Here is a 144,179-nt window from a genome sequence, read left to right as displayed (position 1 = left end):
AGAGCATGAGGCAACCTATGAAAAACTGAAGAAAGATATCCTTGGAGATGCTTGTTCAGATGAAGCAAAAGGGGAGAATGATTCAAGTGATGATTTAGATGATGATGATGATGATGATGATGATGAAGAAGGTGAGGAAGCACTGAGAATACAGGATGAGACAAAGACAAACTTGGTCAATTTAAGACATACAATTTATTTGACAATCATGTCAAGTGTTGATTTTGAGGAAGCTGGTCATAAGCTACTAAAGATCAAGCTTGAACCTAGTCAAGAGATGGAATTATTCATCATGTTGTTAGAATGTTGCAGTCGAGAGAGAACATACCTACGTTATTATGGTCTTCTTGGGCAAAGATTATATATGATCAGTAAAATTTATCAGGAATTTTTTTATAAGTGTTTTGTACAATAGTATTCTATGATACATAGACTGGAAACAAATAAACTATGTAATGTTGCAAAGTTTTTTGCCCACTTACTTGGCACAAATGCTCTTCCATGGCATTGTCTTGCTTATATACGTTTGACAAAGGAAGATACTACTTCCTCTTCCTGTATTTTTATAAAGATTCTCTTCCAGGAGCTGGTAGAGCAGCTTGGTATATTGTTGCTTAATGAAAGGTTGAACGATCCAACAATGCAGAGATCTTTTGATTCAATTTTTCCAAAGGACAATCCCAAAAGTTCATGGTTTTCTATCATTTTCTTTACTTCTATTGGTCTTGGTGGTATCATTGAGATTTTACGTGAGTATTCGAAGAATATGCCAAGGCTTATAATGCAGTAGCAAAAGTCTATTCTTGAGTTAGATGGATCTACCTCTAATGAAGATTCTTCTAGTCCATCAGGTTCGTTAGATTCTGATACATCAGACTTAGATTTTGAGAGTGAAACTGATAGTGAGAGCAGTAAGGAGTCACCAAGAAAGAAAAATAATTCAAAGCATGACAATGAGTATGAAAAAACAAGAATAAAGAAAAGGGCGAGGGCATCTGACTCGGAGGATGAAAGTGACAGTAAAAAAATCAGAAGGAAAAAGAAAAGGAATTAAAAATCTTTCTAGTCAGTTATTCAAGGCTCCAGTAGACACTGTTTTCCTGGACTGTGACAAAAAAAAGAATCACTCTCAAGTGCTTTGGTTTTATAACAGATGATTATAAGATGCTACAATGTTGTCTAATGTATTTTAATAGCCACGGGTTTTAGAGTTTTTGTACTTGACAAGTAATGGATAAATAGTGTTAGAAGGAGAAAATATTGAAGGCCAAGTGAAGATTGTGATAATACTAGGTCAATGAATCCTGTTATTTATTGAGTATTTCTTGTTTTCCATGTTGTGTGATGTACCATAAGAAAACTAGAAATCTAAATTCAATAAGATGCTTTGTGCTTAGATATTACTTCAAAAATGTCTTTTGTATCTCCCCATGGATTTGGGTATATGCTACTGCCTGGGTTTTGTCTCTTTACTATCTCCTTGATGTCAAATGCTATCCATGAGCATACATATGACGTACCCAATGTATGAAGACCTTGAGTAATCAGACAAAACTTATATTTCTCATCAATCAAACTATAATGCCTATTCCTTCTATAGATGGTTAGGTTTGCATTGAGACCAGTATAATCAGTACCATTTCAGCATTGACATTGTACCTAGTATTGATTTGATACCCGTGTTGTGAATGAGTAAAGAAAACAATTGATCCCTGACAAAAATTCCTTAAAACTGATAGCTTTATTACCTTTCCAGTTACAATTGTTGAAAGCTAGATATACTCACTTCTGGATTATGATAAATAGCAAAATTTTAATATTAATCTTGTAATGATATAAAATATTCTAGGATATAATCTTCTATTTACAAGAAAGATACTACACCTACCTCCGTACAAAAGAAACAATCAGACATAAACCCATCAGGAAGCATGAGTTTTTGCATATAAGCTCACCCAAATATTTTACAATTATTTTTCATCAAGATTCCCTTAGGAGCTGGTAGATCCTCCTTCCATACTTTAATTCTATTTTCTCAAAGGACAATCCTAAAAATTCATGCATTGCAAACAACTTTTTACACCTTTGTTGGTTGTGGTGGCGTCACAGAGAGTTTACATCAATAAATGAAGAACATGCCAATTCTTTTAATGCAACAGTATAAGTCTATCTCTTATTCAATATCTCTAGTGAAACCCCCATGATCTTTTGTTGGACTAGAATTTATTATATTCTAGAAAGGGTCTTGTCCTTTGTAGATGGGATATTCATCTAGCTCAAGAAATAACTGTTCTTTTCTCCAACAAGAAATGGAACTAAATGAAGATCTTGCACCATGAAATGAATCCTCAAAAGGATTACTATAGTTAGTTTTGGTAGATAATGATCTGGGTAAAATACTAATGTAGCTTTAGGAAACATTATGTATTAGCTTATCATACTCTAACAACTTTGGTGCGACATGCTACATCCAATTAAGTCTCCATCGGTATCTCTATTGTGTTTATGATCTCTAGATTTATGATCTCTATAATATAACTGTTCATGGTGAAAATGGATACAATAATAACAATATTGAAAGGCTAAATGAATCCAACCACTAAACCCTAGCCTAACAATCAACAAAGATCCACCATAACATATGAAGATTACCTAAGACAATGCAAATCACATGAAATCACAAAGATTATACCATCACATGCCCAATAGGGTTTGGATCTCCATTCTTCCTATCTCCATTGATCTTGCTTGATATATATTTGCTCTCAGATTTTTATATGCACAAGAGCTCAACAAAGAACGGAATGTGGTTGCAAGTAGGATCGTAGTGTAGTCGAGTCCTCCAAATTGTCGATTAGGCTGAGTGATTAGGAATGAATGATTAGGGTTTGATAATGAAGAAGGCATCTTCTTAAATAGAAAACACAATATGAAATGGAGGGTTAAGATTGAGAGGTGTAAAAAGAGAGGTCGGCTAGGATTAGAGGGTAGGTAAAGGAAATAATAAAATAATGAAAGGGGTAGGTAGTGTATGAGACAATGTGGCTTGTCGCATTGTTTCAAAGAAGATAAGATGCACTGATACAGAGTTGCCCCAGAATGGGAATGATATGCCCCCTCGAGAGATTGGATGAAAATGTCTGAAAAGATTGCAGACAATCTCTCGATAAGAAAGAAAGGCTAGAATTTACTGACCGAATAAAGTGACAAAGTCATAGGATGAAGAATACTGACTCGGGAAATGAAGGCAAGGGCTAGGGTAGGCTATAAGATAGACCACAGGCAAAATACATCCTCATTGTCATCTACACCCTCACAAGATCACAGTGCAGAGCGAAAAAAGAGCAGCAGCAGTCAGCAGCGATGGCTTTCGTACACAGATTCGATCGCGTTTGCCAATTTCAGAGGCCAGCAGAGGCAGGAGAGCCGGTAAGTACCATCAAACCTCCTCGTACTTTGACGCATTCAATTTTGTCATTAATGCATGGTAGTTTAGCAATAAATGCACTTAGGAATAGGGCACAAAAAAGTGCAAAAACGTGCAACCGCGTCTGTGTCGGTGCCAGGCGCGTCTGTGTCCGCTAGGCGCGTCTGTGTCAGTTACAGGCGCGTTTACGTCAGGAACCGCGTTTGTGCTTGATGCGGGCGCGTTTATGTCCTGTAGGGGCGTTTATGTTCCAAAGTCGCGTCTGTGAGTAATTTAGGCACGTTTATGTCAAACAGGCGCGTCTGCATTGTGTAAGCGTGCTTGTGCAGTCAAGAGGCGCGTTTGTGAGTTTAAAGCGCGTTTATGTCAGAAAATGCAAGTTTTTAGTCTTCTAGGTCAAATCGACAGTTCTGTGATGAACATACGCTGTCGATTGGATAAGCTGCTGAGAGGATACACTCAAGCAGGTCCTCTAGGAAGACTAGGATAGATCAAGGCACTTTGTGATGAATAGGGAGCACCAAGATAGAGTACTTTGTGATGAACAGGGAGTACCCAAAGGATGAGCAGCACTTTGTGATGAACAGGGAGTGCTAAATGTGAGTAACACTTTGTGATGAACAGGGAATGTCACACACGTAGTACTTTGTGATGAACAGGGAGCACTACTAGGATAGATAGCAACACTTTGTGATGAACAGTGAGTGTCACTAGGATAGATAACCATATGCATTTAGATAGCGAGTAGCATTTTGTGATGAACAGTGAATGCCACCCTAACTGACATGATTGATTTGCTTGACTGTAGGAGTATTTGCCTATGTTGGAGTCACGGGAGAGATTCCCGTCCACACAAAGATTGCGACCAAAGTTGTCGTTTGAGGACAAAGCTGCTATTAAGGAGATGGGCCTCAGACATGTGCTATATGTGCCTGAGTTTCAGACAAACATGGGTTTTCTGACTACGCTGGCGGAGAGATGGCACTCCGAGACTTGCACTTTCCACTTGCCGATGGGGGAGATGACAGTGACCCTCGAGGATGTATACAGAATTTTGCACATACCGATCGATGGAGAGTTGATTCCGTATGATCGAGACAGAGACAGGGAGGCCCTGAGATGAGTGTTCTAGGATTCAAGACTGGAGATGAGGGTGGGACACGTGGCATGGGGTACCATGACATGGATAGGATTAGCACTACCAATAGTGTTGGTAGGAGTGATCAATGAGTTCCTCTGTATCAGTTTTGTACCATTTTATATAATGATGTAGACACCTGCGGGTGATTGTAGCCATATGATTTTGACATCATTGTATCATGACACTTTATATATATATGAGATGATTCATCTTTGCGGAAGCTATATGCATGTGTACCGATGTGATGAGATTTTTCATGATGTATGTTTTATGTGATGCTTATGATATGGATGCAAATATGTATATGATGCAATGCAATATTTTTTTTTTTTTCGTTCGTTTATGTTTTATATGTGTATGCATGATGCAAATGTGAATGTATGTAATGCAGATGAATATGATAATGCAGATGTAAATTGTGCTAACAGGTGTTGTGTGCAGGATGTGATGCAGTTGTGATATCTATATGTATGTATGAGATGCTTATATGTGGTAATGTAGGTGCAGCTACATGAAATGCAAATGTTTTTGGTGTGTCATTATACTCAGTCATGTGATAGCAGGCTACGCGGACTCGAGAAGGATGATGGAAGTCAATCAAGAAAGGGGGATGAAAGACAGAAGATATGAAAGTGAAAGAGCTTCTTGTGCGTTATCATCATTGAGCTTTATTATGGCAAGTAGGTTATGACAATCGAGGCATATGTTCGACCCAGAAAGTCATTGTACCTGTTTGCATGGAGATAAGACAGTCACAAACAAGGAATGCCCCAGTTCATACTAGACTCACAGTGTCCTCATATCCTTGGACAAGCCATAGCATTACTAAAAGACAATCCACAAACAACAAACAAAATAGGTGACGATACCCCATCCTCGCCTTTCTAGTCAAAGACATCCTGGAGATAGAATCTCTAGTCAGAGACATCCTAGAAAAGCTAAAAGACATGTCACCAAAAGATAAAATCAAAAGAAAACCAAGACTCGACACCAACATCCACTGTAGTCCTCAAGTTTAGTGTCTCTTGTCACTTGTATAAGTCTTATTCGATTGTGGTCACAATGTTTACTTTCACAGAAAGGATAGATAGCACTGAACCATAATGTTGTCTGAGTCTGTTGAAAGATTTGATTTGTTGAAGCCCATTGTTGCTACTATGTCTCATCTGAAACTGACTGAATCCATGAAACTAATACTTTATTGCAGAGAAGATGAAACTTTATTGCTGATTTGTGATGCAAATGTTGCTTTATTGTGGATTGTGTGCGGACAGACTGAAGGAAGCTGGAAGAAATTGTACTCCTTGAAACATGTGATGTTCTCATTTCCACACCCATCACTAGACGTAGGATTTGCCTTAGCCATAGATAGGATCTGATTTATTATGGATGGAAAGGGATGTGAAAAGGGAGGTTTATTATGAATGGCTAACCAATCTTGGGTAGATCAATAACAAGCCATGATGGGACTGGGTAAGTTTATTATGAATGAATAGGATGTGAGTGTGTGCAAAGTGAAAGGATGAAAGTGAATCCTGAAGGAGGGAGGAGCAATGTCTCTACGCATGGTGCTGGTGACCCAGTTTTCACCATGGTACTTGCCCAGGGCGCCACCGAAGTGGTTTTCACCGTTGGACGAAATTATTTCTCTTTACTTTTTTTTGATTTTTCAATGTTTTTTGTGTCACAAGGCGCCTGTTTGCCAGGTTTTCACCAAGTAATGATTTTTTTTTTTTTTTTTATAAATTTTTTTGTGTTTTCGAATTAGGATACTCTGAAGAGCTATGTGTAAAACCTGCGAAGGTGCATGCTGTTGATAGGATCCTCCAAAGGTTCACCTTCTGTAGTTGAGAGCTGATATGCCCTAGAGCCATATACTGCTGTAATAATGTAAGGACCAAGCCAGTTTGGTTCAAACTTGCCCTTCTTCTCTCTGTCTTGCTGATTCTTGGGGTTTTCTCGGAGAACCAAGTCACCTACCTCAAATGTGCAAGGCTTGACTTTGTGATTGTAGTTGCATTGTTTCTTGACTGAATGATGTGTAGCTTGAGTGTCTGTCTTCCTTGATAAAGGAACTGAGATAGGATTACTAGTGTGTGGACTACACAGGCCCGTATGCGTGTCACCTGAAGAAGTTTGGGCATCCCTGATAACAAAGTCCTTCGAGGAAGCTCCATTAAAGGTCCATGATGTATCGCTAGAAGGGGATGGATGTGTGGAACAAGTGGAAGAGTTATGAAGGCTTATGATTGTGAAAAGAAGTGAAAGTAGGATAGCATGATGGAGACTTAGGATCAACAAGTATGCTTTTTGACTTAAAATTGTAGAACTTTTGCCCCCAGTTATTTTGGTGTTAGGGGAGATCAACTCTTGCTCTTTTTGCTTCATATGAGTTTTATCCTTGACTTTGATTTTTGTAGAGTCCAATAGCTTTTGATTTTGATTTGGATTGAAGCACTTTTCTTTATTTTTGACTTTTAAATTTTTCTTTTCAAAGCTTGATTTTTGATCCCTAATGAGTAAGGGCTTTTGTGATTCTTGTTGATCCAAGTCTGGGAGTGGAGTGGAAATGGAATGAGTGGATGAAATGGTAAAGCTATGTGAGTTCTCAAGAGGGCTAGCGATACGCTCATTAGATTCTTCACTGAAACCACTCTTAGGACTATTGATATCAAGAGATGCTTGCACCACTAGAGGAGATTTGCATTCAAACTTAGTAGCCAGAACACTAGGTGGTTCACACCCAATTCCTTGCAAATTGTTTATAGATTGTTCCTGTAGGCTGAATACCTTAGGAGATAGTGGGAGTTGGTCAACATGAAATATATACTCACCACATCCCAGGTCTTTAATCTTGAACTTTTCTTTTAGCTCTGCTTGTTTGGATGTAGAAGCTTTTAAGGATTCAGGATCCACATATGCCGATGAAGGAACAGCTTCGCGATTGAGTGGGATTGTTATTTCTGATTGAGGTTGCAGATTGTTGCAATATATGAATGGATTTGGATCCGCTTTGATGGTCACTTCAACTCCATTATGTGGAAACTTGATACATCGATGATATGTAGATGGGACTGCCCTCATTTCATGAATCCAAGGACGTCCTAGCAATATGTTGTATGTGAGATCTAGATCAAGGACCTGAAAAACCACATCCTTTATAACTGGCCCAACTCTGAGAGGTAGGGTGACTGTACCCTTGGATGAACACTCTTCATCATCATATGCCTTAATGGTGATTTGATTTGTAGAATTCACAGCTTTATCAGAATATCCCAATTGTTTAATAGTGCTCAATGTACAAATGTTTAGACCAGCTCCTCCATCTATCAGGACTCATTTGATTCTATGTTTGTGTATGAAGGCTTCAATGTGTAATGGTGCATTATGTGGCTGACTTATGGAGGCATCATCGGCTTCTGTGAATGTAAGGGAGTGTGGAATGGAAAGGTATCCCACCATGGCTTGAAATTGGTCCATGTTTAGATCAGTAGGAACAACAGTATCTCTCAAGATTTTATCAAGAATGGCTTTATGTGCGGGAGATATGCGTAATAGTTCAAGGATTGAAATGAGCGCGGGTGTCTTCCCTAACTGTTCTACAAGGTCATACTCAGGTTTGGTTGATGAAGAGGCGGTGTTTTTAGCTGGAGCACCTTGCAAAGTAATTTTACCTCAACGGGTTGTAACGTGACATTCAGAGGTAGGTTCGGAAGAAGATCCAACACCTTTTAGGACAATCCTGGGTCTCTGAGTAGAATTCTCAGATGCTTTGTCCTTGATGATAATAGTAGAGACGTAATTGTCCATCGAGATATTATTGATAGTTGAATCATAGTTGTAAGGTGCTCTAGTATAGTTGGCTTGGTCATCTGTGGCTTTAGCTTTTCCCTTGTCATGTTTTGGGAATGGTTCCTTAAACATCTCATGTTCTTGATTAGACGAATGTCCCTCAATCTCAATGTCACCTCTATCAATGAGATCCTGTATGATGTTCTTCAGTCGATGACAATTTCCTGTCTTATGACCCTTGCTCTTATGAAATTCACAATACTCATCATCATTCCACCAATTCGGCTTAACCTTTGGTTCATATGGAGGAAAATCTGGAACTGTGATTACCTTGTTTGCCACAAGCTTCTTGAAAACTGACTCAAGTGGTTCTCCCAATGGAGTGTACTTCCTTCGTGATCTGGAAGTTGTTTGAGTATTCACTTGATTGTTTGTAGAACTTGATCCCGAAAAGATGAATTTGGGTCGCACTGTGTTGGCATCAACAACACCATCATTGACTGTGTTTTTGTTTTTATTCCAAAATCTTGGCTTGTCTTTTCCTTTAAAGTCATCTTTGTTTTCCTTAAATATCTTAATGACTCCTTGTTCAATTAGGACCTTTTCTGTTGCTAAGCCTTTTTCGATAACGTCCATGAAGGTAGACAAACAAGCTTTCCTTAAGTCATAACCAATCTCTTTGTTAACATTTTGGGTGAACATCTCTACCATTTGTTTTTGTGGAATCTCACAAGAGCATCTGCTAGCTAGATTTCTCCATCTTTGTAAAAATGATGCAAAAGATTCTCCCTCTTTTTGCTTGGTGTTGCACAAAGTAGTGACTGATATGTCTGTCTCTATATTGTAGGAGAAATGCTGAATGAATGCCTCTGCTAAGTTGCCCCATGACTTAATACCGGGAGGTAATTGAGAAAACCATTCCATAGCTTGATCTCCTAAGCTCTGCGGGAACAACCTCATCAAATATGTTTCTTCTGCCGCTACCTCAATGCAAGCTGTGAAAAATTGTCTTATGTGTGCCTTGGGGTCTCCTTTTCCTTTATACTTGTCAAATTTTGGTGTCACAAAGTGTGCAGGAAATGGAGGCATTGGGATGCTCTTATCGAATGGATAAGGACATATATCTCTCATAGTGTATGTTGGTTTTGGTGCACTCATGTCCTCCATTTTCTTTTGTAAATCTCTGATTTGTTGCTCCAAATTACTCTTGGGAGGAGATCTATTTCTTGTAACATACCCCATGTTTGAAACACCTATTTGAGGAGGAGCTTGTTGCATGTATGGATGATACTGATCGTAGACATGTCCATATGGAGGTCTATATTGATGCGGCATATATGGAGCGCTTGGTATAGCTTCATGTTGAGGAACCCCATATCTATTTTGTGCATGTATACCATATTCTATAGGCATGTCATGTTCTATTGTGTTGCCCCCAAATTTGACATGAGGTTTCCTTGTGTCCAAATTTTGAGTATGCCTTTGAATGTCCACTTGTTTTGATTGATCCATAGCTTGAGCATGTGATTGAGCATATCTATCTGCATAAGACTTCCATAATGGTCTTCGAAGGTAAGTATCATATGTTTGAGCATGTGTATGTGGGACTTCTGGTTTTTGAAGCAAAGCTGATGGTGATTCAGGTACCATATGTGGTCCTCTATTTCCTCCACTATTAGGTCTCCTTTGATCCATATTGGAGTGAGGTTGTTGCAAAGGTCTATGTTCCATTATTTGAGACATGTCAAAATCATGAGGTATTTTAGCTCCACTTTGTGCCATCATGTGTAAGAAGTATTGTCTATCCCTCTTCATTATCTCTTCAACCAATCTATTGAAATGAGGATTCATTATGGATTCTTCTATATCTGCTGATTGTATTGAAAAGTTGTCCACATTGTCATTGTGTGTAGCATTGTTGTTTGTAGTGTCTGTGTTTTCCACATTTGGAATGTTTCTATAAACATCCATGTCAGGCAATGTAGTGTGCTCAGGATTGAAAAATAAATCATTGTCATACTCATAAGAACTCATGTTTGCGGATTCTTGAGCTTCTTTAGCTTTTCTCCTAGATTTTTGAAGGCGGGTTTCAACCATGAACTAGGTGTTTGACCAAAATGTGAGAGACTAGATGAAAAATGAAAAGAGTATGGAAGACCAAGAGTTGTATGGAATGTAAATGAATCTTGAGGTGTACTTGCAATGTCCAAAGTGTAAGACCAAGTATGTATGTAGTAGAGTAGGTGTGACTTCCAAAGAGAGGATAGTTTCTCTTGATGAGGTAAGCTGACCTTGACTCTAAGTAAGACCAAATGAGACCCAAAGGTAAGAAACCTTGATGAGGGACCACTTAGCAAAGTGTTGTTGTATGTAGTGTGTTGACAAAGTATGATGAGGACAAGCAAGTGACCTTTTGACTCAAGTTTAGACAAGTATGAATATAAAATAAGATGTGAAGCAATGATGGACTATATGAGACCCAAGGACAGGTTGAATGCTAGATGAAACCTGAAGAAACAACCTAGTAAGCTCAAGTATTCCGAAACTGATTTCTTTTGTTTGCTGGACTGTGAAATTTTCAATCCTGGACACAGACGCTTCTGTATACTTCACAGACGCGATTCCCAGACACAGATGTGTCTCTGTTTGACACAGACACTGTTACAGACACAGACGCTATTCTGCCCTTCACAGACGCGATTTCCAGACACAGACGTGTCTCTGTTTGACACAGACGCTACACAGACGCTATTCTGCCCTTCACAAACGTGCTTAGATGACTCAGACGCAGTTAGAACAGACACAGACGCGTTTCTGTAAATTTCATGCAATTTTTCCAATCTGTGAAGTTGTTGTTGCTGTGACTGAATCCGTTTGTTTGACTGTTTTTCATGACAAGAGGACACAATGTTGATGAGGACTCAATGTTTGCAAGTGTTTAGACTCCAAAATGACTCCAAGAAAAGTGTGTTGTTTGATGTAAAATGTTTTGCATACACTTGAAAACACAAAAGACACAATGTTTTTTTGTTTGGTCTTGAATGTTTTGAATGTTTAAAATAAGTCAAGCACAATTCTTATGGCTGGCCAAGACAATAGTTGTTGATCCCACATAGGGTTTTACCCCCGAGGCTACGCTATTCAGAGCGGATACTTAGATGCTTGACCTCACTGGCTCCACCCTCAGCACTCACTTCTCAGGTCAGCCAAGCATCAGTCCCCATGAAAACTCCCCATGGCAAACTTTGTATCTCTACTAAGAACCGTATGTGTGTGGGCCGCTACCAGAGGTCCGACCTCCTGCCCCAACAACTAGAAGGATTTGGGCCTCTAAAACAAAATGGTGCTAGTAAGGGCATCCGCTCGTGTGGCCATACATGCGGCACTTTCAGCTCTGTAAATACAGAAGGCTCCCAGCCGGTAGGGGTTACGCCCTACAAATGATCAAATAAATTTGATCAAACGGGTTTATGGGGAGACATAGTGTCGGTATGAACTAATCAGCACACGTTATTCATAGTTTTCACCATGAATACATTTGATTATAGTGGCTTGGAAGAAGATGGCTTTTCTTTTGCTACCACTTGGGTTGTTCTCTTCTCACTAGTAGTCCTAATGACCACACGGGAAGACAGGCCCTCTAAAGATTGAACAAAAAGAGCCTATTGCTCAAGACACAAAAGACAATGATTCAATTTTAGTGCACCAATTGAAGTGTTTGCTATTCTATGAAAATAAGGTACACAATAAAAATCCAAAAACCCTTGCCAAGGACCTGCAACAAAGATTTATTAGTAGTTTGGATTGTTTGAAATAATCACCCCTTCCTGGAAGCATACAAGTTAGGTAAATTTTAGATCCAAAAGACTTTGTCAAATAGGGGCCTTCAACAATGCGTTTTGTTGACCAATTGAAAGATCTGATTCATCATAAAAAAAGGCCACCTATAAAATTTCAAGAGATTTCTAGAAATGTAAGAAAATCCAAAAAATTTGCTAATTTGCTCCAAAAATTAATTTTTTATGAAAAATCATAAAAAATTCATATAAAATGCAAAATCGATCCAAAAAATTTGAAATTTTTACTGGAGAGTCCCTATGGTCTTCCAAACTTGCACAAAAAATTTTCTACAACAAATCCAAGCAGTTTGTGAGATATGAGTAAAATAATGCAAAACCCTAATTTTCAAAGATCTGATTTTTGAGGAATTATTTTGATCAAATTTAAAATAAAAAATAATATATCCTGTGTATAATTCTGAAAGATTTCCAAAAATGTAAGAAAATCCGAAAAATTCGCTAATTTTCTCTCAAAATTAGTTTTTTATGAAACATCATAAAAAATTCATAAAAAATAAAAAATAGATCCAAAAAATCTGAAATTTTTACTAAGTCTTTCTAATATGTTTCCTGACTTGCATACAAAATTTTATATCAAAATTCAAAACGGTTTGTGAGATCTAATCAAAATAAGGAAAAACCCTAATTTTTAAAGATCCGATTTTTACGGAAATATTTTGCATCAAAATTAAAATCACAAAGAACAGATCCTATGTATAATTATGAGAGATTTCCAAAAATATAAGAAAATCTAAAAAATTCTCTCATTTGCTCTCAAAATTAATTTTTTTATGAAAAATCATAAAACATTCATAGAAAATGAAAATGTGCTCCAAAAATTCTTACTTTTGGCTTGAGAGCTCCTGATACTTTCTTCAACCTGCAAAAAAAATTTGGTTTAAAATTTCCTAGCCGTTTGTGAGATATGATCGAATCTCTCCAAGATCTTGATTTTGTGTCCAAAACCCTAGCTGCACAAGGTTATTCTCCAAATTGTTTTACAAAATAGCAATATAGGGTTAGAAAAATCTGCAAAAAAAACATAGATCTAAGAAGAATCCATGTCCCACGGGGCGTGCCAAAATGTATATGGTGAAAATGGATAACAATAATAACAATATTGAAAGGCTAAATGAATTCAACCACAAAACCCTAGCCTAACAATCAACAAAGATCCACCATAACATATGAAGATTACCTAAGACAATGCAAATCAAATGAAATCACAAAGATTATACCATCACATGTCCAATAGGTTTTTGATCTCCATTCTTCCTATCTCCATTGATCTTGCTTGATATATTTTTGCTCTCAGATTTTTATATGCACAAGAGCTCAACAAAGAACGGAATGTGGTTGCAAGTAGGATCGTAGTGTAGTCGAGTCCTCCAAATTGTCGATTAGGCTGAGTGATTAGGAATGAATGATTAGGGTTTGATAATGAAGAAGGCATCTTCTTAAATAGAAGACACAATATGAAATGGAGGGTTAAGATTGAGAGGTGTAAAAAGAGAGGTCGGCTAGGATTAGAGGGTAGGTAAAGGAAATAATAAAATAATGAAAGGGGTAGGTAGTGTATGAATTAAGAGATGAATGACATGTGTCATAGGTAGAAAAAGCTAATGAATTAATTAAATAAATAAAGATTTATTTAATTAATAGAAGAAGTAGGATAATTAAATAAATAAAATATTTATTTAATTTAGGAAAAGAATAATTTAAATAAATAAATGTATTTATTTAAATGAGAAATAAGGCTAGAAGAGGATAAATGAATTAATTAAATAAATAAAGATTTATTTAATTAATAGAAGAATTAGGCTTAGATAATTAAATAAATAAAATATTTATTTAATTAGACTGGACAATTTTAGGTGTCTACAATAACTAATATGAGATATCTAGATTTATGATCTCTATAATATAACAATCCCATAATTATGTTTCCACACATCTATACCACAACACAAACATCATGCTAGTGTTCAGCCATAACAATTGATATCGTAATTATAGAATGTGAAATATGCACATAACTATGAATAAAGATTAAGTAAAACAAAGAAAGATGCTTATTGCAAACACAAATGAGTAATGGACAAGAATTGAATTCATTGTAGATAGTTTTGATTTTTGAATATCAAATTCACTTATTTGTGTGCATTTAGTAACTCATGTACTTGTGGCCAACCATTTATCTCTTTCATAAATTAAACATTTATTAATAACATTAAATGGCTGAGTAATTATGTTTTAGTTGAAATTTAAAATAAAATATTTTATTTTAGGATACCTCACACTATTCCCTATCATATTTTAGACTCTCGGTTTTGTTAGTAGTGGTTTGATGTCTTTGGAGCTGATCATTGCATTTCTTTAGTTACTTTTGCCAGTGTACTCCTGGCCTGTGCCAAAATGGGAGATTTGGAATAGGGTATGGACATCCATCAAAGCATAAAAGATAGAGGAATTTTGTCAGATGTAGTAGCAACTGTTGTGTTAGACATGTATGCAAAATGTGGAAGCATAGATAAGGCACAGGAACTATTTGATGGATTGCCTCAAAGAAACATGGTTTCCTGGACTACAATGATTGTCGGATATGCACAAAATGGATTTGTTGAGAAGGCTTTACAAACTTTCAAGAAAATGCAATCGACAGGTGTAAAGCCAAATTCCATGACCATTGCTACTATCCTCTCTGCCTGTGCCAAAATGGGAGATTTGGAATAGGGTATGGACATTCATCAAAGCATAAAGGATAGAGGAATTTTGTCAGATGTTGTAGTTGCAACTGCCCTGGTAGACATGTATGTAAAATGTGGAAGCATAGACAAGGCACGTGAACTATTTGATAGAATGCCTGAAAGAAATGTTGTCTCATGGACTGCAATGATTACTGGATATGCACAAAATGGATTTGTCAAAAAGGCTTTAGACACTTTCAAGCAAATGAAATTGGCAAGCATAAAGCCAAATTCCACAACCTTTGCCAGCATCCTCCCTGCCTGTGCAAAAATGGGAGCTTTGGAACATGGTATGGACATCCATCAAAGCATAACAGATAGAGGAATTTTGTTAGGTGTTGTACTTGCAAATACCCTACTTGACATGTATGCAAAATGTAGAAACATGGACAAGGCTCATGAATTGTTTGATACGATACCGCAAAGAGATGTGATCTCATGTGAACAATCAACATGCACATATATGGGAGGAAGGGATTGTTGTGACAAAATTGAACGCTCACTCCTCAATTATAGTTCTATGGTTTTATGAGGAGTGGACTCCTATAGGGTATTATGCATTCAGGGAACCACACCTTTGACTAGAAGCCATCTGGCCTAAGATTGGATAATCAATATGAATACAAGATTGCCTAATTTGTATTAAAAACTAGGGTAATTTGCATAAAAAAGGAATCTCTTGAATGGTATATTTTTTGCAACATGAAATTAAGGTGAAGAATCTACCTCATGCACAGGATTGCAAGCAATGCCATAAATGCCTTCGATGCGGGTTTGATGTTGTTAGGGGTTGAAGTCACCATGGACGCCTACGCAGGATTGCAATGCACAAATGAATTGCCCTCTTCTTTTTTTTAAAGTAATGGTCGTTGTCATTAGAATTACGAAAACTCGAGCACTTTTTTGAAAAAAGAAAATTTTCATTGCTAATGCCTTCTTCGTCGAAACCAAATGGCAAATTTTCGTCAGAATTACGATGAATTCGGGCATTTTTTTCAAAAAAAAATCAAATTTGGCCACAATATACCTTCTTCGTTGGAAACCTCAGTCAAAAATCTAGTCCAAATGTATTAGTTCCTGTACCACGCTCTAACTTGGTGATGTATAATAAAATATAATTTTGATACAATTATAGCATCTAGTTGCAAATGAGTTATGCAACACTTGATCAATAGATTTTTGCCAGTTAACAACCTTCTCTTCTTCACTAGATCTCACATTGCTAGTTATGAGATTACTCTCTCTGATTCTTGACCTCTGTTCTTTCTCTCTCATCCTTGCAACACATTATGTCATACTCGGATGCCTTCTTGATCAATAACACCTCGCTAGTTAGCTTAACTATTAGACTGGCAATAATTTACCAGTACTCTATCTCTGCTGGTTAGACCCTCTCACCTATTTGCATGCTAACTCACTCTACAACTTTCTTAGAATAAATTCTAAGGAAGATGATCTTTTTATTTTCTCAAGCTCTCTTCACTCTCCTTCTTCACATCAAGCATCAATGATTTCTTTTTTGAGCTCACATATTTATCATCTAAGGTTCCTGCCAAAAACCACATTCAAACAATGTCATGTTAGGTTTTGTCTTCATCAATTCCATCCATATTCAATTTGATTAGATCTTGTTTTCTAGAGATATTCTCTTCATGACATCGATCAACACCACCAATGCCTCGCATTCCAATGTGCATTTTCTAAATCTGGAGGTCTGCACCATGCTTATCTGCTTTTCTTTATCATATGCCATTAATGACTTGGCTGTTTCCTTTAGCAAACGGGTATGAAGATCAAATCTTCTTGCAGGTTAAGTTCAATCACTTGCCAGCTTTTCTTTCTCAAGCCGCAATACTCTGGCATCCTCCACGACTTGTGGGTTCTTCATAAAAGTCGACCTAATTGCTGACTTGTTACATCGATGCATACTTCATCGACTTATGCAATATCACCACTTGGCTTCCAGCTATCATCTTTCTTGACATCCACCTTTGCTTGGTTTTCTATGTCGGTTTGACATTCTTCATTGACCAAGATTGACTACCGATTCAATTCACCTTACTAGTATAACCAAGAAACTGAACAATCACTCTTACTGACAACACATCCTCCTGACAATTCATCTTGCCTTCTGGTATGTCTTCATGCCACTATTTCCATTATGCTCATCAGGTGTTTTTGTGATTCAAATAATATTATGCCTCTTCATCACAAACAAACAACCAACCTTCATTCCGGTATATTCTTTACCGGTAAGCCTATCTTATCGACAAATGACATAATCTATGTGTACCAGTAACCTTCCTTCTTTCTTCTTGCTCACACATGGATTGACATCATATGTCTTACTTGTCTTATACCAGTCACCACTTTTCTTATACACCAGTTACCTTGCCAAACTAGTTGACATCAATGACAACTTAATGTCAATAATGCCAACAGTCTCCCCCTTTGGCATTGATGTCAACTTACTACAAGACTTCATACCGGTAGATTTCTCCCCCTTTGACACAATGACAAAGGGTAATATATACTCCCCCTTTGATTCATACCTATCTCCCCCTAAGGTTGATACCAGTGATTATAGCCTGTACTAAGACATACAGCCTTGAACTTTCCCTATGACCAGCATGTGGTTCAAGAGTTATAGACACTGCTATGAACTCCCCCTAAACAATATAATTCCTTACTAACTTAAGTGCATAAGGTAGGTGACACAACTCCCAATTTGTGTCTTAAGTACTCAGAAGTACTTACCGATAATGGTTCGGTGAAAATGCTTGCCACTTGTTCTCTTGTAGGGACATAGTCCATTTTTATTTCTTGTCCTTCAACCTTCTCTCTAAGGAAATGATACTTGATGGCTATATGATTTATCCTAGAATGCATCACCAGATTCATTGATATGTTGATGGAACTTGAATTATCACACCGGATGAGAATAGGATTAGTGATGTCCACCTATATGTCCTTGAGGGTTTGCTTCATCCAAAGTACCTTGGAGAAGCATGTAGCAACAACAATTTATTCAGCTTCAGCAGTTGATAGGGAGACTGAATCATACTTCTTGCTATGCCATGAGACCAACCGGTCACCTAAGAAGAATGCACCACCACTTGTTCTCTTTTGGTCATCAATGCAACCTACCTAGTCAGCATCAGTGTATGCTTCCAAGATGAATTCCCCTTGTTTAGGGTACCACAAACCATAACTGATTGTTCCTGGCAAATACCTAAAACATTCTGCTCAGGACATTCATATATGACTACTTAGGTGCAACTTTAAATCTAGCCACCATGCACACTACCTGCACTATATCTGGTTTAGAAGCAGTAAGATACAATAGGCTACCTATCATGGATCTATACAATGTCTGATCCACCACCGATGATTCATCATTCTTGCTTAATTTTCTTCCAATCACTATGGGGGTACTTATTGGTTTGCAGTCTTCCATTTGAAATTTCTTCAACATATCCTTTGCATACTTGGTTTGTGAGATAAAGATTCCCTTATCTTGCTGTGATATCTGCAAACCAAGGAAGTATGTCAATTCTCCAAGCATTAACATCTCAAATTCCAACTGCATCTGATTAGCAAGTTATTTGCAAAGGATGTCCTTATTGCCTCCAAAAATAATGTCATCACATACACAACCATAATGATCATGTGGTTTCCATCTTAATTTATGTATAAATTGTTGTCAATACTCCCCTTTTTGAATCCTTTCTCCTTCAGGTACTGATCCATGCTCTAGGAACTTGCTTTAAACCATACAGGGCTTTTTTCAACTGACACACAAAGGTTTCATCATCATGTAGCAGAAACCCTTCCAGTTTCTCCATGTACACTTCTTCCAAATTTCTATTTAGGAAGGCATATTTTACATCCATTTGATATAATTTATAACCCTTGTAGGTAGAAAAGGCTAGAAACATTCTAATTGCTTCTAATCTAGCTATTGGTGCAAATGTTTCTTCAAAATCAATGCCCTCTACTTGAGAGCAGCCTTTGCACACAAGTCTAGCTTTATGCCTAACAATTTTATCTTCTTCATTCATCTTATTCTGATAGACCCATTTAGTGCAATTGATGTTCTTGTCTTTCGGTCTAGGGACTAATTCCCAAGTCCTATTCTTCTCAATCTGTTGTACTTCTTCTTCCATGGCATCCATGCATTCGTATCTTTTTCTGGCCTCATTGAATGTTTTAGGTTATAATACAGTCACGAGGCATAAGTTGACTTGTTCATCATTTCAGGAAAGTTTTCTCCTAGTTTTCACACCATCAATCTTATTACCTAGAATATTCTCTTCTGGGTGGTTCATCTGCACATACTGGTTAGGATCGTTTTTGGATGCTTCTTCTGGTTCATTGTCTGATTGAGCTTCCTGATAACTCAATGATGAATGAATAGTACCAAACTGGTACTGAGAGGGGGGTGAATCAGTACAGACAAAAACACAATATTAAACTGGTTTGCCAGCAGACACTATGCTTTGGCAGACAAATAGTAACATCAGTCTTAAATGGAGTACAATCGACAAAACCTAGAGTAATTGAGACAAGCATAAACTGGTTGACAATTATCTTCTCATACAATCTAATGCTTCATTTCCATTTCACCCTAGTGCATGAATAGGTAATCTATTATCAAAAGATATATAACTAGCTAGATCAACATGATTTATCTTCAGACACAAATTACTCAAAACATCACAAGAATATCACCACACATGACACATAGATTTTTCACGTGGAAACCCAACTGGGAAAAACCATGGTAGGAATGAATACCCACAAGCTATTTTTGGACTCTTTAGAAGTCTGCTCTATTAGGAGCCTTGTCCGGTTAAAGACTGATACAATAGGTTTTGTTAAGAACCGATCCTGTTAGGGATCACTTGGTTAAGGGATGGCTAGAATACCCGGTTAAGGGTTAAACCCTATTAGAGGCTACCTTGTTAGAGGATTTCAAGAACTCAATGGTTTTGAGTCACCCTGTTAAAGGATTTAGAGTAAGCCGGTTAAAGGTACCCTATTAAGGGATTTTCCAATTGTTGAAGTGGTTAGAGATCAATAGGTATTACAATGATCTGGTAACAGCACTCAATGCCAATGTAGATCCACTTTAGCTCCTCTTCACCTTCTGCACTTACACTCTGCAGGTATCACTTCTCTCTTCTGGTATGGCAAGAATCACATATCTCTTCTCTTGGATACTCACACACAACTTTTTCCAATAACGTCAGTAAGGGACACAACATCGACCTTATAGGAAATAGGCAGATCGGTAGCATAAACCCTAAACCCTAAACCTGTTAGGTTAAGCAATTCAAATGGTTCAATCCTGGTTGTTGAGTACATTGCATTAAATGCAACAGTCTTGAACCAATCTCAAGACATTCTGCATCGTTCATTTTCCACCGATTTCATGGTGGCTGATAACGCACCATGCGTTATCACAGTTTATAGACTCCACACATTCCTGAGGTATATAGGAACAATCTCCTTCATAGAAGATCCTTCACGTGCACAAGGGTGATGTGGCAACACGATCTTTTTTGCATTACAATGCTAACTCATCACACAAAGTCACCGATTGAGTCACACAAGCTTGAGGCAGATCAACTGGAAACCTTGAAGTTGAGACTACCAACCAGTAGTCATACAAAGCTTCCATATGCTAGTTCACATAACCACATGTCAGTTCACCTTAAACAAACACACTGCTTTACATTGGCACAAATGTCGGTTCACAGTGTTACCAATTCTCACATATACCGATTCACTCCTCTTCAGCATATTGACATCAATGACAACATACAATGTCATTATGTCCTCATACCGGTTCATATAATGTCAACAATCTCCCCCTTTGGCATTGATGGAAATATACAAAATATATCTCTCTGCTTCACATCTTCTCCCCCAATTTCTGTAGATATCTTCTCCGCTTCTTTGCTTCTCCCCCTTTGACAACAATGCCAAAGTGGAGGCACAAGCTTCCCTATTCCATTATGCTGCTCCCCCTGAGGAGTAGCATCCTTCACCATATCAATCCTGAAGAAAAATTTGACTATGCAATACTTGACTGATGTGGAGCATATACCTTTAGTTTACCTCCCGAAGGGGCAGCACCCCTAATTCACCTCTTAAGTACATAAATGTAGCCTTTGGAAGAGGCTTGGTGAATATGTCTGCTAACTGTTCCTTACTAGAAACATGTTCTAGTGCAATCTCTTTGTTCTAAACCTTTTCCCTCAAGAAATGATATTTAAGCTCAAAGTGCTTGGTTCTAGAATGTAAAACCGGATTCTTGGAGATGTTAATTGCACTATTATTGTCACAAAATATACTTACCAGTTCAGATGTAGGAACTTTGAAGCCATTCAATACATGCTTCATCCAAATTTTCTGAGTGTAGTTCATGAAGACTGCAACATACTCTACTTCTGTTGTAGACTAAGAGATACAACTCTGCTTCTTACTCATCCATGAGACCATTCTACCATCGAGAAAGAATGCACCACCAGTTGTGCTCTTCTGATCATCCACATTACCTATCCAATCAGCATCTGGGAATACTTTCAAGTTGAAATCCTTGATGTATGGATACCACAATCCATAATCAATTGTTCCCTTCAGATACCTAAGAATCTGATTGACTACAACCAAGTGAGATTCTCTTGGGCTTTTCTGGAACCTTGTAGTAATGCCAACTACATGTGCAATATCTGGTCTCCTATGCACTACATAATGCAACTTACTAATCATTGATCGGTATTCCTTCTCATCAACCAATGCTGAGTCATCCTCTTTGGATAGTTTACAACCAGTCACCATCAGTGTACCAACCGATTTTCTATCTTCCATGCCAAAAGTCTTCAACACCTCTTTGACATACTTGGACTGAGTGATAAAGATTCCATCTTTCATCTGCTGAATCTACAGTCCAATGAAGAACTTAATCTCCCCTATGAGTGACATCTCAAACTCTTTCTTCATCTCATCTGCAAACTCATGACTCATCTTGTCATCTCCACCAAAGATAATGTCATCAACAAATACCTCACAGATCAGGATCTGATCTCCTTCAGACTTCAAGTAGATATTGCTATCTTCGCTTGTTCTCTCAAATCCAATCTTCACAAGATGGGAGTGCAAGAATTCATACCATGCTCTAGCTATCTACTTTAGACCATATAAGGCTTTATGTAGCCTACATACCATGTCACTATCTTCAGATAAGGAAAACCCATCGGGTTGCTCTATATACACCTCCTCTTCAAGTACACCATTTAGGAATGTAGATTTTACATCCATTTGATATACTTTGAATCCTTTAAAAGCTGCATATGCAAGAAGCATACGAACTCCTTCCAATCTGGCTCCAGGAGCAAAGGTTTCTCCATAGTCTTCTCCTTCTTCTTGGGCATATCCTTTGCACACCAGTCTGGCTTTGTTTCTAATCACTATGCCATCCTCATTTAGCTTATTTCTAAAAACCCATTTGGTACCAATCACATTTTTATGCTCCAGTCTAGGTACCAAAGACCATGTACCATTTCTCTCTATCTAGTCAAGTTCCTCTTCCATTGCCTTGAACCAGTCTTCATCTTTATGTGCCTCTTTGAAACATTTAGGCTCAAATTCAGAGATCATACATGAGTTTTCTCTTACCTTTCTTCTTGTAAGGATTCTTGTATCCTTATCTCCTATGATCTACTTAGGATCATGATTCAACTTGACATACTGAGGAATGGTCTTGATAGATTCCTCTTGCTTTTCTTCTTCATCCTCATCTCCATCAGTATCAACATCTACATCTACCAATGTAGGAACACTATTACTGGTACCTAGTTGACCGACAACCAGTTCCTAGAAGGTTACAACTAGTTCATTTACCACTTGCTCACTACTGGTTACCTCAGTTTTCTCAGAGGTTTCATCAACTCTTACATTGATGCTTTCCATAATTCTCTGAGTCCTATTATTGAAACACTTGAGAGCTTTTCTCTTGGTGGAATACCCTAGGAATATTCCCTCCTCATATTTCACATCAAATTTGCTCTGGTGTTTGCTCCTCTTGATGTAACATTTTCTACCAAACACTCTAAAGTAGCTAACCACAGGTGTCTTACCAGTCCAATACTCATAAGGAGTTTTATCCTTACCTTTCTTAATGAGTACCCGGTTCATTGTGTAGACTGCAGTACTCACCGCTTCTCTCCAAAAGGTATGAGCTACCTTTCCTTGAATCAACATAGCTCTAGCTACTTCAACCACAGTCCGGTTATTCCTCTTTGCTAGGCCATTCTGTTGTGGAGTCCAAGGGGTAGACAGTTTCCTCTTGATGTCATGTTCTCCACAGTACTTGTTGAATTCACCGAAAGTGAATTCCCCTCCTTGATCAGTTCTCAGGCACTTGATCCTTTTACCACTTTCCTTCTCTACTAATGCTCTAAAAGATTTGAACTTTACAAAGGCTTCAAACTTATCTTTCAAGAATGTGACCCACATCATTCTTGAGTAGTCATCAATGAGAATCATGAAGTACCTCTCACCCTGCACACTCCTAGTTTTCATAGGACCACACAAATCAGTATGCATAAGATCAAGTAAATTGTCAGCAGTGAAAGGTTTACCTTTAAAGGTTGAGGAAGACATTTTCCCTAGTTGACACTCTCTGCACAAGGTATTTTCCAGTTTTCTCAGCACTGGCAACCCTCTAACTGCCTTGATCAAACTGGCCTTCACAATGTTATCAAAGTTTACATGGAAGAGTCTACTATGCCATATCTAGCTATCATCAAATTTAGCCATAAGACATGTACTTATATTTGAATTCAGCTGAAATAGGTTACCTTTGGTATGCATGCTGGTGGCCATGAATTCACCATTCTTTCCTTTGATTCTGCACAATCCATTCTTGAATTCCAGAGTGAGACCACTATCATTCAGCTAGGCAACACTCAGAAGGTTGTGTCTTAGACCATCAACCCAATACACATTGTCAACACTACTCTTTCCATTTAGAGAGATGGATCCTCTGCCTTTGACCATACATGGTGCATCATTACCAAAGTGAACCACACCACCATCATACTCTTCCAAGGATAGAAGCTTGCTTCGGTCACCAGTCATATGGTGAGAACTACCGCTGTTGATAATCCACTCATTGGAATTATCAAAGCAAGAGACAAGAGCCTTCTTGTTTGACACATCTTCCTTGATAGCAAAAAACACAATATCTTCATTTTCTTCATCTTCTGACTCCTCATCTATGACACCTTCATCAACTGCCACAAAATAGTTTCTCCGGTTTCCTCCTTTGAATTTCTTGAACCTTTCTGGTTTGTCCTTGTTGTCACCATTAGGATAGTTTACAGCAATATGTCCTATCCAGTTACAAGAAAATCATTTCAAAGGGAGCTTACCACTATATTTGCCAGTTCCTTTAGGAAGTTTCTTGGCAAGAAGAGCTTCAAATGCCATCAGAATCTCCTCATCATCCATTTCTCTACTCTGTCTTGGTTCACCACTAGTGCTAGCTTCTTTTCCTTTTCTAGATGGTACAACAGAAGCTTTAAAAGTTGATTCAGTCTTTTGAACACTGCCATCAAAACTATTTAGCTCATAGGCTATCAACTTTGCAATGATGGAGTCTAGGGATACCTTAGTCTTGTCTATATATCTCAACTCTTGAATAGCAGCAACCCTTATTGCATAGACTGGTAATAAGGATCTCAGGACTTTGCTTACCACAGTAGAATCTTCCATTTTACCACTTGCACTCTTGATATCTCCAACAACACTTTTGATTCTTATTCCATACTGTTGAATGGTCTCACCTTCAACCATCCGCATGTCTTCAAACTTCCCTCTAAGGCTTTCTTCCTTAGCTTGTTTAACATGCTCATCACTGCCATAGATATTTTCAAGAGTATCTCATACCTCTTTGGGATTTACCTTATCTTAGACATCAATAAACTCAATGTCAGATAAACTGCTAATTATGGCTTCCATGACTTGCCCATTCTCCTACATCTCTCTCTTTTCGTCATCGGTGAAAGTACTGGTACGGGCAAAATAGGCATTCTCAATGTAGCTCCAATGTTGAGCACCCATGCTTCTGATGTATATCTTCATTCTGTCTTTCCATATACTAAAATTTTCTCTCTTAAACTTTGGACCTTCCCTCTTAATCATTAGACTGGGATCTTTACCTCAAGCGGTTAAGCTTATAACATAGAGGACCTAGAGGATGCTCTGATACCAATTGATAACTCAATGATGAACATATAGTACCAAACCAGTACTGAGAGGGGGGGTGAATCAATATAGACAAAAACACAATATTAAACCAGTTTTCCAGTAGACATTATGCTTTGGCAGACAAATAGTAACATCGGTCTTAAATAGAGTACAACCGGCAAAACCTAGAGTAACTAAGACAAGCATAAACCGGTTGACACTTATCTTCTCATACAATCTAATGCTTCATTTCCATTTCACCCTAGTGCATGGACATGTAATCTATTATCAAGAGATATATAACTAGCTAGATCAACATGATTTACCTTCAGACACAAATTACTCAAACCATCACAAGAATATCACCACACATGACACAAAGATTTTACATGTGGAAACCCAACTAGGAAAAACCATGATGGGGATGAATACCCACAAGCTATTTTTGAACTCTTTAGAAGTCCGCTTTGTTAGGAGCCTTGCCCGGTTAAAGACTGATACAATAGGTTCTATTAGGAACCGATCCTGCTAGGGATCACCTAGTTAAGGGATGGCTAGAATACCCGGTTAAGTGTTAAACCCTTTTAGAGGTTACCTTGTTAGAGGATTTCAAGAACTCAATGGTTTTGAGTCACCCTATTAAAGGATTTATAGTAAGCTGGTAAAAGCTACCCTGTCAAGGGATTTTCCAACTATTGAAGTGGTTAGAGATCAACAGGTATTACAATGATCTGGTAACAACACTCAATGCCAATGCAGATCCATTTTAGCTCCTCTTCACCTTCTACACTTACACTCTACAGGTATCACTTCTCTCTTTTGGTCTAGTAAGAATCATGTATCTCTTCTCTTGGATACTCACACACAGCTTTTTCCAACAACCTCAGTAAGAGACACAACATCGACCTTATAGGAAATAGACAGATCGGTAGCATAAACCCTAAACCCTAAACCTATTAGGTTAAGCAATTCAAATGGTTCAATCCTGACCATTAAGCACATTGCATTAAATGCAACAGTCTTGAACCAATCTCAAGACATTCTCCATCATTCATTTTCCACCAATTTCATGGCGGTTGATAACCCATCATGTGTTATCACCATTTATAGACTCCGCACATTCCCAAGGTAGATAGGAACAATCTCCTTCATGCAAGATCCTTCACACGCACAAGGCTGACATGGCAATATGATCTATTATGCATTATAATTCTAACTCATCACACAAAGTCACTGATTGAGTCACACAGGCTTGAGGCACATCAACTAGAAACCCTGAAGTTGAGACTACAATCCGGTAGTCATACAAAGCTTCCATATGTCGGTTCCCATAACCACATGCCAGTTCACCTTAAACAAACACACCGCTTCATGTTGGCACAAATGTCAATTCATAGTATTATACTGGTTCTCACATATACCAGTTCACTCCTCTTCATCATATTGACATCATTGACAACATACAATGTCATTATGTCCTCATACTAGTTCACATAATGCCAACACTTCCTCACCTTCATCACCAGAATCATCATACCGGTTTACCTGTGATCAACTTCCTTTGTGCATATCCTCATCAACTCTTACATGCACACTCTCAATGAATCTTCTTAGTCTTTTGTTGTAGCATTTATAGGCCTTAATGTTAGATGAGTAGCCAAGGAAGATTCCTTCATTCCTCCTAGAATCAAAACTAGCTAGACCATCCATATCTCTCTTGATAAAATATTTGCTTCCAAATACCTTGAAGTATTTGACTGATGGTTTCTGGTCATGCCACAACTCATAAGGTGTCATTTTGTTTTTTGTTCTTAGTTGAACCTAGTTCAAGGTATATGCATCAGTATGAACCACTTCCTTCCAATATATGTCTGGCAGACTGGCCTCATTTAATATGGTTTTAGCCATCTCCTTGACTGTGTTGTTCTTCCTTTCTACCACAACATTTTTTTGTGGTGTCCTAGGGGCTAAGTATTGTCTTCTAATTCCATGTCTTTCATAGTAATCTTCAGACTCATTTGATGTGAACTCTCCACCCTGGTCTGATCTTAGAAATTTTAGCTTGCACCCACTTTCCTCCTCCACCATCCTCCTAAAGATCTTGAATCTGTCAAATGCTTGTGATTTATCTTGCAAGAAAGTGACCCATGTCATTCTTGAATAGTCATCAATGAAAAGCAGAAAATATCTTTCACTAGCAAGAGCTCTTGTCCTAGTTGGACCACATAGATCTATATGTACAATTTCAAGTGGTCTTGAGGTGTTGTGTTATTTTGTTCTAAAGCTCACCTTAGTCTGATTCCCTTTCACACATTCATCACAAAATGTGCTTACTGGTTTGATGATGGGTGGAATATTTCTTACACACCCTTTTTTGCTTACTGCAACTAAGTTATCAAAGTTTATGTGGCCTAATCTTCTATGCCACAACTTGCTTTCATCCACTTGTCCCAACACACATTGGGATTGAAAACATTCTTAAGCTACAGTTTGACCGATACTCTCTTTCTTTATCTGGCAGCCAGTAGAATCAATGGTGAATTTGTAACCTTTGTCACACATCTGACTCACATTGAGTAGGTTGTGCTTTAGGCCTTCCACATAATACACATCATGTGCCTTCAGTTTTCCATCAATATTTAAAGTACCTTTTCCCTTTATTTTGATGGATGAGTTGTCTTTGAATATTACTGGACCACCATTCGAATCTTCAAGCTTGATAAATTTCTTTTTATCACTAGTCATGTGGTTGGAACAACCATTGTCTACAACCTAGATTTTTTCTTTTAGCATGTAAGCTAGTATGCACTATCAAACTTGATTCTTCCTTGTCCTTTTCTTTCTCAACCCATACCGGTTTGGTTTCCTTCTTCTTGTCAATTGTTATTTTGTACTCCTATTTAACTACCGGTTCTTGATCAGGATCTATCCTCTTATACTTGATTTTCTTGTTTTTACAAAAAATTTCTATATGTCCAAACTCTTCATAGTTATAGCATTTCATATTTTCATTTAAAGATGAATCTTTGAAACTATTGTGGGACACGGGTTTATTATTCCTACATTCAAAGCTCCTATGACCAAATCCATTACACTGATAGCATACAACATTCATATCGCAAAGTGTATTAAATGGATTTCTACTTTCATAACACATAGTGTGCTTATTGGTTAATCTACAATCAGCTATTCTATGTCCAAATTAGTTACATCAGTAGCAATAACCATGAAAGTTTGGAAAATACTGGTTAGGTTGCCTTGGTCCTACAAATGACTGCCTCATGAGGGGTCTTCCTTTCATACTGTTGACTTTGGTGAATCCTTCATGATCAACTCTTGTATTTCTCTTTGGATCTGCATGTCAGTATATTGAGTGTGACCTCTTGCTCATTGATTGTGTATACCAGTTTGTGTGGTAGTTTCTAACAACATCTGCATATGTCTTCTTACTGGTATCCTTGCTTACCATGAATGTCTTCTTCTCTTCACCTTCATTTAAAGAAGTGAACTGTATCTCCTTGTTAGATGTGTCTTTTCTATTTGAACTTTAACCTTCTTCAAATCCTAAGCCACTGATATCTTTAGATGGCTTCTGTTTTCTCAACATCTTGTCTAAGGCTTTGGTGTTGCCTTCATATTTTCTTCTCACTTTCATTTCTTCCTTACACTTTTCAAGCTCCTTTCTAAGCTTCACTATTTTTTCTTCCAGATCTTGATTATTCTTTTCCTTCTTCATCAGATCATAGGATGTGACTTCACATATCCTTTTGGCTTCTTCTAGCTAGAGATTCAAGTCAGATATAACTTGATTGGACTCATCAAGGGATTGCTTCAAGAAATCTTGTTCATCTACTATAGAAAGCTTGACCTTCTTGATTTCTCTTCTTGTTTTACTCAGCTCCTCAAGAGAACTTACGAGCTCACCTTCTAGATCCACTTCAGCCTCAATGTCTTCTTCTTCCTTATCTTCACCAACTAGTTCATCAAGTGCCATAAAGATATTAACTTCTCTATCATTCTCATGGTAGTCATCTTCTGATGCCCTTTCTTCATCTATGGCATCATCCTCAATAGTGTATAGGTTGTTCTGCTTCCAGTAGCCTCTTCTTCCTTGCCGGTAGACATTTCTTTCTTTGTCTTTACTAGTAGATATGCTAAATCTTCTTGACTCATCTCCATCGGTTTTATTATAAGGAAATTTTGCAGCAAAGTGTCCAATTCTACCATAGTTGAAACATTTGAGTGGTAACATTCCTTTATACTTGTTGGATCCTCTTTTGAGCTTTCTGAAAAAGTTTGCTACCTCTGCATCTGAGTCTTCATTGGATCCTTTATGAGCAACCTCTTCTTTGCCCTTCTTGGTGGAGTTGAACATTGCCTCTTTCCTTGAGGAGGCATCATCGGTTGTTCTCATTTCATATGCTATTAGTGAGACAAATAGCTCATCCATTATGAATATCTTCAGATCCTTGTCTTCTATGGTAGAAACCTTAGTGTAACTAGGAAAATGGAATGCATCAAAGCAATAAATATTAGCTAACCACAAAGCTAAATTGCAATGAAATAAAATCCTATTACAATCAATAGAAGAATTGAAAATAAGACATTCAAAATAAATGAAAAATCATCACCAATGTCTCTTTCAATTGACCTCCATTGTCCCTCTTTCTCCTTCAAATTATATTGTTTGTGGATCTCACCTACAAGTGCAAGACCAAAGTATGAAAGCAAGTTGTTGAGAGATGAAATTGCAGCATAAGGATACTAGAAGCGTGGTTGATTGATTGAAAATGTGATTGATTCTAAAAATGTGATTCAGTCCCCCTTTCATTGAAGAAAATCATCCAATTTATAGACAAATTGGAGAGAGGACAAGATTAGCATGAAGAGATTTGAAAGGAAATTCAAATAAAAAATGGCAACATTATGACAAATGTGTAACACTTTCTATGCAAGGTGTATGACAAATTATGACAAATTATGACAAGTTGCTATGCAAAATGCATGACAAATTATGACAAGATTGAAATAGAAATAGAAATTAGAAATTAGGAGAAATTAGCAAATTAGAAAATTGAGGAAAAAGATGAAATAGAAACTAGGTGAATTAATTAATAGGTTTTCATCCATTAATTAATTCATGAAAGAGACCTAGGACTAAATAAATAGATTTATTTAACCCACAAAGAAGAAGAAAAAGGATTAAATGAACAAATCATAAAACCCTAGAAATAAGAGGACAAGGAATTAGGTCAAGACAACAAGAAATTAATGTAGGTTCGATCATGATTCTGATTGGCAAAGGACCAATGTTGATAAATGATTGAGATTGGTTGACAAAAATCAATGACAAATTGACCAAGATTGACAAGGAGATCAAATTGATAGGCGACAATTGATGAGGAACAATGACTAATCGATCCAAATTGACATGATTGAAAAGGACAAGGATTGATGACGAATTGATCGCAAAATGACAAGATTGACAAGTTGATAATCGCAAATGATTACTAACAAGCTAAAGATGATTGAAAGATTGATAAGAGGACAAAACCCTAATTCTATCATCGATTAGGATTGACGATGTCCAAAATGATTATAAATGAGCACGCACCATGATGCGACAAGATAAGATCGACCAAAATCAAGACTAAAGATTGCTATCGACAAGACCTAATTCGAAAGCGATAAAAATGAGGAATGCAGAAGGACTTGATGCTCGCAAATGATAAATACCAAGTGCGCTACATAGAAGAAATGTTAATACATCTCAAGAACCCTAAAATAAGGCAATGCACAAATGTTAAAGTATGACTCCACAAGCGTTGACCATTTTTAGATGTCTACATTTTGCCCCTCTTTGAGACAATGCAACTCTAAGCATTGTTTGAAAGAATAATAATGAAAATGCCCTAGACAATAACAATGACATATGCATGCCCCCTCGAGGAATTGGTTGGAAAAATCCAGAAAAGAGGCCAAGTGATCGATAAGAATGACAGAAGATGATAGGTTCGAACGGATCAAATGGACTACCAAGACTAATGGAAGAAATGTTAGTAAGAAGAAATTAGACAGAGGACAGTTAGAGATGAAGGAAAACTTGCTTTCACAAATGCACACAAGTAGGTGAGAACCTTTATTTATTGTAGCAAAGCGGATGCAGAGCATCATGGCATTGAAGGCCAGAGCTGGAATGCAACCCCTTTTGCAAAAGACAGACACATCGCACACAAGGAATGAGTGAAGCATCCTAGGGTGCATAAATCAAGGGTCAAGGTATGTGCGGCGTTCACAAAGCGAATGTACTTATCATAGACACCCAATGATATAGTTGCCCCAGTTTGTGACAAACATTCCACAAATAGCAAACACAACAAAAATAGGAAAGGGACCATGAACCATCCCGATCACTCTAAATCACTCGGTGACATCATCAAGCAACATAGGAACATGATCGAAGCCAAAGATAAATTAGTAAAAAGATAAGACGCACAAATTCAACCATGTCAAACAAACAGTCTGATCATCATTGTCAAAAGTGGAAAACAAGAATGATCATGTTGTCTGGTTTCAGGGAATGTGGTACCCCGTCCAAGATAGGACACAGTCTGGTTTCGAGTATACCACACCTTGTATAAGACCCATGATAATGTTGACAAGGACCAATGGTAACATTGATACTATTTGGATTGATGTGACAACTGTGATCAGGTTGAATGCTTGCTTGGTCAAATAGTTCATCTGTTAATGCATGATTTCATTAAAGCACAATGTTTGATAGATTGTCATTGGATGCATGCTCAGTGATCTATCTATGCACAAAGGGGACCATTTATTGACAAAATGCAAAATGCCAAAGAAATTGTTTTTGGATTTTGATGTTTTTCACTTTGTAGGAATTTTGAGTCTTTGTTAATTTTTTTGTTCATTTTTCAAGACTTTATTTGACATTTTAGGGATTTTTTCAGGACATTATATGATTTTTAGGGATTTTTTCAGGACATTATATGATTTTTAGGGATTTTTTCAGGATATTATTTGATTTTTAGGGATTTTTCAGGACATTATATGATTTTTAGGGATTTTTTTCAGGACATTATATGATTTTTTTGGATTTTGACATTTTAGCTGAAAATGAACACATGATTTTTTTTATGTTTTTGAATGTTTTCAGGATTTTTTTCAATTTTTTTTATTATTTTAGGACATTTTTCAAATTTTATGATTTTTGCCCCCAGTGTCTAGCAAGGCAAGGAATATGACAGGTGAATAAATAGGCTTTCTGAAATGATGGTGGATAGAGGGAATACAAAGGCCTTTTATTATGGAGACAATACAGATGCAATTTTCAAGGGCTATTGTGTGATGGGACAAGAGACTGGATATGACAATGTAAAGCAGTGAAATGGCATGAGGGACATGTCAAGAGGGTTTTGAAACTATGTTTAAATTTTGCGTCCTTATGTCAGATCAAGATCAAGGAATGAAAAAGAGTGTATGGATAGTGATAAGATATGGATAGGATAAGCAAGACCAAGAATGGATAAGGGACATGGACTGAATGTCGAGATTGGCTAAGGGATAGTGGCAGAAAGTTGCAATAAGACAGGGAATATGGATGAAAGGTTGTAATAATCAAATGGATAAATACCAAAAGCTATGATGGACTAAAAGCTACAACCAAGATGCATGATGCTCATGACGATCCTCGACCTTGTCAAGATCAAAGGTGGAAAGGGAAATTGGACATGAGGGACAATAGGATAATGGAGGAGTATGACATGGGTTCGATAGGATAATGGAACAATGAAGGACAAAAGGATATGATAGGAAAACTTGCCCCCAAGTATGGTATGCAAGAAGTTCATAGATTACACATGACTCCTGTTTGCCAGGTTTTCATCACGGTACTTGCCCAAGGCACCTGTTTGCCAGGTTTTCACCAGTGAACAAATTATTTTTGCTTTACTTTTTTTCTTTTCACTTTTTGTTTTTTTGGATTTTGACTTTTTCAATAGAAGATGGACACATGATAGGGGATGGAAGAAGGACTCAATCATCTCTTTGTTTGGATAGTAGCCTTGAAAAAAATGGACCATGACCTTTAAAAGTATGCTCAAAGACGTTGGTAGGATAAGGACATGGAAAAAGAGATGAAATTAAGGCAAGGATTTATGCAAAAGATTGGATCAAAGGGATCGAAGGATGGAAAATATGCATTGGATAATAGATAGGGTATTGGAAGAATTAGGCTTCAATGGATGGAAATGAATGCAAGATCAACATTGGCACACACCTTGAGGGGTGATGGACTGATGGAGGAAGAGTGGGTTTTTGATATGGAGATTTGGATGGAGGAATAGCTTGGGATTTGTGGACATAAGGACCCAAAATGGAAGAAGGAGGTGATGGAGGAACAAATTTAAGAGGGTTGGATGGAGGAATAGCAACTTTGGATGCCAAGTTGGATGTTTCTTTAAGCTTTTGTTCTTCAAGGAGCCACTTAGGGATCCACATGGTTTTTGTTTTTTCATGCTTTTGTGGTTCCTTGGAGTGCATTGCTTGCACAAGGGATTTAGGAACCCATATATATTTTAACTTTTGTTTTTGAGCAATGGGCCTTTGTGACCTTTTGGATTTTTCCTTTGCTTTATAGATCAAATTTTTCTTTGTTTTGACATATCAATTATATTGGACATGTTGATCCTTGAATACATGTGGATTTCTAGACTTATGACTTTTATACTTGGCATCCAAATTGCTTGGAGGGGGAAAGGAATGCACGGATGGATATGAATGAAATGGGCTTCTTTTGGATTGATGAAATTTAATCAAGGATGTGTGCTTTTGCTAACCTTGCATAGAGGACGAAGGGATATAAGGACCTAAGATGGATGGAAAGTATGATGGGGAAGGTGTATGTTTTGATTTTGATGGAGGTATACCAACGCCTTGAGAGTGAGTTGTGTAGACATGAACCTTAAGATCTTCTTTCTCATAAAGGTCTACTCCTTTGCCTTTATGAATATCTTGACTTGTAGGATACTCTTTTCTTTTAGAAGAAGACATGAGTCCATTATGAGGTGGATATGATATGAGAGAAATAATGAGATCTTGAAGTGGATCAGATTCCACCAAAGTGGAAGAACCGATTATGCATGTCGAGGATTCATGAACATCTTGCACTGACATGTTATAATCATGAGAGGGATTAGGACCATGAGGGGGACTAGGATTGTGAGGGAGACTAGGATTATGAGGGGGACTAGGATTGTGTAGTCAACATAGTTCAATGATAGGCTCTTCAAGAGATGGAATGGGAGAAATAATGGGATCATCAAAAGAAAAGTGATCTTGGAGTGTATATGGAGCATTAAGACAAGGAGATGGAGGAACAAAAGGATCTTGTGGAGGATTTAAAGGAATAATTTGATCTTGACAAGGAGGAAGATCATTGGAATCCTCTTTAAAGGTTCTTTTCTCTTGACTTTTAATGGGATCATCGGAAAGGATGGAAGGGATATCTTGATCTTTCTTAGGAAGTGGAATGACAATGGGATTTGAAAGGACATTGTGTTCTTGGATAGAATTGACAGGAATAAGTGAATCATTGAGAGTGTCTGGGGAAATGGGATCTTGGTCAACAATTGGATGGGATGATAAGGTTTCAAGATCTTGATCTTCATCTATTTCAAGACATGTTTCTTCATGCTCTAAATTATCCTCTTGACATGGGGTTGGACTTTGGATATGCATGGGGGATTTTGGCAAGGGATTAATTCTTTGGCACGAAGGGGATGGAATTTGAATGGGACTCTCTAAAAGAGAAGCATTTGATGGCATTAAATCTTGCATTTCCAAATAGTACAAGGGATTTGTATAAATGAATTGATTAGCATATATTTCTGTAGCAAACAATCCTTGGGAGGATGCATTATTTGATGCATCATTTGGAGGTGATGGTGTAAATTGATCTTATGAAACTTCAAAATATGATGGAATGGGAGGGGAAGTGGAGGCAAATTGAGGGTCAAATTATTGATGGATGGATGAGCCATCGCTAGACATTGGTGTATGATTTTGATCATCCTCAAGAAAATCACTTAGGACTCTCTTTAAGATTTGTCTAATAAGGCCACCTTTCTTTTGAGGTTTTGACATAGTTGTATCTGGAATTTAAACTTGTTTGGAAATGAGTTGATTCTGGTCTGATGTCATGTTTTGATTTCGAACTAGATGTTGATCAAATTGGTTTGACATGTTCAAAATTTGGTTTGGTGCATGTTGCAAGTTTTGTTTGTGAATTTGTGATTGTAGTTGTTGACATTGATATGTTGATTGAACTTGTTGATATTCCACCATTGGTTGAACTATTTGTGGACATTGTATAGTTGGTTGGACATATTGTTGAAATTGAACCATTGGTTGTGTTGGTTGTATATGTTGTTGATTTGAGATTTGATTGAATGAAATTTGACCAAATGAATTTTAATTTGGGACTTGATTGAAATTTGTGCTTGTTTTTTGAAATTGTTTCATCATCTCTATTTGAGAGATGAGAGTTGGTATGTCTTATCGTTCGATAAGAGATTTTACATCAATTGGCTCAAATTTTGGGTTTGGACCTTGAAGATTTTTAAATGTTTTGGACATTTGGGATTTAATCTTCTCACTATTTTTCACTTTTTATTCCAAGATCTCTTTTTCTCTAAGTAGTTTTTCCTCTAGTTTTTGTATTTGGAGCCCTGTTTCATCATAAAAAGTCTGACTGATATTGCCTTGTTGTTGGGTTGGATATAATTGTGATTTCCTTGGATTAAAATTCGATTGCATTTTCGATTGATATGTCAAACTTTGTTGCATCATTGGTGCTTGGAACCTTGTTTCAATAGACATGTCACTATGCAATGTTTTTGGGATTTTTGATTTTAAAAGGATGATGTATGATATGCAACTAAATGCAACCTAAATAAATCAAAATGCAACCTATGTTTTTGTTGTTTTTCAAGATTTGGACAAACTTTTTGGAATGCAAACCTAAAGACTCAAGCTTGGGAAGTTGAAATGAAGCCAAGACCTTAAAGGACAAAGGACCAAATGACAATAGGAAAAATTGACAATGTCTCACCTATATTCTTGGATACTAAGCTAGGTTTGACAAAAATGATATTAATGAAAGGACAAATTTTAGACAAGGTCAAGACTCCCTAACAACAACTTAGGGTATCATCCAAAGTTTTGATTTTTTAAGTTTGACAAACCAAATTTTTGAGACTAAATGCAAGAAGGCAATTATTATGACAATGACTTAGGATATGACATGAAAATGATCTAAGGATATGATATGACAAGATGAAGCCAAGACAAGATCACAATACAATGATAAGGATATGCGAAGACCAATGACTTGGAATATGCAAAATGCAGCCTAGGCAAGACCTAATTTTAGCATGACAAGGATAATGCATGAATGTCACCTAAATGGAAATCTAGCTTGAATATGACAATGAAATGCAAACTTAGGGAAATAATTTTGAACCTAAGTGCAAAATGAGGATGCTTGCAATGAAAAGGATTAAAATGAAGGGAGATGACAATATGTCCTAGGACCTAAGTTAGACTATGCAAAACCTAGCCTAAAGTGACATGAATTTTGAAACAAAGATATTCAATGTTTTTGAAAGCCATGTTTTGAAAATGTTTTGAACTTTGTTGGATGAATGTTCTCTTTTTAAAACCTTGTTTGCACAATGTTTGGACCTATTTGACAAATGATGTTTTGAATTGAAGGTTGTTGATTTTGAAAACCCAAGTTGATTATGAGCACTTTTGAAAGTTTGTTTTTTATTTAACTTTTGACAATCATGGAAGACAAAATGTTTGTTTGACTTTGACTCAAGACAATCAAGCACATTCACAACAAATCCTATGACTGGCAAGGGCAATATCTATTGAATCCTCTAACCATAAAATACAACACTCAGCCGGATAGCTAGACGTTTGGTAGCACTGGCTCCCCCTTACAGTACACTCACTTCTCGGGCATACTAGGCTTCGAGTTCAAGGAGCATCACTTCCCAAGAACTTTCTATCTCTAACTGAGGAGTACATGAGAAGTGTCTTCAGCATGCGTGTATCACAATGCCTGAGCCAACAGATAGAAGGATTTTGGCATCTAAAAACAAGAGATTCTAGTAAGGGCATCCGTTCAGGTGGGTATTCATCCGGCGAATAAATTGTCGCAATACCATTCCAGCACCTGTTGTCTACAACTTTCATTGCATCCATAATTATTTAGAGTGGTTCGAAAGAGCTTGGCTTTAGCCCATCACCACTTTGGGTCGTTCCCTCTCACCAATGCCTATGCGAAGTGCCAGGCAAATCGGGAGGCAGGCCCAGTATCTAAAGGCTAAAAACACACAAACAAAATTTAAAAAAAACATGATAAGCATTGATTTTTTTGACCTTTAGAAAATCAAATGAGTTTATTGACTCATTTGCATACTAATTAAGACTAGATGAGATTAATTCCACATTAATTTGAAAAAGATTCGATCAATTTAAGCCATGATTAAATGCAATTTGTTGTTTATTTTAAACCCTTTGCATGCATGAAATATGGAATTTGTTGTTGTTCTTTGATCCAAATCTTAATTAAAACTATGTGAGAATTGTAGGATTCATTCAAACCTTGTAATTAGGCTATGTGAAGATTTGTTGTTCATTAAATCCCTCTAACTAAACCATGTGAAGATTTGTTGTTCATTGCATGTTAAGAAATCCTACATAAATCATTGTTTAGACTTCATAAAACCCACATGCAATAATAGATCCTGTCATAAAACCTACATGCAACAACATATTAGTGCAAAAAACCTACATGCAACAATGGATTAGTCCAAAAAATACACATGGAACAAAAAATTAGTTTTAAAAACCTACATGCAACAATTTATTAGGACAAGAAACCTACATGCAACAATGGATTAGTCCAAAAAGCCTTCATGCAACAATGGATTAACACCAAAAACCTGCATGCAAAAACAAATCCACACATAAAACCTGCATGCAAATAGCAAATAATTCACGTCGGGTTCGCCAAAAAAATGTAACTAGGAAAATGGAATGCATCAAAGCAATAAATATTAGCTAACCACAAAGCTAAATTGCAATGAAATAAAATCCTATTACAATCAATAGAATAATTGAAAATAAGACATTCAAAATAAATGAAAAATCATCACCAATGTCTCTTTCAATTGACCTCCATTGTCCTTCTTTCTCCTTCAAATTATCTTGCTTGTGGATCTCACCTACAAGTGCAAGAGCAAAGTATGAAAGCAAGTTGTTGAGAGATGAAATTGCAGCATAAGGATACTAGAAGTGTGGTTGATTGATTGAAAATGTGATTGATTCTGAAAATGTGATTCATTCCCCCTTTCATTGAAGAAAATCATCCAATTTATAGACAAATTGGAGAGAGGACAAGATTAGCATGAAGAGATTTGAAAGGAAATTCAAATAAAAAATGGCAACATTATGACAAATGTATAACACTTTCTATGCAAGGTGTATGACAAATTATGACAAGATTGAAATAGAAATAGAAATTAGAAATTAGGAAAAATTAGAAAATTAGAAAATTGAGGAAAAAGATGAAATAGAAATTAGGTGAATTAATTAATAGGTTTTCATCCATTAATTAATTCATGAAAGAGACCTAGGACTAAATAAATAGATTTATTTAACCCACAAAGAAGAAGAAAAAGGATTAAATGAACAAATCATAAAACCCTAGAAATAAGAGGACAAGGAATTAGGTCAAGACAACAAGAAATTAATGTAGGTTCGATCATGATTCTGATTGGCAAAGGACCAATGTTGATAAATGATTGAGATTGGTTGACAAAAATCAATGACAAATTGACCAAGATTGACAAGGAGATCAAATTGATAGATGCCAATTGACGAGGAACAATGACTAATCGATCCAAATTGACATGATTGAAAAGGACAATGATTGATGACGAATCGATCGCAAAATGACAAGATTGACAAGTTGATAATCGCAAATGATTACTAACAAGCTAAAGATGATTGAAAGATTGATAAGAGGACAAAACCTTAATTCTATCATCGATTAGGATTGACGATGTCCAAAATGATGATAAATGAGCATGCACCGTGATGCGACAGGATAAGATCGACCAAAATCATGACTGAAGATTGCTATCGACAAGACCTAATTCGAAAGCGATAAAAATGAGGAATGCAGAAGAAGGACTCGATGCTCGCAAATGATAAAGACCAAGTGTGCAACATAGAAGAAATGTTAATGCAATGCAAGAACCCTAAAATAAGGCAATGCGCAAATGTTAAAGTATGACTCCACAAGTGTTGACCATTTTTAGATGTCTACACTTAGTATCATACTTAGGTGTTAGATATCTAAGTACCTTTTTGACAAGAATCTCATCTGCAATTTCTTCTCCAAGTGCTTTGATGGTGTTCACAGTTTCATCAAATCTATGAAGGTGGTCTACAATCTTTTCTTCATCCTTCATCTTAATGCCTTCAAGTTGACCCCTTAATGCTTGCAGCTTGGCCTCTTTGACTTTTGCATCTCCTTCAAATAACCTCTACATTTTATCCCAAGTCTCCTTGGCTGATGCACAGTGCATGACCTTGACAAACTCATTATCAGATAGCCCGCTTAAGATAGCATGTTTAGCCTTTGCATTATTCTCATACTCCTTGGCATCCGTATCAATGATAGGAGCACTAGGGACAATATACCCATTCTTGACAGACATCCACACATCAAAACCAAGGGAGGAAATATAGGTCTCCATTCTTCTGCTCTAGAAGGCATAGTTAGATCCATCAAATATGGGGGCTTTTGAGGAGGCAGACTCATTTCTTGCCATTGTGTTCTAAGACCATAATGTACCCAAGCTATAATCAACCGGGAACCTAGGCTATGATACCAATTGTTGAACACGATGTACCATTGAGAGGGGGGTGAATCAGTGGTTCCTAAATTCTTTACCTTTCTACAACAACCTTAGAATGTTGGTTATTATCCTAAGAACTAAACAAACAAACTGGTAAGACAAATATGGATATCAAAAGAGAAAAACACACAAATGAAACCCAAAACACCAGATGTACAAGAAAAACCCAATATGGGAAAAAAATCGGTGAGGAATGCTACTAGAGTCTACTGCTCCAATCCGGCCTCACAAGTGAAACAATGAATTACAAAGATTTAGGGAACCAACCCAAGGAGCACCAACCCCTGCACCAAGTTCCACCTTGGTGATATATAATGAAATAATTTTGATACAGTTATAGCATCTAGTTGCAAATGAGTTCTGCAACACTTGATTAATATATTTCTATCGGTTAACAACCTTCTCTTCTTCACTAGATCTCACACTACCGATTATCAGATTATTCTCTCTGATTCTTAGCATCTCTTCTTTCTCTCTCAGCCTCACAACACACTATATCACACTCGAATGCCTTCTTGATCAATAACACCTCACCAGTTAGCTTAATTGTTAGATCGGCAATAGTTTACCAGTGTAGACGTATAAAAATGACCATATTCCTAAATGAATATTTTATGTTCATTTCTCTATTTAATTAAATCCAATTTAATTAAATTACCCACATTCCTCTATTTAATTAAGTAAATTACTCAATTTATTTAAATTAAATTCACTATACCATTTAATGAATAAATCATTTTATTCAATTAAATCCCCCCTATCCACTTTTAATTAAATTCAAATTTAATTAAATAGTTATCCTAAATTGAATAAATCTAATTTATGTAATTTCCCCAAATTGCAACCAAATTGAATAAATCATTTAATTCAATTAAATCCTATTATCCCTCCATCCACTTGCAAAATCCCAAACCCCTTTCTAATCCCTTCTAGAATCTTCTAATCGCTTCTAATTAACCTAACCCCTCCTCTAAACTTTGTCACATCCCTAAGCAAAGGGAAGTCACTTCTCAAACCCTCAAAGTCTTTGATAACCATTAAAGGCTTTCAACCTTCAACCACTAAATGGCTCAAAGTCTTTGATAACCATTGAAGGCTTCCAACTTTCAACCACTTAATCCCCAAAGTCTCCAATAACCATTAATGGTTAACTCAAACCCTCCTACATGGTTAAAACATTTGTTTTGACTCAACCTTCATCCAACCCAAGGGTCTCATCAGGCCATTAATGCTTTGACCATGATTATCTCTTAATCATTTGCACAAAGGTTTATCCTTGGATTAACTCTTAATCCAGTGGGTAATCTTAATTTAGACTTGACCCTTAGCCTCTAGATAACCATGAGGTCTTCTCAGGCATTCAATGTCTCCAACCCCTTCTCTCAATCCAACCCTATGTTGACACTTGTCACCATTTCATTGGTGCAAATTGTGCACATGGATCTCCAACATTCAAATTCAACCCTTGATTGAATCTTTCAATCCTGACCATCCATTGCCCTATTCTTGCTATAAATAGAGCTCTCATTCCTCCATAACAATTGTAGTCACATAAATATGTCCATTTTAATTAAATGAATATTTGCTATTTATTTGATTAAAAATCCATTAAGCCATCAGTTAATTAAATAAATATTTAATTAATTCATCTCCAAACATTCTTCTATTAATTAAATAAATTATTCAATTTATTTTAATTCATTCATTAAGCCAAATACAAATCAATTAAATAAATAAAATCTATTTATTTAATTAAATCCCCCTATTCCTCTTTTAAATAAATTAAATAAAACATTTATTTAAATCATTATCCCCCCCACTTGCATTTTCCTACAAATGCAACTTGCACACATTTATTGGATTAAATGAATTTTTATTTTAAATAAAATCCTATTTTTCCTCACCCACCAAATCCACTTGCAAAATCTAATCCCCTTCTAGATTCTTCTAACCCCTTCCTAATTAGCCTAATCCATCCTCTAAACTTTGTCACATCCCTAAGCAAAGGGAAGTCACTTCTCAAAACCTCAAAGTCTTTGATAACCATTAAAAGCTTCAAGTCTTCAACCACTAAATGGCTCAAAGTCTTTGATAACCTTTAAAGGCTTTCAACCTTCAACCACTTAATCCCCAAAGTCTCCAATAACCATTAATGGTTAATTCAAACCTTCCCACATGGTTAAAACATTTGTTTTGACTCAACCTCTATCCAACCCAAAGGTCTCATCAGGCCATTAATGCTTTGACCATGATTATCTCTTAAACATTTGCACAAAGGTTTATCCTTGGATTAACTCTTAATCCAGTGGGTAAGCTTAATTTAGACTTGACCCTTAGCCTTTAGATAACCATGAGGTCTTCTCAGGCCTTTAATGCCTCCAACCTCTTTTCTCAACCCAACCCTATGTTGACATTTGTCACCATTTCATTAGTGCCAATTGTGCACATGGATCCCCAACTTTCAAACTCAACCCTTGATTGAATCTTTCATTCTCAACCATCCATTGCTCCATTTTTCCTATAAATAGAGCCCATTTCTTCATAATCCATATCCTGAAAACTTGTATGCATTTAACCTATAGGCATTTTAAGAGAGCATTTAGCATAGCAAACTCATGTATTTGTCATTTTGGTTAAAATAATATCATTTTAGCATCAATAGCATAGTATCAACTTTTCATTTCATATTTGAAGCTCAATACTACAATCTCAATCCTCCATAAGCATCCATAGTGCAAAAAGCTGTTGAGAGCTACACTATTTTGGAACTTGGAGAGGAGAGGAACAAGGGAGAAGAAGCCAAGAGCATGTTAGGAGGCATTTGGAGATGCCTCATCGTATTTATCTTCCTAGTTAGACATTCTATCATGCTTTTGGTATCTCTTTTGATATGCTTGTGTAGGAAAGTGTTTGGTTTATGATTTCTAACACTAACAACTTGGCTTTTCTTCTTATTTGTGTTGTGTTATCATTGACTAACCTGATCCTTTTTGCAGAGCATCATTTGGTGAACCCGACGTGAATCAAACCACCAAAAACATCTCATTTTTTTTCTAACTAACATGTTTGATTGTTGAAAGTGTCACACAGGTTGCGCTTTAGTGCTATTGAACACGTTGTGGCGCTATTGACACTTTTTCTTTTAGCGCTATTGTAAAAGTTTCAGTGCTTTTGTCACTATTCTAGCGCTTCTGTTCTTCTTCTAGCGCTACTGAAGATCTTTTAGCGCTTTTGACTCTCTGTCAGTTTTGTTATTTCAGCGCTTCTGTGTGAAATAGCGCTTCTGTTTAAACGCAGACTAGCGCTATTGCAACAGAATGTTGTAAAACTCACCTTGTAACCGAAAAATTGAAAGTCTTAGGCTTGTGGAAGCCCCCCTTTGGACATAGATTTTACTAACTATTCATTGTTTTTGCAGGTTTAAAAATTCATCACTAAAATCACCAATTTTCCTTTGGTGCTCTTAAAACACTTTAAAAACAAACATTTACTTCCATTGCTAGTTAGGATTCATCTTTCTTTTGGTGCTTAAAATCAACACACAAATTTTCTTTTTTGCATCAAACTTAAAAATCACAATCCACACTTCAATTTTTGGACAAGTAAAAAGAACAATCAACTTGTTTCAAAATTTTTTGCAAAGCGATTTTTCCTTCAAGCAAACGTGTTTTCATTACGTTGACCAGGATTTCAAATTCTAGAATACAAAACACATTGCTTTTTGGAGTTAAAAAGAACACCATGACTGTTGGAGCGACATCTCCAAATAGTTAGATCACATTTGCAAATGCTGGATTAAAAAGAACAAGTGTTTTACGTGTTTGGCATGCTTGTGCAAAAAGTCATCGAGTGGTCCTACCTCTAACACACACTATCCTCTCCCTTGGCTCTCGTGGTCCTAGGTGCAAGAGAAAAGTGTTAGTAATGCTCAAATTTTATCTTTTTAAGAGAGGCCTACCAAGGGATCGATACTCTTGGGAACGACCTCGAGTGGTAAATCCTTCGAGCCGCTATAGAAATTAGGTGAGAGTGAAAGTTGTAGCCTTGGGTATAGCTGTTCCTACAGTGTAACTGGCCGAAAGGACAAGTGGGCCCCACCACCAGTTACAAGGCTCTTAAGTGAGTCACTGCAGAATGAACTTATGTCCAAAAACATCGAACATGACTAAACACCTTTAAGTAGTAGCCCACCCATTCTATTGATTGAGGATATTTGCAATATAATTTAGTGCAAGAGCATAGATGGTTTTGCTCCCAAGATACTCACCATACATATTTCCTTAAGTAGAAACATAGCTTTTTGAAAAGTCACTTGTGGCTTGATAAAAGTGGTGACTCCCCCATCATAGGGATCATCTATTTGTTATGCTCGTGCAAGACTTAGTATATCACATCCTTACCTGCCACAGCGGGATTCATAAGGTATGTAGTACCAAAGTCGAAGAAATATCAAGATGTGGGCTAAATTTATCACAACTGGCCATTTGACCTTAGGGATAAAAAGTGTTTGAAGTGTGTTCGTTTTAAAGACCAAGTGCAAATTGAGTCGACTTCAGGCTTTAGAAATACACCTTAAAATACATCTAAAGGAAGGGTCATATACAAGTCCAAGGATTGGGTTAATCTAGACCCATACTCATTTGTGCCTTTTAGGCAACATTCTTGTGTTTGTGTGCTTGCTTTGTTTTCTTGTCAAAGAAAAATCAGAAAGTCAATCCCAAAAACAAAGTATTCATCGAACCAAACATCTGTCAAAAAAACCCCAAAACATCAAAAAACAAGGTACAAACAACAAAGAGTCAAATTTTATGACCATTCTTCACATCTTGCGAAAGAAGAAGCGTCATCAGAATATCAACTTGAAAAGAAGACCATTAAGCTCAAAGGCTTTGATCAAAAGGAGGAAATTCTTCTATATTAATCGACAAATCTTTGTCTCCCATAGAGTCTTTCTACATCGCATGCGTCTATACCTTCAAGGTAAAACAAATGAATTTGATTCAGAATCATTGAACCGCAGAGCTTTTATGCAATATAGAGCTCTGAGTTATCACAAAAATCAAGGAGGAAAGATTAATCCCAACTTTTTCCCAAACATCTGTATCACATACAACACAGCTCGAGAAATACCTCCAACACCTGAAAGGGAAGAGGTAGAGTTTGTCCCATTTATAACACAAAGTTTTTATTGAAGTTGAAAACATTTTCATCCATCATCTCACTCATACATCATCACTTCATCATCAATCCGTCCCAACTCTCAAAACATTAAGAGGTTCTTGTCCCAAGTTCTCTTTTTTAGATATTGCTTGAAATCAAACACATCACATCACTTTTTAGATTGTTTCTACATCTAGGATAAGCTCATCCTAAGAGACACATCTACGCAGGTTAAAACTAGTTCATGAGTGAATCCTCCCATTACTAGGTAGTTAAATCTGTAACACATCTCAGATTTCTCTACACCTTATCACATCAAAACTTATCAAACAAGCAAGCAATTCAAAGAAGGAATTTCGGTTACATCTACCTTAAAAGTGTTAGAGATCCACGTGCAACACAATTCACCAAATCATCAATCTTTCATTTCATCAAAAACTCATCATCATTTTCACTCAACTTCAACAAAGACTCATAAACAAAATGGCTCAAACCCGATCACAGTCGAGACAACAAGAAATAGAAAGAGAAGAGGAAGAAGAGGAAAATCTCAATGAATTTCAAGAAGCACTTAGAGGAAATGCAGATGATGAAAACCCAAGTACTCCCACTCCTACAACAATAGAAAGGGCCCAGCATAACCCTCTCTTTAATAGACTGTTTGACGAAATACTCAGGAGTAATGCGGATGCTCACTTCTTAAGACTCGCTCAAGAAGGAGCAAAACTCCCCTCTGACTTTGATCTTGCCCAATTAAGACAAGCATCAGAAAGACAAAGTCGCCATGAAGAGGAAAGAGGTAGAGATCCCATCAGATATAACACTCCTTGAGGTAACCCACCACCTCCTCCTCCAAATGAAATGGAGATGTTGCGGCAACAAGTCGAGACTCTCGCCCAATAGCTTCATAGTGGTGTCAAGATTAACCAATTCTCCCTCAATGACATCTGTCCCTATCCTTTTGACAGGAATCTTTACATGCCACCCTTTCCAAGAGGATTCGAAACACCCAAATTTGAAAAATATAGAGGAAAGGGAGATCCTCATGATCATGTCACAGAATTTCATTCCGCTTGTCTTGAAGTGGCATATGAAGACACCTACCTAATGCGCCTTTTTCCCCAAAGCTTGGGAGGAACAACCACATCATGTTTTTCCCGACTGCCAGGAGGCATTAGAACATTTGAGGAACTCATCCAGAAGTTCCTAGCTCATTACTCTCATAACATTGAACGCGATGTCACCATGGCTGATCTGTGCAACACCAAACAAAAACTAGGTGAACAATTCTCAATATTCCTGCAACGATGGCGTCAAATGTCTAGCAGACGTTCTCTTCAGTTACCTGAATGAGAACTAGTGGAAATATTCATTTCCAACTTAAATGAAGAAATGGAATTTCACCTGGATGTCAAAGACACGGACTCTTTTAATGATATGATCACCAAGGGTTTAAAATGTGAATGAGAACTCATCAAGAAAGGACTCATAAAAATCTTTAACGAACCAAAAGATGGTCCTCGCCCACACTTCAACAGCGATAAACCAAACTTCTGGAATAAAAACAAGAATATCGTCAACGATGGGGTTGTGGATGCCCGAACTATCCAAAATGCACAACCTGTGGTTCGGTTTGTAGGACAAAATCCTCCACCTCAGAATAACACAAATGTTCCGTCCAATCAAGGTCGCATCACATCTCATGATGAACCTAGACCTCGTCAGCAAAAATAGAAACACACATACACTCCCTTAGGGAAACCCATTGAAACAGTGTTGCGACAACTCCTCTCTCAAAATTTGGTCACTCTACCTAAGCTATCAAACTATGAGCCTCAAGTCAAACTAGCATGGTGGAGAGATACTAAACACTGTGAATTCCATCAAGGAAGAGGGCACAAGACAAGTAATTGTCACCGATTGAAAGATCTCATTCAGGATCTTATTGATCGAGGAGAAATTGAAATTGAAGGACATAACCCTAAAACAACCAATAATGATCATTTGATGTTCAAAAATCCACTTCCATCACAAGATCAAAGGGATCCTTCCACTTCCAGGCGAGGCACTGATACCACTGATTATACGCAGGCTGCGTATAATTACACTGTAAATCATCTGTATGATGCCAATGAACAAGTTGCAACCATAACCTTCAAAAATCCCAACTCAAATTGCAATGTTGTTACGCATCGCGGCAAGGTCACCATAAAGGCAGCTCCACAAGGCACCACCTCCATCCCAAAGCAGTACAATCTTGTGGAACAATTAGAAAAAACCCTTGTGCTTATATCCATTTTGGAGCTTTTGCATCTGTCACCCTCTCATAAAACTATCTTGGATCAAGCACTCCAAGAGGCATCAGTCCCTGCAAATCTAAATACAGACCAATTTCAAGCCATGGTGGAAGTCTAAAGTCATCACCTTGTCTCACTTTTTCCGAAAGTGACAACTCTTCCTTCCAGCAACCGCATAACGCCTCACTCCACATCGAAGGATTTATTAACCAGCATCGGATCAAGCGAGTCTTGATCGATAATGGAGCAGGCCTAAACATTTGTACACTGCAGTTGGTCACAGCATTGGGATATGCGGTCGAATCAGTGGATCCTCGTCAGAAGATCACAATCAAAGCCTATGACGATGCAGAGCATTTATCCAAAGGAGCTGTGGTACTAGCCATCCGAGTGGGCCCCATAGTAAAGCACATCATTTGTCAGGTTCTGGACCTTCCTCTTCCATACAATCTATTGTTAGGAAGACCTTGGATACATGCCATGCAAGCCATTCCATCTACCTACCATCAATGTATCAAGTTCCCACATAATGGTGTAGAGCTCACAATTATAGGTGATGCAAATCTCTTCACATATTGCCATAATATCAACCATCAACCAGAGATTACCGTTCCTAATAATAGAGAAGCCATTTCTTCCACATCATATATCAGTCCCACCTCTCTTGCCCATTCAAACACCACTATGCCCAAGCAAGAAAAGCTTAAGATGAAGATCGTAGAGGAAGGTCCTGGGGAATACAACTTGAGTCAACTCTTTTGTGTGGGACAAATGCCCACTTCTCCTAGAACTCATGGTAAACCACAGCAGGTACTCCAGCAACCACTGAACATACTAGCATGTGCCTTGACGCCTTTCGTTCTTGGAAAAAGTCAAGAGGAAGAAACACAAGATGAGGACCTAGCAGAATGGATCTATAAAGATCCCATCACCACTGATATACCGCGAGTTACACTTCCTACGGACCAGTATGGCAAAGGTCTCCTCATTATGCAAAGAATGGGGTATGATGGTCAGAGTGCTTTGGGATATTGCAAACAAGGACGACATGAACCTTTGCTACCAGAATTCAAGCCCAAAGGAAATACAGGCCTCGACTTTGAAAAAGAGATCTTCCCTAAATTAAAATTCAAAGGGAAACCCAGCAAACCCTTTTGTCAGCCTACGGCCAAAAGGCCACCTTTCATAATCAAAGCAGCATCAAGCACCATCACAACTGCCCCATCAAGGCTCAAAGTCCCAGTACAAACATCATCGAAGCCACTCATTCCACCAAATGAACCTATAATCCCATCAACAGCACCACTAGCAACAACCACTGTATCAGAACCTGCAGTAGCATCTATAGCACCGACAGTTCTAGCAGAAACCACTGAGTCCATATTACCAATACTCCCTATACCAGATTCCTTGATCCCCATCAACCGCCCTGCAGCACCGATCATTACGAAGGTACATCAACCAATCACACCTATAGTATTTAACTCAAAGGAAATCCCAATATGGTATAGTAATCGGATACTAGAAAGTGATTCAGAGACCGACTCACATGAGTGGGAATTTGATTCAGTACAGCTTAACACTTCAGATGAGGAAGACACATCACTACCTCCACCACGCAAAGACATCCCTGTTTATGGAGAAGTACAGATAAAGACCACTTGGGTTCCTGAGCTGGAAACATCTTCCACAGAACCTATGTCTCATCCTACGCCTGATTCTGACAGGGAGAGTACCATCAACGACCTTCACCATAACATCTTAACCCTTATTGATACCTCTAACGCACTTAACCTAGTCGATGAAGTAATGCCCATTGTCCACCCTGAACTCATCGAATGGAACCAACCAAATCCCCCATGTCTTGACTTCTTCCAAAATGATGAGGCTATCATTGACTTTTTGGAATTAAGGGATAACCTACCAAGCGGGGATCACAAAGCTGGATTCGCCATTGAACTTAATAGCGCAGCATACTTCGGGGCAGATGCCAAACCTTTCAACTGCAAAAATATAACAATAAAACATGGATCTTCTAGTGAAAACCACACTGTGGCACTGTTTGATCAGACAAAAGTAAAAATAAAGAGCGTATCCAATGGTGAAAACCTCTCTGAGGCGCCTGAGGATGAAGGGTTTGACATTCTCCCTGATAGTACACAACAGGAATGATCAACAATTCTCATCGAGGAAACCAAAGAGTACAATGTGGGGACTCCTAAAAATCCTCATATCATACATCTGGCATCTCTTCTCACTCCAGAGGAACAGCCTAAATTTATAGAGTTCTTCCAAAAGCGTCAAATCAACTTTGCATGGTCATATGCAGACATGTCTGGGCTTGATCCTAATTTAGTCATGCATCACCTCACCATCGCAGAAGGAGCCAAACCTGTCAAGCAGAAGCTTCGTAAGATGCATCCTCAAATTGCAGTACTAGTCAAAACAGAACTCAAGAAACTCCTAGATGTTGGTTTCATTAGACCAATTGATTATGCAGAATGGATCTCCAATATTGTGCCTGTTGGCAAACCAAAAGGGGGCATCCGCATTTGTACTGACTTCAGAGATCTGAATAAGGCATGTCCTAAGGATGACTTCCCCCTTCCAAATATCGACATCATAGTGGATCTGACAGCAGGAAATGCCATGCTTTCGCTCATGGATGGCTTTTCAGGATATAATTAGATAAAGATCGCACCAAAATATCAGCATAAGACAGCCTTCACCTGTCCATGGGGCACATATTGCTAGAATGTAATGCCTTTCGGTCTCAAGAATGTAGGAGCAACCTATTAGAGAGCAATGACCACCATCTTCCATGACATGATGCATACCATGATGGAAGATTATGTGGATGACTTACTAGCAAAATCACTCACCAGAGAAGGACATCTCCACATATTAGAGAGAATCTTTGATAGACTGGAACAATACCATGTTCGACTCAACCCAAAGAAATGTGTCTTTGGAGTAACCTCCAGGAAACTTCTAGGATACATTGTCTCAAGCAAAGGTATTGAGGTCGACCCAGCAAAGGTAAAAGCAATTATGGACATGCCACCTCCAAAGAATATCAGTCAGCTAAGGACATTACAAGGACACCTTCAATCCATCCGAAGATTCATTGCACAACTGGCTGATAAGTGTCACCCATTTACACATCTGCTACACAAGGACATCCGCTTTCAGTGGGATGCCTGATGCCAACAAGCATTTCAGATGCTTAAAGACTATCTCATGAATCCACCATTGCTGATGCCACCAGATCCAAGTAGACCATTGTTACCTTATACCTCAGCACAACATAATGCAGAAGGCAAAGAGTGTGTTGTATACTACATCTCTCGCACACTGGTGGGCTATGAACTCAATTACACACCTATTGAGCGAGCTTGCCTAGCAGTAATCTTAGCAGCCACTAAACTGAGGCACTATCTATTAACACACAAAGTACAACTCATTGCAAAGATTGATCCACTCAAGTATTTACTCAGCAAAGTAGCATTGACAGGTCGCTTGGCCAAATGGGTGATGATTCTAAGTGAATTTGACATTGAGTACGTGGACCGTAAAGCTATCAAAGGTCAAGTTATTGCAGATCAGTTGGCTAATGCACCCCTCACAGGCGATCATCCTCTTATTTCCAATTTTCCAGATGAAGAGATATTCATGATCAAAATAGCACAACCATGGAAACTATATTTTGATGGGTCATACACTAGGCATGGCTCGGGGGCAGGTATTCTGTTTATCACACCTCAAGGTGATAGCATCCTGAAGTCTTACAGGCTCACATTTCCATGCACAAACAACATAGCAGAGTATGAGGCCTTGATCACAGGACTCAGGTTAGCCGTACAATGGAAATTACAAGAACTACAAGTATATGGTGACTCCCAACTAGTCATTTGACAAGCAACAGATGAATATCAGACCAAAGATGATAAACTCATGCCATATAAGAAAATGGTGGATACTCTAAAGACATCATTTACTACTATCACTTTTGAGCAGATACCAAGAGATCAGAATCGAGCTGCTGACGCTATGGCTACCATCGCATCTCTCCTAGATCTTCCACAAAATTCAACACGCTACGAGTTCTTGGTAGAACAACTTTGGATCCCCGCTTATGATATCCCTAAAACCGAGATGATATGTCACCTTGTCAGTTCCGAATCCCCATGGTATGGTGAGTTCTACACCTATCTCCGCGATCACACCCTTCCTCCCAACCAATTGAATAACCAACGAAAAACCTTCATTCGTCAAACTGCTCGATATACCATTATTGCTGACACACTATACCGATGCAGTCTTGATGGTACTCTCCTTCGATGTCTAGAACAAGATGAGATAACAAAGGTTTTGGAAGAGGTACATGAAGGAATTTGTGGGACTCATTCAAGTGGTCCATCACTAGCCAAGAAACTCTTGCGAGCTGGATATTATTGGCCATCTATGGAAAAAGATTCCTACTACTTTGTCAGGAAGTGCAAGAAATGCCAAGTTCATGGCGACCTGATACATGCACCAGCTCAAGAACTACAACCAATCATGACACCATGGCCTTTTTGTCAATGGGGCCTTGACCTTGTGGGTAAGATTCATCCATCTTCATCTAATGGCCATAAATTCATTATTACCGCCACCGAATATTTCACAAAGTGGATCGAAGCTATTCCACGTACCCAAGTCACCGGCAAGCAGATCGCCTCATTCATCCTCAACTACATCATCTGCCGGTATGGTGTACCCATGTCCATCATCACAGATAACGATCTTCCTTTCAAAAATCAGGATGTCCGTGAACTTTGTGAGAAATTTCATATCCAACACCGCTTTTCCACCCCCTATTACCCACAAGGCAATGGTCAGGCCGAAGCATCAAATAAGAACATATTAAGGATCCTCAAGAAGACAATCAATGATGCCGGCCGTGATTGGCATGTTCAACTCAATCCAGTGCTATGGGCATATCGAACTAGCATTCGAACCCCTATAGGTGCAACTCCTTATTCGTTGGTCTATGGTGCAGAAGCTATCTTACCTATTGAAGTCGAGATCCCATCACTACAGGTTTCCTTGCACAATCTCATCGATGATGAAGCCTACAGAGTATCCCATCTTCAGGACTTGGAGCTACTTGATGAGAAGCGACAAGCTGCATACAATCACCTCAAAGCCTATCAACAGCGCATGAGCAGAAGCTACAATCACCGAGTTAGACCTCGTACATTTGAGGTAGGAGATCTTGTTCTTTGAGAGAATCCTCGCAACCAACCAAACAGAGAACATCAGGGCAAGTTTGAATCGAACTGGCTAGGCCCATATGTTGTCACTGCTATGTTCGGGTCCAGGGCATATCAGTTGGCTACATCAGAGGGAGAACCGCTTGCAGATCCAATCAACAGCATGCACCTCAAACAGTTTTATACCTAAGGTGTACAGAGCATCAGGCTCCCCTGCGTACCAGAAAATACCAAAAACATTCAGAAAAATGTCATGAAAAAATACAAAAACTTTCAAAAAAGTAAAGGAAAAACATGCATCCAAATGGTGAACAACCACTCCGGTGGCACCTTGGGTAAGTACGGTGGTGAAAACCTGGCAAACAGGCGCCACTCGTAAAGGCTATGGCTCCATTGTCTTTCAGGCTCATTGCGATCACATTCATACACACATCCATTCATCCAAAACCATGGCTTGTTATTCCTCTGCAATTAAGATAGTACTCCATGCATCCTGCATCCCGCTCTTTTATAGTCATGTCTAAAACTGGGGGCAATGCCTTTAACCTTTTGATGGAAGTGGATTCTACATTGTCTTATGATTCATTAAGTTCTTCATTCAAAACAATTCAAAATCCAAAAACATTCAAAACAATTCAAAATCCAAAAACATCAGAAAACATCGAAAATCACACAAAAACATGGCAACACCTTGTACACACTCATCCATGCAGATACCAAAACAAACATTGACAAAATACTCACACAATGACCACTTATCAATCAACCACACAATCCACATCAACAATCAAACTGTCTTCAACAAGGATGCATCCTTCCTTACCAAAAACAAAGACAAAGTGACGTTTTCTTTGACAAGAAAATTAGGTTAAGCTATCAAATATTTGGTTGATTTGTGAGTACAATCATTTGTTTATCTGTATCGGGATCTTTTCAGCATTGTTTTGTTTTGTTTGTGCATTATTTCCGATTAAGTTCTGGGGCATGTACTAATGGTGTCTACGTGGGAAGTTCATTAAGCTATGTGATCATAGGCAAAAATATAGTCATAGATCGCTACGGCTTGCTGACTACAGCGTATACCTCGACCATATGGGCATGAACCATTACCAAGGATCCTTATTCTTTATTCTTTATGTATATACTGTTTGTTTGTAGGTACAATGCTCTTCCTTTGGTTCCTCCTACCTCATCCAAATTGGATACAGGTGTTATCTCTTAGTACGGTATGCACTTGTCTCAGGATATGATCAGCCTAAGATCAAGGAGGACGATCCAAGTCATGCATGAAAGGAGATAATCCTTGTCTGTTCCGCAAAGCAATACTCAGGTCAACTTGATCCATTATATCAAGTTGCTTGTATTAACTTGCTATATAAAATCCATGAAAGGAATACTCAGGTCATCTTGAATCTTTATGTCAAGATGCTTGTAATCTCTTCCAACATTTTAAAGCTCAATGATGAAAATAGAGCACTATGGATCGTCATTTCATCTCATCTGTTTATATATTGCATTCCGTTGCATATCACCCATCTGTTCGCTCATTCATATGTAGGTTTTACATGCAAAGGTGACCATTAAAAACTGGTCTTGGATACAATCACGACCGAGTACTCTGATACATCATCAATGCATCATGCAAACGTCTTACAAACCTTGCATTCCTCATGATCATATCATCCTCACAAGTTAGTTGCATCTTGCATTACACATTTAGTTGCATCTTACATTAAACAGTTAGTTGCATCTTGCATTAAACATTTAGTTGCATTAAGAAACACTCATGTCATTTTTAACCTTTGCATGCAGTTCATTTTCTTGACATTTAGTTTTCATTTGCATCATTGCATCAATCATCAATAATTCGATTCATTCATGGGATCAAATTGTCTTTGATTGTTTTAGACCATTTTATTAGGCATTCATTTAGTGTCAATTATCCATCATCATTTTATCATCCTTTATCATTGCATACATTCATTTATAGTTAAAAAGTGCATTCCTTCATTCATTAATAAGTATCTTATTATGCTCATTTTAGGATTCATTCGCATTGCATTCATTTATCCTCTTTTTAATTGCATTAAGGTGCAGTTATTAAAAACAACATAAGTTATAGTATCATCACATTATCATTTGTACTTAAATCATATTTAAGCATTTAGAATCATAAAATCCATTTGTTTATAAAACATTGGTTCTTAACATTTTATATCCATTATGCATCTGCATTCATTTAACACATTATCATATAAACATTTGTACTTTACATTTTGTTTATCCATATGCATTCATTTAACACATTACCATATAAACATTTGTACTTTACATTTTGTTTATCCATGATGCATTCATTTAACACATTACCATATAAACATTTGTACTTTACATTTTGTTTATCCATGATGCATTCATTTAACACATTATCATATAAACATTTGTACTTTGCATTTTGTTTATCCATCTTACATTCATCTAAAAACATCTAGATACATAACATCATTCATTCGACCATTGCATTAACATCATCACATAAATCATCTCATTATTATATCAAAATAGGAAACACCAAGATCCTATTCATAAATCATCATAAGCATACATCATCATCATGACATTACATACATAAAAGCATTACATCAACAAAAATAAAACAAATCATATATAAACCTGCATTTCATATGTCAGTATCATCATCAAAACATGCATATAAGGAACATCTCATCAATGCATACATATATACATATCCATCTAAGCAATAAAATCATCATCCTGCATAAACATACATACATAATCAAATGCATATCATCAAAATATGGGCTCTCCTCATATATCTCATCTCATATATCAGAGTACAATGAAGTCTACAAAAATCGGCTACCAAGAGCCATCCAAGATACAGTCCACAAAATAATGATACAAATACATATATGCATGAATGCTCTCTCAAATGCCGCTCTGGCCGGATGCTATCCTAACACCTCCCCCTGCTCCACCACTGGTGCCTGCACCACCTGATCCATCTCTCCGTGGAGGCCTCATCGAACCACCACTCCCTCCTGCATCCCCTTATCTCTCCCTCCTCAAAGGACCCATCACTCCCCCACTGCTCTACACCCTCTGTGATCGCTCTGATCTCGTCTGCCACATCTGTGAATAGCTGAGAGCTTGCTGACTCACTGGCACCACCTGCTCATATAACCCCCACCAGTACTCTATCTCCGCCTGAGCTCGACGCATCTCCCTCATCACCTCCCCTGAAGGCCCCTATGCTCCAATCTGCACTCTCTCCTGCAGCTCTGCCAATCTCTCCACTGCAGTATCTCTCTCCCGCAGCACCACCGTCAGCTCTGACTCCCATGCAAATAGCTGCACATCCCTAGCTGCCACCTCTGCCTCCAAATCCTCTATCCGCGCTTGTAAGCGTACTATAATGTGGTCCCGCAGATCTCCAGTGGCTCCCTCCCCTATGTCCATAGCTGCCTCCCCTACACCTCCCTCTCTAGAAGTCCCCTCCCCTCTATCCATTAGGATCTCCCTCTCCATCCCCCTCCCACTCAGCTGCACTCCTCTTAGAATCAATGGTCCCTGTGAGATCTGTAGAGGCAGTCCACCTCTCCCTCTCCACTGGCTCCGCATCCCCAATCCTCCTCCACCTCCTCCACCACCTCCTCCCTCTCCTCCACCTCCTCCATCTCCTCGACCTCCTGCCCTCCCCCGTCTCTGTCCCCTCTCATCCTCAAATGCTGGGATCGGCTCTGCTGGGTCCGATATCCGTAGGATCGGGTGCGCCGCCCGATACTGCGTGTACTCATCTGTAACCCCTGCATCAATGACCCTCGGTCGTAGGTCCCATGGCCTCACCTGCAGTGTCTAAAACTCTGCCAGTGCCTGATCATAAGGTAGCATTGGACCCCATGCATACCTCTCCCGAATCACCCGTGCATACTCTCCTGATTCGCTAGGCAGTCCCTGCTGCCGTCCAAACTACCTCATCACTCTCCGAGGCACCTGTCTCTCCACATGATAGGAGGTCCTCCCAATGAGGAATCGGGTCATGAACACATACGGTAGTGCCTCTGCGTCATCATCCCATGGCTCACACTCCAAGTATGGCCGCCATATCACTGCATCCAGGTCATCCAATGCCCGTCGCCACCACTCCAACTTCCTCAAGTGGGGCTGACACATCATACCACTGTACATAAACATGTACGGCTGATCCACCGCACGGAATCTCAGACTCATCGGTCGAGTCACTGGTAGGTGCTCCCAAGCCCAAATGTGTAGCAGCGTCATGCCCACTGCTAAGGAACCTCTCCCTCGGTACACTACCTTATGGAGCTCCTGATACATGTGCGCCAGCACGCACGGCCCCCATGCAAATCGGGTCCCGTCGGTCATCATCATCTCGATAACCTGTCCCCATCCCACTGCCAACCCATGTGACTACCTATCTGGACACAGCAGTCCTCCCACAATCCCTGACAAAACTGCTGGAAGAGGCTCATATAGTGCCGCTATATCCTCCCAAGTAATGGAGCCATCATCAATAAATACATCCTCATCAAATATCTTCTGCACTGCCATAGTCCCCTAGGATCTATCGTACGTGACCAGCTCTCCTCGAATTGGAATTCGTAGGATGTGCCACACATCCTCCAACGTCACGGTCATCTCCCCCTGAGCTAAATGGAAGGTGCACGTCTCACTGTGCCACCGCTCTGCCAGTGCTATGATCAATCCGTGATTCATACGAATCACGGGCATGTGCATCACCTCATACAGACCAGTCACTGCAATACAGTCTATCTCTACCTATGTCGATCGGTCCCGCAACCCCTGTGTCGCAAGATGGCGCTCGCATAACTGCAACACGTGCAGATCCTCCTGCACATGGACATTCATCAATCACCATCAGTTGTTTTATTTTCAAACTTTCTTAAGTTTAAACCTAGACTATCATCAGATACTTTGATCAAATATCTTCAGGTCTCAACAGGTAAGTAATCATGGCCACCTAGACTTCAACGGGCATTTATCCTAACAAATGACCTAAGTCTCATCAGGCTGTATGGTTCAAAACAACTCCCACTTCACCTCGCCATCCATCAAATTGGCATCAGCAGATTGGTCTTCATCCAAACTGGGGCATCTTTTTATCTTTAGACAAAAGTGCTATTTAACCAACAAAAGCGCTAGTTTTCAACAATAGCGCTACAACTATATCAAAAGCGCTACAACTACAAAAGCGCTAAAACCTTACTACAATAGCGCTCTTTTAACTGAATAGCACTCAATTAACCCGCCAATAGCACTACTTTACCAATAGCGCTAAAACTTGCATACAGTAGCGTTAATACAGAGCAAAAGCGCTCAAACATGGGCACAATAGCGCCATTGCGGCACAATAGCGCTAGTTCATGGAGCAACAATGCCAAAACCAAAGTTCCAGCGCTCTTGCTCTGACTTAACTTGGACTCAGCTAAAAACCTAGCAAAAATGCACAAAAATTGAGTTTTCGAATTTGCGTACCGCTGGTCCATAGTCGTCTGGCCGCTGGAATCGTCGGACTCGCTCGAATCTATGCTCGGTGATCGGAATCGGCATCGTAGCTCCTGCTCGCTCCTCCAAATGTCACTATCAGAGCTCTCGTTTTCAACTGGTCGCGGTCACAAATGATCCTGTTTTCACCTCTTTCACCCCATTTATACCCTTCGTGGTCACCGTAACTTCTCCCCTACTCATCGCCGTGGTCCCCGTGAACTTCCCGCGCCCCCCATTTCTCCATGTTTCCCCCGTTTTCTTCTATTTTTCACTCGTATGGCTAACTTCTTCTCTTCTACCACCCTGCCAATTTTCATTCTTTTTCGAGAGATCACCTGATTTTTTGAAATTTTTCGGCCCATCTCTCGAGGGGGCATACCACCCATTAAATTTACATTCTATGGGGCATTTTCTTCACACCAATTTTTCTTTCTTTGAAACGATGCGATAAACCGCACCATCTCAAAGAGGGGCAAATGTAGTCACATAAATATGTCCATTTTAATTAAATGAATATTTGCTATTTATTTGATTAAAAATCCATTAAGCCATTAGTTAATTAAATAAATATTTAATTAATTCATCTCCAAACATTCTTCTATTAATTAAATAAATTATTCAATTTATTTTAATTAATTCATTAAGCCAAATACAAATCAATTAAATAAATAAAATCTATTTATTTAATTAAATCTCCCTATTCCTCTTTTAAATAAATTAAATAAAACATTTATTTAAATCATTATCCCCCCCCACTTGCATTTTCCTACAAATGCAACTTGCACACATTTATTGGAATAAATGAATTTTTATTTTAAATAAAATCCTATTTTTCCTTACCCACCAAATCCACTTGCAAAATCTAATCCCCTTCTAGATTCTTCTAACCCCTTCCTAATTAGCCTAATCCATCCTCTAAACTTTGTCATATCCCTAAGCAAAGGGAAGTCACTTCTCAAAACCTCAAAGTCTTTGATAACCATTAAAAGCTTCAAGTCTTCAACCACTAAATGGCTCAAAGTCTTTGATAACCTTTAAAGGCTTTCAACCTTCAACCACTTAATCCCCAAAGTCTCCAATAACCATTAATGGTTAATTCAAACCTTCCCACATGGTTAAAACATTTGTTTTGACTCAACCTCTATCCAACCCAAAGGTCTCATCAGGCCATTAATGCTTTGACCATGATTATCTCTTAAACATTTGCACAAAGGTTTATCCTTGGATTAACTCTTAATCCAGTGGGTAAGCTTAATTTAGACTTGACCCTTAGCCTTTAGATAACCATGAGGTCTTCTCAGGCCTTTAATGCCTCCAACCTCTTTTCTCAACCCAACCCTATGTTGACATTTGTCACCATTTCATTAGTGCCAATTGTGCACATGGATCCCCAACTTTCAAACTCAACCCTTGATTGAATCTTTCAATCTCAACCATCCATTGCTCCATTTTTCCTATAAATAGAACCCATTTCTTCATAATCTAGATCCTGAAAACTTGTATGCATTTAACCTATAGGCATTTTAAGAGAGCATTTAGCATAGCAAACTCATGTATTTGTCATTTTGGTTAAAATAATATCATTTTAGCATCAATAGCATAGTATCAGCTTTTCATTTCATATTTGAAGCTCAATACTACAATCTCAATCCTCCATAAGCATCCATAGTGCAAAAAGCTGCTGAGAGCTACACTATTTTGGAACTTGGAGAGGAGAGGAACAAGGGAGAAGAAGCCAAGAGCATGTTAGGAGGCATTTGGAGATGCCTCATCGTATTTATCTTCCTAGTTAGACATTCTATCATGCTTTTGGTATCTCTTTTGATATGCTTGTGTAGGAAAGTGTTTGGTTTATGATTTCTAACACTAACAACTTGGCTTTTCTTCTTATTTGTGTTGTGTTATCATTGACTAACCTGATCCTTTTTGCAGAGCATCAACAATCATCCTTCAAATTTGTAGCATCACACTTATGCTCAAATACATTCAAGCTTTCTCATTTCATATATGCTCATCATTTAGCCTCTCTTTAGAATAGAAATTAGACTAAATATGCATGTTTAGAATAATTTCTTTATCATTTAGTTCAATCATAGACTAAATATAGTATGCTAGGATAGTATTCATACTAATCTTGTCATCTTATCATTTAGTTTATTGCATTTTAAGATCATGCATAGCTTAATATACCTCTCATATTAAAATCTATCAGAGCATCCCTCGTTCTTGCATTTGCCATCCCTAAACCATTTTGCTCAGTGATCTAAGAGCAAAAACATTGGTTTGAGGGACATTGTGAGATAGAGAACCATGGGTCCCACCTTGGGAAGCTGAGTAATACTACGTTACTCCATAGCTTGCACCAAGAAGTCCTATGTGTGTGTGTGGACTAGTATTCTAACATATTTTCACATATTAAGTTTTATCAGCCCACTTTTCCCGCATACAACCAGTACTCTATCTCTACTGGTTAAACCCTCTCACCTATTTTCCTGCTAACTCACTCTCCAACTTTCTTAGAATGATATTTTTCTTTTCTCAATCTCTCTTCACTCTCCTTCAATCAAGAGGCATACCAAATCTAGTTGTATCTCATCAGATCTGATCTCAGAGATAACTACTTGCACATCTCCACCATTATCATTCCTTCCAGTGCATGCTTTCTGTCACACATGACCTACATTCAATCCGTCGGCCTATCTCTTGGTCAGACAACTTAAATGGTTAGGTGGTTTGCTTCACCTACATCAATCTATTCCTAGACAACCTAAATCAATTAGTGCACATCATGGATCTGATCAGATTCGTCCTTCCTCGAGCCGCAACCCCTCTGCAACTCTACCCATAATTTCCTTAGTTGACATTATTGTCAACCTACCACCATCTACCTCACCGACAGACACTTGATCGACCTGTGCATGTATGTCACTTCAACTCCATGTGGTATCTTTGTCGATATCCATCTTAGCGAAGACCTCTGTGTCAGATAGACTTGGTCACCGACCAACACAATAAAACCGATCCTTCTTTTCTGTCGGTGCTCTAACCCTGTTGGTATCTCTCACTTTGTTGGTTAACCATCATGTCTGCACTTCCCTTCATCAGGTGAGAGTCTTTCACCTTTGCCTCTTTGGTCTCTCACCAGTTGACACAGTATATCTATTTTCTCTACTGCAGATACCGATAGATATGTTTACTAGTGGATAACTCTCTTGCTTACACACTGATGATACCTTCAATGTCTTCATGCCATCATTCTTCAACTAGTATGCACATGTGGCAACACTACTCTTCCTATGCATCCCGACAACTCCATGTTTGTGACTGCAGACTCACTTGTGTTATTCTTCATCTAACCGGTTCACCTCTCAACCAGTTTGTCAAGGTGACAAACCCATCACTTCTTTACTCTTCCTTTTCTATCCTAGTAGCACAACATGACTTCTCATGCTGATCTAGTGCACATCTCTGATCTCAAACTCAAGATCCTTCCTCACCATCCATAATAGTCATCTGGTCTATGCATCCAATCACCTACCTCTATTAATGTGACTTACTTAATATTCTAAAGTAGTACAATCTATGTCAGTAATCTCCTCATTCAGTGATAGCAACTCTAACCGATGGGAGTCCTGTTGATCAACATCTTGCATATTGATTTTAATGCTCTATCCACACTACTGGTTGTCATCAATGACATCACAAGGCTGGTTGACATCAAAGACAACATGTTGACTATTCTCCCATATCGGCTATCCTGCTTTATCGGTAACCTGCAATACCGGTGACAACTATACCAGTAATATGCTATACCGGTTGACATCAATGACAACATTGTTAGATACTTGATCAGTCCCAATGACATTGAGAGGAGGGGGGTGAATCAGTATCTAACCGGTTAATGAAAGATTTAAACTTGTTTGCAACTTTACAACCCAAATTAATGTATAGGTAAACAAGCAATAAAGCAATAAAGAGAAATAACATTATAACCATAGATGCACACCATAACACAGATATTTTTGGCGAGGAAACCTGGTAGGGGAAAAACCTCAGTGGGATTTGTGACCCACAATATTTACTCACTGGCCAATATGAATAGATATTACTTATACAATAGGGGCATGCACATGCAGGAAGGCCAAGAGCCTAGAGCTCACTGCTCAATCACAAAAAGGAGTCATACTGACTACAAAATTGGATGATTAAATCCAATGACAATGTACTACTCAAAATAGCATCTATAATGCTGGATACAGTATCAGTTTAAGCTCTATTAAATACCTCTGCCATAAACCTTTCTTCTCTTTGCTTTGCTCTTATTCACTCATCAAAATTATTACATCAAAATGCATATATAGATATTCTCTCTCATATTCATTACCTAGTTACATATCCTTCCTTCGCTTACATACCATACATATTTCGCATACCTTTTACACTTACAAAATGCCCTATAAGATCTCATACATATATGAGTATTTACAATACATCATGTTCACTATTGGCTAGGGTGCCGATAAGATCTTATGTCGGTGTAGACTAGGTGCCGGTGAGAATAATTTGTAGTGCTTGTCGATACCAATAGATGATGTCTATTTTCGGTGTAAGCTATGAACCCTGTTACCAGTTTGTTGCCATCAATGACAACATCAACTATTCTCATCTGAGTGTATAATGCCAACAATCTCCCCCTTTGGCATTGATGGCAACACTCATGAGAAAAATCCAAAAACTGATATCCAAAAATGAAGTCGAAAACTAATCAAAAATAGGAGTGGTCCCTTTGAGAAAATGATCTCTTATGTATATTTTTCTCCATACGACTACTCCCCCTTTGACATCAATGACAAAGGATGTAAAAAATAATCAAAGAATTTAAAATTCTACCTCATAGCCTGTATCCGATTATGTACAATTTGAAATATATCCGCCAAAATCTGATTAAGACTCTGCATGAATTTGGTGCTGTCAGAGATAATGGTTTCAGTTTGTTGGATCATACCAATCAGATAATGCATCTGTTACTCTGGTGATCTTTCTCCTCGAATTGTTGCTTTAGACATATCAATCCGATGAGTTATAAGGTTGCCTAATCTAGGACCAAGTTTATTTTTCAGCTCACGTGCCTTCATTCTTATCCTTGCTTTTTCCTTTTCTAATTTTTCAATCTTTTCATCAAAAACTGAGGTAATTTTGGAGAACCTATCATGTTGTCTTCTATATCATCAATCTCTTTTTGTGTTTTCTTTATCTCTTCCTCAATGTCTTCTATTAGGTTGTGAGGCTTTCATGCTTCCTTATACAATTCTTTATATTCCAGAATAGTGGAATTAAGTATCGGTAATAAAGAGTCAATATGCTCATTACAATCCTTGATAGTTTTATCAAAGAATTCACTTTTCTCCTTGTTCACCCTTTCCTTAATAGTCTCTTCATTTATTTTATCTACTGTTAGAATATTTGAAGCAATGAATTTGGACAATGTGTCCAATTTACCTAAAGATACATCAATATGATCCATCTTGCATGCCAGTGCAATCATTTTCAAAATAGGTAGAGTATCATCAATGGCCTTAAATGCTAGGGCATTGCAATCTGTGATCCTCTTTATTGAATCCAAAAGTACATCAATCACATTTGTAGGCCTGTAATCCATGGTGGAAGTGCTAGGTGGATTATGAAGTTCTGTAGTTGGTTTCTTCTCATCTCTAGATGTCTGCACATTAACCACTTCAGCTATCTTACTTCCATCATTGACCTTTTCTTTGTCCACTGTTTCTTCCTTTTGATCATTATGTGTTTCAACTTTGTTTTCATCCTTACTCATTGTATTGTTGACTCCTAGTTCAGCTATACTTTGTTCTTGTCCTTTTTTCGGTTTCAGTTTGTGCTTCTATTTCTTCTTCTACCAGTTTCTCAGTGTTAAGCTGAGTAGCATTTGGGATGGTATTTGTTTCCTTAACTTCATATGGTATCTCAATGTTTTGAGAGTCAACAGTGTTGACCGGTGACTCAAAGATTTTAATATTTGTGGCTTCAGTTTGCTTTACCTCTATAGTTTCCTTATCCATGAAAATGTTAAAGTCTCGAGTGTCCACGTTCATGGTAAAAAGAATGTTTGACTCCAGATTAGTATCATCTTGTGTCATTTATTTTTCCTTCTTTTCTGGTTGACTGTCAGTTTGTATTGGTGCCTCTGCAGTTAATGGTGGGGTGTCCTATGCCAGTGGAGGAAGGTTATCCTTGACCGTTATATCAAGTACACTACCACTTTTACTTTTACCTTATCCTTCTGATATACCTTTGAAAAAGACACATCCATTTTTTGTCTATCATTTTCTTCTTTCTTCTCTCTTTCCACAAAGAATATATCCCATTTGTCTTTCATTTCATCTGCAATTTCCTTTACTCTGCCTTCCATAAGGCTAACCTGTTGGTGACCACTCACAAAAACTGTTTTGTTTTTCTCTAAAATTAAGTCAGCAATTTCCTGTTTGGAGTTAATAGGATGCACAACAAGTAGAGCCTCTACTTTTAATTTCTTATCTAATTCAATTACCGACATCCTTTTAGCTTCTAACCACAAATACAAATCATTAGGCAGATCATCTACAACCTCAATGAGAACTTTCTTGTAGATATCAACGTGAAAAATAATGCTTTCCTATATAGTGTTTTTATCTGAATATTTGAAAGAATGATAAAGTTTATTTACATTGCTAAGGTTACCTTCTTGTGTGATTTCATTTATCAATTCTTTTGGTGTAAGAGTATCTAGTGCTTTAGGTTCTGATTTCTTCTTTGGAGTTACCTTCTTCTTCAGACCACTAGGCTCTCTTATAGCATGTTTCTTCTTTCTTTGTGTCCTTGTCTTCTTTGGAGATGGAGCAAGTGTCAGTGAAGGTTTTCTTTTCTTCCTTTCAACTCTTTGAAATTCAGTTGCTTTATCACTTTTTGTCTCTGAAGAAGTAACAACCAGGGAAACATGAGCTACTGGTGTCTGCTCTGATTGTCTTTCTTTCATACTAGCAACAATACCGCCAAGACTCATCAAACCTTTTGTAACTTCTTTTACCATTTTAGACGCATCTTTCATGAGTTTGTCTCTTTTCTTTCTCTGCTTCATCATGGCTACATCACTTTCAATTATTTCAGCACTACCAAATATTTTCTCTGATGGTTCCGGTGGAGCATCTAGGAGTATTTTTGCATATGATTCCAAAATGTGAGAGGGTAAGTGCAAGGTAATGGGTCACAAATTGGCCGAAGTTTGCACGTTGGAAAATGTGCTCTTAGAAATGGGGACCCGTTTTCAAAAAATGAGGACCCGTATTTGCTTCAATCCCTTGAGGCAAAAAGTAACAGGGGCCCAAGTTGAAACAAAATAGGCCCCCATTTTGTTCTCAAACGGGGGCTTGTTTGAAAACGAAACGAGGTCCCATTTTTAAAAAATGGGCCCTCATTTTTAAATCCAATTTTACCCATTTTTTCGAGCGCATTTTGTCATTTTTGGACAGTAATGGTAATTTTAGGAATGGGCCCCCGTTTTATGGAAGTTGATTCCACAACCTGCCACTTGCCTTGGGATTAGGTCCGAGATAGGTCTGGGATGGCCACACCTGAGACATGGACCTGGAAATTCAAATCTCCATGAATGAAAGCACAAATATGAACTTCTGAAATAGTTTGTGTGCCTCTAATTAGAGAATTTTTATATGAAATTAAAACCCATTTCAGATTATATTGTCTAGATTCTAAATATGTAAATTTATTTAAAAAATGACTATTTTAACTATTTTCATTTAATTTATACTAAGTCAGGTCCATAAACTTGAAATATTAACTAATTTTGTTAATCTAATAACTTTTTTATTTTAATGAATTTTGAAAAAAAAATTATGTCATCAATCTACACAAAATTCTTTTCTATTTAAAAATAAAAATAAAAAAATGTTAAGTTCACGTCAAATTATGTGGGTCGCAAATTTTTAAAAAGATAATTACGGTCATTAAAAAATTAATTTAAAAAAAATATATTTTGAAAAAAAATACAGAAAAATATTCTCATCAATCTTTAATGTGTTACAAACCATTTCCCAAAACGGTTTGAGAAAATAATTTTAATTGTGTCAAAAAGTATGGGTTGTACACATGCATTGTATGGTCCTGAAATAGGCATTTTTAAAACATAGTTTTTAGAAATCCATTCAAAAAGTTATTTTTTATTATGTGGGTGTTAAAATAAATTACATATTTGGAAAGTAGACTCAGAGGGATATCTTTTATATTACTAAATTTTTCCAAGATTCAATCTCCAAGTGTTTCAAAATTTAAGCTCAAATGAGACAAAACCTAAAAAATTAGGAAAAACACTTCCACTTTTTGGCCAAAAAATGGACTCATCTTCTTGCACTGACCTGAGAGTCCACCTCATATCCCATTTCAATGATCCATACAGTTCTGGGTCTAACTGCTTCCATCCAGATTTCATCTCTCTTTACTACAAAGCATATTTGTTTATCATATTTATCTACAATGCTTTGGGAAATCCTTTCTCTCTGTTTCATTTTAGTTTGAAAATTCTTAAAGTAATCTTTAACCAACTCATCACTGTTAGCTCCCATACCGATAATTTCCCCCTTTATCTATTTTCCAATAGAAATATCATAGGCAAAATCCTTATGACCCATACCGGGGATCTCCTTTGAAAAGTAAAGCATTAAACATACTAACAGATTTCCAAATTTGAATATTCAACCTATTTGTATGACCAACTTTATATCCAATTATCATGCTAGCAAATTTAACATTTTTATCCTTTATGTCATTGACCCTAAGTGATCGATTGTTATATGTAGCTCCGGTTAATCTCATAACTTCCTTGTTAGGTCTAGAACCGGTGGAGGGTAAACCAGTAACAACTTTAATAGCTTCCTTGGTAATCTTGAATACTGAGTCCAACCAAATAAATTCTCCATGAACCCTGCTAAGGACATAACGGACGACTTCATCTAAGAATTATGGCATATGGAGGATGTCTATGAAACCTAAATCCTCAACTACCTTATGTTTCGGTTTCACTATCCCATCCTTGTCCGTAATTGCATTCATGTACATGTTCATCAAATCTTTAGATCCTAAACTTTCTATGTTGCAATGTATGTATGCCCTAGGGTCTTCAGTGAACGCAACTTCCTTCGAGATTTTGGAGAATGCACCAATAGATCATCCCTTTTTTCTATCTTAGGAATGATCTTGAAAACGGGTCTAGATCGTTTGATGTTTTTCACAATGGTAGGGTTTGCTACAAATTCGGGAATAGAAGATGAAGATGCCATTGCGAAAGATAAATACCTTTTAACTGTGAAATCCTTGAATGCTCTGAAAAGACCTTTGTTGCTTCGCCTTTAGAATGCATTTGCTCAATTTCTCTCTCTTCGAATGCTTGGATGCTTGGTTAATTGAAATGAGAGGTTACAATGCCTTTATAACCAAAATTTGACTTACAACCGCAATAAATGCTTCGTCGGTGAAGGAAAAACTCCACATATCTACCGGTAAAGAAGAAATATAACTTCTTACAATCAACCGAGGGTAAATGCATGGTTTTGAATTTGTTTCCTTACCCCTAAGGATTACTACTTAGTTGGATGAAGAATCTCCTACCAGTGCAAGATTACCCTGTTCTACCGGTGTAGTGATAGATTCATCTCCTCTTTGATCTCTCTTTTTAATCCATTGTTTTGAAAATTCTTGCTTGATTTCAATCACCTCTTCTTTGCCTTTATTATTAGATCCTTTATTTTTCACCGATATAGTCTTGCTTCTACAAAATTTTGCAATATGCCCAATCTTGTTACATGCATAACAAGTTACATTGTTTCTCTGAATAGCCTTTCCATAACCTTGATTGGTTTGAGTTCTACATTGATTAGATAAATGTCCAAATCTACCACAAACATAGCATTTCACATTCATTCTGCAATTGTTTGAGTTATGGCCATTTTTATTGCATTTGGAACATTGACCGGTGGGTAAGTTTGTATTCTAATTATTCCTAAATCTACATTGATTTGCTCTATGACCAAATTTGTTACAATTAGAACATTTCTCATTAAATTTATAAGCATTAGGTTGCCTTACCGGTTTGTTGTGATCATGATTGTTTGCAGTCCCAGAACTTTCTCCATGTTCAAATCCAAGTCCAATTGTTTCTCCATCAGGTTTCTGACTTTTCAGCATATCATCAAGATTATCTGATTTCTTCTAAAATTTGTCTTTGTATTCATTTGCAGTGATCAACTCATTTTCTAAAGTGCTAACTTGTCTCAAAAGTTTCTCTTTGTCATGTTGCATGTGAATCAAATATGTTTTAAGCATATCATTTTCATAACTAAGCCTTGAGATTCATCTGATCTTTCATTTAGTCTTTTGGCCAAATATTCTTCATCCTCTTTCTATCTTCAATATCCTTGCATAGTCTCATAGTTAAATCTTGCATCTCATTCTTCATGTTACTATTTTCTTGTCCTAATTTGTTTGCAATATCTCTAAGAGTTTCTTTTTCTTCATCATCTTGATTTTCCAATTGCACATGTAATTCTTTTCTCTTATTCTTTTCTATAACCAAGTTATCTTCAAGTGCTTTGATAAATTCCCGAGCAGTTCTAAGCTCATCTTCTAGTTTGATATTCTTCAATTTTTCTACATAAAAATCTTCAAGAGCTCCTTCCAACTATTGTCTCAAGCTTTCCATTGGTACTAGTTTCAGAATCTTCCTCAAGCTGTTAGGCTTTTGCAAATAGAGGACTAGGTTTTGATACCAATTGTTAGATACTTGATCAGTCCCAAGGACATTGAAAGGGGGGGGGGTGAATCAGTGTCTAACCAGTTAATGAAAGATTTAAACTTATTTGCAACTTTACAACCCAAATTAATGTACCAGTAAACAAGCAATAAAGCAATAAAGAGAAATAACAGTATAACCATCAATGCACACCATAACACATATATTTTTGGCAAGGAAACCCGGTAGGAGAAAAACCTCGGTGGGATTTGTAACCCACAATATTTACTCACTAGCCAATATGAATAAATATAACTTATACAATAGGGGTATGCACATGCACAAAGGCCAACAGCCTAGAGCTCACTGCTCAATCACAAAAAGGAATCGCACTGACAACAAAATTGGATGATTAAATCCAATGACAATATACATTGCTCAAAATAGCATCTGCAATGGTGGATTTAGTACCGGTTTAAGCTTTGTCAAATACCTCTTCCATAAACCTTTCTTCGCTCTGCTCCGCTCTTATTCACTCATCAAAATTATTACATCAAAATGCATATATAGATATTCGCTCTCATATTCATTACCTAATTGCATATCCTTCCTTTGCTTACATACCATACATATTTCTCATACCTTTTACACTTACAAAATGCCCTATAAGATCTCATACATATATGAGTCTTTACAATATATCATGTCAGCTATACAATATAATTACAATACAAAACAATATAATTTTCATGATGGTTGGGGTGCTGGTAAGATCTTCTGTTGGTGTAGACTAGGTGCCGGTGAGAATAATTTGTAGTGCCTACCAATGTCGGTAGATGATGTCTATTGCCGGTGTAAGTTGTGAACTGTGTTACCAGCTGGTTGCCATCAATGACAACATCAACTATTCTCATCTGAGTGTATAATTCCAACAAACACAATGCCAACATAATCATGTTCTTGTTGTTTGGGCCGACTTAGATACATTATTTTATTATTATTTTGTTGACCTGCATTTATATTTTTGGATCCATTCAAGCCGACATGTGACTACACGTTACACTTTCAGGTCGACATGATGGATGACCTATTTTGTGGTTACCGGTATATCAGTTTGGTGTGGGTAATATTTTTGGTGTTTGGTGTGATTGTATGCAAGCGAGAGGTAATCACAAGTTTGTTTTGATGCAGTTTCACGTGCACATTCTTGATCCAGTAGCTAACTGAGACAGTTTACAGGGCATAATTTAGCAGAACAGAGAAGGTGATCCAGTCATACTTAACCAGAAATCATCCAAGCATAGTAGATTCTATTTTAGAGTCCATACATTGTAATTCATCATTGTAATAGTTGTCTAAGTCAGTGAGACTTCCCTGAGGGTTGTATCCTTCTGGGTTATTGTAATTGAGCAGTAAGCTCTAGGCAGTGTGCTTGAATGCCTTCACATTCTCAGTTTGTAACATTTTTTTACTATTGGCCATAGTGGAATAATATTGTGGGTTCAAATCCCACCGTGGTTTTTCCCATTTGGGTTTCCACGTAAAAATCCAGTGTTATGATCTTGTGGTTGTTTGTTTCATATTTCTGCATTTTAGTTGTAAGTTTTTTCTTCTGGTGGTTAAAAGTTAAGTTTGAAAATCTGCTAACCCATAGATCACTAATTCACCCCCCCCCCTCGCCTCAGTGATCCCTGATTCCAACAACTAGTGCTAAATAAAGAGATGAATGATGATTAAAGAACACAATTCTAGTAGTGTAAATTGTGACTCTATCTTCAGATTTATGTAATAAGTGTTAGGAACCAGAGGCAAATGAGAGGGGGGATGAATCAGTTGTCAATTAATTTCAACCCAAATATAACTTAATCAAACTTGATACATAATATCAGTAAACCAAACTTAATGCCGATTGACATATTAGCAGTTAATATTAATACCAGTGAAACTCAATGCATATAACAGAAAGAGAAACAACATCCACAACACATAACACAAAGATTTGTATGTGGAAACCCTGTAAGAGAAAAACCATAGTGGGAAACCTTACCCACAATCAAATGATACTATTGCAGATAGTGTGTGTATACAACTGGGGTCTGCACATGCAGAAAGGCCAACCACCTAGAGCTCACTGCTCAATCACAAAATAGGAGTCACATTGACTACAATTGGATGATTAAATCCAATGATAATGTATTGCTCAAAGTAGCATCTCCAATGCTGGATTCAGTACCGGTTAAGCTCTGATAATCACCTTCAACCCTTCCTTGAACCTTCTTTATGGTTTTCTCATATGACCTTCAATATTTGTACATACCATGTTACAATACCATAACCATATACTATCTCTCTATTCTATTACTTCCTTACATCATCTCACAAATGAGATCTTACATATATACCAAAACCTAAGGCCAAATGTGTAGGTCGGCTAATTAAGAATATTACAATTAAATCAATTACAGATAAGTCAAGATGCAATGCATCATGTCATCTTGATACAATTACAACAATATCCAATTGATTAAATCATCTCCATAACGTGTCGTGCTGATCTAGAATAGATAATGCATGTTGGTCCATAACCTAGACCAATTTGCCGGTAACAACAAATATGTCAACCTGGTTATACCAATAACCAAAATACTAAATCCAAGTGTCCAAACCATGTCTTCAACATAACCAAGTGATCTCCAGATGATAATAAGTCATCTTTAGTGCCGATAAACAATATAACCTGTCGGTGAGTGGCATACCAGTGACTGTGCATAAGTAACTGAACTTGCCGGTGAACATAATATGCTAGTTCAACATAACCAAAGATCTTCAGAAGGATAAGTGTTGATAAGTGTTTACATCAATGAAAAAACCAATGCAACACATACATAATACCAACAATAAGCCCATGTTGTTGTAGGCAGTTATTTTTTGAATTTAGTAATTTGATTTCCTTGAAATAATAGAAGGCGTGTCATTTTTTCTTGCATATCTTGTTTATTTGTCTATTGTCATTATGTGTTTAAGTTTGTAAGCGGAGTACCCAACATTAGGGGTTGGATAAGTTCTTAATGATAATTAATGTTTAATTAAGTAGAAATTGGTATATACTAATTCACCCCCTCCCCCCCTTAGTATATTTTGTGCCCTTCAAAATTTATTTATGATCATAAAGAATCCGAATTCATTGAGGAATAGGTAAAATATAAGGACCATTTTCCTCCTCATCATTGTTACCCATTAATCATTTAAGAAAAATATATTCTTCAACAAAATATTCTTTATCTTTGAATGTAAGGCTTCTTATTGAGGGTGGCTGCAAGAAGTTGAGTCCCACTTTTGGGCAAAAAGTGGAAGTGTTTTCTCTGTTTTTCAAATTTTAGGTTGATTGATGTCAAAATTTGATGCACTTAGAGATTGAATCTCAAAAAACTTCAGTAATAGAAAATGTAGTGCTCAGAGTCTACTTTTCAAATATATAATTTATTTTAATACCCACATGGTAGAAATCCCTTTTTAGTAGGCATGTTTAAAAACCAATTTTTCAAATTGCTTGTTTCAGGACCATACCACGCATGTGTACGACCACCCTTTTTTTATGCAAATAAATGAATTTTTACAAATCCTTATGGCAAATGATACCTAAGACACCAAATATTGATGAGAATATTTTTTCTTATTTTTTTATTGAATATATTTTTTTTAATTAATTTTTAACTGACAATAAAGTATATTTTCAAAACATCGGGTGTACGACCACCATAATTTGATGAAAATTTCATATTTTTCAATTTTAGTTTTTTTAATATTCAAAAGAATTGTATGTAGATTGATGCCATCTAAATTATTTTTCTAAAATCCTAAAAACCAAAAAGTTATTAAAGTTTTAGTGAACCTTGGTATTTTAGGTTTAGGTTCCACTTTTGATTAATAAATAATACAAAAATAGTAAAAGTAATCTTATCACTATAAAATTTATATTTCTGAAATTAGGACACTAAAACCTCTAATGGGTTTTTGTTTCGTCAAAAAATTCAATCAGAAAGGCCCTCAAAAAATTAGGCCAAGGTAGAAATCTGATGTCATTTTACCTTAGTCATTTTTTTGGAGGTCAAAGCCTATCTCAAAGAGAAAAACAAAGCTGAGGAATGTTTCCCGCCCCTAATTTTAAAAAATGGGCACCCATTTTTTAAATTCAAAAAACGGGCGCTTGTTTCACTCTATACTGTTGAAAGCGAAACGGGCGCCTGTTTTCAAAAACGGGCACCCATTTCTGAAAAGATCGGTTAAGCCAGACTCTGGCCCACAAGCACAAATCCCAATGATTGAATGATTTTTCAATCATTGGCTGACAGGTACGATCTGCAAAGAGACTGTTTTGATTAATCATTCTCTTTGTTTGTCTTATTGTCGATTTGGTAAGGAGATTGATTTGAATTCAAATTTTGGTGTCGCCATGGGATCAAATCAACGTAGGAAGAGGCAAAGGAAGGTTTTGACAACTGAGGAGATTGTAGCAAATAGGGAGAAGGAGGCAATGCGTCAACGAGAGAGAAGATCAATAATGAGACAAGGAGCTTCAAGTTCCACAATCATTTTAGAAGAGGAGAACATCAATGAGACCATAAATGCTGACAAAGGAAACACAATAGAACCATTTAATTCAGGTGCATCTTCTAATCCATTATTGGATACATGTATGTCTTCACAGCCCTATATTTTTTCTCATGAAGAAATTGGTGATTTAGTAGAAGTAGGTTACTTATTAAATGAAATTGTAATTGAAAATCAAACCCCAAATGAAATTAGAAGTCAACTTGAAAGTGAAATTGAAATCCAAATTGAAACCCCAACTGAAACTAGATCTCAACTTGAAACTGAAATTGAAACCAAATTTGAAACTCCAAATGAAATTGAAAATCCACCTGCAACTAAAACCAATAATGTGCATGTAGACATGGAAACACCAATTGAAAATGAAACATGTTTGAATGATAATCAAATGAATGAAAATTTTGAAATTAAAAGTGATGTACTAGACAACCTTCCTAGCTTGGTTTCATGGAGACATATTAGGACACATGCAAATAGATTGTTTAGACATTTTTTTTATAATAAGAAATTTGGGTTTCAATGTCAATTAATGGTACAACTAATTAAAATGACTAAAATGCGAAAAGTGATGAAGAAGTTGGGCTTTTATGTCAAACCCAAGAAGAAGGAGGAGTCTTTAAAACAAGTTGTATCGACTGTTGCTAGCGCCTTTGATACAATTGGAAAGAAATGTCATTCTAAAGATAAAAATGTGGCATGACGGGCACTAACAATAGTTTTAGTAAGCCAAACAACTTCTAATAAAAGAATGATGAGTAACATAAGTGGATATCTTAATATTCATTGCAAAAATTTGTCAAGAGCTGTAAAAAGAAGAGTTAATTTTGAAAGTGATCCGGCAAACAAATTGTGGACTTTTAGTGGTAGACTACCAAGGTCTGATATGAAACTTACTGGTGAAGTCAAAAATTTGATCGAAAAATTATGGCACGATAATATGAGAGTATCACCTAATGTTAGAGATGTTCTTAAATTAAGAGTTGGGTCAAAAATTCATGATCCACATCCAAAACACCTATTGGACATGACTCAAACTGAATTGTATAAAAAAAATTTGGATGATAAGGTGTTGACTATTAGCATTTGTCAAAGGTCTTTTGAAAAGTGTAAACCTTGGTATGTTCGAATTAACAAGGAAAGAGTCTCATGTTGTTGCAAAACTCATGTTCAATTTCGCTACCATTATGATGTATTTCGATATATACGTGTTACCATGCATAGTAATGGAATGTTCCAAGAATGTGGTATAAATATACCACCTAAAACTATAAATGAGTTTATTTCAAGTTTGTTTTGCAACCCACTAAATGAACAAAATTTCCTTTTCAATGCATGTGTTTTTGGTGTATGTGATATATGTGGCAATCTTGCATTGCTGGATGAATGTTTGCATGAAAATCTTTCAAATGATTTTGGACAGCAATTAATTGATGTTAAAAGATTTAAAACTATTGAGTATCCACTGAAGGATGGAAAGGTTGGAAAACGATGCGATCTAATCACTGAAAAAGTTAGTGTTCATGCATTTATGAATGAATTCAAGAGTAACATCATACCTAAATATGTTAAACACACTCAAAATGCTAGATGGCTCTATGGTTAGTTTCAAATATGTACAGATACATTTCCTGTTGGTAGTATACTTTTGGTTGTTGACTTTGCAGAGAACTACACGCTTGCACCACACGATGAGGTACAATCACAATACTACAATTTAGTGCAGGTATCAATTTTTGTCCATATTGTCTATAGGCATGCACTAGATAGTACACAAGAGGATTGCAAAATTTTGAGAGAGTACCATTTCTATATGAGTGATAATAAATTACACTCATTTGAGTTTGTCTAGTTTTGCTTCAAGACCTTTTTAAAAATTTGAGGGAGAGAGAAATTCAGATGACACAACATCTAATATGGTCTGATAATTGCACAGGGCAATTCAAAAATGCTAGAATGTTTTATTGGTTGAGCAGGATCCATAAGAAAACTAATATCGAACACATTTGGAGTTTTTTTGAGGCTGGACATGGGAAAGGAGAACATGACGATGCTGGTGCATGTGTTAAGAGAGCCCTTTGCATAGAGCAACTCAAATTTGAGGAAAAGGCTAAATTTAAAAATGCAAGTGCAATTGTGGATTGGTGTAGTGCAAATTTATCCACAGGATAAAGTCAGAACTCTACAATTAGACATTTCTTCTAGCTAGTTAAAGAGGAGAATATCCTTCCAAGATATGATTGTGATACAATAAATGGGTCAGCTAGATGGCATTCATTTAAGAGTTCTAAGTCTAACACTTGGACTATATGGACTAGAGAGCTTGCATGTTTTTGTCAGTTTTGTGTTGCAGGCGAATGGGAAGAATGCGAGAATACGGAATGGGTCGAAGAATGGCAACACAAATCCTTAACACCTACTGAGACACAATATGAAGATGTTAGAAGAAATGAAGACCCCGGTCATGCATTTGCATCAGAAGATTATGATCATGTTTCGGACCTCATACAACCTGGTAATTTAATTCAATTTATTGTTTATAACTTTAAAATATATATTTTTATGTATTGTCATATAATTTATGATTACATATTTGAATTATAAATTCTAACAAGTTTTATTTCTACACATTGTACTTAAATTTGTTTTATAGGACATGTGTATGTTGTTGTTGCACCTAAGGATAATGATGAGCAGGTGAGTATTGGCTAGCTAGATGTGTAGAACCTAAGAAAAAGTTGATATGTGATCAAGTAGATGATGATGGTTTTCAGTATCTAGTTGGGTCTGTTGTGGTGGTTGGTACATGGCTATGCAAATACTTAACAAGAAGGAATGGCTTACGAGCTTATGAAGACTACCAATCAGAAAAGAAGACTATACACTATTCTCATTTGGTGGTGGCAACAAACATCAAATTAGAAAGATACAAAGGTAGACCTGCTAATAAGGTATTGTGGACACTTTCAGTAGAAGAGCATGAGGCAATCATAGATGCATTGCAGAAGAGAGAGGATGCAGATGGTACATTAGGTTGAATCAAATTTATATGCATGTAAGTTTGTGTTACTTGTGTGAACTCTTTTATATTTAATCATGGTAATTGTTTTACTTTGTCCCTTTAACATTGTATTTGTCTTCATTTGATACAATTTTGGTTTCATAAACAACATTGTATTAGTTATCTTCTTCTTAATGTTATTTTGTGCACATTGTAATTGTGTTACAATTGAATTCTAATTTTTTATGATATATTTATTTTATTGTAATCTCTTCATAGATTAATTGTAAGTTCATAGATAGAATTATGTCTTAAATATGACCTGACTCTATATTTATCATTGTATGAAAAATCTATATTTATAGTGTACTTTTTTATTTTAGTACCATGAAGTCCATGCTTTTCATACCACTACTATCCACACTAATAAACCATCAATACACTAGTAAAGTAGTGTGCTCAACTTAAGAGGAAAGTTGATACTATGTTTGTAGCTTCCTAATAATTTGGTTATCCTTAGTTCCATCAATCTATTGGATTCCTCTATGAGATTCATTTATAATTAATAAGTCGATACTTGTGTGAACTCTTTTAAATATTTAATCATGATAATTTTTTTTCTTTGTCCCTTTAACATTGTATTTGTCTACATTTGATACAATTTTGGTTTCATAAACAATATTGTATTAGTTATCTTATTCTTAATGTTATTTTATGCACATTGAATTATAAATTGTTGCACTATAAGATGATCAATCACAATGTTAATATATAAAGTCATAAATAAAAAGTCCTATATACAATCACATAACAATTCCTGATGACATAATAACAAGTCTTGAAATAATAATTTAATAAGGAAATGACATTAAAACAAGTCCAAATAACCTAATAACAAAACAATGTATCACATATATAATCACTAGAGTGTGCCAAATGACATAACACGACCTGATATCATAATAGAAAGGAAATGACATAATAAAAAGTCCTATATATAATCACATAACACATAACAACAAGTCCTATATATAATCACATAATAACAAGTCCCGGGATAACATAACAAGTGTCATCATAAAAAGTCCACAATACAATAACATGACATGATCTAAAATATACAATCTAAGAACTCACGTGCATCTCATCTGCATTCCTCTTCACTCCACGTGAAGGTGGCTGAGATGAATCATCCTGCTGCACGTGGTCCTGAGATGCACCATCCTATGTCTGTGCAATATCAGTGTCTCCACCCTCCTGTGCAGTATCAGTGACTCCACCCTCCTGTGCAATATCAGTGTCTACACCCTCCTGTACATTATTAAAAGATTTTACATGAGAAGAAGTTACTTGCATAATTCACTTATAAAGTAATTAAATACTAAAAAATTTAAAATAAATTACCATACGACTGTGCTCTACAATGCCCTCACTGGTACTATCATGAACAAGAAAAGTGGTCGTAGCCAAGTCCTGCAAAAAAAAACATTGTACATCAATTTTGATAATCCCTATAAAAGTCAGGTACATAGTATAAACAAATTAGAAATTATTTTTGTAATCATCGTGCCTCAAATGATAATGTCGATGGTTGCATCTGGCTCAACCCCATAGCTATATCGATATTGGTAGTGGTGTGGACCTAAACAACATATATAAAGCATGAATCAAACTTGTATATATACATAAATTATAAAGTATATATATATATATATATATATAGACTACAAGATTATCATAGAAAAGCATACATGTGATGCAATAAAAGTAATTGATGGTCGAAGGCGTACATGTGATGTGCCATCAAACAATCTAGAAGCGTACAATTGCAAAAAATAACGAACATAAATCAAAGTTGTACTTAAATTAGTAAGCATGTAAACACTTCAAATTAATGGATGAAAAACATACTAGTGGTATATGAGGCTGAGCCTCAGTGGTCCATGGGTCACATGAAGAACTACCCACCTCAGTGCTACATGAAGCACCCTACACAATTGAAAAAACATATCATATGTAAATCATTACATTAAAAAATTTATTGTTTATTTTAAATGTACATATCAATACAATGTATCTAGATGAAAGTGCATACCGTAAATGGGGCACCAACATCTCTAGGTATTGAGGTAACATGTTGTCGATTCCTCAATGATGTTGTATGATCCATCCTCTGTTAAAAAAAAATTAACTCATGTTATGGTTCATATGTGTATATATAAGGAATTTAATATTGCACTGTAAATTATACAAATAAATTTGTACCTTTGTAGGTTGATCATCATCTGCCCATAAGAGATCAACATATAAAGAGATGACATCAACATGTGCAGCCTCCTTGGCATCATCGTAACCACCATGGGCGGTATCAGCATCATCAAAATCACCATCTCCTCCAAGGGCAGCCTCACTCTGTGGACCCCTACATACATCCCCACAACTCATGCAAACATGTGCTAAGCAGGGGGCGGCCCTCACCTCTCGCAACTGCTGTACCAAATTGCCCGATAGGGCACTCAATGAACCTAGAGCAGAATCCATTGCTCGATGATGGGCAGGTGCTAGAACAACTGGTGATGGAAGAGGAACCAATGGATCATCGCACACATGATTTCTAACCCTATCGCTCAATTTTTCTCCTGGCCTATCGTAGGGCATGCCTCTCCCAACCCCCTGAAATGATCTAATATCAAAGTAATTGGGCTTTTTGCCCAATTCAAATTCCGCCCATAATTTCTTCAAAAAATACATCGGGACCTCATTATTGGAGTGTGGTGGATGGTCACAGACCATCCACCACCACTCCCAAAAGTGGCTAGCAATGCTCGGGTGCCTACACCATTGAATAGAGATTCGTGGCTTCTTCAGATCTATCTCTTCACCCGTCTTAGGGTTCACAAAATATTTTTTCAAATCTATTTTTGTTATTTTTAAGTCATTAACTTGTTTGTATGTGAGGCCATCTGCATAAAATGCATGCAATCCCTCATGCCAGCTACAATAGCTATCTAGCTCGCTATCTAATGCCTGCACAAACTGTACAATGCCTTGCATACTATCTGCAAGGTGTAACAACTGAGGGGGTGGATGAGGCTCACATCTAATAGTGTGAATATCTCTAATCAAAGCATAGATATTTGTCCTAATTATCTGTCGCAACTGATCTGGTGGAGGTGGTACTATACCTAATAGCTCATCTATCTCAAACTCATCCATCATGTGAAAATAATCTGCATATATATACAAACATGAAAATTTACAATTACAAACTATTTAATTTACATTTCACCTTCCAAAAAAATTTATAATTAAATACAATTTAGCAACTTAAATATAAAAAAAAGGAAACTCGCATAGATCTATAATATTATTAATAGGTGGGTAATAATAAGCATCATTTAAGAAATATTATCCACTTAAATCAAAGTATAAGAAAAATTCTACAAAATAAAACATCATAATGCCCATGTAACTCAAACAATACTTTTTAACATCTAAAGATGAATTAGTATAAGTTCCATTAAAATCATAAAAATAATCATAAGTTAAAGTCATAAGTTATATCTATGAACTTGTCGATACATGTACTACTTTGTTGTGTTCTTTTCTAGAATCATTGGATGATTTAGTGATCGCAACTAGTAGTACTACACTAAGTTGAAGCTTGAATAAATGACCATTTTTTGTGATTTCACATTCTAGTCATTTACTTGGACATCTTAGCACTTGAAAATGACCATCTTACATGAGATGAATTTGTTTGATATGTTTTATATGTATTGATTTTATTGATTTTTTAAGGTTTTATTTGAGGAGGTATCATAGGTTTCTCTATTCATCCTTTTGTGGTAAAATTAGAAAGGGATAACTATGATTCTTTTGTAAAATGGTATCTTCATAATTTTTAGGTGGTGTAATCATTTTCCTTTTATGTATGGAGTCATACCTAAACTAGAAACACTAGAAAATATATAATCTTGGTGTAACATCATTGACCATGTAGGAGTGATTTGATCTAGTATCAAGATCATGATTCTATGTGTATTGCATTGGATATTGATTTCCCCCACACACTTTGGAATAGACTTTAGGAGATCCATGGAGACGCTCATATCTCTCCATTCCTAGAGGATCCCATTGTAGATTGTTTCATTCCCTTTGTAGATGAAGATCACATACCCTTCAATGGTGATACTTAAGAGGAAATTCATTATATCATATTAAATAATTTATTTACTTAAGATCAACTATTATTTACATATTAAATAATTATTAAAATATATTTTAATTATGTACATCAATTATATCAATTAGAATAAACATTTGGTAATGAAATACAAGCAATTATCATAAAAATTTAGAATCAGTTAATTCTAAATGTAAAATGATAGATACACATATAAATATATAATCAATTTTTTAATTTAATATATACTTGGCAAAATAAATTTATATAGACGTGTAAATTTTTAAGTAATTTAGTGGGGTTTATAAAGAAACCTATCCAAGAAAATTTGTCATATATTAGAATACATAACTCATCTACCCTATATAGACACCACCCTCAACTCTCCCTTCTTGTTGGTTCTTATTTTACTATTTCAATTAATGCTTTTACATAATATAATACATTCACTTCCACAACACACTCTACTATTTTCATGTACATTTTGCAAACCAACCAACACTTTACTAATATTGCTACAATAAGATTGCAATACCTCAAACTCTTGATGTACACCTTCTATTTATACTTTCTTGCTTTCCATTTGAGGAAAGTAGGTCACTGAGTCCAATCCTTTCGAGAAATCAACAAACATTTCTTAGACAACCCTACCTTGATTCTACCTTAACAATTTTCATGTCCATAATTAAAAGGAGTCTTAAGATCCATTTTCATAAGCCTACATTAATAATGAACATAATTAGGTTGAAGAAAAACCCCTCTTAGATAAAAAAATTTGTGATGTTACCTACCTCCATACTTGTCTCTTCTAGTGCAACTTTCATGAATCCTAGAGTTTATTTTGATTTGTAAATAAAGATTTGGTTAAACCTTTTGTAAAATAAATTATTATAGGGTTTTTGATCCTTTCCTTTCTCTATGTTTATTATACTTATCATCCAATCCAATGGAAAAATACACTCTCCTATAACAAAAAAAAACTAAATTTAACTCTAAAAGCTCCAATCAAAAACTAAATATATGTTCCATTTGATACAACACTGCTAGGAAAAACACTGATCACTAAGCACCATTTAATACCATAAGCACCAATAACACTCCTTCAAATGTTATAGCACCACCTTTATTACTAATCCATTAAATTAGCATTCTACAAAATAAACACTAATCTAATGAAATTAAAACCATTTATTTAAAACTTATAATTCTTCTTAATAGAATCCTTATCAAACCTCAATAATAGTTAAGGAACATTAATCCATGGTGTCCAACTCAATTGCTTAGGACATGAAAACGTTAAAATTTCTGACACTAAATATAGCCACCATTACAAATGCTTAAGGTGGTTGATAACATACATGTTACTCTAAATGTTTTCTTGAGCTAGGAATCATGGTATATTGCCAAGTTATTGAATCTTAATCCAATGTTTAGGGTTTTAATTAAAGATTATAATTAAAGATTATAATTTAGGGTTTAGGGTTTAGGGTTTAGGGTTTAGGGTTAATCAACCAAGATAGTCAAATTTCTCCCAGGACTTGTTCATTTTTTTCTATTTAGGGTTTAGTGTTCATTTTTTTGTTCAAGGTTTATTGTCTGTTTTTTGCGTCTAATGTTTATTGTTCATTTTTCTATTCAGGGTTTATTGTCTATTTTTTGCATCTAATGTTTATTGTTCAATTTTCTATTTAGGGTTTATTGTCTATTTTTTGCGTCTAATGTTTATTGTTCATTTACATTTTTGTTCTTTTTTTTTTTTCCTACGGTTTTTACTATTCATGTTTTTTGCAATATTTGAAAACTGAAAACTATTTTAAACATTGAATAAAAGACGATTTTCAAACTTTAAAACATAAAAATTAAAAAATAACAATACATTAACATTTTTTAATGAAGAACAATAAAAATAAATAAAATAGAATATAAAAAATAAAACTAAATACCTGGAAGGAGGTAAAAATGGTCTAGGGGGTCAGCTGAGGTGAAAAAAATGGGTACCTGTGCTCCTCAGAAATGCCTGCCTGTTTTCCAAACAATAAAAATGATGGAAAATGGTTTAAAAAAATAATAAATACATTTCAAAAATAGGTGCCCATTTAGCTTCGGGCACCCATTGCTAAACGGACGCCCATTTTTTGATGGCTCGGGCACTCGAAGCTACACCCATTTCTAGGGGGCTCATTTCCCAACCCGCGGACTTCCGTGAGATTGGGACCCAACTTTGTACGTTTACCCTTGATATTTAGATTAATGATCACAAGCAATAAAATGAGTCTCTTTTTCATATTTTCTTCAATTCTTTGCAAATTATGAAACAAGGGAGGGTGAATCTTATTAGAAGTGATTTGCATGTCACCATAGAAGCTCTTCAATGACTCAACTTTCTTGGGTTCATTAAGAACCTGAGTCATCTAGTATGGTACATAGACAAAGGATAATCTTCATCATCACTACCACTATCACTTTCTAGTTCAAGAGATTGTGAGTTACACTTTCAAATTCCTTAATACTAAACTATTATTTAATGATTCTTCCAAATGGAGTTACAAATATTTATTCTAGGTAAGGTAGTGCTAGATTTCCAAGGAAAAAAACACATGAGCACTTTGTTTCCCTAGAAAATTTACCAGAAATCTATTAGTAAATAAATTTATTGATGCAAGATTCTATGTAACTCACTTATTGGGTAGTGAAAAATGTTCAAACTATTAGATAAGTTGTTATTGAAATAATAGCTTTCCTTTACACTTGAGACATGAAGATCCCTTATATGGTGAGGAAGAACAAAAAATAAAATAAAAAAGAGAAAACTCATGGAAAATGAATCACAAAAACCCCAATGGTAAACACACGAACACTAGATAGGATTTCATAACTCATTACAAATTACAAGAGGGTTTTACCACATGATATGTTTTTATATGCAATGATAATGAAATAAAGATAATAAATCTTGATATACAAAGAAATAATTTACCTTAGAACATTCACACAAGGATACCAAGATATGATTATGATTCTTCAATTGCATAGATTTTTTAAATACATGAATAATGATTTTCATAATTACAAAAGAGAGTACCAATTTGACATATTAAGAATCAATAATAATAACTTAAAAGGAAATTTAGAATATATGATATAAATGATTTTTTTATTGTCTTTTTGAGATTGTACAACTCCAAAAACTCTTAGGTACAAAGTATCATACCAAAACTCCTCAAAAAAAAGTCTATCTGAAAATTTGTTTCAAATTATATTATGCTTCAAAAAGTCTCAAGTTATAATACAAATAGCCCTGTATTTATAGGCTTCAAAGGAGGACTACTTAGTATCTACCCCAATAACTACTTCCTAACTGCCTTTTTGAAATAAAATAGTATTGAAAATGATAAACTTTATTTGATTAGGATTTACATCACTTTTCTAGAAATAAGGTTCAATTCCTAACTTCAACTACAATACTTGTGACATGTCACTTTTACAACAAGGCAATTCAAAGTAAATAACATCAAAGAAAACACAGGATATTGGTATTTCTAGAGTATGATCCTTGTGCCTTATTCGAATCCATGAGCTACCTATTCATCGATAGCTTAGCCTTCAAGGAAAAATATTCCATTTTCATCTTCTAAGCATCCTTCCCTTTCATGAATATACATTTTCCTTCATTAATAGGGAAATTTGTATGGTATATGGTCAAATTGAGTTTATTTCTATTGTAGATCTCTATCATGGAATAGTTATAGGTCTCATCTCACAACTATCATACTACACACCTTTGTGAGATATCTTGTGAGTATTCTCAATAAAACTCATATTCTCTTTTATGGCATAATCATGTATGTCTCTAATTGGAGTGTTGAAGGACCAACTTGATCATCAAAAATGAACTTCATATTACCAGTACCTTGTTTTCCTATGTTATTATTGAAAGACGGTACCTGTCAGTTGTGGTAGTGGCACTAACAAAGCCTTCCCTCATTAAGTATTTCCATACACCAAAAGACTAATCATCCACTTTATTTTTAACATTAAGAACATGAATAAAATTCGTAACAACTATTTTTTTGAAAAGTATATGCCCATTGTCTATGTCTTTTGGTGCCTCTCCAAGTAATATTGCAAAAATTATATCTTGTCATGATCTTTTCTTTTGAAAACATTTTCAAGGATAGAATATCCAAGCTAAGGTATTAACCATAATTCATCCTTTTCAAATAACCTAATCATTTTGTAATCTTACATACAACACCACCTCAATATTTAACATTTGTGTACTTTTTTCCTATTCATGGTATTTTTACTCATTGTCTTTTCAACAATTCACTTTCTTGGTTTAGTTTTTTGTTGTATCCAATATTTTCATATTTTTCACATGTACATGGTCTTAGCACTGTTGTGTGTTCCCTCTTTAGAATTCCCTATACGGCTTAATACATGACAAACCTTCCATTTTAAACATCTACACAACCTTTGTACGTTGTTTTTCTATCTTAAAACCTGTGACTAGTATTTTAATTCCAAGATGTCTATATAAATCCTTAACTTTTGCAACACAAGATGGATCTACTTTTCCAGGATTACGATATAGTCTTTGAATTTGATTCTCATTTTCCCGTTCAAGATCTTGGAGTACAAGACAAGAGAATTTAAAGTATTCAATGGCAGTTCTTGTCTTCCCAGTAGTGCGTGGATCACCAAAGAAATCAAGATAATCATAATATACCTTAAAATAGGATTCCATTTGTTACTCCTTGTCATGGAACTATTGTAAAGGCCGAAAGATTAAACAGTGATTAATCCTTTCTTGTTAGGCCAATCAAACTGTCAGAATTTGTTCCATTAATTTTGTTTTAAATATGTACAATGTACAAGTTGCACATTTTATCAGTATTTTGGATAAAAAATGTTTTTGCCGCCTGTGATTGGCCTTGCAAAGGGCTGCAGATGCGTTCAGAAGTGTTCACAGTTTTCCAAACGAGAACTAGCCACAAGCTATCGTTTTAATCTGTAATGAAGACTTTTCTCTGTAATATTTCTCTCCAGCAACAATAAAAGAACATCGCCATTGTATGTATCTATTGCATGCATTTACTTGGCATCCATCTGGTGAGTTGTGATGGGAAATGCTAGAAAAGATAAGGGAAATTGAGGTTTGAATCTACAAATATATTTTGCTTGTAAATTTCTAAGAATTTTTCAACGTATCCATTTTGTGCATATCCCTATCAAAGCTCCCATTTTGGCGCAAGTTGGAAGATTACTTGCAGAGGCCGTGGAATTTCGCATTACCCCTGCCAAGTGTATTTTTTGAAAGTTTCTAAAGTATTTTCAAAAAAATTTCTTTATGTATATCCTTCAATCTGTAGTCTTAATGCTTGTATGTCTATTGTAATGGCATTTTGCGGACGGCTTAAATCACACACATTAAGTTTTGATTTCTAGACTTAAAAGTGTTAAACATTCAGAGTTGACTGACGTTCTCTAAGCTTAATATGTTGCTTAGTGTGAGCGGTTTAAAGATGATCGATATTTTACATTATTTTGGTAGTTTTCCTACCTTAGCCTTCTTTCCATCCTATATCACCACCTTTGTATACATGATGGAAATTATACTTCTTCCATCTCCTAGTTCTAGTGCAACCATATTATCGAAATTAGAAGAAGTCAGGATCATGTCACAGATGAATTTGACAGAATGGATATCCCTAAGTTCTTGGTTCTTAGTCAAAAAGATTCAGTCGAAAGATTGTACTACTGTATCAGAAAATTAAAACAACTTTGTAGATGAAAAATCTTCCATAAAAAAATCAGAAAAAATGTGTATGAAGTGCCAAATGAAATTAGTTGAAATTAGCGATGATTTCCATATCTACAATCCCACGCTTTGCATGAATGTCTTCGATGGTGATTACTGCTTCAGTCAGATTTCGACACAGGTAGAGAATGAACTCAAGAAGGACGTCGTGTCTAATTTAGACCATTCTATACTTGCATATCTTGTCTTGCATGTATGTCATTTCAAAACATAATATCTAAAAAAAGCCACCTCTCGTTATGTTTGGATGGATGTTTATGTCATATTTCAAATCTTTCCGTTCTGTCTACAATTATTACCTTACATGAGATGACATCCCTTCGAGGTATTCTATCAATGATTTACGTTCCTATTTTATGTTTTTGGGAGCATTCATTTGTGATTGGACTTTAATCTTCCCACTATTCCATAAACGATCACAACTAATTGAACTTATCTTGCAAGGATTTGGTTTTTTTATTGGTAGGCTTATCTTGCTTAAAATCATCCACTGACACTTTGAATAAACTTGATAACTTGAAAGTGTCGATAATATTTTATTTTCTTTGTATCAACATTTAGGAAAGAGTTGCCAACTTAATGGAACTATCGATAAACCTCATTTTGAATTTATCATCCAGACTTGGAGAAGAGCTATTAAGCTGTCAGCTACTGTCGATGAACTCCAAGTTATAAAATCAATAATCTCTTTTCTTTTGTCGACTTCTAAATGGAAGTTGCGAATTGATATAAAAGTGTCGATAGCTTTTAGACCAGCAACTTTTAACTCCTCATCACCATTTTAAGATAACTTAGCAACTCATGTCGAGAACTTAAGGGAGGTTATTAAGTTGCAAAAAAATCTGATTTTTTTTTCATCAACGTTTAAAATATAATCCCAACTTGTATATTAGTATTAGTATTATGAATGCGTCATGATTAGATTGGAACTCTTCAAAACTTTTATAACCTAGGTTTACATTACAAGGAAGGATAGGCATCAATGAACCAGATCTTCCAACTATACCATGCATGAAACAAGGTCTGAAAACTGATTCAAATTCACACATTATGCTTTCCTAATCCTTTCCAATCAGATATACCAAATGAATGTACCTCGAATGCGACCATAATTGAACATACTTACAACCAAGCATAGAGGAAACATATGCAGATAAGAATGAATTCAAATCAGAACCTACGGACCCCCCAAGCAAACATAACAGAGAACAGCCTCAAAACATGCCTCTAGTACCCACCTGAACTCCAGAAACTAAGAAATTCACACCAAACTGACCCAAAACTCAAACCTATGCATATGACCCTAAACTTACACATTTGCTCAATGATTCTACACATTTTCTTAGTTTTTTTGCACAATTGACCATTGGTTCTATTGGGATGTGCAAAATTTTGCTTCTTGTGCTAAAATTGTTTGGGTTTATATCATGATAATCTAAACTTCGACTCTTAAACCCTAAACCATAGTGTTGGCACCTATTTCATTTTCCCTTTTGTTATATTCAAGCATTGACCTACTACAGCCGATTCCTAGTCTCTTTAGTTACAACTTGAGCCTTTTAATGTGTTCCTTTGACCAGCCTTGTATGTTAGCCATCAATTTGCTAATTAGAGAGCTACTAAAATCCCCAAGATGAATGTTGGTGTAATAATAGCTATTTGGGTGCTTGCATAAATGGATAGACCTGTGTGTGTAATGGTTTTAACCTTTTATCCCACATTGGCAGTATGGTGGCAGTATCGAGTTTTTATATAGACTGGTGAGTGTAGTTTAAGTGAGAAATAGCTCAGATGCTTTTTGTTGTTTGACATGGAGCATGCGTCATGGTGACATGAAATGTTAGGCGCAAGATCGCCATGGTCAAGATAAACTACCAATGATGGTTGTGAAGTTCCGATGGATAGTTAGGTGCATGTTCAGCATTGGATCACATGGTGACCAACGGTCAAGTTGAACTACCAGTTAACCTTGTGATGTTAGGAACATGATCGCATAAGATGTTAGGAACATGATCGCGGCTAGAAGATAACATTGAAAAGTTAGCCCACATAGTAGCAAAAGGCTGCCTCATGTTGTGTTGGGTCCCATGGAGCTAGAAGAAATGAACAAAGCACAACCTTGCAAGGTTTGAGGATTTAAGTGATATCCAAGTTGTGATGTTGCAACCTAATACCACATGTCTAGAGAGAAGCAATTGAAATCTCCATGATAGTCTGATAAGATTTTTGCCCAAGCTAACCCACATATGTGTTAAACATGAAGTAGTGAAGTGCATCCTTATCGAAGAGACTTTTGTTGTCAAAGAGATTTTATTTTTGTTTATTCAACCAACTAAGGAAGAGTGAATTAATTGTATCAGATATGGAATACTAATTACAATTAGAGGATTGGGAGCTCTCTAATTCTTCTCTCTGTGTTTCTATAATTTTGAATTTAGTAGTTAGCTAATGTTTCTAGCCTTTTTTGAATTTTTGTCTTTTCTTGTTTTCTTAGCATGCATAGATGTAAAGGGATAATAAGTTTGATTAGGTGGCTTGTTTATGACATTTTCAGAGAATTTTGACTTATATCTTCTCTGTTTAATGTATATCTTTTTTAAAGATATGGTAAGTTGCTCTAAATCCATCTGCATTCAATAGGTTTGCAAGATTATCTGATCTTCCAACTTCATAAGAGAGCTCATGTAAAGAAAACAATTCCATATCATCTACAACAACTATCACCTACAGAGAGAAGAAGGAGAATGTCTATCTCTATCAGAAGATCTAAAAAGTTGTTTGTTTTTCTCTGTCAGACAGTCACCTACTACTTTTTGAGATTGTAAAAGGCTTGAAGCTTGTTTCATCCTTATTATTCTATAAGAGGATATTCAAGATTAGAATTATATTAAAGTCTCATAGAAGCGTTTGTGCTAAGAGTGAATTTGCAAACAAAAAGTCCATAAGATCTACAATACATAACTATTTTACAATTTCATATCCTATTTGCAATCTTTTTGCAATGGATATGTGAAGTACTTTGTAGTTACAAAAACATCTTGGAATCTAATTTAATGGTTTTCAAGTTGTTCTCATCATTTGTGCTCCAAAATCTTGGTCAATCAAAAAATCAAGGGGTTTTATTATTTTACCTCTACATTGTGTTGTGGATTGTGTATGAATTGTGGCTTCTTCAAAAGTACAAGATTAAATTTCTTTATTCATTCACAAATATTTTGTAGAGATCATACTTGGTTGGGATGTAGCTAGATATTTCATTTTATGCTATGACTAATATCAGGTGTTAGTTATATAAGGCAAAAGATGTTGCAGTACACACATATTTTATATTGTAATAATGGTTCATCTAGCCCAATGGACAGGCACTGGTCATGTGTTATGAATTTATAACCTTGGCACTTGGAACAAAAGAAAATCTATCATTATTTACATTCATCTTTTGGGTATGTGTAGGATCATGATGTGCCAAAACAGGCCCTTAAGTGGCAATGAAATTTTAGAAAATCGGAGTTATGCAACTTGACATGAAAATTTGAATAAGTTGTGAACATTATTTTTAAAATATGTAAAAAGAGAATATATAGAAAATTGAATGTAGTTTCTAAGCTACTAGTTATTTTTTGGAAAAACAAAATCCTATTTGATGAAAATTTCAAATTTCAATGTAGTGGTACTAAAATTTCAAGAAAAAAATAAGTAGACGTATGTCTGACCACCCTAATCACAATCATATCATAATATTTTTTTATAACATTTAGAATATAAGTATTAGACTCATGTCCAGATGTGACACATTTTTTTTTTTTAATTTCTTATAAAGTAAATAATTATTTATGAATTTTTTACTACAGCTTTTCAGAAATTCAGAAACTCCTATGTCTGACCACCTTAACTTGGTCAAAACCTTATGAAATTTAATTTTTTTTAATTTTTCCCTATAGTAGATGAAGCATAGGATGTGATACATGTTTCAGATTTAAAAAATGTTATACCATTTGAAAGTTATGAGTGTTTTTCAATCAGTCTATCAATCAGGACTATTGTCAGAATTCAATTAGAAAATAAATAATTATTATTTATTAAAGTTGAAATAATACAAGCCTTATATTGTTGGAAAGATGGGAACATCCTTAAAAAACCCTTTTCGTTTTATCAATTTTGGCTACAAAAAAGGTCATCACCCACCAGTGTAAAGTCTTGAAAATCAAGGAATACTGAAAAACACGTTTTTTCAGTTGACTTTCCAGGCTTGTCACTTCCAAGCCAAATACCAAAGCATTCCCGAGCCAAAATTTGAAATTTGAAAATTTGACTATGAAATTCGGATATCCAATTTTAATAAGTAAATTCTCTAAATAAATTTGCCCGTAGTTAATCTAATGTTTATTAATATATTAATTTATAAATAAATTAGTATATGATATTAGGGAGAGAGAGAGAGAGAGAGAGAGAGAGAGAGAGAGAGAGAGAGAGAGAGAGAGAGAGAGAGAGAGAGAGAGAGAGAGAGAGAGAGAAAATAGGGGAGAGGGATAGAGAGAGAGAGAGAAGGGAGAGAGAGAGAGATGGAGAGAGAGAGAGGGGAGGGGATGGAAGGGAGAGAGAGATAAAGAGATTAGCAAAGAGAGAGAGAGAGAGAGATGGTGAGGGGGGCAGAGAGAGAGAGAGAGAGAGATGGAGAGAAGGAAGGGAGAGAGAGAGATAGAGAGAGATTAGGGGAGAGAGAGAGAAGGAGAGGGAGAGAGAGAGATTATGGGAGAGGGGGAGAGAGAGAGATTAAGACACCATAGGACCCAAAGCGACCCAATATGGTGTCCTAAGGGGTCATAAGGTGTCCTAAGGGGTCATAAGGGTTCATAGGACACCATATGACCCCTAAGGACAACATATGACCCCTTATGACACCATATGGTGTCGTTAGAGGTCATATGGTGTCCATAGGCATCATATGGTGTCCTAGGACACCATATGACCCCTTCAGACACCAAATTGTGTCGTTAGAGGTCATATGGTGTCCATAGGCGTCATATGGTGTGGACACCATATGACCCCTTTAGACACCAAATTGTGTCGTTATGGGTCATATGGTGTCCTAAGGGGTTGTAGGACACATTATGACCCCTTAGGACACAATATGACCCAAAGCGACCCAATATGGTGCCATTAGGGGTCCTAAGGGGTCATATGATGTCTTAAAGGGGTCATATGACACAATATGACTCACTAGGACACAATATGACCCATAACGACCAAATATGGTGTCTTAAGGGCTCATATGGTCTCCTAAGGGGTCGTAGGATACCATATGACCCCTATGGACACCATAGGACCCCTTATGACACCATATGGTGTCGTTATGGGTCATATGGTGTCCTAAGGGGTCGTAGGATATAATATGACCCCTTAGGACACCATAAGACTGAAAGCAACCCAATATGGTGTCATAATGGGTTGTATGGTGTCCTAAGGGGTCATAAGGGTTCATGGGACACCATATGACCCCTAAGGACAACATATGACCCCTTATGACACCATATGGTGTCGTTAGGGTTCATATGGTGTCCATAGGCATCATATGGTGTCCTAGGACACCATATGAGCCCTTAAGATACCAAATTGTGTCGATATGGGTCATATGGTGTCCTAAGGGGTCGTAGGACACCATACGACCCCTTATGACACCATATAGTGTCATTAGGGCTCATATGGTGTCCTAAGGGGTCGTAGGATATAATATGACCCCTTAGGACACCATAGGACCCAAAGCAACCCAATATGGTGTCATAATGGGTCATATGGTGTCCTAAGGGGTCATAAGGGTTCATGGGACATCATATGACCCCTAAGGACAACATAAGACCCCTTATGACACCATATGGTATTTTTAGGGGTCATATGGTGTCCATAGGCATCATATGGTGTCCTAGGACACCATATGACCCCTTAAGACACCAAATTGTGTTGTTATGCATCATATGGTGTTTTAAGGGATCGTAGGACACAATATGACCCCTTAGGACACAATATGACTGAAAGTGACCTAATATGGTGTCATTGGGGGTCATATGGTGTCCTAACGGGTCATATGATGTCTTAAAGGGGTCACATAACACAATATGACCCATTAGGACACAATATGACCCATAACGACCAAATATGGTGTCTTATGGGGTCATATGGCATCTTAAGGGGTTGTAGGACACCATAGGACCCCTTATGACACCATATGGTGTTGTTAGGGGTCATATGGTGTCCTAAGGGGTTGTAGGACATAATATGACCCCTTAGGACACCATAGGACCCAAAGCAACCCAATATGGTGTTATAACGGGTCGTATGGTGTCCTAAGGGGTCATAAGGGTTCATGGGACACCATATGACCCAAAACAACATAATTTGGTGTCTTAAGGGGTCCTATGGTATCCTAAAGGTTCATATGATGTCTTAAAGGGGTCATATGACACAATATGACCCACTAGGACACAATATGACCCATAACGACCAAATATGGTGTCTTAAGGGGTCATATGGTGTCATAAGGGGTTGTAGGACACCATATGACCCCTTATGACACCATATTTGGTCGTTATGGGTCATATTGTGTCCTAGTGGGTCATATTGTTTCATGAAGGGGTCTTAAAGGGGTCCTATGGTGTCCTAATGGTTCATATTATGTCTTAAAAGGGTCATATGATAGAATATGACCCACTAGGATAGAATATGACCCATAACGACCAAATATGGTGTCATAAGGGGTCATATGGTGTCCTATGACCCCTTATGACACCATATGACCCCTTAAGACACCATATTTGGTCGTTATGGGTCATATTGTGTCCTAGTGGGTCATATTGTGGTCCTATGGTGTCCTAAGGGTTCATATGATGTCATAAAGGGGTCATATGACACAAGGGTCATATTGTGTCATATGACCCCTTTAAGACATCATATGAACCCTTAGGACACCATAGGACCCCTTAAAGACCCCTTCATGACATAATATGACCCACTAGGACACAATATGACCCATATAGACCAAATATGGTGTCTTAAGGGGTCATATGGTGTCCTACGGCCCCTTATGACACCATATGACCCCTTAAGACACCATATTTGGTCGTTATGAGTCATATTGTGTCCTAGTGGGTCATATTGTGTCATATGACCCCTTTAAGACATCATATGAACCCTTAGGACACCATAGGACCCCTTAAGACACCAAATTATGTTGTTTTGGGTCATATGGTGTCCCATGAACCCTTATGACCCCTTAGGACACCATACGACCCGTTATAACACCATATTGGGTTTCTTTGGGTCCTATGGTGTCCTAAGGGGTCATATTATGTCTCACAACCCCTTAGGACACCATATGACCCCTAACGACACCATATGGTGTCATAAGGGGTCCTATGGTGTCCTACAACCCCTTAGAACACCATATGACCCCAATGGTGTCCTACAACCCCTTAGAACACCATATGACCCCATATGGTGTCCTAAGGGGTCGCATGACACCATATGACCCCATTTGACCCCATATTGTGTCCTACAACCCCTTAGGACACCATATGACCCCATAACGACCAAATATGGTGTCTTAAGGGGTCATATGGTGTCATAAGGGGTCGTAGGACACCATATGACCCCTTATGACACCATATGGTGTCGTTAGGGGTCATATGGTGTCCTAAGGGGTTGTAGGACATAATATGACCCCTCAAGACACCATAGGAGCCAAGGCGACCCAATATGGTGTCATAATGGGTTCTATGTTGTCCTAAGTGGTCATAAGGGTTCATGGGACACCATAGGACCCCTAAGGACAACAAATGACCCCTTATGACACCATATGGTGTCATTAGGGGTCATATGGTGTCCATAGGCGTCATATCATGGTGTCCCAGGACACCATATGACCCCTTAAGACACCAAATTATGTTGTTATGGGTCATATGGTGTCCTAAGGGGTCTTAGGACACCATAGGACCCCTTATGACACCATATGGTGTCGTTATGAGTTATATGGTGTCTTAAGGGGTCATAGAACACAATATGACCCCTTAGGACACCATATGACCCCTTAGGACACAATATGACCCCTTAGGACACCATATGACCACTTAAGACACCAAATTGTGTCGTTATGGGTCATATGGTGTCCTAACGAGTCGTATAGTGTCCTAAGGGGTCATAAGGGTTCATGGGACACCATATGACCCCTTAAGACACCCAATTGTGTCATTATGGGTCGTATGGTGTCCTAAGGGGTTGTATGACACAATATGACCCCTTAGGACACCATATGACCCAAAGCGACCCAATATGGTGTCATTAGGGGTCATATGGTGTCTTAAAGGGTCATATGATGTCTTAAAGGGGTCATATGACACAATATGACCCACTAGGACACCATATGACCCATAACGACCAAATATGGTGTCTTAAGGTGTCATATGGTGTCCTAAGGGGTTTTAGGACACTTATGACCCCTATGGACACCATAGGACCCTTTATGACACCATATGGTGTCCTAAGGGGTCGTATGACATAATATGACCCTTTAGGACACCATAGGACCCAAAGCGACCCAATATGGTGTCATAATGGATCATATGGTATCCTAAGGGTTCATAAGGGTTCTTTAGACACCATATGACCCCTAAGGACAACATATGACCCCTTATGACACCATATGGTGTCGTTAGGGGTCATATGGTGTCCATAGGTGTCATATGGTGTATGGTGTCATTAGGGGTCATATCGTGTCCTAGGACACCATATGACCTCTTAAGACACCAAATTATGTTGTTATGGGTCATATGGTATTCTAAGGGGTTGTAGGACACCATAGGACCCCTTATGACACCATATGGTGTCGTTATGGGTCATATGGTGTCCTAAGGCGTCGTAGGACATAATATGACCCGTTAGGACACCATATGACCCATAACGACATAATTTGGTGTCTTAAGGGTCATATGGTGTCCTAGGACACCATATGATGCCTATGGACACCATATGACCCCTAACGACACCATATGGTGTCATAAGGGGTCATATGTTGTCTTAGGACACCATATGATGCCTTTCTCTCTCCCTCTCCCCTAATCTCTCTCTCTCTCTCTCCCCCTCCCTCTCCCCTAATCTTTCTCTCTCCCTCTCCTCCTCCTCCTCTCTCTCTCTCTCTATTCTCTCTCTCTCTCTCTCTCTCTCTCTCTCTCTCTCTCTCTCTCTCTCTCCAAAATATGACTAATAAAATCTGAAATCAGATTTAATCGGGTAATTTCCATTAATGTGGTAGTTCAGTAAAAAAAAGGCAGCAACGGGAAAATTTTTGGGGACCACAAATTTATACATTAAAATCGGATATTAATGTACATAAAAAAGAGCCTTGTGGGCCATTTTGTAGATTCCAATGGCCCACAGTCTACATATTTTGTTTTCTATCGATGATCACAAGTTTTTAGATAGGTTGAGACAAATTTGTACTTTTGGGAGATTCTTAAAGTCAAATCTTACATTGTCAATCATTGAGGAGCATCTGTGTGGAGGGAAATGGGGAGTAGTAGTCGTCGAAAGTCTAAATGCAAAAGAAAACTTTCAAATGACCAAATTGAAGTGTATAGAGAAAGAGATAGAGAATGTCATAGGAGGGGAAGACAAGGTATTTTAAATATTGCTAGTGTTACTTCAAGTGAAGAGGAAATTGAATTTGAAAATGAAAATGTAGATTTTGAAAGTAAAAATTTTGAAAATGTTGAAAATGTTGAAAGTGATAATGAAAATGCTTAACATGTGGAAAATTTTGACATAGGAGGTGAAAATGTGGAAAAATTTGACATTGAAGGTGGAATTGCTCAACCAAGTGAACCATATGTAACAACTAATTACTTTAAAAATGAAGACCCTCTCATGGATGAAAGACAAATTCCAAATCCAAGACCTTCAAGAACCCCAAAATGGCTATTTGAAATCAGTGAGAACATTATTGTGAATCTTGAAGGCAAGAGGTCAACAAGAACCGTTCGGTTGTGGGCTACACAACTTTTCAGCCAAAATTTTAGCAATAAGACATTGACCGAGCAATGTCAAATCTTTGTTCAATTGCTAAAGATGATAAAGATAAGACCATTGCTAAACAAATTGAAGATTCATATGAACAAGAAGATGGAGAGAAATTCTATAATTGTAAAAAATCTATTTGACCCTCTCAATTCTATTGAAAAGAATACCAAAGAAAGAGATAAGAGAGCTGCTTGAAGAGTGATTACAACCTCCTTAGTAAGCCATCAATTGAGGAAGGCTCTTGAAATGAGACAAACTTGTGTTGATTTTAACATAAATAGTAAAACTTTGGATAGAGCACTTGCACGAAGACAAAGACTTGACGATCCACTTCAACAAGATACATGGGCTTTTGGTGGGAGGCTTCCACATGTTGATAGAATGTTGACTGACAATGTGAAGGAGGAGATTCAACAATTTTGGCACTCTAATTCTAGAGTGTCACCCAATGTAAAGGACATTTTTAAATTAAGAATCGGCAAATGAGACTGCACACCGCATCCCAAACATTTCTTGGAATCATGTTAAACAATGTTATACATATTTTTTTGTGAAGTACATCCAACTTTGCAAATATCACAAAGGGCCTTTGAATCTTTGAAACCATTTTATTGTGTTCCTCTTAAGATTCACAATACTTGTTGTTGCAAGTACCATGTGGAGTTTTCAATGTACCATGAACGTTTATGTCATATTCGTTCTACGATGCATACTAATGAGATGTTGCAGGAGTGTGGTGCAATGCAATTTTCGAGATCATCAAGGGACTTGCAAGATCTATTTTTATGCCCTAGAGATGATGGCTGCTATTTCTATAGAAATGATTGTTTGAATGAGAAGTGCTCAGAATGTGGTGGGTTGTCAAAGTTTGTTTCATGTTTTCATGAGGGTAGGGGACATGAGTTTGGAAAGAATAATGTTGATAAAAAAAGATATGAGACAGTGAAATATACTTTGAAGAGTGGAGGTGAAGGTTCTAGATGAGAATTAGTCTCAAGAGAAGTGAGTATTGCTGATTTTATTTTGGATTTTAAGGAAAATATTTTCTACAAGTATGCAAGGCACACCCATAGGTCTCATTGGTTGGATCAACAGTTCAAGATGTGTAATAACTCTTTCCCAATTGGCACTATTGTATCAGTGGTTGATTTTGCAGAGAACTATACATTGCAACCACAAAATGAGGTACAGTCTCAATACTACAATTTAGTCCAGATTGTTATTTTTGTTCGCATTACATATAGACATGCTCTTGATAGTACAAAAGAGGACAAGAAGATAATCAGGGAGTATCATTTTTATATGTGATGATAGATCACACTTCTCCAAGTATGTGCAACATTCTTTCAAGAATTTTTTTGAGTTCTTGCATGAGAAAGATATTGCAATTGATTGACATATAATATGGTCAGATAACTATATGGGTCAATTCAAGAATGCTCGTATGTTTTATTGGTTGAGTAGAATGCATGTAGAGAGGCGTATACCTCATATTTGGTGTTTTTCTAAGGCAGGGCATGGGAAGGGAGAGCATGATGGAGCAGGTGCATGTTTGAAGACAACTCTAGTTAAGGAGCAATTGAGGATTTCAGGTGCAAATTTCTCTGATGCATGTTCTATTGTTGATTAGTGTAGTTCAGCATTGTCACATGGAGGTACTCTTGATTCAGCAGTGACCAGATTCTTTTGGTTGGTTGAGGAGGGAACAATGGGAGATAGATTTGATTGTCAAACAATTAAACACTCTTCAAAGATGCATTCATTTATCATCTCAGATGCAAGTACATGGACCATTTGGACACGAGTGTTGGCTTGTTTTTGTTAGAGTTGTGTTTGGTGTGATTGGGATCAGTGTGAGTCAAGTGAGTGGGTTGATACATGGGTTCCCCACCATCTAACTCCTTTATCTCAAACAATATCCTTGTCAAATGATGACATGGAAAGTTTACTTGTGTATGACCGTCTATCAGATCTTGTACAGCTAGGACATGTTTTTGTAGTTGTCGCACCGCAAGGGAATGAAGAGAGATTAGAATATTGGTTGGCATGATGTACATGGAAAAAAAAATCTAACACAACCAGTGATAGATGATGACGGGTTCACATATCCTATAGGTTTAGATAGTGTTGTGGGAACTTGGTTGTGAACATACATGATTAGAAGGAATGGCATACCTACATTTGAAGACTATGAGAGACACAAAACCATTATAATGTATTCACACCTTATTATAGCTATAAATGTTAAGTTGTTGAAGCATCAAGCAAAACCAAAGACCAGAGAGATATGGACAGTGACTATTGTTGATCATGAAGCAATACTAGATACTCTTAAGCGAAGAGATGACCCTTCAAGCACACTTGAGTAGTAGGTCTTTAATGGTGCCTTATTTTTTTTATCATGCATTTCATTTCAAACAATGATCATTAAACCTTAATGTTCAAGTTTTTTATGTGTATATTAAGGATGTGTTCAAAATGCAAGTCTATTCATGAACATTTTTTTTTGGCAACACGGTTTTTGCATGCACATAGCGGGTACACTCGATATAATCGGAAGGGACATATTTTTGCAACATGACTTATTATCATGCATTTGATGAGCTTTACAATTTTTGTTATTAGAGAACACTATTTGATAATTTTTTATGATATAATTATCGCAAAACCTTTATGCTCATGCAGGTCTTTTTTGATGATATACAACAATATCACATTATGATTTTTGCGTCAACATAGTGGGTTTTGTTGATATAATTCAAAGGGATGTATTTTTGTGGTATATAATCCCACCTTTTCATTTATTATCATGCATTTCAATTGAAGTGATTATCATAAAGCCTTTATGTTCATCCATGCATTTAATGTGTTGACTAACAATTCTTAAAAATACAGGTTCATGCTAGATCATTCGCCGTTGACAAGACCCTCTCTTGGTGATGGTACATATTCCTTTGTGCATTAATGAGATAAAATTTTGTGCATAAATATTAAGTCAAGTGAATGTATTGCTATTTAGAAATGACCATATCTATCATCGTCTTCAACCATGTAGAGAAATGCAGTGAGAAGGGCTTTAATCAACATGCGTCTTTCTTCAAAGTTATGCTTTTATACTTTGTAGAGAAACTGGTAAGTTTTGTAATTATACAATCTTGTACGTCTTAAAAATGTTTCAAATGATCTATTTATAATTTGCCAAACCAATAACGAATACTGACTAACTTCCCTTCAAATTTATGGGTTAAATCTCTCAGAACCACATGAAACACATTGCTGAATTTGTATTAAGTGTTATAATTTATTTCTTATAGCACATTCATTCCACATAAAAAGGTTACTAATTTTGGTCTTCATTTATATGCAGGCATTGTTGTACGTAAGCTTTTCTCTTAGGACATGAGGATGTCTGATGCAAATGAAGTAGGATGCTGTATTTGTATATAGATGTGAATTGATGTAACATTGTTATGATTATATACAATGTCCATGAGAAAATTGGTTTAGTTATATTGATGATAATGTCCATGTATCTATACATGGGTACATTGGTGTAGTTGTATTGATAATGAAAAAAAAATTCATGTTTGCATATCCCTTCATGGATGTCACATGCAAGTGTAATGGTAATTATGTGTATACAATACATGGAAATATTGATGATCATTATGTGTCTACAGTGTAATGCTTCTTTATATATAATTGAATCGTTCGTAGGTGCCACAGATTCTGAGTTAGGGCCCATCAAAGTTTGACAATTTTTAGCACTTAGGGTGCTCAAGGGACGACACCGGTAGGGTATGACCCTGAGCGTTTGATCGAGTGGGGGGGAAAAATAGGAGCATGCATAGGGTAATAATGCCTAAATGGACATGTTGGAGCTGACAGTTCGTCATCACGATGAGCAAAACGAGAAATTGGTCATGCAACAACATTCAATTGAGTGAGACTGATGATTTTTTTGCCAACCGAAAAATTGCTGCCCTAATAAAACCGTAGGGTAACTTGAAAAACTGAGATAAAATTTTTTAGGGACCCCCTCTCATGGCCCCGTAGGTTCAAACGGATCATTCACAGGTGCCACGGATTCCGAGTTAGGGCCTGTCAAAGTTTGACAATTTTTAGCACTTAGGATGCTCAAGGGATGACGTCAATAGGGTATGACCCCAAGCGTTCGATCGAGTGGGGGGGAAAAATATGAGCATGCATAGGGTAATAATGCCTAATTGGATATGTTGGAGCTGATGATTTGTCATCATGACGAGCTGAACGAGAAATTGGCCACGCGACAACATTCGATTGAGTGAGACTGATGATGTTTTTACCAACCAAATTTTTTTTGCCCTAATAAAACCGTAGGGAAAATTGAAAAACCAAGATAGGATTTTGTAGGGACCCCTCTCATGGCCCCAGAGGTTCAAATGGATCATTCGCAGGTGCCACGGATTTCAAGTTAGGGTCCGTCAAACTTTGAAAATTTTTAGCACTTAGGGCACTCAAGGGACGACGCCGATAGGGTATGACCCCGAGCGTTCGATCGAGTGGGGGGGAAAAATAGGAGCATGCATAGGGTAATAATTCCTAACTAGACATGTCAGAGATGATGGTTTGTCATCGCAATGAGCTGAATGAGAAATTGGCCACGCGACAACATTCGATTGAGTGAGACTGATGATTTTTTCGCCAACCAAAAAATTGCTGCCCTAATAAAACCACAGGGAAAATTGAAAAATTGAGATAGGATTTTGTAGGGACCCCTCTCATGGCCACGTATGTTCAAATGGATTGTTTTCAAGTGCCACAAATTCCAAGTTAGGGCCCATCAAAGTTTGACAATTTTTAGCACTTAGGGCACTCAAGGGACGACACTTGTAGGGTATGACCCCAAGCGTTCAATCGAGTGGGGTGAAAAAATAGGAGAATGCATAGGGTAATAATGCCTAACTAGACATGTCGGAGCTGATGGTTCATCATCGTGATGAGCTAAATGAGAAATTGGCCATGCGACAACATTCGATTGAGTGAGACTGATGATTTTTTTGCCAATCAAAAAATTGCTGCCCTAATAAAACTATAGGGAAAATTGAAAAACCAAGATAGGCTTTTGTAGGGACCCCTCTCTTGGCCTCATAGGTTCAAATGGATCATTCCCAGGTGCCATGGATTCTGAGTTAGGGCCTGTCAAATTTTGACAATTTTTAGCACTTAGGGTGCTCAAGGGACGATGTCGGTAGGGTATGACCCCGAGCGTTCAATTGGGTGGGGGGCAAAATAGGAGAATGCATAGGGTAATAATGCCTAATTGGATATGTCAAAGTTGATGGTTTTTCATCGCGATGAGATGAACAAGAAACTGGCCATGCGACAACATTCGATTGAGTGAGACTGATGATTTTTTTGCCAACCAAAAAATTGTTGCCCTAATAAAACCTCGAGCATTCGACCGAGGTGGGGGGAAAAATAGGACCATGCATAGGGTAATAATGAATTGTATCAAGAATTTCTCATTAAATGAATTGTATTGTATTGTTCATTAAATGAATTGTATTGTTCATGAATTGTATTGTATTGTTCATTAAATGAATTATATTGTTCATTATACAAACAACACTTACGATGAAATGAAATGAATTGTATTGTTCATTAAATAACCATTATTAACCATTGTTAATTATTGCAATGAAGATTAAATATTTCCATGATAACACCACGCACAGATGAGCAACAATTTATATGATCGAATATCAACTTTTGTATATATAAAAATGTCAAATGATTACAAATGTATTTCCATACACAAATATGGCATAAACGCCAACCGAAACAAAATGGATGTCTAAATACATGAATGTATGTCCATATACAAATATACATGCCAACTAGACATGTAAGAATCCCAAAACTATCTATAACATCCTAAGCTACAGATGGATCATCAAAATCAATCCTCTTCGCCGCACTGCTCGGCTCTGAAGGATCTTGCACAAGAAAAACAAACCATGATTAATATTAGTTATATTATATAATTCACATTCAAAAAGTTAACATAAAAATGAACTATAATTAAACTATTCATGTTTACCTCATCTCCACATTTTCTCTTCAGCTTTGCAGGAATCTTGATGTATGTCTTCGGTAGAGGAGGTATGTTTTGAATATTTTCATACACAACCTACATATGTTCATAAACATCACATTGATACAAGTTAGCATATAATTGTCACTGATAATAACAAATTATATCTACTAATCAAAAAATTAAATAAGCACACATCTACTTGAGGAATCTCTTCTTCTTCTTCGGGTATACTGGGTGTAGTCATCAAGGATGTGAAGCCAAGAATTCTCTGTATATATACACAACATGTATATGAAACTATCAATCTATGTCTAGATGTGTATAATCACTATAAGTTATTTAAACTATTAATTCAATCATATTTGCATTCAATTACCTTTCCCTTGTCTCCAATTGCACTACCAAATCCTAAATCACACTGCCTCGCACTCGTGCTGCTTGTGCACTACAAGAGTAAAATAAGATATACATGCAAGTTACTACATAATCTAATTAATACCAATATAAATGATGAGCATGTATGTACAATAAAATACAAATGATTAGGTACAATAATATATGTACCGTCAAGCTATCAAGGCCAAATGAAATGGCCGACGAGGTGCCCTCTTGAATCTGTCTCAACTCCTCCTCGGTCATTAACTGTTAAATAAACCATGTAAATAAAAATTAATACTTAATATTATCTAGATTATAAATATTCATTTAAAATATAACATCAACTGTGAAAATACAAATCTTACCACTACATCATCAATGTATGATGACGGTGCCTCCTTGCCTCTAGCATGTGAGGACTCCCCAAGGTATCCTCTAGTCTATGTAATAATATCTAGTGCATCATGCATCTCATGCACCTCATAATTTGCACTATCTACAGGAGGATCAATGGGTTGTCCAACTGGACCCAAGCATACATTCCCACACATGACAAAACTATGGGGCATGCATATGAGTGGAGTCGAGGATGATGTGTCAGCGCCACCGGATGCACTGCTACCATCAAGAGTAGGCTGAGCTACTACCCCATTCTAAGAAACCAAAAGGCTACTCAAAGAGTGAATAGTTGATATGGTCTGTGAAGCCACCTCACAAATGATATCAGGATGCTGCACTGCAAGTGGGGGATCAACAGGAGGAGGGGGGACATATGGGCCCTAAACTACTCTAACTACCCTAGGTCTATTTTGGGGCATACCTAAACCTACACCCTAGAAAGGTTGGATGTCAAAGTAGTTAACATGTTTGCATAAAACAAACTCAACATACAATTTGTTTATGAAATAGAAGGGGACATCAAGATTGTTGTTGGGTGGTTTGTCGAAAACCATCCACCAACGATCCCAAAATTTTTTCACAATACCATCATTTGTGCACCATTTAATAGAAAGTTTTTGTTTTTTTTGGATCTATGGGTTGACCAGTATGAGGATTCACAAACAATGAGGCGATATCGGCTTTAGATATCTCGAGATCCTTGATATCCTTATACGACAAGCCATCTGTATATTTTTCCCTCATAGAATCTCGCCACAAAAGGGTGACATTGTGCTCCTCAGTCATGGTTTCCATACTCTTTATGATCGATGTCAGAGGATCAAACATCAGGTTTAGACGAGGGATCCTATGATATACTTCTGTAATCCCCCTCAATTCATTCAAATTTTGTGCAATCAAATCCTGAATTGAGGGGGGGTTTGGCAAAGGAGGGTTTGGTTGTTGCAGTTGTGGTTGATCAATGTTTTTATTGTTATCCCCCATTTTTAACCTAATTGAATGTAAACAATTAAATTTAGTTAACAAATTTAAACAATTAGGTATTTGATTTAAAAAAACCTAGTTTTCATGAAAAAAAACCATATTTTCAATGAAAAATCAAACAAACATTAACAAAAAATACAAAAAATGAAGGAAAATGATTGAAAACAATAAAATTCTTACCTTTCAATCTATTTTTTAGCAATTTTTGGCCAAAACACTGGATATCGGGTGCACCGGATATCGGATTTTTATAAAATCATGGAGCCTGCGAGTTAAAAATGACTCACGATCTGTCATTGTCGAAATATATTTGTCTCAGAAAATTGGATAACCGATTTTTATACTTAAATTATTTTAAAATAACATATATAATATAATAATATATTATATAATATATTATTATATTATATAATACGTATTGTATTGTATTATAAAATATAATTATATATTATATATTATATAATATATAATATAATATGATAATATATTATATAATATATATAATATATTATATAATATATTATTATATTATATAATATGAATTGTATTATATTATAAAATATAATTATATATTATATAATAATATATTATATAATATGTATTATATAATATATTATTATATTATATTATAATATTATATAATATATATAATATAATATATTATTATATTATATAATTATATAATATATTATTATATTATATAATTATATAATATACTATATATTATATAATATGTAATATATAATATATTTATTAAATTTAAAATTACAAATAAAAATCGGATATCCGATTTGCATAGGTGATTACCATGCCAAGGTGTACTGACACCCAGGCCAAGCAAAAAGTCAACACGGATTTTCGTGTTTTTAGGCGAGTGAAGAAAGCTATTTTTTTCACATCGCCACTTTTTGGCCCCCCATGATCCTGCACTAACCCTTTTATTTTGAGTTTAAGTTTGCAGTAGTAGGATAGATTGACTCTCATAGTTATTAGGAGTACATAAGTTGGAGATAGAAGCCATATCTAGTAAACATTAAGTATTTCTCTGATTTACTTCATGCATTGAGATCATATATGCTATAGTACTATAAGAAGAGAATTAGGATTATAAAAGTAATTTTTAAGGGATACCCACTTAGGTCTAATAGAGCCTAAAGTGTAGAGGATATAACTAGCTCCTTATCTCTAGTTATTATCCTATTAATTGGCCACTAATCCAAACCCTTGAACATTGAGGTTGGCTTCTCAAGACATCAATTAGAAAAACCAGCAAAATGACAAATCTACTAGGGAATTGAACAAGTAAAAATTAGTTTTTGAAGATTCAACATAATGGTGTTACCTCATAATAATGATTTTCTATTTATTTGACTTACTGCTAATTGGAGCCAAGAAGAGCTCATAGATTTGGTCTCTCATCTTAGTACTACATCTTGGGACAATTAAAGAATTCTATTGGACTACATGAGGGTTAATTTGGTTCTAGTTGATGAAGAGAAAAAGGCACAAGAAATTGATTATGCAATTCAAAGGATGCTTCATACCCAACCTATGTAATTAATTACAAAATTTGTACCAATTAAGGGCTACGATTGCTTTACCAGGCCCCAACTGAATTTCACCTTACTTTTATGCCTAACCTTAAGGGTGGTGACTCACTACATCTTTGAACCGACGAGTTCAATATCCATAAGAATTTTATTTTCTCTTAATCAGGGAATGGTATGTTGGCATTCTACACTCTTATGAGGATAGTTGATGTTGCCATTGATGACAACCAATTGGAAAGTCACCAGCAATTGGTTTCTACATGCCCGACATCACAAACTTCATACACCGGTAGACACCAGCACTAGCGGGCACTTACACCTACATTCAGATTACATCGGCAACAAGCATATCGACACTCCAACCGACATAGGATAAAGTTTTGTTTATATGAATTGTTTTGTAAATGTAATTATCTTTTGTAAGCTGACATGGTATATTGTAAAAGACTCATATATGTATGAGATCTTATAGGTCATTTTGGTGTGTGTGATAAGACATTTATTATATAAGGTGATATAGGTGACAGTAAAGGTTTTGGTTATTGACTGAGCATAAACAGGTATTGAACCTGACATTAGAGATGCTATTTTGAGTAGTACATTGTATTGGATTTGATAATCCATTTTGTAGTTAGTGTGACTCTTTATTGAGCAGTGAGTTCTAGGCTGTTGGCCTCCCTACATGTGCAGGCCCCTTATTGTAAGTAGTATTTATTCATTGGCCAGTGAGTAAATATTGTGGGTCACAAATCCCACAAAGGTTTTTCCCACACCAGGTTTCCTCATTAAATATCCATTTTTATGGTGTGTTTCTATCCTATCTCTATTATTATTGTTTACTGCATTAATTGTTGTTTACCGATACACTGTTTTGGGTTGCAAAGTTTTAAATAAGTTTAAATATTCTACTATCCAGTTAGACACTGATTCACCCCCCCTCTCAGTGTCTTTGGGATTGTCATTGAATCTAACAATTGGTATTAGAGCCTGGTCCTCTATTTGCAAAATCCTAATAGCTTAAGGGAGATTCTGAAATTGGTACAGATGGAGAACTTAAGAAAACAATTGGAAGGAGCTCTTGAAGATTTTGATGCAGAAAAATTGAAGAATATCAAACTTGAAGGTGATCTGAGGACTACTAAGGAATTTATTAAAGGACTTCAAGAAAATCTGGTTATAGCACAAAATAAGAGAAAGGAACTTCATGAGAAGATGCAGAATAATGATGATGAAAAAGAGACTCTTAGAGACATTGCAAATAAGTTGAGACAAGAAAATAGTAATATGAAGAATGAGATGCAAGATATGACTATGAGGTTATGTAAGGATATTGAAGACAGGAAGAAGAATGAAGAAGACTTCACTAGGACACTTAATGATGCTCAAAATGAAAATCTCAGACTTGGTCATGAAAATGATATGCTAAAGACAGATCTGATTCACATGCAACATGATTAAGCTAAGCTTGTGAGACTAGTTGGAATTCTAGAAAATGAGTTGGTTACTGCAAATAAACACAAAGACAAATTCAAGAAAAGTTTAGAAGAACTTGATGACATGCTTAAAAGACAAAAACCTGATGGAGATACAAATGGACTTGGATTTGAACATGGAGAAAGTTCCAGTACTACAAACAATCAAGATCAGAACAAACCAGTAAGACAACCTAATGCTTATAAATTTAATGGGAAATGTTTTAATTGCAACAAATATGGTCATAGAGAAAATCAATGTAGATTTAGAAAAAATTAGAATATAAACTCACCCATCGGTCAATGTTCCAAATGCAACAAAGTTGGTCATAATTTAGAAAATTGTAGAATGAATGTGAAATGTTATGTTTGTGGAAGGTTTGGGCATTTATCTAATCAATGCAGATCACAAACTGGTCAAGGATATGGAAAGGCTATTCAGAGGAATAATGTAACTTGTTATGCATGCAACAAGATTGGACATATTGCAAAATTCTATAGAAGCAAGAATGTACCAACGAACAATAAAGGATCTAGTTTGAAGGGAAAAGAAAAGGTAGCTGAAGTAAAGAAAGAATTTTCAAAACAATGGATTAAGAAGAGTGATAAAAAAGCTGATGAAACTATCTTTTCACCGGTAGAATAGAGTAATCCTCCACCGGTACGAGATTCTTCATCTAACTTAGGAATAATCCTTAGGGGGTATTGTAGCAAGTTGAAAATCATGCATTCTACCCTTGGTTGATGGTGAGAAGATACATTTCTTCTTTACTAGCGGATGTGTTAAGTTTTCACTTAATTAGCGAGCATTTAATGTAGTTTTTAAGAGCCTTTTTAGCTATAAAGCACTGGGAAACCCTCATTTCAAAATCATCGAACATTCAAATGATCAGAGAGCACAAAACTGAGCAAGGGCATTCTAAGGTGAAGATGCAAAGTGACTTTCAAGAATTTGAAATTTCAGTTTAGAGATACTTTTGTTTGAAATGACTTCCTCATCTTCTATTCCTAAGTTTATTTCAAACCCTACCAGTGTGGAAAATGTCAAATGCCCTAGACCTGTATTCAAGATTATCCCCGAGATTCCAAAACATGATGATCTATAGGAGCTTTTTCAAAAATACTAAAAGGTGTAGCATTTGCAGAAGACCCTAGAATCTACATACATTGCAGCATAGAAATCCTAGGGACTGAGGATCTAAAGAAGATATTCAATGAGGTCATTACCGATGGAAATCGTGTGATCAAACTCAAACATGAGATTGTGCAAGATAGGTTTTGTAGAGATTCTGAACATTCCCAAATTTCTAAAGGAAGTTGTCAGACTTGTATTGAGCAGAGTCCATGGTGAATTCATGTGGTTAGAGTTAGTTTGCAAGATAACCAAGGATGCAATTAAGGTAGTTATTGGTTTACCTTCAACCGGTAGTAGGCCTGATAAAACTAAGAAGATACCTAACAAGGCAATTATGGATTTAACCAGAGCCTCATATGATAGTAGGTCACTTAGAGTGAATGATGTTAATGATATCAATGTACAAGAAAGGTACTTTCCATTTTGGAAACCTTCATGTATGCCTAATGCTATACTTTTATAACTCAATGATGAACAGTGAGACCAAACTAGTACTGAGAGGGGGGGGGGTGAATCAGTACAGACACAAAAACTTTTTCTGAACCGGTTTGACTGCAAACAATGCACTTGACAGACAATCACTAACACCAGTCAAAACCAGATTACTACCGATTAAACATAATAAGACGGTGAAGGACATAAACTGGCAACACTTACCTTTCCATACAACCTACTTCCTCATTTCCACTTTGTCCTTATGCATAAATAGATATTCTATCATTCTGTGATACAATAATTTGCTAGATCAACATGATTCACCACTAAATAGGAAATAACAAAACATCACATGAAAGAGACATCACACATGACACACATATTTTTCACGTGGAAACCCAACTGGGAAAAACCATGATGGGGATGAATACCCACAAGCTATTTTTGAACTCTTTAGAAGTCCACTCTATAAAAGCCTAGTCCAGTTAAAGACTATTACAACAAGTTCTATTAGGAACCGATCTTGTTAGGGATCACCCAGTAAAGGGATGGCTAGAATACCCGGTTAAGGGTTAAACCCTATTAAAGGTTACCTTGTTAGAATATTTTATGAACTCAATAGCTTTGAGTCACCTTGTTAAAGGATTTACAGCAAGCTGGGTAAAGCTACCCTGTTAAGGGATTTTCCAACTATTGAAGTGATTAGAGATCAACAGGTATTACAATGATCTGGTAATAGCACTCAATGCCAATACAGATCCGGTTTAGTTCCTTCCTTTTGCACAGACACTTTGCAGGTATCAATTCTCTTATTTGGTCTGGCAAGAATCACATATCTCTGCACTTCGATACACAACATTTTCCAACAACTTCAACATGAAACTAAACATTGAACTTATAGGAAACAAATAGGTCGGTAGCATAAACCCTAAACCCTAAACATTTAGGTTGAGAAATTCAATCAATTCAATTCTGACCATTGAACACTTTGCATTTGAACACAATGGTCTTGAACAGATCTCAAGATATTCTCCATCGTTCGTTCTTCACCGCTTCTTGGAGGTGATAACCCATCACACGTTCTCCACCATTTGTAGAGACTTCGCACATTCCCGAGGTAGATAGGATCAATCTCCTTCACGTGCACGAGGCTGACGTGGCAACACGATCTGATCTCCATTACACTACTAACTCATCACACAATTCCATTAGTTGAATCACTCAAGCTCGAAACACTTCAACTGAAAACACTGAAGCTGAGACTACCAACTGGTAGTCATACCATATTAAACCTTGATAGAAAACATTCCATATACCGGTTCACCTTTCAATATACCAGTTCACTTGAACAAACATACCGGTTCACTGTTTCACATATACCGGTTCTCAACAACATACCAGTTCACTTTGCCAGTTGCTAAAATTTAATAAACCTGTTCATCTTCAACATATTATTGGTTCACTCTTCAGCATATTACCGGTTCACTCTTCAGCATATTGACATCAATGACAACACAATATCATCATGTCAACATACTCTGTACATATGCCAACAATCTCCCCCTTTGGCATTGATGGCAATATACAAAAATATCTATCTTTCTGCATCACACCTTCTCCTTAATACTACAGATATCTTCTTCGCTTCACATCTTCGCCCCCTTTGACAACAATGCCAAAGTGGAGGCACGAGCTTGCTTGTTCCACTATGATGCTCCCCTTGAGGAGTAGCATCCTTCAATACATCAATCTTGAAAAGATATAGCAAAGTAAGATCTAACTGATGTGGAGCACAAACCTTTAGTTTACCTCTTGAAGGGGCAGCACCCCTAATTCACCTCTCAGATAGGTAAAAGTAGCCTTTGGTAGAGGCGGTGAATATGTCTATTAACTGCTCCTTACTGGAAACATGTTCCAATACCACCTCTTTGTTCTGAACCTTTTCCCTCAAGAAATGATACTTGAGTTCAAAATGCTTGGTTCTAGCATGTAAAACCAGATTCTTGGAGATGTTAATTGCACTTGTATTGTCACAAAATATACTTACCAGTTTAGATATAGAAACTTTTAAGGCATTCCAAATAGTCTAGGTGCAATTCATAAAAGCTGTGACATACTTCGCTTCTGTTGTAGACTGAGAGATACCACTCTACTTTTTACTCATCCATGAGACTAGTCTACCACTGAGAAAGAATTCACCACTGGTTGTTCTCTTCCAGTCATCCACATTACCAGCCCAATCAGCATCTGTGAACACTTTCAGGTTGAAATCATCATTGTATGGATACCATAATCCATAGTCGATAGTTCCCTTCAGATATCTAAGAATTTGCTTGACTGCTACCAAGTGGGATTCTCTTGGGCTTTTTTGAAATCGAGCGGTAATACCCACTACATGTGCAATGTCTGGTCTACTATGCACTACATAATGCAACTTACCATTCATTGATCGGTATTCCTTCTCATTTACCAATGCTGAGTCATCCTCTTTTGATAGTTTACAACCGGTCACCATTGGTGTACTAGCCGGTTTGCTGTCTTCCATGCCAAAGGTCTTCAACACCTCTTTGACATACTTGGACTGAGTAATAAATATTCCATCTTTCATTTACTGAATCTGCAATCCAATGAAGAACTTAATCTCCCCTATGAGTGACATCTCAAATAACTTCTTTATCTCATCTGCAAAGTCATGACTCATCTTGTCATCTCCACCAAAGATTATATCATCAACAAATACTTCATAGATCAGAATCTGATCTCCTTCTGATTTCAAGTAGATATTGCTATCTTCACTTGTTCTTTCAAATCCAATCTTCACAAGATGGGACTCCAAGCATTCATACCATGCTCTAGGTGTCTACTTGAGTCCATACAAGGCTTTATGTAGCCTACACACCATGTCACTATCTTCTGATAGGGAAAACCTAGCTGGTTGCTCTATATACACCTCCTCTTCAAGTATTCCATTTAGAAATGCAGATTTTACATCCATTTGGTATACCTTGAATCCTTGAAAAGCTGCATATGCAAGAAGCATACGAACTCCTTCCAATATTTCTACTGGAGAAAAGGTTTCTCCATAGTCTTCTCCTTTTTCTTGGGCATACCCTTTACATACTAGTCTAGCTTTGTTCCTTACCATTGTGCCATCCTCATTTAGTTTATTTCTGAAGACCCATTTGGTTCCAATGACATTTTTATGCTCCGGTCTGGGTACCAAAGACCATGTACAATTCTTTTCTATCTGATCAAGTTCCTCTTCCATTTCCTTGATCCATTCTTCATCTTTATGTGCCTCTTTGAATGATTTAGGCTCAAATTCAGAGATCATACATGAGTTTTCTCTAACCTTTCTTCTTGTAAGAATTCTTACATCTTTGTCTCCTATGATCTGCTTTGGATCATGATTGAGTTTTACATACCTAGGTATATTCTTAATAGATTCCTCTTGCTTTTCTTCTTCATCCTCATCTTCATCAGCATCAACATCCACCGGTGTAGGAGCACAATTATTGGTACTGGGCTGATTTGCAACCGGTTCCTAGAAGGTTACTACTGGTTCATCTCCTACATGATCTTTGTTGGTTTCCTCTGGTTTCTCAGAGTTTTCATCAACCCTAACATTGATGCTTTCAACAATTCTCTGATTCCTATTGTTGAAACATTTGAGAGCTTTACTCTTGGTGGAATATCTTAAGAATATTCCCTCATCACATTTTGCATCGAATTTGCTCTGATGTTCACTCCTCTTGATATAACATTTGCTACCAAACACTCTGAAGTAGCTTACTACTGGTGTCTTACTGGTCCAGTACTCATAAGGAGACATATCCTTTCCTTTCTTGATGAGTACCTGGTTCATTGTGTAGGCTGTAGTGCTCACCGCTTCTCTCCAAAAGGTGTGAGCAACCTTTCCTTGGATCAACATAGTTCTAGTTGCTTCAACCACAGTTGGGTTGTTCTTCTCTGCTAAGCCATTATATTGTGGAGTCCGGGGGGCAGACAGTTGCCTCTTGATTCCATTCTCTTCATAATATTTGTTGAATTCACCAGAAGTGAATTCCCCTCGATCAGTTCTAAGGCATTTGATTCTTCTACCACTTTCCTTTTCTACCAGTGCCCTGAAAGCTTTGAACTTTTCAAAGGCTTCAAACTTGTCCTTCAAGAATATGACCCACATCATTCTTGAGCAATAATCTATAAGAATCATAAAATACCTATCTCCCTGCACACTCCTAGTTTTCATAGTACCACACAAATCAGTATGCACAAGATCAAGTAAATTGTCTATAGTGAAAGATTTACCTTTGAAGGTTGAGGAAGCCATTTCCCTTGGTTGACACTCTCTGCACAAAGGATTTTCTGGTTTTCTCAACATAGGTAATCCTCTAACTGCCTTGATCTGACTAGCCTTCACAATATTATCAAAGTTTACATGGCAGAGTCTCCTATGCCATATCCAGCTATCCTCAAACTTAGCCATAAGACATGTACTGACATTAGCATTTAGTTGAAATAGGTTACCTTTGGTCTGCATACTAGTAGCCATCAGATCACCACTCTTTCCTTTGATTTTGAACCCTCCATTTTTGAATTCCAGAGTGAGTCCATTATTATTCAATTGAGCAACACTCAAAAGGTTGTGCCTTAGACCTTCTACCCAATACACATTATTAGCACTAGTTCTTCCATTCAGAGAGATGGACCCTCTACCTTTTACCATACATGGTGCATCATCACCAAAATGAACCACACCACCATCATACTCATCTAGGGATAGAAACTTACTTCGATCACCAGTCATATGGTGAGAATAGCCACTGTCAATAATCCATTCATTGGAATTATCAAAGTGGGAGACAAGAGCCTTCTTGTCTGACACATCTTCCTTGACTGCTACAAACACAATATCTTCATTTTCATCATCTTCTTATTCCTCATCAGTGACACCTTCATCAACTGCTACAAAACAGTTTCTCTGGTTTCCTCCTTTGAACTTCTTGAACTTTTTCGGTTTTTGCTTACTATCACCATTAGGACAGTTTACATCAATGTGTCCTATCCAGTTACAAGAGGAGCATTTAAAAGGAAGCTTACCTCTGTATTTACCGGCTCCCTTAGGAAGTCTCTTGGCAAGAAGAGCTTCAAATTCCATTAGGATCTCCTCATCATCCATTTCTCTGCTCTATCTTGGTTCACCATTGGTACTAGCTTCTTTTCCTTTTCTAGACGGTGCAACAGATGCTCTAAAGGCTGATTCAGTCTTCTGAACACTGCCATCAAAACTATTTAGCTCATAGGCTATCAACTTTGCAATGATGGAGTCTAGGGATACCTTAGTCTTATCTATTGACCTCAACTCCTGAATAGCAGCAACCCTTATTGCATAGACCTGTAATAAGGATCCCAAAACTTTGCTAACAATAGTGGAATCTTCCATTTTACCATCTGCACTCTTGATATCTCCAACAACAGTTTGATTCTTATTCCATATTGTTGAGTGGTCTCTCCTTCAACCATCTGCATGTCTTCAAACTTTCCTCTAAGGATTTCTTCCTTAGCTTGTTTCACATGCTCATCACCGACATAGATATTCTCAAGAGTATCCCATACTTCTTTGGGATTCTCTTTGTCCTAAACATCAATAAACTCAATGTTAGATAAACTACTAATTACGGCTTCCATGACTTGCCCATTCTCTTGAATCTCTCTCTTTTGGTCATCGGTGAGAGTACCGATAGGGATAACATAAACATTCTCAACATAGATCCAATGTTGAGCACCCATGCTTTTGATGTATATCTTCATTTTGTCCTTCCATATTTTAAAGTTATCTCTGTTGAACTTTGGACCTTCCCTCTTCATCATTACAATAAGCTCTTTCCCTCAAGCAGTTAAGCTTTCAACATAGAGGACCTAGAGGATGCTCTGATACCAATTGATAACTCAATGATGAATAGTGAGTACCAAACCAGTACTGACAAGGGGGGGTGAATCAGTATAGACACAAAAACTTTTCCTGAACTAGTTGGACTGCAAACAGTGCACTTGATAGACAATCACTAACACTGGTCTAAACTAGATTACTACCAGTTAAACATAATAAGACGGTGAAAGACATAAACTGGCAACACTTGCTTTCCATACAACCTACTTCCTCATTTCCACTTTGTACTTATGCATAAACAGATATTCTATCATTCTGAGATACAATAATTTGCTAGATCAACATGATTCACCACTAAACAGGAAATAACAAAACATCACATGAAACAGGCATCACACATGACACATATATTTTTCATGTGGAAACCCAATTGGGGAAAACCACGGTGGGGATGAATACCCACAAGCTATTTTTGAACTCTTTAGAAGTCTGCTCTATTAGGAGCCTAGTCCGATTAAATAATGTTACAACATGTTCTCTTAGGAACTGATCCTGTTAGGGATCACCTGGTTAAGGGATGACTAGAATACCCGGTTAAGGGTTAAACCCTATTAAAGGTTACCTTGTTAGAGGATTTTATGAACTCAATAGCTTTGAGTCACCCTATTAAAGGATTTACAGCAAGCTAGTTAAAGCTACCCTGTTAAGGGATTTTCCAACTGTTGAAGTGATTAGAGATCAATAGGTATTACAATGATCTGGTAATAGCACTCAATGCACATTCTCCATCGTTTGTTCTTCACTGCTTCTTGGAGGCGATAACCCATCACGCGTTCTCCACCATTTGCAGAGACCACACATTCCTGAGGTAGATAGGATCAATCTCCTTCATGCAAGATCCTTCACGTGCATGAGGCTAACATGGAAACATGATCTAATCTCCATTACACTACTAACTCATCACAGAATACCTTCAGTTGAATCACACATGCTTGAAACACTTCAACAGGAAACCCTGAAGTTGAGACTATCAACTGGTAGTCATACCATATTAAACCTTGATAGAAAACATTCCATATACCGTATCACCTTTCAATATACCAGTTCACTTGAACAAACATACCGGCTCACTATTTCACATATACTGGTTCTCAACAACATACCGGTTCACTTTGCCAGTTGCTAAACTTCAATAAACCAGTTCATCTTCAACATATTACTGGTTCACTCTTAAACATATTACCGGTTCACTCTTCAGCATATTGACATCAATGAAAACACAATATCATCATGTCAACATACTCTGCACATATGCCAACATACTTTACCAAGGAGATACCCGACATAGGTCATAAGGATTTTGGTTATGACATCCCGATAGGAAGACAAATACAAGATGCTTTCACGGGTATGGGCACTATCAATATTAAGAACATCATAGACAACTTCAAAACATTTCAATCTAAGATGAGAGCAAGAGAGATACTACCACAGAGCATAATTGACAAATATGATAGGGAAATATATTTTGTGATTAAGAGAGATGTAACTTGGATGGAATCAGTAAGACCTAAAACTATTTGGGTTACTGAGATGGGTTATGAGGTAGACCTATCTGTTCTGGAAACTTATGCTAAAGCTCTACTTGATGCACCAAGAGAGCCATCTGAGAAATTATTTGGAAATGCAGAAACCATAGAGAGAAATATATCTATGCAGAAAAGGACAAAGAAAAGAGAAAAATTTATCAGAGATGCCTCCAAGAAGGTCAAGGAAATCAAAGAAAATGTCATGAATATTAGTGGTATATCAGCCACTAAGCTTGAAGGACTACAACCTGAAGCACATGTTTCATCGATTGTAACATCCTCCAATACTGATAGTGGTAAGGCTATTGAGTTTAAAAGAGTAGAAAGGAAGAGAAAACCCTCACCCATACCCTCTCCTTCACCTAAGAAAACCAGAACACTAAGGAAGAAACAATAGGCAGTTAGGGAACCGAAGAAGCAACTTACACCTAAGAAGAAACAGACACCAGTCACCCCCACACTGAATGAGATTACAGAGGAAGGTAATCTATCTAATGTAAATAAATGGTATATTTCTTCAAATGATTTTGACAAAAGCACAATTGAAGAAAGCATTATTTTACACTTGGACATTTATAAGAAAGTTTTGATAGAAGTGATTGATGAGATTCCAAATGATCTCTACATGAGATTGGAAGCCAAAAGGCTATTTGTAATGGAACTGGACAAAAAGTTGAAAGTTGAAGATCTCTTAGCTATACATCCGATGAATTCTAAAGAAGAAATAGATGAACTTATTTCTGAAGCTAACCGATCAATATTTGTTAGTGGACATCAGCAAGTGAGCCTGATGGCTGGAAGGGTAAAATAAATTGCAGATGAGACTACAGATAAATGGGATATATTCTTTGTAGAGAAAGAAAAGCAAGAGGAAAGAAGCAAACCTAAAATGTAGAAAACATTCAAAGTATATCAAAAGGACAAGGGAAAAGGTAAAGTAGGTGGTGTACCCTCCATAAAGATAACAGATAACATTCCTCCACCAACCCAAGACACCCCTCCTTTAGCACCTTCATCACCGATCCATACAACTAATCCACTAGATATAGCTACTGAAGGTTTAACACATGATGATACTAAGCCAGAGTCGCAGATACTCTTTACCATAAATGTAGATACTCAAGAGGTAAAAATTGTTGTGGATAAAGATACTTCAAAGGTTAAGGCAGACAACATTGAGGAAAGCAAGATTTCAGAAAAACTGACACAAACTGTTGACTCTCAGGAAACTAAGATACCATCTCAAACAGAAAAACCAGAGACTGAGAAAACAGAGGATAAGATAGCTAGCACAGGGCCACCGAAATCTGAGCAACCGGCAGTGGTACAAATAGAGAAACAATCTAAGGAAGAGGTACATGTTGAGTCTGTGACACCGAGAGTAGCAGAGAAGCCTAATCAAACTGAGAAACTAGTAAAGGTAGAAGTACAGACACAGACAGATCCACCGGAATAAAATACAAGGAAAGTGGATGCATTTCATTGAAACAAAGAGGATATAGTTAAGGTGATTGGTCAAACATCTATTGAGAAGAAACCTACAATAGAACCAAGCACATCTATAGGTGAATTTAGACCTATTAATATCACAAAGGTACTTTTGGATTCAATTAAAAGGATTATTGATTATAATGCCTTAGCATTTAAGGCAATTGATAACACATTAGCTATTCTAAAGATGATTGCACCCAATTGTAAGATAGATCACATTAATGATTCTTTAAGGAAATTGGACACATTGTCCAAATTTATTGTTGATAATGTAATAGCTATAGATAAGGTGAATGAGGATACCGTAAAGGAGAGAGTTGAAAAAGAGAAGAATACATTCTATGAAAACACCATAAAGAAATGTATCGATCATGTGGATACACTTTTACCGATACTCAATTCTACAATTTTGGGGTATAAGGAGTTATTTAGGGAAGAATGTAAACCCCAATGTTTAATTGAGGACATTTGTGAAGAAATCAAAAAGACACAAAAGGAAATTGATGACATTGTGGATAATATAATAGGTTCATCCGAACTTATATGAGTTTTTGAGGAGAAGTTAGAAAAATTTGAGAAAGAGAAGGCAAGAATAAGGTCTAATGCCTGAGAACTAAAGGATAAACTTGTTCCAAGGCTGGATAATCTAATTACTCAGAGAGTTGTATTATCTAAGCAAACAGTTCAAGGACAACGATCACTGGAGCAACAAATTCACTATCTCACCGGTATGATTCAACAGACAGAGGCAACTTTAAATGACAGTAACAAGTTTATGCAAAGTTTAAATATGATTTTGGCAGACATCTTTCAGATTGTAACCCATCAGTTACAGACTTTGAGGTAGCATTTTTGTACTCTTTTGATTATTTATGACATCCTTTGTCATTGATTTCAAAGGGGGAGTAGTGGTGAGAAAAATGCATGTACAGAGGAGATCACTTTCTTAGGGGGAGCACATCTTTTTGGATAACGGTTTTGATTTTTCTCATGAGTGTTGCCATCAATGCCAAAGGGGGAGATTGTTGGCATTCTACACTCTTAGAGAATATTTGATGTTGTCATTGATGGCAACCAACTGGAAAGTCATCGGCAATTGGTTTCCACATGTCCGGCATCACAAACTTGATACACCGACAGACACTTACACCGGCATTCAAATTACATCAGCAACAAGCATACCGGCACTCCAGCCGACATAGGATAAAGTTTTCTTTATATGAATTGTTTTGTAAATGTAATAATATTTTTTAAGTTGACATGGTATATTGTAAAAGACTCATATATGTATGAGATATTATAAGTCATTTTGGTGTGTGTGATAAGACATTTATTGTATAAGGTGATATAGTTGACAATGAAGGTTTTGGTTATTCACTGAGCTAAAACCGGTATTGAACCTGGCATTAGAGATGCTATTTTGAGTAGTACATTATATTGGATTTGATAATCCATTTTGTAGTCAGTGTGAATCTTTATTGAGCAGTGAGCTCTAGGTTGTTGGCCTCCCTGCATGTGCAGGCCCCTTATTGTAAGTAGTATTTATTCATTGGCCAATGAGTAAATATTGTGGGTCACAAATCCCACTGAGGTTTTTCCCACACCGGGTTTCCTCGTTAAATATCTTGTGTCATGGTATGTTTCTATGTTGTCTCTATTATTTTTGTTTATTGCATTAATTCTTATTTACTAGTACATTGTTTTGGGTTGCAAAGTTTTAAATAAGTTTAAATGTTATGCTGACTGGTTAGACACTGATTCACCCCCCCTCTCAGTGTCTTTGGTACTGTCATTGAATCTAGCATGGTATAGACTAGAGCCCAAACATAGTTAGAAAGGAATATGAATCAAGAAACTCCAAAGAAAACTTGGGTGTGAAGATAGAAAAACATGTCTACACCTTCAAACACTCTTAATCCTACAAGTCAGGAGCATGTTTTCACCCCAAATATAGAACAAAGACCAATGGGAAACACAAATGAGAGGATGTTCCAAAAGACTCCCATGGGGACAATTGCAGGGGGAATTGATGTCACTTAAAGCATACAAGAGAGTATGGATGTTTATTCTAATGACTGTTGATAGTATAGCTCCTAATATTATAGAATCCTTTGAGTTGACTAGATGGTTGCAACAATCTAATGACCCCCTCTTTATGGTCCAAAAACAACATAAAAATATGAGCACCCAATTGGTTGTTCCCCAAACAAATCCTAATTTAATAACTCAATGGTTACCCCAAGTCCAAAACAAGATTGGGGATCAATTTCCAAAAAATAGCTCTCCCATTGTCTCACAATATACCTATGCTAATACTTGCTCAACTTATACCCCTCAACTAATAGATGATGAGCTTAGATTGCAAATTCAAGCTTTAAAAGATCAGCTAGAAAGGATTAGATTGGAGAAGGAGAGGGAGGCCCTTTCTCAACAATTACTTACCTTAAATCTGAGGGTAAGCTTTGGAGCAAGTGGGCAACCCTACTTGAGTATAACTAGCTCTCTAATTTTAAATGCTACTTTTATGGTAACTATCCAAGCTAGACCATCAAATGTACCAACCTTTGCCTCATCAATTGTGTCTACCATAGTTGGGACCACTACCCAAAAATGGCTAATATTTAACAATTTTACCTATCCCAATCAGGGTTCCACATCTACCCAAGCCTTCAGAATTAATCAAAATATTGCCTTCAATGTGCCACCTAATACTCAAGCCTCCTCTACACCCCTAAATTCTACAACCATTCCCATGACTCAATTATCACAAAGTATGGGTATGACTACTTTTGGTTATCAAAACACAAGATATAATCCATTTGTCGGTCAGTAGAACTGCCAAAATCAGAACGGGCAACAAATCTTTGTTTCACAACCTCAAATACAACAACAAATACCTCAAGTCCAGGCTAGACATCATCTTCAAAAATAAGGCCTCCATCAAGGACATCAAAGGGTAAATCCATTTTCCAAGGCTCCTATATAAGTGGATAGGTATGGGCAATTGAATTTTAATGGGATTCAAGGATTCCCTAACCTAATTAGCAATGAGGTCAAACTGCAGGCTCCTAAGTTCTTAGCAATAATGCTTTATCAAGAGAGGATCACTTGAGGGCATCTGAAAAATTTTGTTGATAATTATGAGCTCGAAAATGAGGATGTTATAATGAATATTTTTATGCAATCTCTTGTAGATGATGCTAGGGATTTCTATAGGAGTTTTCCTAATAACTCTATTGATTCTTGGAGGGAATTTAAACAAATGTTCAAGGAGCAATAAGATGACCATTCTGACCCTATCTTTTCTTTAAAATGAATTCACAAGTATTCAAAAGGGTAGTAATGAATCATTGACATGTTTAAATACAAGGTTTCTTATGGTTTTTAATAGATTCCCACATCATCGAAAACCCTCAAATCTTATACGCTTGAATTTGTATATCAATGCATATGACCCCAAAATTGGATATGAATTGAAAAATAGGAACATTCCCAACTTGAGAGAAGATTTCAAGTCTGCCTTAAATATTGAGAACAATAGGAAGGCTTTTGGTATAGTTGGAAAAAGAGAATGAGTTAAGATTTTTTAGTATCGTAAGCACTCTCAAGTAAGACAATAGAAGGATGATGACAAACTTGATAAGGTGATGAAACAATTGAGGGATTAAGACCATAAAAATATGAAGAACGAAAAGGGGGTCACCCAAGAAAGGACTAATCCTTATAGGTAAGGATGGTAGGCCCTTTCCAAATAATTCAAGTGAATTAAAAAATAGAGAAACTCCTGTCCCATTAAAATACTCAAATGTTCACTATACTAATGACACGCCTTGGTGTCTTTCCTGTCAATTGACTCCTTCTCTAGACAAATGTGTAATAGCCCAATCCTTGCAAGGAATTGATGTGATGGAAGAAGATACAAGTGATGAGTATGTCCAAGATGATAATACCATAAACATCTCCTATGTGCATTATGTCAAGAAAAGTTACGCAACCTCTGATGAAGATGGAGATGAAATTGATGCAAACTCACAAAGGCATAGAAATTATGCTTATTATCAACAACTTTTCTCCGATGATGATGACTTAGTTGAGATTGGTCAAAAACTTTCTACTCTTTTTCATGAAGATACAAGTGTAGGGATTAGATGACTTACAAATGATGAGATTAGATACCTCACAGTTGCTACAATTCAATAGGAAAGGGGTAATTATAATTTGAGGAATAGGATAACAGGTGGAGAACAAGGAAAACTAGGAAGCCTATTTATCAAAACAACACATCAAACTAAGAAGATGATCCAAAATACTAAAAGGATTAAGGCTCAAAATAAGAATAGGGTTCAATTAAATATTCCAAAAGATTCCAAAAGGAGGACAAACTGCATAAGGATAACTCTACCTTAGATGTTGTAACCCTACTAATTTCTAAAAAAAAGGGAAAAAAATCAAAATCAGAGGCATGTAAGTCTTCTTCATTCTCTAATATGATCAATGTACCAAGCTTTGATATGGATCAAGCATTGAATCAAGTCAAAAATGTAATACCATTTCTTTAGTTAATGAAGGTGCAAGATCATAGTAATATTGCTTTGTTAATGATAGCCAGTACTTTAAGATCATCAAATAAGGTTGAAAGTGATAATGTGGGAAATATACCTATATATAAAGTAAATAAAACTCATGAAACCCAAGATACAAATATGAGGACTCCTAAGGTTTACTTCGGTACAATAGTTGACAAGTCCCCTTTCTAAGTAGACCCTTTTTATATCACACTTCTCATTAATAATAAGTTAGTGAGGAATTGTTTGTTGGATTCAGGGGCAAAAATGAACATAATGCCTTTGGGTATAATGAAACAATTGGGATTATGGATTAACACTGTGTATGGGAAATTCTATTCTATGGATAATAGGGAAATCCTAGTTTTTAGGGTTATTAAGGACTTGGAATAAATATTTTTTGTACATCTTGAGGGTACTCTATAGGATGGATGTGACTATGTCTAACATCCCTCCTCAGTATGGTATACTACTATCAAGTCAATGGGGTGTAGCTATGGGGGGTCACATGCAATTGGATCTTTCATTCACCACAATCCTTATGAATGGAAAGGATGTGAAAATATATAGGGAAACTAGGTCCCCAATGGTTATAGAGGGAGTGCCTCCAAATGAACTTGTATTTTTTTGTGATGTAAGAATTGACATTTTTAAGGTTGATCAACCACAAATATTGTTGAAAAATATAGAGGAAAACAGTCTTGAGCTATAGTCTGATCAACAGGTCTTGTGGAAAATGTATTTTGATACAACATGCTCTAAGGAAGGGTTAGGTGTAGGAGTTTTATTTATATCCCCAAGCTATAAAACTTTTAAGTATTCCTTTTCATTAAGTTTGGAATGTACTAACAACATTGTAGAATATGAATCTTTGCTTTTAAGGCTTGATATTGTTTTGATTAAGTAAAAATAGGTTTTTTGAAAGGAGCCCTAACCTTTTACAAATAAGGAAAAAGAGAGCATTAGAGATTGAAAGAACTGTGCCTGATCACTCCAAAAACAATTATTGGTCCCACCCGAACAAAAAGGGATCTCAACACACATAACATAAAGAACCACAAAAAGATAGCAAAAGGAAAGAAAAAGGACAGCACAAAGACAAAGACAGAGACCGTGACTGAGACAGCTAGATATTTTTCATAATATCTTCAGTGTGGACCACCGTCTGCTTCATGTTGTTCACAGAGGTCTTTAAATCATCCAACTCTCGTCCCTTGATATCGCCCTTATTCCTGGTGTTGGCTCTAGTCCTCTTCTCATGACCTTTTTTATCCAGTTGATCCTTGTCGCCCTCTTTATCTTTGATGTTATCAAATCTGTTAATCAAAATGTTCATATTGTCTACCAAGGCTTTAACAATCTGGAATTTTTGTTAAGCTATCTTCTTCACTATAAGTTCCATCCTATCGACTCTATTGCCCAGATTATTCATAGCAATTTCCATCCCTTTCACATCCTTATTTCCTTCCATCTCCTTAACCTTCTTTTTAGTTTCAATAATTTTACTCACCATGTTTTCAATTGCTTCAACATTGTTGATTGCCATCGCCAATTCTTTGACATTTTCAAACAGAAGTTTGTCGCCTATCGTGGCTCTTTTGTCAACATTCATATCCTTCTTCAGGCTACCTATGTCTTTCACCATTATGCTGACGGTATCACAAAAACCCTTAATACTCTCATTATCTCCAACACAATCACTAGATTTACCCCTTTTGTCCTCTTGGTCCTCTTTCTATAGACCTTGAGTATTTAAATCCTCACTGCTACCCACAACCGGGATATCATCCCCCTCCTTACCCTACCCATTATCATTTTCATCCTCCTGTTCCTCCTCATCAGAATCAATCAAAATTTGATTAATATCTTTGTTACCTCCCCTATTAATGTTCTTCTTCTTCTGGGTTTGCTTTTTGGTACCTTTACCTTTCTTTCTTTTGATGAATTTTCCTTCAAATGACTCATCCTTAGACTCTGAGATATCAGAATCCACCACTATCCTCTTTCTCTTCCCCTTGTTCCTCCCCTTTTTTCTTAACTCCTCCAACTCACCTTTAGTTTCCGAGTCGAAGTTAAAACTACTAACCTCACTCTCCATATCCTAATCCCTTGCATTTTTACCTCTAATTGGTTTATCAATGCATTTCCCTTTCAGAAATTTATACACAAGAGCCATAAGACCCTGATGAAGAGCATGGTCGCCCTTGGGGTCTTTCTGTATCTCTTTGATTGTATGGCTCATGGAACATGCAAGATAATATGGAAGGCTTACCTTTTCACCATGGCGGAAATGGTTGAGCAACATGAAATGGTGCCCATAAGCTCTCGTAAATATACCATCCAATGTTATATAGGTAATTGTAGCAAACAAAATGAACCTCCATGGCCTGCATATACATTTTGGGGAGTGCTAGGAGTTGTCAACCTTCACCATTTTCTTCTTCTCACCATCCATGACAGGAAATTTATTTGCTGCCTTATTAGAGATACTACGATCTCTATAGAATTTCATGCCCTTTGTCACCATCCCCATGTCTTTTGCATTAATCTCCTCATCCACAATCATCATCTGGGTCCCCACCAAAACTTTGCCATTCTTCCAATTCTTAATAAAGTGCTTGGTGACTGTTGGGTCTTTCCCACTAAACCTCTCCATAAACACACTTAAACCCCCCTCCTATAGAATATCCCAAGCCTCTCTATTCTTCTTCCAGTCCAAACAAGAGGTTGGTTCAAACCTTTTTTTGTTCCCTCCCATTTTTCCTTTGCAACCACTGAATTTCCTACTCTCAGCTCTGATTCTTCTTCTCTAGTTTCTATTGTTGCCTTAAAAAATAGCCCTGAATCCATGCCAAGTTATTATAATAAGACACTTAAATAAATGCTCATCACCGACATTGTAAGCCTTCATCAAAATAAGTGGAAGAAGCATTTAGAAATTATGATTGATGATGCCACGTTGCCTCATCTAGATACGGTCCAGATCGAACAAGGATTTCGCTTCACATGCAAGTTCACTCTCACCATTAATAGTAATGATTTCCTCATTTCAGCAGGTCAAGTTGGCGGCCCAGTCAGCACTCGAGTTAGCTTCCCTGTACACGTGTGTGAAAACACACATATCAAATGTGTCACTTATTTTATTTGCTTCTTTAATTGCATTGTTTATTGACCAAGATGGTGGGAACTCCTTGTTCGAATAGTTTATGATATTCAAAGAGTCTCCTTCACACCAGACTCTGGTACAGTTGGCTTCCTTTGCTAGGACCATCCCATGATAAGCTGCCATAGCCTCAACAACATGATTAGTTTGATTTCCTATAAGTATGCTATTAGTTCGTAGAGGCAACTGAGAGGGGGGTGAATCAGTTGTCTAAAAATTTCAAACCAAACTAACTTAACCAAACTTAGTGCATAATATTGGTAAACCAAACTTTAATGCCAGTAGATAGTTTAGCAGTTAATAACAGTACCAGTAAAGTTTAATGCATGAAATAGAAAGATAAATAACATACACAACACATAACACAATTATTTGTACATGGAAACCCTGTAAGGGGAAAAACCACGATGGGAAACCTTACCCACAATCAGATGATACTACTACAGATAGTATGTGAGTACAAATGGGGTCTGCACATGTAGAAAGGCCAACTGCCTAGAGCTCACTACTCAATCACAAAATGGGAGTCACACTAACTACAATTGGATGGTTAAATCCAATGATAATGTACTACTCAAAATAGCATCTTCATATGCTGGATTCAGTACCGGTTAAGCTTTGTTTGTCTTCTTCAAAAGCCTCCTTGAATCTTCAAATGATGTCTGTGTGTATATCTCTACTTATATTTTCATATACCTTATTAAAATCATTTTTCCACTCTCCTCTACTACTTCATAATCTCACAAATGAGATCTTACATATATACCAAAACCTAAGACCAAATGTGTAGGTTGACTCAGTAAGATATTACAATAAAATCAATTACAAATGAATCAATATGTGATGCCTGATGTCAACTCAATGCATTTACAACAATAATAAATCATCTCCATAACATGTCATGCTGATCTGGAATAGATAATGCTTGCCGGTCTATAACCTAGACCTATTTGACAGTAACAACAAATATGCAAACTCGATTGTACCAATAATCAAATCACCAAAACCAAGTGTCCAAACAATGTCTTCGACATAAAAAAGTAATCTCTAGATGATAACAGATCATCCTCAGTGTTAGTGAACAATATAACCTACCAATGAACTAGATACCGGTGACTGTGCATAAGTCATTGAAGATGCCGGTGAACATAACCAAAGATCTCCAAGTGTTCTCAAGTGTTGACAAGTGTTGACATCAATGACAAAACCAATCCAACAAAAATATAATACCAACAATCTCCCCCTTTCGCATTGATGACAACACTGATAGTTCTGATACTTAAAGATAAGTACAAATGTCAAGCTAATAAGATGAGAAGGGGGGGGGTGAATCATACAAACTTAATCTTCCATAATGACATCAGATTCAACCTCGGTAACATATACTTCAGTAATATAACCAAAACTGCTAAACATGCAAACTCAAAAGCATATAAACATCATAACACTCATAACACCAGATTTAACGTGGAAACCCATGTAGGGAAAAACCACTATGGGATTTCAGACCCACTAAGAAATATACTCTTCTAGAGTATGCTCGGTTAAAAGCAAATCTTGTTAAAGATTACAAACACATTGCTAGATGTGACCTAGTTAAGGGATTTCCCTCAAATCTGTTAGGATCTTCACCTTGCTAGAAGTGACTTTGTTAAAGGATTTCAAACACTCAATCAGAATGTCACCTTGCTAGAGGGTTTTACAAATAAGACTGTTAAGTCCACTCGGTTAAGAGATTTTTTGTCACTTTCACAAATAACAGTAATAAAAAATCTATCTGCAACTTCAAATCTAAAATGCTAAAGCAGATTCTTATTTGCTCAATACAATATAGACATAGAACTAATCTTGTCCATTTGCTGGGCTCTATACTCTGTTATTCAAAATAGATCTCCAAGCTTCTATGCTCGGTAATCACTATGTAGCATCCCTGTGCATACACTTGCCCACATACATTGTTTATCAACAATTCCCTTTTTATAAACAATTTGCCAACCGCTTAATCTCCTTGATTACATTTCCCATGATCAATCATAGCCATTAGATCTTCAAACTTTGTCCAGGTTCAATGTATCTTTCAATCTAAAAAATGTTGTACCTTTCCTTGCAACTTGCATACATTTCTTGAAACTTGTGCTAGGGTATTGCGGTTCAATCTAAGCTATAGATCTTCCTGCCAGTTTTTCTTTGCCATAGATTCTTTAACAAACTTCAATCACGACATACCAATCATTTAATCATAGCCAGCTCATCAGCTTCCTTCATTAAATAATGCTTGTAATCATTTAATGCATTTTGTTACAGCTCGGTTACAACTTGGTTACAACTCAGTAAATACTAACTTCACTCGGTAGATATTCTTCCTTCATTAACCGATAGCGATAACCTTAGGGTTTATCGACTAGGTTCCTTAGGGTTTACCAACTAGGTTTTTTGCTCGGTAACATAGTATAGTATTAACCTTTCAATCAATAACATATGGAGGATATCAAAACAACCTAATCATCATGATCTCATCATTGTCTAACTTGGTAATAGTTGCCCATTGAATAACTTATTTCTCCCCTTATCCATCATATTCTTTTTGTGTCTTTTACTGACATCTTTATACTCATCAAATCATACTTCTCAAGATATGGCAACATCATATTGAATTAAAAAATCAATTTCTTGACATCAATGACAAAATAATAATATTAAGATAGTAAACATCCTTAATCATCAACAACCTTCTCAATATCCTTATTGAAATGTCAACAATCTCCCATTGTCTGTTATAATGCCAAATGCCAATAATCTCCCAATTTGGCATTGATGGCAAAACCAATTGAGTTGACCTTATTGATTTGGATTGCAGTGCTGAAATGCTCTCTTTCTATCATTAGAATTCTCCCCCATACATTAGTCTTCTCCTCTTTCTTTTCTTCTTTTCTCCAATCTTCTCCCCCTTTGACAACAATGCCAAAAAGTAAAGAACTTAAAACATAATTTCTTCCTATATGAAGTGATTTCGTGCTGTTATGTGTCAACTTTAGTCTTTGTTAGAGCATTTATGTCTTCAATTCTTGTTCCTTGTATTATTTCATGTACACCTTTAGAAAAAATCCTAAATTATGTAAATCAGCATCAACTACTAAAAGATATTCTGTAGAGTCATCGAATTGATGCTTTCACCGAACTCGGTCAGTGAGTAGAAGATAGGGGTAGGACCCCTAACTTACTTCTGAGATACTCAAAAGTGTCCCTTGGTAGTGGCTTGGTGAAGATATCTGCTATTTGTTCCTTTGTGCTAACATACTCCAACACCACTTTCTTCTCTTGAGCTTCTTCTCTAAGATAATGATATTTGATAGAGATGTACTTTGTCTTAGAGTGCATAACAAGATTCTTTGAAATGTTAATGGCACTAGTATTGTCAAGGAATATAGTTACTGGCTCGGTAACTTTCTCATGTATACCTTCCAATAGTTGTTTGATCCATACTATGTTGGTACAATTCAATGCTACAGCAATGTATTCAGCTTCTGATGTTGATTGTGAAACACATCCTTGTTTCTTGCTAAGCCAACTCACTAGACTTTCTCCTTAAAAAAAAGCTCCTCCACTTGTGCTTTTTCTATCATCAATGTTGCCTGCCCAATCAGCATTAGTATAAACTTTTAAATCAAAATCATTCCTTTTCTAATATACTAAGCCATAATCTTCAGTGCCTTTCAAGTATCTAAAAATTCTTTTGATTGCTGTCATGTGTGTTTCCTTAGGATCTACAGAGAATCTTGCAACTATACCTACTGCATGTGTTATGTCTGGCCTGCTGTGAACAACATATTGCAACTTTCCAAACATGGATCGGTAAAGTGTCTCATCAACAGATGCAGATTCATCATTCTTTGATAGTTTACAGTTGGTAGTCATAGGAGTACTTACTAGTTTTGAATCCTCCATCCCAAATTTCTTTAAGATTTCCTTTATGTACTTGGATTGAGTAATGAAAATTTCATCTTTCATTTGCAGTATCTGTAAACCTATTAAATACTTTATCTCACTGATTAATGACATCTCAAATTTTTTGCTCATTTCATTTCCAAAGTTCTTAAATAGAGAGTCATTCCCACAAAATAAAATATCATCAACAAATATGGCTGAGATCAGTATTCCATTTTCATCATTCTTCATGTAAATATTGTTGTTCTCACTTGTCCTTATAAAACCAATCTTAATCAAATAAGAGTCATACCATGCTCTAGGTGCTTGTTTCTAATAACTCAATGATGAACGATTAGTACCAAACTGATACTGAGAGGGGGGGTGAATCAGTACAGGCAAAATACTATCCAAAACTGGTTTGTCAGCAAATACTCCAAGTGACTGGCAAACAATGACACTAGTTGAAACAGAGTGCAACTGATAAGACCCAAAACAACTAAAACAATCATAAACCGATTACTCACTAAGCTTTCCTCTTAGCTCAATACTATAGTACCATTACACCCTCATGCATGAATAGGTAATTTATCATCAAATCTTCACAATAGTTAGTTCAATATGTTTTATAGATAGGCATAAAACATAGAACCATCATATGCTCAACAAGAAATAACAAAGCATCACAAGATAAAAGCATCACACATGACACACATATTTTTCACATGGAAACCCAACTGGGAAAAACCACGGTGGGGATGAATACCCACAAGCTTCTTTTTGAACTCTTTAGAAGTCTGCTCTGTTAGGAGCCTTGTCCAGTTGAAGACATTACAATAGGTTCTGCGAGGAACCGATCCTGTTAGGGATCACCTGGTTAAGGGATGGCTACAGTACCCAGTTAGGGTTACCTTGTTAGAGGATTTCAAGAACTCAATAGCTAAAGGATCTCCAGAGCTCTATAGCTTCCTAGAACTCAATAACTTTGAGTTACCCTATTAAGGGATTTGAATCAAGCCGGTTAAAGCTACCCTATTAAGAGATTTGTATCAAGCCAGTTAAGGCTACCCTATTAATGGATTTCACAACTGTTGAAGTGGTTAAAGATCAACAGGAATTACAATGATCTAGTAATAGCACTCAATGCTAATGCAGATCCATTTTGGCTCCTCTTCACCTTCTACACATTCACTTTTTAGGCATCTCTTCTCTCCTTTGGTCTGACAAGAATCACATATCACTTCCCTTGGATATACACACACAACTTTTGCCAACAACCGTAGAAAGAAACACAACATCGACCTTATAGGAAACAGATAGGTCGGTAGCAAAAACCCTAAACCATAAACCTGTTAGGTTAATCAATTCAAGTGATTCAATCATAACCATTGAATCATACTGCATTAAATGCAACAATCTTGAATCGATCTCAAGACATTCTCCATTGTCCATTATCCACCGATTTCATGGCAGCTGATAACCCATCATGTGTTATCACCATTTGACAAACTTTGTAGATTCCCGAGGTAGATAGGAATAGTCTTCTTCATTCAAGATCCTTCACACGCACAGGGATTACGTGGCAACATGACTTGTTCTCCGCTATACTGCTAACTCATCACACAAAGATCACCAATTGAGTCAAATAGGCTTGAGGTACTCCAACTGGAACTCCTGAAGTGGAAACTACCTACCAACCGGTAGCCATACAATGCTTCCATGTGTCGGTTCCCATAACTACATGTCGGTTCACCTTGAGCGAATACACCGCTTCACTTTGGCATATATACCGGTTCACACATATGCTGGTTCACACATATGTTGGTTCTCTCTTCTCACATATCACATATGACAGTTCACTTCATATCACATATTGACATCAATGACAACATACAATATCATTATGTCCTTATACCGATTCACATAATGCCAACAATCTCCCCTTTTGGCATTGATGGCAATATACAAAGATATCTCTTCGCTTCACATCTTCTCCCCCATTTTCTGCAAATATCTTTTCTTCTTCACTCCTTCTCCCCCTTTGACAATAATGCCAAAGTGGAGGCAAAAGCATCCCTATTCTATTATGTTTCTCCCCCTGAGGAGTAGCATCCTTCAACACATCAATCAACAAAAAAATTTGACTATGCAATACCTGACTGATGTGGAACAAATACTTTTAGTTCACCTCCTGAAGGGGCAGTACCCCCAATTCACCTCTTAAATTCACAAATGTAGTCTTTGGGAGAGGCTTGGTGAATATGTCTGCTAATTGCTCCTTACTAGAAACATGTTCCAGTGCAATCTCTTTATTCTGAACCTTTTCCCTCAAGAAATGATACTTAAGCTCAAAATGCTTGCTTCTAGAATGTAAAACCGGATTCTTTGAGATATTTATAGCACTTGTGTTATCATAGAATATACTTACCAGTTCAGATACAGGGATTTTGAAGCCATTTAAAACATGCTTCATCCAAATTGTCTGAATGCAGTTCATGAAAGCTGCAACATACTCTGCTTCCACTATAGACTGAGAGATACAACTCTACTTTTTACTCATCCATGAGACCAGTCTACCACCGAGAAAGAATGCACCACTGGTTGTGCTTTTCTGGTCATCCACATTACCTGCCCAATCAGCATCCATGAATACTTTCAAAATGAAATCATTTTTGTATGGGTACCATAATCCATAGTCAACTGTTCCCTTCAAATACCTAAGAATCCGCTTGACTGCAACCAAGTGGGATTCTCTTGGACTTTTCTGGAACCTTGCAGTAATGCCAACTACATGTGCAATATTCGGTCTGCTATGCACTACATAATGCAACTTACCAATCATTGATCATTATTCCTTCTCATCAACCAGTGCGGAATCATCCTCTTTTGTCAATTTGCAACCGGTCACCATCGGTGTACCAACTAGTTTGCTATCTTCCATGCCAAAGGTCTTCAACACCTCTTTGACATATTTGGACTAAGTGATAAAGATTCCATCTTTCATCTACTAGATCTGTAGTCCAATGAAGAACTTAATCTCCCCTATGAGTGACATCTCAAACTCTTTCTTCATCTCATCAGCAAACTCATAACTCATCTTGTCATCTCCACCAAAGATAATGTCATCAACAAAAACCTCACAGATCAGGATTTGATCTCCTTCAGACTTCAAGTAGATATTGATATCTTCACTTTTTCTCTCAAATCCAATCTTCACAAGATGGGAATGTAGGCACTCATACCATGCCCTAGGTGCTTGATTTAGATCATATAAGGCTTTATGTATCCTGCACACCATATCACTGTCTTCAGATAGGGAAAACTCATCTGGTTGCTCTATATACACCTCCTCTTCAAGTACACCATTTAGGAATGCAGATTTTACATCCATTTGATATACTTTGAACCCTTTAAAATCTGCATATGCAAGACGCATACGAACTCCTTCCAATCTGGCTATAGGAGCAAAGGTTTCTCCATAGTCTTCTCCTTCTTCTTGAGCATATCCTTTGCACACCAATCTAGCTTTATTCCTAATCACTGTGCCATCCTCATTCAGCTTGTTTTTGAACACCCATTTGGTGCCAATGACATTTTTAAGCTCTGGTCTGGGTACCAAGGACCATGTACCATTTTTCTCTATCTGGTCAAGTTCCTCCTCCATTGCCTTGATCTAGTCTCCATCTTTATGATCCTCTTTGAATGATTTAGGCTCAAATCCAGAGATCATACATGAGTTTTCTCTGACCTTTCTTCTTGTAAGGATTCCTGCATCCTTATCTCCTATGATCTTCTTAGGATCATGATTCAGGTTGACATACCGAGGAATGGTCTTGATAGGTTCTTCTTTCTTTTCTTCTTCAACCTCATCTTCATCAGCATCAGGATTGACCGATTCAGGAACACTGCTACTGGTACTTGGTTGACTGACAACCGGTTCCTAGAAGGTTTCAACCAGTTCATTTATAGCTTGCTCACTACTAGTTTCCTCAGTTTTCTCAGAGGATTCATCAACTCTTACATTGATACTTTCCATAATTCTCTGAGTCCTATTGTTGTAACACTTGAAAGCTTTACTCTTGGTGGAATATCCTAGGAATATTCCCTCATCACATTTAGCTTCAAATTTGCCCTGATGTTCATTCCTCTTGATGTAACATTTGCTACCAAATACCCTAAAGTAGCTAACCACAGGTGTCTTACCGGTCCAATACTCATAAGGAGTTTTGTCCTTACCTTTCTTGATGAGTACTCGGTTCATTGTGTAGACTGAAGTGCTCACTGCTTCTCTACAAAAGGTGTGAGCTACTTTTCCTTGAATCAACATGGTTCTAGCTACTTCAACCATAGTCTGGTTATTCCTCTTTGCTAGGCCATTCTATTATAGAGTCCGGGGGGTAGACAGTTGCCTTTTGATGCCAAATTCTTCACAGTACTTGTTGAATTCACTGGAAGTGAATTCCCCTCCTTGATAAGTTCTGAGACACTTGATCCTTTTACCACTTCCCTTCTCCACTAATGCTCTGAAAGCTTTGAATTTCACAAAAGCTTCAAACTTGTCTTTCAAGAATGTGACCCACATCATTCTTGAGCAGTCATCAGTGAGAATCATGAAGTACCTATTACCCTGCACACTTCTAGTTTTCATAGGACCACAAAAATCAATATGCACAAGATCAAGCAAGTTGTCAGCAGTGAAAGATTTACCTTTAAAAGTTGAGGAAGACATTTTCCCCAATTGACACTCTCTACACAAGGTATTATCTGGTTTGCTTAGCACCGACAACCCTCTAACTACCATGATCTTACTAGCCTTCACAATATTATCAAAGTTTACATGGTAGAGTCTCCTATGCCATATCCAGCTATCATCAAGCTTAGCCATGAGACATGTACTTATATTTGCATTCAGATGAAATAGGTTACCTTTGGTTTGCATGCTAGTGGCCACCAATTCACCATCTTTTCCTTTGATTCTGCAAACTCCATTCTTGAATTCCAGAGTGAGGCCATTGTCATTTAGCTGGGCAACACTTAGAAGGTTGTGTTTGATACCATCAACCCAATACACATTGTCAGCACTGCTCTTTCCATTCAGAGAGATGGACCCTTTGCCTTTGACCATGCATGGTGCATCATTGCCAAAGTAAACCACACCACCATCATACTACTCCAAGGATAGAAACTTGCTCCGGTCACCTGTCATATGGTGAGAACAACCACTGTCAATGATCCACTCATTGGAATTATCAAACGAGGAGACAAGAGCCTTCTTGTCTGCCACATCTTCCTTTACAACAACAAACACAATGTCTTTATTCTCTTCATCTTCTGATTCCTCATCTGTGACACCTTCATCAACTGCCACAAAACAGTTTCTCCGGTTTCCTCCTTTGAATTTCCTGAACCTTTCTGGTTTGTCCTTGTTATCACCATTAGGACATTTTATAGCAATATGTCCTATCCACTTACAAAAAAAGCATTTCAAAGGTAGCTTACCTTTGTATTTACCGGTTCCTTTAGGAAGCTTCCTGGCAAGGAGAGCTTCAAATGCCATCAGAATCTCTTCATCATTCATTTCTCTGCTCTGACTAGGTTCACCACTAGTGCTAGCTTCTTTTCCTTTTCTGGATGGTAAAGCAGAGGCTTTTAATGCTGATTCAGTCTTTTGAACACTGCCATCAAAACTATTTAGCTCATAGGCCATCAGCTTGGCTATGATGGAGTCCAAGGATACCTTAGTCTTGTCTATTGATCTCAGCTCCTAAATAGCAGCAACCCTTATTGCATAGACCAGCAACAAGGATCTCAGGACTTTGCTTACCACAGTGGAATCTTCTATTTTACCACCCACACTCTTGATTTCTCCAACAACCATTTTGATTCTTATTCCATACTGTTGAATGGTCTCACCTTCAACCATCCACATATCTTCAAACTTCCCTCTCAGGCTTTCTTCCTTAGCCTATTTTACATGTTCATCACCACCATAGATATTTTCAAGAGCATCCCATACCTCTTTGGGATTTACCTTGTCCTAAACATCAACAAACTCAATGTCAGATAGACTACTAATGAGGGCTTCCATGACTTGCCCATTTTCTTGTATCTCTCTCTTTTGGTCATCAGTGAGAGTACCAGTAGGGACAATATAGACATTCTCAACATAACTCTAGTGTTGAACACCCATGCTTTTGATGAATATCTTCATCCTATCTTTCAATATACCAAAATTTTCCCTGTTAAATTTTGGACCTTCCCTCTTCATCATTTGACTGGGATCTTTACCTCAAGTGGTTAAGCTTACAACATAGAGGACCTAGAGTACTTTGATACCAATTGATAACTCAATGATGAACAATTAGTACCAAACCGGTACTGAGAGGGGGGGGGTGAATTAGTATAGGCAAAATACTATCCAAAACGGGTTTGTCAGCAAATACTCCAAGTGACTGGCAAGCAATGACACTGGTTGAAACAAAGTGCAACCAATAAGACCCAGAACAACTAAAACAATCATAAACCAGTTACTCACTAAGATTTCCTCTTAGCTCAATACTATAGTACCACTACACCCTCATGCATGAATAGGTAAACTATCATCAGATCTTCACAATAGTTAGTTCAATATGTTTTATAGATAGGCATAAAACATAGAACCATCATATGCTCAACAGGAAATAACAAAGCATCACAAGATAAAAGAATCACACATGACACACATATTTTTCATGTGGAAACCCAACTGGGAAAAACCACAGTGGGGATGAATACCCACAAGCTGCTTTTTGAACTCTTTAGAAGTCTGCTCTGTTAGGAGCCTTGTCTAATTGAAGACATTACAATAGGTTCTGTGAGGAACCGATCCTGTTAGGGATCACCTGGTTAAGGGATGGCTACAGTACCCAGTTAGGGTTACCTTGTTAGAGGATTTCAAGAACTCAATAGCTAAAGGATCTCCAGAGCTCTATAGCTTCCCAGAACTCAATAACTTCAAGTTAGCCTATTAAGGGATTTGAATCAAGCTGGTTAAAGCTACCCTATTAAGGGATTTGTATCAAGCTGGTTAAGGCTACCCTATTAAGGGATTTCACAACTGTTGAAGTGGTTAAAGATCAACAGGAATTACAATGATCTGGTAACAACACTCAATGCTAATGCAGATCCATTTTGTCTCCTCTTCACCTTCTGCATATTCACTTTGTAGGTATCTCTTCTCTCCTTTGGTTTGACAAGAATCACATATCACTTCCCTTGGATATACACACACAACTTTTGCTAACAACCGTATAAAGAAACACAACATCGACCTTATAGGAAATAGACAAGTCGGTAGTGAAAACCCTAAACCCTAAACCTGTTAGGTGAAGCAATTCAAGCGGTTCAATCCTAACCATTGAATCATACTGCATTGAATGCAACAATCTTGAATCAATCTCAAGACATTCTCCATCATCCCTTATCCACCAATTTCATGGCAGCTAATAACCCATCACGTGTTATCACCATTTGACAAACTTCGCACATTCCCAAGGTAGATAGGAATAGTCTTCTTCATGCAAGATCCTTCATGCGCACAGGGATTACATGGCAACATGACCTGTTCTCCGTTATACTGCTAACTCATCACACAAAGATCACCGATTGAGTTACACAGGCTTGAGGTACTCCAACCGGAAATCCTGAAGTGGAAACTACCTACCAACAGGTAGCCATACAATGCTTCCATGTGCTGGTTCCCATAACTACATGCCGGTTCACCTTGACCAAATACACTGCTTCACTTTGGCATATATACCAATTCACACATATGTCGGTTCTCTCTTCTCACATATCACATATTCCGGTTCACTTCATATCACATATTGACATCAATGACAGCATACAATATCATTATGTCCTTATATTGGTTCACATAATGCCAACAGTTTCAGACCATATAAAGCTTTGTTCAATTTACATACCTGATCTTTATTATTGTCTTTGGGAAATCCTTCAGGTTGTTCAATAAAAACTTCTTCTTCCAATATATTATTTAGAAATGTAGATTTGACATCCATTTGATATACCTTGAAATTCACGTAAGCAATATATGCCAACAATGTTCTTACTCCTTCAAGTCTTGCTATAAGTGCAAAAGTCTCTCCATAATCAATTCCTTCTTCTTCGGCATAACCTTTGCAAACTAGTCTTGCTTTATTTCAAATGACCTCTCCTTTTTCATTCAGCTTGTTTCTGAAAATCCATTTTGTACCAATTACATTTTTGTCCTTCGGTCTTGGGACCAGTGTCCATGTGTCATTCTTCTTGATTTGATCAATCTCTTCTGTCATAGCATTTATACAATCTTCACTGTTAAATGCCTCTTTCACTATTCTCGGTTCAAATTCAGATATCAAACATGTGTTCTGTCTCAGTTTGTTCCTTGTCATCATTGGATCATCCTTATCTCCTATAATCTAACTTGGTGCATGATGTCTTCTGACATATTTGGCTAATACAGGCTTGGTAGAATTTGTATGTTCTTCTTCATCACTCGGTAACTGGATATTTTCTTCATTTCCTTCTGCAGGTTTCTTGGTAGGACTTGTCCGTTGAACATAGAAAAATTCATCATAATCTTTTGGTTCCTTGGAATTTCCTTCATCATTTCTTTCTGCAAATTCATCAATTTTCACATTTACACTTTCTACTATTTTGTCAGATGATTTGATCAGACATTTAAATTCTTTACTTCTAGAAGAATAACCAAGAAATGTTCCTTCTTCACTTTTCTGATCAAACTTGTCATTTCTATCATCCTTGTGTACATAGCATCTACTTCCAAAGATTTTAAAATAACTTACATTAGGTTTCTTGTCATACCAAATTTCATATGGTGTCTTCAAAGTACCTTTCTTTAGTTGTACTCGGTTTAGGGTGTAAACTACAGTGCTTATTGCTTCTCTCCAAAATGTTTGTGGCACTTTCTTTTCAATCATCAGGGTTCTAGCACAATCCACAATAGATCTATTTCTTCTCTCAGCTATTCCATTTTTCTGTGGAGTTCTCGGTGCAGAGACTTGTCCTTTTATACCATGATCATTGCAGAATAAGTTGAACTCATCAGATGTGAACTCTCCTCCTCTATCTGATCTAAGATATTTCAGTTGTCTTCCTGTTTCATTTTCAACCCTTGCCTTGTACCATTTAAACATTTGAAAAGCTTCTGATTTTTCTTTTAAAAACATTACTGACATCATCCTTGAGTAATCATCCACAAATAATATAAAGTATTTATCACCATAATAACTTTGAACTTTCATAGGACCACAAAGATCAGTGTGCACAAGATCTAAAATTCCCTTAGAAGTGTAAGACCTACTTGTAAAGCCTGATCTTGTCAGTTTACCCATCTGGCATCCTCGGCACATAGCATTCTTAGGTTTTTCCAAACTCAATAGACCTCTTACTCGGTGCTTCTTGCTTATTTTGATAAGATTATCAAAATTTACATGACAAAACCTTTTATGCCATAACCAAGTATCATCTATCTTTGCATACAAACATTTATTCTGAGTTGAGTCAAGGTGAAATGTGTTACCTTTTGTTTGTGTCCTGGAAGCAGCTAATTTTCCATGCTTGTCATGAACTTTGACAATTCCTTTCTGAAATTCTATTCGGTATCTTGTATTGTTTAGTTGTGCTACACTCAACAAATTGTATTTCAAACCTTCAACCCAATAAACATCATTGCATCTTGCATTGTCAAGAAGTGATATGGATCCTTTACCTCTTACAGAACATGGTGCATCATTACCAAATCTTACATAGCCTCCATCATAGTCTTCTAACATAACAAACTTGATTTTATCACCTATCATGTGATGTGAGCATCCACTATCTATGATCCAAGAATCATTAGTATTTATGTGAGATATTAAGGCTTTTTCTTCATACCTTTCTTCATCTGATCCATCTTTGATAACCACATAAACTACTTCCTCCGAATTAGTTAAGCATGACTTTCTATCTCTTCTCCTAAAGTCTCGGTGTCCTCTGTAATGATTATCTTTCTGTCTATCATCTCAGTAATCTCTCTTTTGACTAGAATCTTTGTCAGGATAGTTAGAAGCCATATGTCCTATCTTATCACAATTGAAACATTTCAAAGGTAGTTTTCCTTTATACTTACCTTTGCCTCTCGATAACCTTCTGGCTAATAGTGCTTCAAACTCTTCTTGCTTTCTGATTTCCTCATACAGTTTGTGTACTTCCTCCATGTTCTTGCGAAATCTTTCACTTGCTCCACTGTGATCCCCTTTAGTGTACTTACTCATTCCATCATTGTAATCATCAGATTCACCAATATGAAAAGAACTAAATGCAGATTCAACTTTATTCACCGATGACCCACTATTATCAAAGTTACTTAACTCAAATGCATGTAGCTTACCAATAGTAGCATCTAAAGAAACTGGCATATTAGATACAGACCTCAATTCATTGATTGTAGAGACTCGGATTGCATAAGCTGGTAGAAGGGTTCTTAACAACTTACTTGTTATATCCTTTTCTTCAATAGTTCCACATGCTCCTTTGATTTGATTGACAATCTATTTTAGTCTTGTACTGTACTAGGTTATGTTCTCACCTTCATTCATCCTCATAGATTTAAGTTGTCCTCTTAGACTATCCACTTTTTCTCTTTGAACATGTTCATCTCCTCCATACACAGATATGATCTTGTCCCACATTGCCTTTGCATCATTGTAGCCTTCTAGATCATTAAACTCTGAATCGGTCAATGCAGATGTTATTTCAATCATTGCCTGGATATGTTCTTGCTTTGCTTTTATCTCTTCCATAGTCAACGGATAGGTGCTCGATGTGATGAAATCATTCTTCAGATAATATACAACATATTCTTCAACTCCTGATAGGTGCAGCTTCATCCTTTTCTACCATGTAGAGAAACTTGACTTGTTTAGCTTCGGTGCATCCCTCTTATACATCTCTGGACATTTTCCTCAAGTACATTTAAACTTTTCCTTCCAGAGTCCAAAGTTTTCATACCAATTGATAGTTTTGATACTTAAAGATAAGTACAAATGTCAAGATAATAAGATGAGAGGGGGGGGGGTGAATCATACAAACTTAATCTTCCATAATGACATCAGATTCAACCTCGGTAACATATACTTCAGTAATATAACCAAAACTGCTAAACATGCAAACTCAAAAGCATATAAACATTATAACACTCATAACACCAGATTTAACGTGGAAACCAAAATAGGGAAAAACCACTGTGGGATTTCGGACCCACTAAGAAATATACTCTTCTAGAGTATGCTCGGTTAAAGTAAATCATGTTAAAGATTACAAACACATTGCTAGATGTGACCCAGTTAAGGGATTTCCCTCAGATCTATTAGGATCTTCACCTTGTTAGAAGTGACCTTGTTAAAGGATTTCAAACACTCAATCAGAATGTTACCTTGCTAGAGGGTTTTACAAATAAGATTATTAAGTCCACTCGGTTAAGAGATTTTTTGTCACTTTCACAAATAACAGTAGTAAAAAATCTATCTGCAACTTCGCATCTAAAATGCTAAAGTAGATTCTTATTTGCTCAATACAATATAGACATAGAACTAATCTTGTCCATCTATTGGGCTCTACACTCTGTTATTCAAAACATATTTCCAAGCTTCTGTGCTCAGTAATCACTATGTAGCATCCCTGTGCATACACTTGCCCACATACATTGTTTATCAATAGTTCCCTTTTTATAAATAATTTGCCAACAACTTAATCTCCTTGATTACATTTCCCATGATCAATCATAGCTATCAGATCTTCAAACTTTATCCAGGTTCAATGTATCTTTCGATCTAAAAAACATTTTACCCTGCCTCAGAACTTGCATACATATCTTGAAACTTGTACTTGGGTATTGCGGTTCAATCTAAGCTGTAGATCTTCCTACCAATTTTCCTTTGCCATAGATTCTTTAACAAGCTTAATTCACGACATACCAATCATTTAATCATAGCCAGCTCATTAGCTTCCTTCATTAAATAATGCTTGTAATCATTTAATGCATTCTATTACAGCTCGGTTACAACTCAGTTACAACTAGGTAAATACTAAACTTCGCTCGGTAGACATTCTACCTTCATTAATCGATAGCGATAACCTTAGGGTTTACCGACTAGTTTCCTTAGGGTTTACCGACTAGGTTTTTTGCTTGGTAACATAGTATAGTATTAACCTTTCAATCAATAACATATGTAGGATATCAAAAAAATCTAATCATCATGATCTCATCATTGTCTAACTCGGTAATAGTTGCCCATTAAATAAATTATTTCTCCCCTTATCCATCATATTCTTTCTATGTCTTTTACCGACATCTTTATACTCATCAAATCATACTTCTCAAGATATGGCAACATCATACTGAATTAGAAAATCAATTTCTTGACATCAATGACAAAATAATAATATTAAGACAGTAAACATCCTTAATCAGTTATATCCATAATCATCAACAACCTTCTCAATATCCTTATTGAAATGCCAACAATCTCCCATTGTCTGTTATAATGCCAAATGCCAACAAACACAAGATGGAAAAACCATCTAAGTGCCAAAGCAAAAATGCCAAAAACCAAAAACCAACAATCTCCCAAAGAGATCATTAACTAACTAGAAATCAAAATACATAATATCTCTCCCCCTAGGAATAATCTCTCCCCAAAGATAATGTGTTTTTCCATAGATATCTCTCCCCCTTTGACATCAAATGCCAAAGTAATACAAAACCAAATACAATTAGTTCATAGAACTTGTTACAAATACCAATTGTTATAACCACATTTATTCAGTCTACTCCCCCTGAGAAGTAGCTCTCCTTCATCAAAGCCAGAAAGAAGATTTATCTGTTAATTTTGTCGATCTGATTCCATGCTCCAAGTGTCTAAGTTTCTACTAGTGAGGGTATAACTCCAAGTTGTTCTCTTAGATATTTAAAAGTTTCCTTATGCAAAGGATTAGTAAAGATATCTGCAATTTGCTCTTTAGTATTCACATAAACCAATTTCACTTCTTTGGCTTCAACATTCTCTTTCAGAAAATTGAATTTGATAGAAACATGTTTAGTTTTTTAGTGAAATACCAGATTCTTTGATATATCAATTGCTTCCATATTATCACAGTAAATGATTATAGGTTCCTTGCATTTTACCTTTATGTCCTTCAACATTTTCTTAATCCATAATACATGTGTACAGTTAGTTGCTGCTGCAACATATTTTGATTCTGCTATTGATAAGGATGTACAACTTTGTTTCTTGCTCAACCATGAAATTAGTCTGCTTCCAAGAAAAAATGTTCTACCGGTGGTACTTTTTCTATCATCTACATCTCCTACCTAATTTGCATCTGTGTATGCACATAAGTCAAAATTTTCATCTTTAGGATACCATAAACCAAGATTTGTTGTGCCTTGTAGATACTGGAAAATCCTTTTTACTGTTGATTCATGATTTTCCTTAGCATTACTTTGAAATATTGAAACAATACATACTGCATTCATAATATCAAGTCTTGTTTGTGTTAAATAAAGTAAACCTCTTATCATAGACTTGTATCTTGTTGGATTAACAGATACTGATTCATCCTTCAATGATAGTTTATCAGTTGTAGTCATAGGTGTGCTTATCGGTTTAGAATTTTTCACGCCAAATTTCTTGAGTAATTCCTTCAAGTACTTTGATTGATTTATGAATACACCTTTATCAGTCTGTGAAATTTGCAATCCAAAAAATAATTTTATCTCTCGAATCATAGACATTTCAAATTCTTCCTGTATCTTATTAGAAAAGTCTTTACACAATCCATCTTCTCCCCCAAAAATTATATCATCAACAAAAACATCAATAACCAAGATGTCATCATTAGTCACTGAACATGCCGGTGAACATAACCAAAGATCTCCAATTGTTCTCAAGCGCTGACAAGTGTTGGTATCAATGAAAAAACCAATGCAACACATCCATAATACCAACATATGCATTTAATGATTTTGCATTTTCCCCATTCATCCCTTAGGACCACACCACATCCCGCATTACCATGGTTACCCTTTGAAGTGCCATCAAAGTTGATTTTCATCCAACCATTGGGA

The sequence above is a fragment of the Cryptomeria japonica genome, chromosome 7 (assembly GCF_030272615.1).
Source record: "Cryptomeria japonica chromosome 7, Sugi_1.0, whole genome shotgun sequence".
Classification (NCBI taxonomy): domain Eukaryota; kingdom Viridiplantae; phylum Streptophyta; class Pinopsida; order Cupressales; family Cupressaceae; genus Cryptomeria; species Cryptomeria japonica.
The sequence above is the reverse complement of the archived record's forward strand: the minus strand, read 5'-3'. Positions refer to the sequence as shown.